At 34.1% G+C, this 144,179-nt stretch overlaps 2 protein-coding genes across 2 annotated transcripts in view; both read left to right on the top strand.

Annotated features, from left to right (window-relative positions):
• GRXCR2 (glutaredoxin and cysteine rich domain containing 2) overlaps positions 1-8,165 on the top strand; it is a 13,266-nt gene extending 5,101 nt beyond the window's left edge. Inside the window, exons 2-3 of the mRNA XM_003756697.1 lie at positions 2,395-2,622; positions 7,983-8,165. Of these exons, the coding sequence (XP_003756745.1) occupies positions 2,395-2,622; positions 7,983-8,165 (411 nt within the window). The remainder of the gene's footprint in view (positions 1-2,394; positions 2,623-7,982) is intronic.
• Positions 8,166-35,496: 27,331 nt separating this feature from the next.
• On the top strand, positions 35,497-123,693 carry PRELID2 (PRELI domain containing 2). The gene is made up of 7 exons (XM_012551578.3): positions 35,497-35,923; positions 69,398-69,455; positions 71,273-71,346; positions 73,539-73,699; positions 94,776-94,881; positions 121,161-121,230; positions 122,767-123,693. Exons 1-6 carry the CDS (start codon positions 35,849-35,851, stop codon positions 121,218-121,220), a joined length of 534 nt encoding a protein of 177 aa, XP_012407032.1. The 5' UTR covers positions 35,497-35,848; the 3' UTR covers positions 121,221-121,230; positions 122,767-123,693.
• The last annotated feature ends 20,486 nt before the right edge of the window (positions 123,694-144,179 follow it).

Below are 144,179 nucleotides of genomic sequence, written 5' to 3'. Positions count from 1 at the left end.
ACCTTTTTGACTACTTACCATTGGAAGGAAAATGGAGTTTTCTAAAAGTGCCGCTACACTTATCTCAGTGCTTAGAAACTGATACTGAAGAGTGAAATAGAACTCTGATTGACATTAAACAATAAGAAATGGAAGTTGCTACATGATCCCTTGAGGAAGACCAGCTACAACAGGGAAACTTGTGGCTTTAGAAAATTATCCTCTCAAGCCAGGAGAGTGTATATATAAAGGTCAATTTAAAAAGAAATTTAACTGTATAAGATTTGCTAAAAATAGGTCCCAAATGGATTTGTTAAAGTTTAAGTATGATACCATTTAATTGAGATATAATACTGTATCTGTTAGTTAACTGATTTTGACAATTCTTTGGGAGGAGGAAAGTATGTTACTATTGAAGGTCAAGTTTTCTTTCTTTTTTCCTTTCTCATTCTTTTTTTTTGTTGTTGTTCATTTCTTGTTTGCTTCCTTCCTTCCTTTCTTCTCTCTTTTCCTTAATTCAGTTTTGTGAGCCCTATTCCTTTATTTGTTATTTTTGGAAAATCTTTTTTCCTTTCTCTTCTCATTTAAATTTTTATTCACTTTTCAATGTTCAACTCAAATTGTATTTTTTCCAGGTAGTCTTCTTTGAACATCTCTCCTTAATGCTTACTCTATTGAGAATGCATCTCTCTCTCTTTCTCTTTTTTAACTACATTTTTGTATCTAACCTTGCTTTAAAGCTATTGATGTAAATGTTTTATCTTTCTCACAATATTATTACCTCTGTGAAGACATGGCCTATCTATCGTTTTTTTTTTTTTTTTTTTAATTGCTGATAGAATCTGTTACATGATTTTTGAACATACTAAGTTAAGAAATATTTGCTGAATTAAATTTTATTTTGTTATTTTTTATTAAAGCTTTTTATTTTAAAAACATATACATAAATAATTTTCAATATTTACCTTTGCAAAATCTTGTATTACAAATTTTTTCCTTTCTTTCTCCTCTTCCCCTCCCCTGCCTTTTCATAGATTTAGAGTGAAAAGATTCCAGAGATTACTTAGTTCAACTCTTGTATTTTACAGATAAATATCTTTGAAGTCTGGTGGTTGAATGATTTTCCTAAGTCCATAGGTAGTATGTCAAGATTCATACTTGAATTTGTAAATCCCCTAACCAGTTTTCATGGCCATAAGATCATAGATTTAGAGAAGAATGGATCTTAAAAGGCTTTGCTTCTAATCCTATCATTTTGTAAATGAGGTAACTAAGACATAGAGAAATTAACTTGTCTGAGTTCACCTTGCTAATAAATATCTGAAGCAGAATTTGAAATCACTTCTTCCTAACTCTAAATACAATGTCCTACCTATTATACCAGGGTGCATCTCATCATTTTTAGAGTTCTTCCTATTACTACCCAGTATTATTAGGTGATGGTAGTTCATCTCTGTAGAATAGTTTATTAAAGGAAAAACAATGGATTGTAAACTGTTTTACTTAAAAAGAAATTAGTCATTATCTTTGATGCCATTTTCATTAATAATCCTTATGGATTCTGTTTACATAAGAAGAATTTGAGGAGCTAACTATGACCAGGTAAAATAAACTCATGTTAGGCTCAGTTGATAGATACAGAATGACACAAATTCTAAAGGTTGATTGGAGCTAATCTGTCACTTTTTGTGAAACCTTTTGAAACTAAGTATATCCACAATTTCCTCTGAAACTACTGCTGAGTTATAGATTCTCCTTGGCTGAATTTGGCCTTCCATTTACTATGCTGAAATTGTGACTCTTAGAAATTTTTCTGCCTTTACTTTTACACTTGTCTCCAGGACTGGGTCAGGAAGAAAAACCTTACACATGGGTTAAACACACACACACACACACACACAGAGAGAGAGAGAGAGAGAGAGAGAGAGAGACACTTATTTTCAGTTCTTGACAGTGGATTTGGGCAAAGCATAAAATTGTAGAATGACAGGGATAAGAATGTCAATTCTATTTGGAGACTGAATCATTGAAAAAGATTTTGCAACCCTTCTCCTCTCTCTTCCCCTTCTCTTTCTCCTGTTTCCTTCTTTTTCTCTTCCTTCTCCTCCTCTCTCTACTTTTCCTTAATTCTTACATTTAACTCTCTTCTACTTCTCTTTTTCTCTTTCATCTTCTTTTCTTCCTTTTTCCTTTCTTTTCCATCTTTTCTTCCTCTTTCCTCTTTTCCCTATCTTCCCTCTGATTCCATTCTTCTTCCTTCCTCTCCTACTTCATTTTCTCCTTTTTTCTTTTTCTTCTTCTCTTTTTCATTTTCTCTCTTCCTCTCTCTTCTCTTAATCTATTTTACAAGAACTGGTTGTTTTTCTCTTCATTCCTTATTCATTGAATGCTATGCTCATTTTCACTCTTTAATAGTCTCCACCCATTTTAGATTTTGGCAAGATAATCATCTATACTAATAACCTGAAAATCATCCGAACTACGATGGACAAAAAAGACTTCATGAGAAAAGTCCTCCAGAAGGGAGAGGAGGCTGAGGAACACTCTCTGGTGAGCAAAGAAGATGGTGATGGAGAAAGTGATCAGACTGATGGCCCACTACCAGAAACAGAAACTACATTTGCCCACAACCAATTTATCCAGGTATGGCAAAGTGAATTGTGATTAGGTTTCTGTTATAGGGGCTGAGAATCTTTCCAGCTCTCTCTTTTCCTATATTTTTGCCGTTTCAGTCTTCACAAAAGTTACTATCATAGATACTTCCTTATGGTCTAAGAAAGAAAGAAGGAAAATAACTTTGAAGTGTTAACTTGTTGAATTCCTCAAAGGAAGTATCTCTTCCAAAAGCACATAGAACCAAGATTACTAGAGAATATGAAGTGAAAGTAATACAATTGGTAACTAATCCAAGAAAAAAAGTACAAATGTCAACCTTTCCCCATTGTATTAAACAATTAAAATATTTTGTAAACTTTAGCACACTATATAAACATAAGCTATTATTATCATATCAATAGCCTATGTTTAAAAATATTTTATAGATATCTTTTTATGTTGCATTCACTCTATAATCAACCTCCTTCTTATTGTGCTGTCTTATAATAAAGAAGTATAGTTAGGCAAAACAAATCAATACACTGATCCTGTCTGACAACATCTGCCTCATTCCATACCCATCCATTGAGAGAAGAAAGGGGTGTTTTATGACTAGACCTCTGAAGTCAAGATTGCCTACCTCTCTTTTGAAGTCATTCTTTTCTATGGGCAAGCACACAGTTAACTGGATCTTTATACAGCTAATACTAGACAATAAAGCTTTGTTCAGATGAAAAATTTTACCATTTTGCTTGACTTTATTGGGGTAGGGGGGGGGAAATGGAGAGATCTTTTCAAATTCCTGAGATGAGGATGCTATATGCTACAAACACCACACGGACACCTTTAAAAACAATTTTTAGCTGGTCATTATGGGTAATATTAGAAACATATAACTTTCAGACTGGAAGGGCCTTTAGGGAATCATCTAATTGCTAAGTAGATCTTAGGGATCCACCAGTTGTGTGATCTTGGCCATGTCATCTAATCTCTTTCTCAAGTTTCTCATTGAAGATGAAATTTAAAATATTTGTAAAGATAATATTTATAAATTTTATTTTTATAAACATAAAAATTATACATTTTAAAAGATAATATTTATAAAGAATTTTGCAAGCATGCTCTTCTTCTAACTTATCTCATTGAACCTTATTAATAAACATAGATGAGGTAATTTGCTCGTGTACATACCCATTTATGAACAAAAATGGTCATTGAAGAATATTAGAAATTGATGTTGAACCTCATAATTGTTTAGTACACATTGTTGTGATAATTTAATTTATTAATTCATTATATGTTCAATAAGCATTCTTACATGCATTAACTTTATAGGGAGGAATGGGAAAGCAGTTGCCTGTATAGTAGATATGGCAAGTATAAATAGTGAAAAGGGAAAGAAGGAAAAAAGGGATGTGATATTGGTCATTAAATTAAATATTTATGGAGAACCTATGGGAGATGAAGAGATAAATGTAATTTATTGGTAGCTGATAAAAAGTTCTAGACATACTATATGTAAAAGTAGTTATTTAAAGTTAAACAAGTCTTTGAGACAAGGTTTGAGAAAAGATTAGTATGCTTTCATTTCTAGGGCCTTGATTTTAAATTCCAATAGCATTGTAATTATCATATGTTATTTATATCAATGGAGCCCTACTTTATGTAGATAATAAAACCAATACATGAAACCTTTATTGCTTTACACCGTTTATTACTAACATATTCATACTTTTGGTTACTCTACTTCAAAAAAAGATAATTGAAATCAATTTAATGCTTTGAAGTTTTCAAAAAAGCTTTATAGACATTATCTCACCTAAGCCTTATGACAACTTTGCAAACCAGGTGCTATATTTTCTATGTTACAGATGAGGAAACTGAGGCTTAAGCAAGATTTTGTGACTTGCTTATGGTCACACAGCTATTAAGAGTTGAAATGACAGGTCCTTCTCACATTCAAGGTTATTATGTTTCTCAAAAAATGATTTTGATTTTTTTGGTTGTGATTTCATCAGAATGAGGAATTCAAGTTGGTATACAAATCTGTATTATTATTTTGGTGGGGGGAAGGTGACATTTTTAGATCTTTGATTTTATCATTGTGGAAACTTCTTTAATAACCACAGATCAGTAAACTATAATTTACAATATAAGAGATTTTCTTAGGTCCCTGAGAATTCAAATGACTTGATCAGGATCACAATGACAAGATGTAACTCCAGACTTAGCACCCCATCTATTATGCCAAGTTGCCAAAAACAAAAGAGATATTCTTTAATTAAAAGAACTTAGAAGTATAAGATTTTAGAGAAGAGGAAAAATGATTACCAAAGTCACATTTGTTGAAGATTATTCATTCAACATAAAATTATTTAACATTTGTGTTGGGGATAAGAAGATGGTCCTAGTTCTCTAGGGAGATATGATGTGATTAAGGAGTTCAGCACTTTATTATTTTCTAGTGTAAGAAAAGTCTTTGTGCAAGAGATATTGAGAGATTTTCATACCCTTGAAAAACCAATCAATAGCACCAAAGAAAACAAGAGACTTCTTTGCATATATTTGTCTTTTAGGTTAATAAAATAGATGACCAAAAGATGTTTTGACATCTGCATCTCTAGAGATAGCCAAGAATAGAGTAGGTAGGTATGTGTCCTGGGCATTTGTTTATAATACAATACAAAGGATAGTTCTTTTTTTGAAGGTTCCATCCAGTTCTAGATTCATATTCTATAATTTTCCCCATATGTTTTCCATGTAATATGAGTAACAGTTACTGTTCAGGGGAGACTCTGATTTCGTTAAAATGGATACAATATTCTATAATTTTTTCCCATATTTTCCATGTAGTATGAGCAACAGTTACTGTCCAAATGAGATTGATTTTATTAAAACTTTGGGCAGAGAGACAGTTTGATGTAATGAATAAAGTGGAAATTGTTGTCTGGCAGACATGGGTCTTAATTCTTCTTATGAGAATTCACTTTCCTTATTTGTTAAATTAAAAAAAAAAATAGGACAAACCAGGCCTAGATTAAATGTATTTCAGTAAACCTGGTATGACAATTATTTTTAAGTTCAGTTTTGAGAGATTTGTGGGTTTTAGAACCTAGGCTACAAATTAAGACAGAATTGTAGAGTCAAGATGGTGCAGTAAAAGATTGCACCTAATTTACTTTCCATCTGAACTATATTTTAAAATGCTTCTTGTTTCCTTATTTCCTGGAAAAGTTTTGTTTTAAAAAAGCCAAGGATCATCAAGGAGTCTCTTCTGACCAAATGACTTTTTGTTCCATTATATGGAAGAATGAAGCTATTAGGGACCTTTCTAAAAGATCAGGGAGTATGTATGAAAGTCAGAATAATCCTTGAACCCATATATTAGCTATATTGAAAAAAAAAGAAAGAAAGAAGAAGAGAGAAAATTGAACTCAGTTGCAATGAAACATGGAGAAAAAAATGTGTGCTCACTTGACTTGATATCATAAATCGATTTCTGTATGCTTTATATGATTTCACTCAGAACCTTGGTTTCCATTGAGACACATTATTTGTCTTTTTTTAAAGAAAAAAATCCTAAAAAGAATGATGGGCAAAACAGACCTTGAGAAAAGAATAAAAATCTTAGCTCCATCTAGAGTTATCTCTTATTGGTGTTTGAGTTGTATTGAAAAGGAAGCAAATAATTAGAAATTATTAAAGAAATTGGGAGCTAATTCTTCAGAAGTAAGGTCACATTAAAGAAACACTTCGGTTCCCTCACTAGTTGTATAACTCTGAGAAAATAATTTTTATTTATTCTCATTTAAGAGACGGGGATCTCAGCTTTAGTTTCCACATCTGGAAAATGGAGTTATAAATATACTACTTATCTCACAGGACTATGGTAAGGGAACTGCTTGGTACATAGTAAATCCCTACATGAATGTGAGCTATCATTTCCCCCGTATGGTTCACTTGGGGATAACACTCTGCAAAGGGTACAGACATTAGAATCCGCTAGATTTAGGGTATGAGATATTGCCAGTGGTAAAGATGGCAATTATTTCCTTGGAACCTCATTTGTGGCACAAAAAATCCCATTTTTACTAAATGAATTAGATCCAAGTTTGGCCATAAAATTAGATTTTTGAGGCAATTTTCCCCTAAGATACATTTTTGGAAAACATTTTATTCTTTTTGAATAAAGATGGGAAAATTGTCAACATTCTTCAATCTCCTTCTCATTAATGAATCAGGAAACACAAGTCAATAATTCATTACCAAAAAAGTTCATCAGCATCCCCCAAACCTCCTTGCCAATTGCACTGTTTTTATTTCACAGAATCAGAACTTCCTTTAAAAAGATTCAGCTTCCTTTACTTCTAGAAAGAATCACAAGGATTAATACACAAAGAATCCTTAGGATACTAAGATCCTATAGTGTGGTGGTAGTTGGATAGGGGGGTGAAGAAGGAGGAGGGAAAGCAAAAATGACAGAGTTCAAGTTAAGAATGGAGGACTCAAGATGTAAGATTAGGGATCTGGAGCTTTTTCATAGCAGTGCCTAGGAAATCTGGAAGAAGGCTACATAATTGACATACCTTTAATTAGCATACAAGCTCTCAGTGAAAGGTTCAAAACAAAACTACTTTTAATCTACTGGAATCAATGACCACATATCACATAAAACTGTCATGAAAGGTGCTGCAGGATTTAATGACAGAGTATTATAACTTCAAAGAAATTGGAAAGCATTTGCCTATCCTAGTCTTTAAAATTGCTAGTTATATATGACAATATGAATTCTTATTTAGACATTTAGACATCAGTGCTTACAGAGCTAATTTCAAATCCTATTTCAGATACTTACTAGTTGTGTGATCCTGAACAAGTCACTCTCTGTCTCCCTCAATTTGCTTAACTGTAAAATGGGGATAATAGAACTCATTTCCAAGGGCTCTTGTAACAATAAAAAATATAATACATGTAAAATGTTTTGCAAACTTTAAATCACAATAAATTTTAATTGTTATAAATCTTGGGCTTAGCCATCGCTTCTGGTTACAGCTTATGTTAGAAATTTGTAGTAAGATTCTTTTTTATGCAGCAAAATAACTGTATGGACATGTATACATATATTGTCTTTAACATATTTAACATGTATTGGTCTACTTGCCATCTGGGGGAGGGAGTGGAGGGAAGGAGGGGAAAAATTGGAACAAAAGGTTTTGCAATTGTCAATGCTGAAAAATTACCCATGCATATATCTTGTAAATACAAAGCTATAATAATAATAATAAAAAGAAATTTATGGTAATATTCTGAAATCTTTTGCTAGACTCTCTTTCCTTGTTTAATACCATTTGTGGAGATGATGGGCCTGTGCTGAAATGGTAACTAACCTTTGGGTTTGTTTCTTCCAGGAAGGGGAAATCCCTGAGCATAATTGCTTCCACTGTAGAGGATCAGGCAGCGCTACTTGTTCCCTATGCCATGGAAGCAAATTTTCAATGTTGGCTAATAGATTTAAAGAATCTTACCGGGCCCTGCGATGTCGTGCTTGTAATGAGAATGGCCTCCAGCCCTGCCAGATTTGCAACCAATAAGTTATGACTTCCATATGTCTCGTTTGATTGTTTGGATTGGTTTCTGACAAACTTCCTGGTTTTTTATTTGATCTTATCAGCAATTGTTGTCACCTGTGTCACCAATAAATCTGGAGGGGGGGTGGGAAGAAGATGAAAGGAGGGCAATCTAAACTCCCTAGACATTTGGGATTTCCCAAATTCTGGAACTAATGCTGAGAGTATTCTCTAGGGGACCTCAGCTCATTTCTCCTGTGATAGTGAACGTACACTGTTTTGAAACAATTTTTTTTTGTGATTGTTTTGAATATTCATTTCAAAAAACATTAAGTTTCCATGAGGCCCTATGAGATACTGTAGTGTGTACTGCTATTACAAAGGTAAAAATGAAAACCTCTGCCCTTTGGAAGCTTATAATCTAATGAACAAAGGTAAAAAAAATATGAAGTATATACCAAGTGATACAAGGTAATTTCAAGACACTCAGCTGGAAGATCAGAAAAACCCTTATGTAAGGAAGTGGCCCCTGAACTCCACTTGAAAGGAAACTGGGGATTCTTAGTCAGCAGTTAGAAATGAAGGCATTCCAGACATGGCTGATGGCTGCCAACCTGCATAAGGAAAAAAAAGAATGAAATAGCAAGATTCTGGTGAATAGAATTCTGATTGCTTGTAAAACATATTAAATTGTCTTTGGTCAAATTGACATTCTAATTTACTAGGAGAGAAAGGGATTCGGAATATCTAGCAAGTAATTGTTAGAAATGCAGATGGTAGGAACTTTCTAGGTAAGATAGGCAAATGCAGGTGATCCTTTTTTTCCAAAGCTTTTTCAGGGGTCCTCAAACTATGGCCCATGAGCCAGATGCAGCAGCTGAGGACGTTTATCCCCCTCACCCAGGGCTATGAAGTTTCTTTATTTAAAAGCCCATAAAACAAAGTTTTTGTTTTTACTATAGTCTGGCCCTCCAACAGTCTGAGGGACAGTGAACTGGCCCCCTATTTAAAAAGTTTGAGGACTCCTGCAGATGATTATGCCTGATATGTCTGGGTAATAGTTGCACAAATGACAAGGAATATGATAACCTTGAGAGACATGATAAAAAAAAGACATTGCTATGTGCCTTTAGCTACAGAAGTTTTAAACCAAGTCAAAGTTAGTTATGACAAATTTGGTGCTTAGATGGGCATGTGATTTTAGAATTTCCTCAGCCCCAAATTATTAATATGAAAATAAGTTCATTTTAATTCTATAATCTCTCATCTCTCCACAAATGTTGATAGGTGAAAACAACATATTGCTAAAACCTTTTATTTTTTATTTTTTAGATCCTCCTTCAAATCTATTTTTGCCTCAATCAAGATAGGATTAGAAATGTTCCCTTCTCTATGTATGCCCATATACATAGTGAAGTATAATAGGGTGGATGAGTAATAGTAAGTATTGATGTGTTAGGGATTTGCTTATCTCCAAGATTTAACTCTTAAAATAATTTCATAGTGTAATTCTTTCCAGGCAACTTGGGTCTTTTTCAGAAAAGATGAAAACATTTCTTTAGCAGGTAAACATTTTCTATATTCAATTTCTTTTATTAGGTTCACTACACCATGACATGCTATTACTCACTCATCTTTACATATCTCTGTAATTAACTACCTCCCACCTTTCTTTGTCTTTCATGGTATTCTATGAGCTATTGGAATTGTGACATGAGCCAGAATTATAGAGAAGGAACTGATGTAAAACCACCATTTAATCAATCCCCCTGTCTTCAGGAAGTAAACTTTGGTATAGTGGATTCCCTCCCTGCCCCCCCCCCCAAGCTCCCATATTTTGTTGGGTGTTTATTATTCTAAAGATGTTCTTTTATACTGAATAATAAATGTATCATTAGTGGGTGTACCATTTCTTACTTTAACTGCCAAGTGTGGAATTATATATTTTGGTGGTATAGAAACTGATGAAATGTTTTGTTTGGATAGCTGTTTAAAAGAATTACTGACATGATTCCCATACCTGCAATTGAATGAGTCTTAGGGCAAATAATCTGATTTTGGACCATCCTTGACTTCTGAACTTGGATGTGACAACAGTTTCTTAACCATTTTGTGGGCTAAGGAAATCACTGGTCTTCTTGCAGAAATGGTCATACTATGACCAAAAAAGCATAAAAATCCCTCCCTTATGTTTTACCTTTGAATTAAACTATTACATTATGTGCAGGTTTTAAAACTCCCCTCTCCCTCCCCCTTACCCCTTCACATAAGTCGTTGTATGATGATGCCAAATAAAGCGATTATTTGCATTTGTAAGCACTTTCTCTTGTCTTTTACTAACTGTTAGGAAGCATGAAGACCTAAACTAAAGGTTTTGTAGTCTTCTGGAATCATCTGGAATGGTAGGGAACTATTATAAGAAACTTTAAGGAGGCATTCTTTCCAAGAATTAACAATTTCCCTTGGAATAAAAATATTGTTGCATTTATTTATTTATTTGTTGTTTTTGGACAGAATTGCCCACATGATGATTCATTAATGAGTCTAGGAGATAAAGTAGAGGTAGGTCTACAGGAGGTCATATTGTCTTTAGACAATGTTTTTATTCATATTTTTAAAATATTCTCTCCCTCCCCACCCAAATCATGGAGAAATACCACTTACTAGCTCTCTGCTTTCAGGCACTCTGTGCCTTAGTTTCCTTATCTTTAACAGGAAGGGCATAGACTAGGAAAGCTCTGGTTCCCTTGAATCATTGTCCTATGATTAAGGAAATGGTACATTCTGGATTTTTGTTATTAAAAAGAAAGATCTGACATAATTTCTTTACTGTGGTAATTTTTTAAAAGTAAGCTTAAGCATGAGATTTATGGGAATCCAAATTTTAGTCTGAGTCTCTCAAGTGTTAGCACTATTTAAGAGCAAGATCACAGGTTTCCCCTGTTTTCATAGTGTCTGTATATGATTTAGTAGAAATAATACAGTATACATAACATCTTTTCAGCAAATATATCATGTCTATAATCAAGCTTTGGCCCTAGTTATGTTATTCTAAAGAATTTGGTTTTGTGTTATTTGAAAGATATTTGATGTAGATTTTGAGAAATAGCACCTAACTCTGAAGTGAGGAAACCTGTAAATTTTGCCTAATGTCTGAATGTAATCATGTTAAACTCTAGCCTTTCACTTCTCACACAGAGCCCTGAGCTCTTCACTTGTAAAGACAGAATGATAAGCCTTGTGCTACATGTTATATGAGAAGGTTCTATGGAAAGCTTTATCTAAATGTAAGTTATTATTATAAATTAAATGTTGAAAAAAGCTAGGAATAGTATCAGGGAGAAAAAACATCCCACAGCATTCCACAAAAATGGCAAGGGATAGAATTTTATTACTTTGTATCTGCTTCATGGATTAAAAAAAAAATTTCGAAATATGTTATTGTTGTAATCTAGGCATTTAGACAAGTTCCAGATTGGAGAGATTAAATTGATGTTTTGCAATCTTTGGAGGGAGCATTGCCATTGATGAGATTCATTAGAATGTTGATGTAATTGTTATGTTATCTTTGTCCTTGAGGAGATGTGTGTGTATGTGGGGGGAAGGAAAAGATAATTTTCATAATAGAAAACTAGTTAACAAGGAAAATTTTGAAATGAAATGGACAACAAATTGAATTCTACCTGAAGCTTAGTCTTTTAATGTATTTCCCCAAATCATCAGATATGCTACATTGCTATTTAGTTTGGCCAAGTTACATTGAGTTGGCCAATATTTCTTAATGTTATTCTATCTGTTTTCAGTCACCTCTGTCACCTCCTACTGTTAGACCAAGAAAATTCCACTCAACTAAGAGAGCACAAACATTTGTCTGTGGCCAATCGATTCAGAGTTCCTTCACAAAAATAGATTTCCATTAAATCTCAACTAAAAGAGGAATAGAAAGAATTCAATTTAATTTAGTTCAACAGACATTGGTTAAGGTCTATTATATGTAAGATATTGTACCAGACTCTTGGAATACAAAGATGAAAAAAAATGATAATTTTCCATTCTCCTGGGTGATATGACATGCTTAGTTTAGCTATTATGAGTACTGGGAGTTATGATATATAAGATAGTGTGTGAAGAAAGTAAAGGGGACTGTCATAGAAAGTGGGGAAACTTTATAGAGAAGTGGCAACGGCATTGAGCATTAGACTAAAGGGAGTCTTAATAGAAAAGATGAGAAGGAAGTATTGCAGGAATGGCTATAATTTGTGCAAATGTAAGGAGTTAGGAGAAGCTATGCTGAGTTCAAGAAATTGTTAAAGTTCAGTTTGAACTGAAGTGATATGATATCAAGTTGGAAAAGTAGAATAGAATCAGATTGTATGAGACCTTGAGTGCCTGGCTAAATATTTTACATTCTATTCTAAAAACAAAAAAACAACCACTGAAAGTTTTTAATGAAAAGGATTATGTGTTTAGTTCTCTGTAGTTGTTTAAAGAAGGGATAAGAGAAGGGAGACAGCAGAGGCAAGGAGACCAGTTATATGGCTATTGATATAGTCCAGTAAAGATAAGGTAAGAGTCTAGACAAGGATATGAGTGGAGAGAAGACAGATGTAAGAGTTCTTATGGAGGGATCATTGTGAGACTTTGGAAATGAATTAGATATGTCTGGAAGGGAGAAAGGAGGATTAGGCAGAGAGAACAAAGAAAATCTTGAATTTGTATGCCTGGAAAGATGGTTGTTCTCTCAACAGAAAAAGAGATATTGGGAGAAAGGGCAGATTTAAAGGAAGACAATGAATTCAGCTTTGGACATTTTGCATTTGAGGTGTTAGCAGGATATATAGGTAGAAGCAGTTAATGATTTGGGACTGCAATTCAGAAGAGAGATCAGAGTTAGATGTATTGTTTGGGAAGCCATCTGTACAAATATAATAATTGAATGCATTGAAAATGAGATTGATTGGGATGAGATTATAAAGAAAAAAAGAGAAGGCCTATAACAGAGCCTTGGAATAGGGATAGAAGCAGAGGAGAGCTAATGAAATATACTGAGAAGGAGCAGTTACACAGCTAGGAGGAGAGCCATGTAAGGACAGTGTGATAGAAGTGAAAGAACAGAGATTATTCAAAAGAATCATAGAGTTGGGAGAGAACTCAGAGGCCATCTCATTCAACTCTCCTTTTTTAAAAATCATGAACCTGGGACTCAAAGAGATTAAGTGTCTTGTCTAAGGTCACATAGTTAATGACTGTTAGAAGCAGGAAAAAGTCAGCTCCTCTAACTTGAGAGTGGTGCTTATTCCATTATGCTACGGATTTGATGAGTCACAATACAGACTCCTGCAGAAGCGGAGGAGAGAATAAAGACCAAGAAAGGTTACTGGATTTAGCAACTTCAAGGGAATTGGTGACCCTTCATTTAGCAGCATTAGTAAAGTGATGGGGTCAAAAGCCAAGTAATAAGGAGTTAAAGATACTAAATATTTGGAGAGAAAGTAGAAGTAATGAATTTGGATTACTATGTCTAGGAACAGAATAGTGAAAAAGTGTAGAAATATTGCAAGATATCTTGAGATGAGAGGAGGGTCGAGTGAAGGTTTTAAAGGATAAGGGCATGTTTATAAATCAAAAATAAGGAACAAGGAGCTAAGGAGAAAAAATGAATATGAGAGAAAAGAGTAAATAAGCAGTGGGTAAAAATTTCAGGGTGATGAGGTTCTGTGCAGGACAGAGAGTTGTGGGAATCCCTTCTGGTCAGCACAGGTCCTTCATAAAAGAACTTATGAACCTGAAAAGTTAGACTGACAAAAAGAAGTTTCTTGTTGGCCCTGACAAGTCAGCTTTGCTAGGAAGACTGATTTTCTCAGTGGCAAGGTCCTGACAGAGAGAGATAAAGTTCCTAGCAGAGAAATCTTGGCAGAAGGATAAAGAAGGGTCTTAACACTGAGAAGACGGAATCTCTTCACAGCAGGCAGGGGGTCCTCACAGGCAGTTATGCCATGGAAAGAGAAGGGTTCCTTGACAAGACATTGTTCTGCTTTGGCCCTCTGCAAGGTCCTGTTAGAGAAATGGAGGCTGATACTGAGAAGAGAATGTCTTCTCAGTAGGCAGGAGGTCCTCGAAGGCAGCTATGCTAAGGAGAGAGAGACCTTCCTTGGCATGACATGTTCCTGTTTTGGGCCTCTGTCAGGTCCTATTAAGGAAATGGAGTCTGGCACTGAGAAGAGAATGCCTCCTCAGTGGGCAGGGTCCTACCAGCTGAGCAAGCTTCTTTGGACATTCTGCCAGGTCCTGACAGAAAAATAGGCGAGAGAGATAAAGAGGGGTTAATGCTGAAAAGATAATATCTTCTCAGTGAGTAGTGGGTCCTTGCAGGGGCCTATGCCAAGAAGAGAGAGGGATTCCTTGACAAGACATTATCCTGCTTTGGCTCTCTGCAAAGAAATGAGCCCCAAAGTTGCTCTTTTAAAAGAAATTTGAGATTGAATGAAGTTACTGCCCCTAGGCCTAGATTTCCATACAATGAGATAATTTACTGGGAGTGGTCCTGAGCCAATCTTCAACTCAATAGAGGTCAATAGAAAGCCTGAACTCAACTAGTCCCACCAAGATAACAGAATGAAACCACTTTATCTTGATTCCCTGATGCAGATCTCTCCCAAGAGAGTTCAAGGAGTTCTCAAATGTTTACCCCAAAGTCAGGACAGTTTCAGAGTTCCCCCCCCCCCCCCATCAAGGGGAGACTGGAGAATATAGAAGTAGATAAATTATTGTTGATGAATTTGTGTAGTAAGGGCCACTGCTCCCCTCTTTCAATTAATCAATAAGAAACTTGTCTTAGGAGAAGCAAAAAAGGAATTGATTGCTTTCTCATGAGAAAAGACATATTCAATGTCGACCAAAATGTCATCAGCAAGGGAATGCAAAGGTGAACAATTTTCAGAAAGTTTATATAGACCCTAAAGTGGAGTCCCCACCTACCTCCTGGCTTTTCCTCACATTGGTTGCGCTTCAGAGCTTATGTGGGAACTTTCCCCATCAACAAAAGAGCAAGAAACAATAGTATTTGCTCAGCAGGGAAGGGGGTCCAGAGAGGGAGCAAGATCAGAGTAAACAGGATTTTTTGGGAGATTTGCAACCTCACCCTTCCCTTATCTTGAGTCACAAGGGGAGATATGGTGCAAGAATGTGAATGTATTGAGGGAGCTTTAACTGTGGAAAAGTAGGGGCAAAGAACAAAAGGTTCTTTTCAATCTCTGGCCATTCTATCCTCCCAATCACAAAACCCAGCCCCTGCCCCTAAGGAGCTTACATTCTTACACTCTTTGCGGGGAGATAATCTCCACACCGATCACCCTTGATGTGATTTTTAACCCTCCAATTCAAGTCCCATTTCTCCAATTCAATCTTCACAACTGGAAACCAAACTGTAATGCTGGAGAAACTGAAGCAAGACAGAGATTAAGTTTTTTTAATATTTTAATAGTGGAGAGTTTGGACAAGTCAGCTAAATGGGACTCTTGTCTCAAAGCATCCAGCATCCAGAAATTAATTCTAGAGACTTTTATAAGGCTCCAACTATCAGGGAAACAAAGGCAAGGTGGGGGAAGAAACATTTAGTAAGTCACAATTTCAGGAAGAAGCATAAATTCTGATAAATTGGGGGTTAAGAAGGTAGTCAAGCAGGAGACAGGAAGTCTGGGCCAAAAAAGATACTGAGTGCTATCCAAGTATTTGAAATAAATTATCTGGAGTTTTATGACTTAGAATGTGAGAGTGGTCAGAGCTCCGAGGCCCTAATTCTCTCAGTCCTAATGGCCAGGAAGGAGGGGATTTGGGTATAGCATACTAACTCAGGGAAACTGAGATATTGTAATTCAGGGAAACTAATGCAGGGCAACTGAGGTATTACAAAACAAATACCCAGCCATTTCTCACAAATTGAAAGACTACTTTGTGCTCTGAGACTGAAGGAAACAAAATGAAAATGGTTCAAAAAGCTAAAGAGGTTTTGATATATAAAATAATGAGACAGGAAAGGAAAGAAGAATGAATTTCCTCAATCATCTCAGGGAAGTAAAAGTTAAAGTTGTCTACTGTGACAGATAGATCTTAGGATAACATTGGGATGCGAGGAAAGAGAACAGTATTTGGAATAACAGCATGGGAACTGTAATAGAATCAATCAGATATGAACTAAACAGACTCTTGTCTGATTTTTTTTTTTTAAGTCCTTGGATGTATGAACTAGTGCTTATGTCAGTTTCCTTGATTACCTACCAATAATTGGTTGGTTCGGATTTCTTCAATAGTAGTAACTTTTGCTTGGTTGGATGTCTTGCAAGTTTTATCTTCAATCGCTTCTCTCTATAAGATGATTTTGCTGAAGTGGTAAGGCATTCTGAAGGAAATATAAGAGATAGCATATACCAGGCAAGTAAGACCATCTTAATCATCACCTCTTTCAGACCTTATGGAGACTGTCTAAGATACAAAACCCAGAAACCCTGGAAACAGTAGTTAATTTTTCTCTCTTCCTCCCCCTCCCTCTCCCTCTCTCTCTCCCCCCCCCCTCTCCCTCTCCTTCTCTTTCTTCCTCTTTCTCTCCCACCAAAAAGAGGCCTTGAAACGGATGCAGTTTTGTTAGTGGAAGTAACATTAAGGAAAAAGCATTTCCTTCTGCTTTGCTTCTATACCCCAAGGATCACCGGGATTTTGCTTTTTACTTGCAAGTGAAACCTGTTGGAATGTGAGCTCCTAGAGATCAGAATCCATTTTGCTTTTCTGTTTGTATCTTAATGCTAAGCACAGTGAAAGTACATAGTAAGTGTTTAATAAATATCTTTCACCAATTGGTTGATTGATTCATAATACCATTATCTTTCTTTATATGATTTTTAAAATGATTTATATTCTAACCTGATGTTCATTTTGGCAGCCATTCCTCTGGATTTGCCAAGTAAAGCATGTCTGTGGACTAAGCTGTTTTCTGGGTCCTTTTTGTTCTACTTGTAATTAATTTACTTTGATTAAACTCCTGTACAAAAACACTACAATCAATGTTGATGTCATTTCTGATGTCAATTTCCTATTTTTGATTGTTCATTACTTGTTTAAATAATGGAAGATTGGATTGTTTAAATTGAATGTCATTACTTTTTCCCTTTGTAATTTTCCTCTTCTAACTTTGAACTTGTCCTGTTCTTAGTTCTCCCACGTCTATGGTCTAACCATATATTGACAACTAATTTAGAGAGAATACCTTTATCAATAAGATATCTTTTAATCTTTTCCTTTTAAAAATGAGTATTTTGTTTTTAATGATTTTCCTGGGTGCTTATCTTGTTCAGATCCCATGAATTCTTTTCTAAAAAAGTTAAGGCATCAAGGGATTAAAAATTAAAGGACAAAAAATAGAAGACAAATAGTAAAAATTTGCAAAAATTTGTACAGCAAACTTTTTTTTTTTCCATTAAGAATGGTGGAACCACCACATTTAGATCCTAACATGATAGTTCCTATTTGTTTATAGGAGAAGTAGAACTAAAGTAGTTGAAATAGTAGTAGAAGAGAACAAAGATGAGGAAAGCATCTGGATTGAATCACATATGTGTGAAGAATTAGTGCTGGAGGCAAGACAATTATTGAACATGTTGAATAACAAATAGATGAGGTTTCTGAAAAAGAGAAAGATACCAAAAGCATGGCCATTTTTTTGGACTTTATTAATAATGAAAAAAGGTACCTAAGAGAACTTCAATACTGATGTCTATTCTGTGCTTACTCATACATTTGGGTCATCTGCCTATAAATAGAGTTCATTTTTAATGAATGTATTGATAGGAAACAAGTAGACATATTCCTTCTTTCTCTCAGTTTGTCTGTCTTTTACAGTTGTATCATTGACTGAAAAAGGCAGAGAGGACAAGATCTTATTGAGTCTATTGTTTGTTGACAATAACAAACAAACACATTTGGTTTGTTATTGTCATCCTTTAAAAATTTTCTCCAACAAATATCTCCCATGCATGTGTCAAAATCATGCATGATTTCTTTTAATTATAACAATATGAATAATTTCATTCAATGACTATTATCAAAAACTAGTCTAATTCAGCTCAGATTTCAAAAAGATATTCTCTATTACTGCTAGTGACAACTTCTAGGTTTTGAGAGCACATTCTATAAAGCTTATTTGGCTAATTATTTCTATATACCAGTTATTTATATTTTTATATTGACTATGTCATTATGCATTTATTCTATGTATAGATCAGTAAAATTGGGCTGAGAATAGATCTGCAGAATGGAAGACAAGTATCTGGTTAAGGGAATGTTCTTAAAATACAAGCCTTAAGAATCCGCTATTATTTATAATAATGAGAGTAATAATAACATTTCAAGGAAGTATGATAGGTATGAAGACATGAAAAAATGTTAAGGGATAAAAAATAATTCAGGAGGGGCTGAAGATAAATCTACAATGAACATGAAAGATCCAAAGGAAGAGAAATCATTGTTTTATAATTTTTTTTTCTTTTTAAAATTAAGGGCTTACTATTAAGTCAGGCCTTATTTTTGACTTAGAAAAATATTAAAAGAGGACTCACCGTGATCCTTATGCTGATAATAAGTATAATAAACAAACAAGCAAGGAAAAACACACATACACATACATACACACACACACACACACACACACACACACATACACACACAGAAAGAAAAACAGAGACAGAGAGGGAGACAGCAGAGAAAGAAACAGACACAAACAGAGACAGAGACAGACAGACAGAGAGATAGACAGAAACAGAGAGAAAGAGAGATGGAGAGATGAAGACAGAAAGAGATAGCTGAAGAGACAGAGAGAGACAGAGTGACAGACACAGAGACAGAGACATAGAGACAGAAAGACAGAGAGACATAGGGACAGTAACAGAGACACATACAGTGACAGAGAGATAAGAGAGACAGAGACAAAGACACAGACAGAGACACATAAACACAGAGAAGTATTTGCCCACTCTCTTATGGAGCTCCTACTCTAGGAAAAGAGATAAGACACATACATATACGAAGAGTTAATCAGTCACACCCAGGAAATTTAGATCTGTAATCAGTAATTTGGGGAGAGGCACCCTTGAAAATATAACAAATGATTGTTCTCAAGAAATACTCCACAGTGGACTACATTTTTATCATTTTGCAATTAGTTTAACAATATAAAGAATATTAGATCTCGCTTTGCTTATTGAATGTTGATTATGAAAAAAAATACTTGATTAAGTATAGTAAAATGCCACTCCTTCCCTCACAGTAAAGTGCCAATTATGTGAAACATAGGGACTGGACCTGTGATTTCATTGATATGAAGAATTTTCAGATGAGGAAACACCTTCTACCAATATTGGTCAGGACCTTCTCTTCAGTTTATCATCTTGGAGAATTGCTTAGGTCATTAAGCTAAATGACATCCTCAGGGTCAAACATTCTCCTAGGCAGGAGACTTTAACCAGGTGTTGCTGGCTCCAAGGCCTGTCTACTTAATACTAGGGCCTCCTCTTACTAAAGATTTATAATAACTTAAATAACCTTGTTCAATGACTTTGTGATGATAAACATGAGATTGAACATAAAACAATATGTTCACCAAATGTGTTCATTGTAAAGGGACAGTATAGAATCCAAATCAAAAAGAAATTCCCTGTGGATGGTGAGTTCCTTGAGATACTCCTATATATGGATATCATTGTGTTAGCTTACAAGAACTCTTGCCTGGAACATTACAGGGAAGAGTTCTGTAAATATGCAAAGGACTTTGACCCAATCATTCATACAGCAGAGACCAATTAGATGAAAAGACTCATTCTTCACCCTAAGGCATACATTTGGATGGATATCTTATAAGGCTTGGGCAGTATGTATCTGGGACAGTCACTTAGATGGACAATTCGGAGTTCAATAAGAAGAGAGAGCAGTAAGATGGAATGCTATTCCAGGAAACTGCCAAACTTCTTTAATGATGTCAAGCTTCTCAAGAAAAAAGATCTTCAGTATCTCAAAGAGATCATAAAAAAGGGGAAGGACTACACATACAAAAATATTTGTAGCAACTTTTTTTTGTGTGTGGTGTCAAAGAACTGGAAATTGAAGGGATGTTCATCAACTGGGGAATGGCTGAACAAGTTCTGGTTTATGAATATAATGGAATACTATTGTTCTATAAGAAATGAGCAGACAGATTTCAGAAAAACTTGGAAAGAGACTTACATGAACTGATGCTGATTTAAGTGAACAGAATCAGAAGAACATCGTACACAGTAACAAGATTGTGTAATGATCAATTGATAGATTTAGCTCTTCTTAGCAATATGGTGAACCAAGACAATTCCAATAGACTTGTAATGGAAAATGCTATCCACATCCAGAGAAAGAACTATGGAGACTGAACTTAGAGAAGCATACTATTTTCACTTTTTCTTTCTCATGGGTTTTCCCCTTTTGTTCTGATTTTTTTTTACAACATTACTAACATGGCAATCTGTTTAACATGATTGCATATGTATCACTTGTGCCAGATTGCTTGCTATCTTGGGGAGGGAAAAGAAAAGGAAAGAGGAAGAAAAATATGGAAGTCAAAATCTTACAAAAATGAATGTTGAAAACTGTTTTTACATGTAAATGAAAAAAAATACTCAAGTAAAAAAAATAAAATTAAGAATTAAAAAAGAAAACAAGGGTCTCTTTTTATAATACTCATAATTTCACCATTGCTGTTCTTTGGCAGCAAAATATAGAATAGTCCTATACAAATTAAAAATGAATACTGCATAGAGACCAATGGAATGGCACATGGCGGTTGTGAGCAGGTAAAACATAATTGATGAGAAATTTTGGAAAAGAAGAGTTAAGAATACTGCCAAGAAATTGCATGATGGAAAAGATCTGGTCACATGTTGAGGGAAAGGGACAGTAGTTGGTTAGCCAGCATGCTCCACAGATACCCTATCAATCCCAGAAAAAGTTGAAGACCTACAATATGTTGGATGCACCTTCTGTGACAAATTTGCTAGAGGGTATGGGCAGGAGTGACAGAGGAGGGTAGCCATGTATGGGTTGTGATCTATATATTAGATTGAGTTTCTAGATCAATGAAATCAAAGATCCATTTGAAAATTTGATCTAGTTATGCTGCTGCTTGTAATACTGACCTAGTAATATTGTACCACCAACCAACAAATATTTATTAAGTACCTATTATGGGCTGGATATTGCATTAGGTGCTAAGAATATGAATACCAAAGTAAATTAAGAGTTTACATCCTATTGGAAGACACTGAAACAGGAAAATGTATAAGGAATACTTTGTTTTCCCCTGAATAGGACATCATTTAGCACTGAATTAGTAATATTATATCTTTGGAAAGAAACTACATTGCAGTAGAACATGGACATGGAATAAGAGGTTCTAGTGTGATTCCTGGCTTTGCTACTTTTCTCTTACATGAACTGAGGCAGGTCAGCCTCAGTTTCCTTATCTGCAAAATAAAAACATTGAAATGAATGATTTCTAAGTTCTCTTCAATTGAGTAGTATGCTGGTAAATATTTAAATGTTATTCAGTTCTCTGAATAACAGAAATGTACTCACAAAATACTTTTTAAGTTTAATCTGCATTATTAACATTCTCTCTATTACTTTCTTAATTTTAGAAAATCAACAAAAAAGCACAGTTTTGTAAATATTGCTGATTTCTGGGATCTAAATATAAGTGCTGAAAATTTATCAGTTGGTTCTAGGCAGCAGTTAAAAGCTAGCTCTAGTACAATCCTGCTTCCATTCCCTCAATCCTATAATTATGCTCCAAAATAATACTTAATAATAATAATTAGCTTTTATATAATGCTTTAGGTATTGCAAAATGCATTACAAATATTATCTCATTTTATCCTCATGATAACTCCTGAAGGCAGGCGCTATTATTTTCCCAATTTTGTAGATGAAGAAAATGAGACAGAGAGAAGTCAAATTATTGGCTCAGGGTCATGAAATTAGTAAATGGCCAAGGCCTGATTTGAACTCAGTTAAATGGCTTGCCCAGGATACAATAGGTAGTAAGTATTTGAGGGAAGATTTGAATTCATCTTCCTCTCTCTGAGTCCAAAGCTCTATTTACTTTGACATGTAGCATGTGTCTTCATGTTCTTCCATTGACCAATCCCACCAAAGGACAGCTCTAACATGCTATGATTCTATACAATACATTCTGACTTTCAATGTTAACCAAGTATTAATCCAATTCCTGTAGTTCTGTGTGATCTTGGTGCTGTCTTGGGCACAATGAAAAATGGAAGCCCTTTAACCTTCAGGTTGTGTAAAAAATATTTTGGTAATTCATTTTTTCAGTTAGACTGAGGACAAACATATTTGTCAAAAATTTATATAGTTCAATGTGATTTAATCTGAGTAAATTTATGGTAAAGGTAAACTTGAGAGAAACGTTCCCAGTTGTTTTTATCACCTGCACTCATTAGCAGCAACTTCTCATTTTCTAATTAAGCAGGGTAATTATAGACAGTGCACATACATACAATTATGTGAGAGTGAAATGGAGTTATGTCAGTGTCATGATTAAGGTGTATAATTACTGCCTGTGTTAAAGAACCTGCAAAATCTAGTGGAGAAATGTCTTGGAAGGGCAATAAATTGGAATCTTCTTTTAACACTATTGTAGTTAGAGGATTAACAGGACCAGCCCTCAGCATAATTTTGGAGGTGAAGTCTGTCTTTTATCTCTGGCAGCCTCCTCTTACTGTACCCTTCTCTCCTATTAATAGTGTCCCCCTCCAATCGCTGAAGACTCAGTGGTGAGATGAGTTGTTCTCTTTTCTTCCATCCTTTAAAATTCTGCTCTCATATAAACTCATTTATCCTAAGGTTCAAATGAAAAAACTGAAAAGCTTTTCTGTGTTATCTTTATCTATGTTTATTTTATATAATAAAACTGTTCTACTTAAAAAAAAATTAAGTATCCACAACTTCATCTATGTGGCTGTTTCTTCTTCCAGCACAGACTACAATGTCCTTTACATGTTAATTGTTTCATGAGTTGCTGCTGTCTCATCTCCTATTCACCAAAACCATTATCATCACCTCCACCACCACCTCCAAAATAGCCTAACAACAAAAAAGTAGCAACTAACCTTTTGTGATTTTATTTCTCCAAAGTCATCCAGATTGCTCCTAGGAAGACATCTGGCCCGTCATTAGGCACACAACTGAAAAATCTTCAGTTTGTTAGAACTTTTTGAAACTATGTTTTGAAACATCAGAGGAGAACTTTAGTGGTTAGACCATGTTATATTAAGTATTTTAAATGGATATACACTACTGTCCCACAATATAGTGATTTAAGCATTATATGCTATATGTATATATTACAAGAAAGATAATTCTTGGGTATTTCAGTGTAAGCTTCCTTTGAGGAATCTAAGACACATCAATGTTCCATTGAATATTAATATCTAGAGATGTCAGCATGGCTTGGTTTACAAAGGAAAGAGTTCAGAGGCTATCTAACTCAACCTTCTCAGAGTCATATAAGTAGTCAGTAGCAGAGTTAGAATTCAAACTGAGATCTTCTGAACCCAAGTTTAGTATCCTTTCTGCTGTATCATAATGTCTTCTACATGATTTGATCAATATACGTGCCTTCCTTCAGATGCCTTTTCCTATTTATTCTGTATATTGCTTGCTTTATATATTTGTTTGTCTGTTGTCTCTCCCATTAGATTATAAACTCTTTCTGTATTCCCAGCATGTAGCATGACACCTGTTACATAGTAGATGCTTAATAAATGTTTATTTATTGATCCATATCTGAGTTAGTTTGATAATTAGCCAATATTCATACAAGGTACACATTTTACAAATTTGTACAATATTTTGAAATTCTAATTTGAATTTTGTTATTGTTCAGTTATAGTTAATCTTTTATGGTCTCATTTGAAGTTTTCCTGACAAAAGATTCTGGAGTGGTTTGCTGTTTCCTTCTCTAGCTTATTTTACAGATGAAAAAACTGAAGCAAACAGAGTAAAATGACTAGCCACACAGCTAATAAGTGTCTGAGGCTGGATTTGAACTCATGAAGATGGGTATCCATGATTTCATCTGGGTACTCTATCTACTGGGCCACCTAGTTGCCCTGTCAGGAGAAAATGTAGGCAATTATAACCAAAACATTTTTGAACCCTAGACTTCTAAGTTATATTATTTTTTAACCTTGTTCACATTCATTTCACCCCTATTATTCAATGCATTTCCTTGATTGTCTGCTTAGCACAGTACCTGACACATAGTAGGCATAAATTCATGTTTGTTTACTGATTAAATTATGATACCTTTTAATTAGTAAAGTAACTTTGCACATATAGTTTCAAGATAACCCATTTATTAGCCCATAAACTCTTAAATCTAGCAGAGTTCAGAGATCATCTACATTTCACCTTACAGTTGAGGAAAATGAATCACTGAGAGATGACAGTTTACCCAACTTCACTCAGCTAAATGGTAGCAGAGGCAGGAGTCTCCTGATTCCTGGGTTTGCATTTCTTTTATTTGTGCAATGAGCCTCTGATAGGCATAGATACTGGATCTGAGATCTTATTGGCAAAGAGATATTTTCCAGATGAAAAAAATCCTTCTACCCATGTTGGCACCTTCTCTTACAATTTATGCTTTTGGAGAGTCACCTGAGTCCTGCTGAAGTTTATATAGCCAGCCTGTACCTCAGGTGGCACTAGAATACAAGTCATCCAAGATCCAAAGTTTATAAGCACAATACACAATACACAATCTCAGCCATCAGGGAGTGTATATTCTAATAGAAGAAGACAAGAAAAGGAAGCTAGAGGTGCAGCTTTGGGGATTTTCCAGTCTTGGAGAAGTCTAGAATATAGCGTGGAGATAATTGGCCTCCTTAAATACAGCTTCTATAAGGAACTATCCATCAGAGATAAGGGTCCAATAGGCTGAAGGTATTTCTGAGTCATGAATTCCAAGGATTTAAGTAATCTTCTAGGATGAAGAGATTTCTTGACATTTTGCTTCTGCACTTTCTTAAACACCAAAGTTAATTATAAGGAAATGTCTTTTCCAAGATTACACATGTATATAACCTATGTCAAATTTCTTGTCTTCTCAGTGTGCCTGAGGAGAGGGAGGAAAGGAGATAATTTGGAACTCAAAATCTGAAAAAAAAAAAAAAAAAAAAAAAAAAAAAGGAATTTAAAAATTGTTTTTACATGTAATTGGAGAAAAAATAAAATATTTAAAAAACCCACCAAGGTTAAAATGAAAAACAAAACACAACAAAACAAAAAACACCACCACCAAATGATTATACTGCTTTGGCAAACCTAGGCCTATATAAAAGTAAATCTTTCTTATATGTTTATTTGGAGTTTTGACTCAAATGCAGTTTTTAAAATCATCTGAAGTAGTTATCAAATAAATAAACTGTAGTTAGATAATGTATAGATAACAAGAAATTGGTTTGACAAAAGATGTCATTTGCACCTGCAAATGACCTTTAAAACAAAATTTAAAAAGTTTGCAAAAAAGTACAAAGCAAAAGAAGATAGGCTTTTTAAGAAACGAAAAATAAAGAAATTCATATTATCTTCTTCATTCCATTTGTTAAAAAACCTGGACAACTCTGATTCAGAAAAAAAATTGATTATATGCATACATCAAAATCTGTATGTGCCTTTCAGCAAATTAATAATTCATATCTCCATTAGCAAACATTTATTGAGCTTCTATTGTTTGCTTACTGGCCAAAATACAAAGAAGTTTTGATCATTATGCTCGGAGCTTAAAATCTACTTCATAGATTTAGATTTAGAGGTGGCAAAGATTTTAGATATCTTTTAGTTTAATCCCAGTCATTTTGGGCCCCAATCCCCTTCCTAATTCCCTTCCTTTTACATTTCTCCCACCTTTACCATGTAATAAAACAAATCAAAAACAGTTAAGCAAGAACAAAACAGCTGGAAAAATACATGAACCATTTTGCCCCTGTTGTTTCTCATCTCTCTGCTGAGAGAAAAATCATATTTCATTATTTGCTTCCTGAAAATCACCTTAATTTTATAGAAGAATAAACTGAGGCCCATTAAGATAAAGTATTCTTAAGATCACAGATAAGAAGAGAAAGATCTAAGATTTGTGGAGTGGTTTTTTTTTTTTCCCCAAAATCATACAACATGTTAAGTGGTAGAACCTGGACTATATTCAAAGTCTTTTGATACCCAGATTCAGTGATTGTCCAATTATGCCAAATTTTGTACTTAGAAAGTCACAAACTAGGAAGTTACATTTGGAACCATTGTTTTTCCCAAGACAACTCCAGTGGTGTGTTTTTGTTTTTGTTTTGGTGGATCCTGGTGAGAATAATAACTTAAAAAACAAAAATAAAAATTCATTCTGTAATTTAAAGATTAATTACTAGTAGGTACTCTTTACTTTGAGAAACACTATTCTCTGAGTAACTTATTTGTTGGTTTGTTTCCATAGAGCTATCCTTCCCCTGCAAGATAAAATTAACTCAATAACTATACAATTCTTCCTAAAGGGAAGTCTTACTCCATGAAGAAATATTGGAGACTTTACCAGTCTAATACATTGACATAGTCAATTTTCTGCCATTGAATTAAATTCTCTGTTGCTAATATTGGCTATGGATTCTAGTTCTTGATTGCTTTAGTTTCCAAATGTCCTTTTCTCATTTATGCTTCCAAATATAATTCTACTGAAAATAACCTCACTTGTGCAGTTTATATTAGTGATGTCATTCATCTCTGGTCAAAGAGTATTTACTAACTTATGAAGAGGTGGTTGAATCAATCTTTTAAAATTTGTACCCTTTTTCTTATCACATTGGCTCCCAATCTACAAAAGCAGCTTTTAATAGAATAATCAACACTAGGGAACTTGGAGCGTTTTTACCATGAATTAACATTTGTTCCAATAGTTAACTTGGGGAAAGTTCTCAAAATAACTTCAGTATGAAATATGATTTTTAAAAATCAGGTCAATTTGGACTGCATATCAGTTTATATCAGAAAATATATTATAGGGTTCCAGTTCAGGTTATGCCATTCCTGATTTTATTCCTTTGCTATGAAAATTTTCCTCTCCCATGACTCAACTTAGGAAAAATAGCTCACAAACTATTTATAGACAAAATTATGTATCAGGTGAAGTTTGGTTTTGGTGCTCCCAAAGTATCCCCTCCCAGAATCATATCCTATAATGTCCCAGTGTTTCCACGTTCTCTCTCTATCCCATATAATTATTATTATTATTTTAAAATGTCATCATGAAAATATAGTGGTAAAATCTTAGAATATTGTTTTTTCTTAAAAATACCATTTCCTAAGAATGTCTATTAAAAAATCAAACTCCAATTGTGGAGATTCGGCATCTATTGATGGATGAGGTGTTATCATTATGCACAAGAGGAACTTGTTTTGCCTTGATTTTACATGATGTATCAGCTTAGTTTTACTCCCTGTTAAGGGTTGCAGAAATCAATTCTTCTGATTCTCAGCAGAATTTCAGACATAAAGAGTCTGAGTGTTTTCTTTTAATGCTTGATCCACAGAAAAACAAATCACTTTTGCAAGAGAAAAGTTTACAATTTAGATTCCAAAGTCATTTTTACATGACTCACATTTTTCTCTGTGTCTTCCTCAGATTTGGCTTTGTTATTATCCAAAACTGTGTGACCAAAACTGCCCATTAATGACTTTTGGCCTTTAGGTTTGGTATGAAATCAGTTTTGAAAATTGGTTTTCCTTGACAGAGCATCTCAGATGGATGCTTTTAAAAATGTGCCATTAATTGCTGCTGCTTTTTAAAGAACATTTTCTCTCTTGTCCTTATAATCTTAGGTGAATTGGTCATATAGGACACATTTTTACCAAACAAACAAAATGAATAAAGCTTTTGTAGAACTTCTAAACAAACAAGGTGAAGAGGGTAAAAAGGGAGAGCTGAAAATATCAGAGCATGAAAAAGGAAACCTCACTTGATCTTAAGCCTCTGAGGCTCAGATAAATGGGAGATACATAAATGAGATATCTACTGTCTGTCACATGGTATATTAGTTTATTATAGTTGAACTTTTCTTTCAGATCTAAATGAAATCCATTGTGTACCCACAGTTTTAGTCAGTCTACAAACTAGATTACGTTCCAAGGCATCATAAACAAGAGCAATTCAATTCAGTAAGCATTTATTGAGCTTAAGTAAAACATAATGCTAGGTTCTTGGAATAAAAAGACAAGACCAAAAAAGATATAGGTCTTCTTGAACTTATATTCTATTATTCACAAAGAAGCAGTGCATGTTATCAATCATTTTTTTGATTGATTGAATATAAACTAACCATTGTTTTTCAATAGTTTCAGTTGTGTCTGACTCTATAAGAGGTTTTTTGGGCACAGATACTGAAGTAGTTTGCTATTTCCTTCTCCAGGTCATTTTACAGAAGAGGAAACTGAGGTAAACAGTGCTAAGTGACTTGACCAGGGTCATACAAACTAATAAATGTCTGAGACCAGATTTAACTCAAGATAAATTTTACTGATTCTAAGCCCAGTGCTCTATCCTAACTGCTCTACGAGACATAAATTGAATTGGGAGTGGTAGAAGGAGAAAAGAGGAATTTTTAATATTAAGCAACCATCTCAATATATTTTCCAACAGTCTGAAATGCAGCAACAGAACCAGTACCTCATATAGATTGTCAGGTCCTAAAAAGCATCATCAAACAAATATCCTTTTGTTTTGTGGGTCAATCCTATCTTAGATCTTTGGGGCTAAATCTTATTACTCATTCAGTGTGAACATTCTGGTGACTGATTTGTTTTGGACTTTTTATCAGAAACATGGAGAGGCAATGAGAAAGAAAGAAGAGCAAGATGACTTTTGACTTGAAAAATTAAACAATATAACCTTTAGTGCTGACCTGGACAGAGTCCAGTAGATGAGAAGAGGATGCACTCAGCATCTGTAATAGGTAGAATGAATGCCATGCAGGAACTGAGCTCAGTTTTAAGCTCAATTCTCTAGAGACTGAGGTGGTATGGGGGAGAATATGCTCCTTGAGATGTGTGAATGTTTATACTCTATTCTTGTTATATCATTAAGAATGGAAGTGGGGAAGTTACTGCCTGCCAATAGTGGGGACAATTAGTTGATGGGGCGTGAGCTAATGGTATTAGAGAGCTATCCCAGTTCCTCAAATTTATCTCCCAAACCCAATGAATCTGAGAGAGGGAGTCATGATATATACATAGTATAAAAATGCTTGTATTGTCTCTCATGGAATATTGTTTTGAGGAAAGCATTGGATAGATATTAAAATGTTACTTACATAAATGTGAGTTTTTAGCAATAATTGAATATTACAAATACTTATTAAGCATTATGTATTAATTGTTTAGGGAATACAAGAATCAAAAATAACATAGTCCTTGCTTTCAAGGAGTTTACAATCTGTGACATTAACACAAACAAGTTAGATAAAAAATAGAAAGTATTAAGGACAAAAGGAGATATTCAGACAAAAGAGTCCATGAAAATTTGAAGAGATTTTGTTAGGGGAAAATATGTTATGGAGTCTTTGGCCAAGACTCCCGATTCCTGAAGACCAGGGACATCTGTGATCTTGCTGCTATTCTTAAGCCAGCATCTCAGAAGTTCAATTCCATTTAGCACAGCACAACAGAAGGAACAAAGTGTTTGGTGGGGATCAGGGAAGACTTCATAGCAGAGAAACTAGCAATATGGGCCTTGAAGGAAGAGTAGGATTTAAATAAGGAGAAAAGAGGGCAGATGTGGAAATAGCTTCATCTTGGGACCAGAGAAAAGAGTTTGTTGTATATTCTCATCAAGAGGTAGAGGCACAGGCATATGCCTTTTGAAAGATGCACTTTGTACAAAGATCTATCCTCATAATCCATGAGGCCAGGAGCAGTGCTGTGCTAGTAAATGTTTAACAACCAGCTTTCTGAAAAGATATGACACACTTTAAAATTTAAGTTACATTATTATTAACATTTTCTGTTTCATTATTTTAAGTCAAGACAATCAACAAAATAATGTATCAAGATTTGATTTTGGAGATTTCCTGATGTCCATGGCATAAATACTGACACAGAATATTTAATAATTGGCTCTCCCAAATCAGTTGGAGCTGACTCTAACACATCTGTACCCCAGCTCTTTTGATTTATCCTTATATACAGATTCTTCTTTAGGGAACAGAGAGCCATTGAAACTGGAGAAGGAAATATTTCTACATTTTATCTATTTTATCTTTTGTCAAATTGTATCTCTTGTCTTCATTATAAGACTTGTATTTAGTTCTGGTATATAACCTTTTCTCATCTTCATACTATTCTTCAATGTTACCTACTTACACCAAGGCTGAAGTAGAGAAGAAAGCATCTGATAAACCACAGTCTATTTGAAAGATCAATGATTCTAGATTCAGAGCACCTGGGTTCATATCTTTTCTCTGTGGTCACCTGAATAAACTTGGGCAAGTTACTAACTTCTCTGAGCTTGTCATCTTTAAAACTAGAAAGTTATACTCCATAACTGACATTGTAAACAATCTGGGAGACTAGCACCAATAGAATCTTCTCAGCCTTAATTATTTCTTTTGTTCTAGTGGATTTTGGATTACAGCCCCACCTCAGGTGATGGTCTTCAATAGAAATCGTCATAACCACATAGTTATTGTATCCTATCATAAAGCCAAGTTATGATGTCAAATTACTGAGGATATCTTGTCCCTGTAAAGACTTAATCTATTATATATCCTTGCCTCATGAAATCTTTCTCCTTGTTATAGCTAATGGCATCTTCTTCCTGGTTAGTTGTGACTTCCTTTAGGAAATTTTTCTTTTCTCTTATTATTTGCTAAAACCCCTTTTCTTTCTTAATTTCTATTAGAATTTGGCCTCCTCTTAGAAGAGTAATAAAATCTTTGCCCCTTGATTTGTAGGCATATGCCTAAAAATTCTTTTGAGACGCCTTGTAACCAGACCATAATCCCCATGTACTTTTGGGGTCATTTGAAACCTCAACAATAGGGCTCTCTGGCTCAATTCTCTTCCATTTGCAATCTATTCATTGCAAAGCTACTAAACTGATATTCCTAGAGCACATGTTAATTCTCTTTTTAAAAAGTTCCACAGGATTCTTGTTGCTAGGATACCATACAAACACTTCTCTTTGACTTTTACATCATTTCATAATTTGAAGCAAAATACTCATAAACCTTAAAATTTTTTTTAATGCTTTTAAATTTATTTTGAATGTATTCTGTCTCATTATGTACAAATTGTCTTTTCCACAGGATTGTAACCTCCTTGAGGTCAGGTCAGGGCTTGTTTTTTGTTTTTCTGGTTGGATAATCTGGTTTCAGCCTGCCTTTCAGGTTCATTTCATATAACTTCCCTTCATATAGTCTATTGATTACCCACTTAGTCTGCTTGCAAATATCTGTGCATTATATGTCATTTTTCATCTTCATACGTGTACATAGATTGTTTCTTAAATCTGAGATGCACTCCCTCATTACTTCTATCTTATAGAATGTCTAACTCCTCTCAAAGGTCAATTCAAAGTATTACTACTTATAGGAGGCTTTTCCTGATCCTTTAGATACTAGTTCCCTTTCCTCCCCCTTTATTTTATATTCAGGAATAAGGATTACATTTAGATTTGTGATTGCAGGAAATTCCCAGCTAAGGAAACTCCCTCTGTTAACACCAAATTAACACCTTCTTAGAAACTTATAGCCATAGAGAGTTGCCTGAAGCATTGATAAATCGGGAAACATACATATGTATAGTCATTCTATACATCTATTTATCAGTTCTTTTTATATAAGCAGTTAGCATTTTCCTTCATAGGTCCTTTGTAGTTAATTTCTGTATTTATAATATCAAAATGACTTATTTGTTCAGAGTTGTTTTTAAAATAATATTGATATTTTCTGTATTTCTTTTTACATTTTTTTTTGTATTTCCTGGTTCTGCTAATTTTGCTCTTCATTATTTTATGCAAATCTATCCATTTTTTCTAAGATCAATGAACTCATCATTTCTTATAGCACAGCAATATTCCATCACAATCATATATGATAGCTTATTCAGCCATTCCCAGTTGTTCAGCATCCTCACAGTTTCCAATTCTTTGCCTCCACAAAGAAAGCTGCTATAAATATTTTAGAGCATATAGTATCTTCTTTTCCTTTTTTCCTAATCATTTTTGGAAATAGACCTGATCAAAGGGTCTAGGCAGTTGAAAGACTCTTTAGGCATTATGTTAGATTGTTCTCCAAAAGTTCATTGAGAACAGGAATTCCTTAGTTTTTGTTTGTATCCCAGAGGATCTAGCACTGTGACTTGCTTGCTGATATACAAATGAACTTGAGAGCCAGTGAAGAAACGATAGAATCACAGAATCATAAGTTTCAGTTTAATCTCATTCCTTGACAAGTGAAGAAAAGCAGACCCAGGGAGGTTAGATGACATAGGAGATTCAGGGAAGTTAAGTGACACAGGTGACATAGGTGATACTCATAAGCATCAGGATTTGAATAAAGCTCCTCTGATTTGAGGGACAATTCTCTTTCTGTCAGTCAATAAACATTTATTAACAACTACTATGTGCTAGTCATTATGCTAAACACCAAGGATACAAAGAAAGGTAAAAGATAATACCGGTTCTTGAGAAGTTCACAATCTAATATGGAGACAACATGTAAATAGCTATGTACAATCAAGCTATGTATAGGATAAATTAAAAATAATTCCCAGAGAGAAGGTGTTAGAATTAAGAGGGATCAGAAAAGACTTCTTATAGGTGGGATTTTAGTTGTGAGAGAAAAGATTATCAAATAATTAATTTTCACCCATTCCCATCTGTTCATTTTCAATTGAATATATCTGAAGCATATTGTGAATAAAGATAACAGGTTAACTTTCTCCTGGTTCAGTTCCTAACTCAAGTGGAGAAACACATTGTTCTGCTGAGGAATGGGATTCTAGATTGCCGGGAGGCTGAGAGTGGTCTGGGAGTTAGAATAATCAAAGTTATATCCCTCAAGTCCTCATTACAATGGGTTCACCTTTCATTATAATATTTATCATTCTTCTTGTTAATCAGAACTGATTGCCACAGGACCACTCCCTTTTTCAAGGACATGTAAATATTGAGTGAGTTCCATGAGGGGTTTTTGGCATTGAGAATGCCACTGACTTCTTTTATTCATTATTTTCTAATATAATTTATCACCTAGCAATTATGTATCTCAAATATTTTATATGTCACAGCTGGGACTTGAAAGAAACCAGGAGACAGAGATGAGGAAGGAAAGCATTTACATGAGAGATAGGCAGTGAAAATGCCTAGAGCCAAGTGATGGAATATTTTATAGAATATTTTGTTAGAGGACCAACAAGAAGGCTGTTTCCAACCAGATCAAACTTGTCTAACACTAATGAATAATTGCTTAACCTTGCTTTTTTCCTCAGAGTAACTAAAATTTTTTCACCTATAAAGGGAAATTTAAGGAAGGGTGTGTAAGCTGGGCTCTAAGATCCTTTCCAATGCTAACATTTTATGATTCTAAAACATGAGTTGAATCTGGGAGAAACAGTGAAATCAGGAAAGGCAAGATTATAAAAGTAAGGATGGAGTTTTATAAACATGAGTGCTCTTCTCTCAAAGTCATTAAACCCAACCTTCAGAGCTGAGAAAAGAAAATTTGATCCCACATTACTGACATAATTTACAGATATAACTATTGTAGTCCTGTCACAAAAATTAGAGAAATGGCAGAAAATTACTACAGGATAACAGATTGTTGGTTTCCAAAAAAGTGAAAATATTACATTTATTATAAAAATAAATCAGTAAAATATATAGCTTTAAATTTTTTATTAGTTTTCAACATTTACTTTAAAATATTTTGATTTCCATTTTCTCCCTTCCTCCCATCACCTTCTCTTCAAAATAGCAATCAATCTGATGTAGATTCTATATATACAATGATATTAAACATATTTTGTGCTACCTACTTTCAAAGAAATAGTGTTTGTACTTCTATCCTCAGCCTTAATTTTCTCCAAGCCAAATTTCTTCAAAGCTTTGTTTTTATCTGTCTTTTCAGTATTTACAATAGTGCCAGATCCATGATTGGGGTTTAATAAATACTTGTTGAATTGAATAGATTTGAATATGAAACTGCTCCATGTGAAATGTAAATCCGGTACTGAAACAATTTTTTTTTTTTTTTCTAGCAGTGATCGGACCATCAAATAATTTGGTTCTGGATTCAAGCAAAATGCTTGAGCTCTTGGCTTTCTATCCCACCTGCTGGAGTTTTTGTTTTTGTTTTTATTCTGCATCTGTCTTTGTTTTTTTTGTTTTTTATTTAACCTTTCTTCAGCTGACAATTGCTTTTAAGAGATAAACTACTAAGAACATAGAAATTCCTAGAAAATAGTGATGATGGGATGTGTTTTGAGGTGTTAGTAGCGTGAGGAGGCATCTGTTTTTGATAATGCCTTTTGGGAAATGTTTTCCCCCTATTTTTCATCTTGATTGAATCAAGAATTCTGCTTCCCCCTTCCTTAGCACCTGCCAGCCTGCTCTTTTTCCTTCCCTTCTCTCCTTCCATCGTTGCTGGACCAGATCAGACACTTCATATTGCACTTCTGCTGTTGTGTTGTGCATTCCTCTAGGTAAATTGTTTCCATTTTTCTGTGAGAAAGGAGAAAGATAACTTCTTGGTACAGTGGAACATGTATTGGATTAGGAAGAAGAGTGAGTTTGAATTCTGGATTTACTTCTTATTTTTTGTATGACTGGGCAGTTCCCAGCTTCTTAATCTATATAATGAGGGATTTGGACAAAATGATCTCAGAGGTTCCTTTTAGCTCTAATTTCAGTAAGCATTTTTTGTCTTTATTTATTTTGAGTATTTTTATTGTTTTTGTTGTTGCTGTCCTGGGGTTCCCGGTCCTCTTTCCTTCCTCTCTTTCTTAACTTTTTTTTCTCTCTCTCCTCCCCCTCCCTTTTTTCTCCTTTTTCTTTCTTTCCCTATTTTCCTAGTTTTCCTTTTCTTTGCCTTTTAGACTTTGGTAGTTTGAGGGTGATATACCGGCCAAGCCCAGCCCTTCCCCTTCTTCCTGCCTCAGGCTGTGAATACTACAATCCTTTGGATTGGGTGAGACGCCAGCTGCAAAGACAAGACCAGAACTCAGCTTTGGAAAAGGAAAGTCAGGTGGTTCTGGTCCCTTGGCTCTGGGAGACCGGGATTAGGAAAAAGCACAAATCCCCCAGATCCTGATTTCAGTTCTTTGGCCCGCCCACCTCAGTTTGGGCCAAACGGGGAGTACTCTTTATGGACTGTTTCTCTGGGGAGCCAATAAAGTTTTAGAAGTTTGAAAAGAAGGAAAAAAAAAAAAAACCCTATACGAACTCTCTTTCAGCCACTAGCGTGGCTGTGCCTGCAGGCTCAGACTTTTAACTCCGGGAAGCTTGTAGGCTGGTAGGCAAGGCCTGTGGGTCTCAGAGAAGGACTGACTGGCTGGCCTCCAGGGACCATCTCCGACCAGAAATGGGAGTCACTGTGGACGTGCACCAAGTGTATAGATATCCATTCGAACAAGTAGTGGCAAGCTTCCTCAGAAAGGTAAAAAAGTAGCAATTTTTGTCTTGTTGCTCCTCTTTGTCCTCCCTCTGACTGCCGGTGTTATTCCTGCCTGCTCTGATACTTAGTAGCTATGTGACCATGTGCGAGATCGGTCCTCCTTACCTTCTTTTTCAAAATGAATTGTCAAATCGAGGGGCTTGAGAGATGCTGTCTCCCTTTCCATTGTTTCTGGGTCTGAAAGTGATCATTCCCTTCTTGGAAGTCCCACAGCACTAAGTTATAATTCATAGGAACTTTCATATACTTTTTATAATATATTTACATATAAGTTCTAGACTCAAGTTCTTTAAGATGAGATAGTGTTAGTAATTTTTTGCTGAATGAATACATGAATGATGAAGCAAAATGCTCGAGCTCTTGGCTTTCTATCCCACCTGCTGAAGTTTTTGTTTTTGATTTTATTCTGCATCTGTCTTTGTTTTTTTTTGTTTTTTATTTAATAGCCTTTTATTTACAGGTTATATGCATGGGTAACTACAGCATTAACAACTGCCAAACCTCTTGTTCCAGTTTTTCACCTCTTACCCCCCACTTCCTCCCCCAGATGGCAGGATGACCAGTAGATGTTAAATATATTAAAATATAAATTAGATACACAATACGTATACATGACCAAACCGTTATTTTGCTGTACAAAAAGAATCAGACTATGAAATACTGTACAATTAGCTTGTGAAGGAAATAAAAAATGCAGGTGGGCATAAATATAGGGATTGGGAGTTCAATGTAATGGTTTTTAGTCATCACCCAGAGTTCTTTCTCTGGGCATAGCTGGTTCAGTTCATTACTGCTCCATTGGAAATGATTTGGTTGATCTCGTTGCTGAGGATGGCCAGGTCCATCAGAACTGGTCATCATATAGTATTGTTGTTGAAGTATATAATGATCTCCTGGTCCTGCTCATTTCACTCAGCATCAGTTCGTGTAAGTCTCTCCAGGCCTTTCTGAAATCATCCTGTTGGTCATTTCTTACAGAACAATAATATTCCATAATATTCATATACCACAATTTATTCAGCCATTCTCCAACTGATGGGCATCCATTCAGTTTCCAGTTTCTAGCCACTACAAAAAGGGCTGCCGCAAACATTCGTGCACATACAGGTCCCTTTCCCTTCTTTATAATCTCTTTGGGATATAAGCCCAGTAGTAACACTGCTGGATCAAAGGGTATCTGCATCTTTGTGATGAAAATGGAGAAACTTTTGAGTCTTCACAAAACTTTTTTAAGGAAAGTTCTTGGGGCTTCCACTGGGGAGTTGGAAACTTTGATAAGACAATGTTCTTGGGAAAGTAGAGGAGGTAGAAGGAATGGCTGGGTGTTTTCTTTGTGCTCACTTGTCTCTATGTGAGACAGAAATTGATGGATAGGTGATAGAATGTAGAGTGGAAGAGTTATTAGAAGTGATTTCATGAAATCCCTTCATTTTATTTATTCTGCTATCACCTCACACTAACGCTCCATCTAAGAATTCTATCAAAGCTGTAAATGGCAGTTGCTCTAGTCTGTCATCATTTCCCAAAGTTACCATTCCTCTATATGTGTTAACTCTACCTATTGGAATATAAGTTTGAGGAGTGTTCTTTGTGTGTGTGTGTGTGTGTGTGTGTGTGTGTGTTCCAACACTGCTTTGCAGGTAGCACATCTTCAGTGAATGTTTTTTCTTTCACTCATTCATCTATAAAATAGGTTAACTGAAGTCACAAGATTATTAAGACTCAATTCTAATTCAATCAGCTTCCGTTAAAAAAGCATTAAAGTCTGTAGCAGGCATTGTTTTAGGTGCTGGGGATACTAAGAAAAAAAACTAAACCTTTCCTGTAGGTCTGACTAAGTCACATATACCTTTGTCCCTAACTCAACAAATTCTAGTGGTATCTCATTACTTTTTTTAATTTTTCCACCCTATTACTTCAATATCAAATACAAAATTCTCTGGTTGGTGTTAAAGCCCTTCAAAACCTAGTCCCCTTCTTCCCTACCTTTCTAGTATTCTTATACTTTACTCTTTGCCACATATTCTTTGATCCAGTGGCCTTCTGGCATGTCTTTGAACACTCCATCTCTCAACTTCAGGCATTTTCTCTGGCTGTACCCTATGTCTAGAATGTTCTCCCTCCACAGCTCTTCCTTTTGTTTTCCCTGCCTTCCTTTAAGTCCCAGCTGAAATTCCATATTTGATTGTAAACTGTTCCCAATCCTTCTTAATTTTAGTGTTTTCTTTAATTCTCCCCCCTTCCTCCCCCCCCCAGTTATTCTGTATGCAGATGGTTTGTTTATTTTTGCTTCTTATCTCTCTTTGATTGTGAGCTCCTCCAGGGCAGTCTTTTCCCACTTCTTTTATCTGCTAGTAACTGGTTCTTGCCACTTATTAACTAATTGACCTACTGAGCTCTAGGATCTTACTCTCTCAAGAAACATTTATTAAGTGCCTACTTTATGTTTGGCCCTGTGCTTAGCACTTGGAATGCAAATACTAAAGACAAGATTAGTTCCTTCCTAAAGGACTTTTCATTTTGAGGTGGGAGACAGTATTTAAATATCTTTGTATCAATAAGCCTGAATGGATGGTAAGATGGGATTCCAACTGTGTTGAAATTGCGGGGATAGGTAGGAACAAAATATAAGAAAACTGGAAAGGAATGAAGAGGTCAATTTGTAAAAGTCTTTCAGTGCCAAATAGTGTTTAATATTTGATCCTGGAAATAATAGGGAGCTACTGAATTTGTTAAGTAGCAGAAGTGACATGGATAGACTTGCACTGTGCATCTGAATAGAGGGATCAGGAGAAAATTGAGACAGGGAGGCCAATTAGAAACATATTTTAGTAATACTGGTTTTAGATGATGAGGGTCTTGAGTTAGAGTTATGACTGTGTTAGTGAAGAATGCTGGAATATACAAAGGGATGTTACTAAGAGAAAAAATAAGACGAAAACAGTTTGTGTATGGTTCTTTAAGCATAATATAATTAAAAAAACCCTCTTAATATTCCAAAATCTTATTTTTGATTCATTTAACAGAGTGATTACATCTCCTGATTTTTTTGCACAAATCTAATGCATAATAAATTATTTTTTAGACTTAAAATTGCTTGTAAATCTTTGATTTGGAATGAAAATTTTTTTGGGAAGCTATGTATAGTGAGTTTTTGTTTTCCAGCCCTGCCACCCTTTCATTTTAATGATTTGTTTAAATTCACAGTTAATGTTATGAGAGTTAGATTTGTTTTCCCTTTGTGTCTCTAATATTGCTCTTTGGGAATTTTTTTCTCTTCTTTTTTAAAGTTAGTAATTCATCCTTATGATAGTGTTGCTTCAATTTCTTTGATATAACACTATTCCCATAGACTTTTCTCTTCTTAAGCCTTTTTTTTTTTTCATTTTACCTTTTTAATTGATTTCTTTTCTACATTGTTTTCATTATATTTCTCTAGCTATCACTTGTTCTATCCATCTCCATTAGATATTGATGTGATTTGGTCATGTGAAGAATTCACAATGGCCATTCTCTTTGGCAAAAGGTAGGTTTATTTAGGAGAAAAAATGAAGAGGTAAAACAGACACCAGGAATGGTAAATGTGAAATATTTAGGACTTTAAGAAAGAAAAGATGTTTCCACTTGAAATTTTTCCTTAGTCAGGATTTTACATTTGATCTCCTCCATCATAGCAGTAACCTTTGTTGCAAAAGCCTTACCTGATAGTTTTTTAATTGGAGTTAGTTAAGTTTTCCAAGGAATCTTGAATAAACTTGATACATAGATATGAAACACTTATTGTAAAAGAGGCTGTAAAATATTGAAACAATGCTTTGTTCAGTCTAATGCTTTTCTTTCTCTTTTTGGTGACCTATAAATAAGTGCAATGGGATTGCAAATGGGATACAGCCAATTCTAAAAGTCTTGGTATAGGATTAAAACTTCTGTGGAATACTTTATATTCTATATTTTTTTCATCACTTGAGATGGTAAAGATGTACTTTCTTGTTAAATATAATTTTCAAAAAGTTATTTGTTTCCTAATAACACTGTTATTAACTCGTGTATAAATATACTCATAAAGATTTGATATAGGTGGGAAAAGAGAAGTCAGTATCTGTTCATGTTTTTCTTTTTGTAGCATTTTTAGTTGCATGCCCAATTCATTGATTTCCTTTTTCTCTATTTTATTTATATAGCTTTAGAGACACAAATTTTCCCCTAAGAACTGCTTTGACTACATAGTTTTTGGTATGTTGTCTCATTATTGTCATTCTCTTGGATGAAACTATGGATTGTTTCTGTGATTTATTGTTTGACCCACTCATTTTTATTTATTTTTCTTGTGTAATTATAATTTTTTAAATTAAAGCTTTTTATTTTCAAAACATATACAAGGATAATTTTTCAGCATTGACCCTTGCAAAAAACCTTGTGTTACATTTCCTCCCCCACCCTCTTCTCTAGATGACAAGTAATCCAGTATATGATAAACATGGTTAAAATATATGTAAATTGAATATAGGCATACATATATATATTAATAATTATAACTTTTTATTGACAGAACCCATGCCAGGGTAATTTTTTACAATATTATCCCTTGCACTCACTTCTGTTCTGATTTTTCCCCACCCTCCCTCCACCCCCTCCCCCAGATGGCAAGCAGTTCTATACATGTTAAATATGTCACAGTATATCCTAGATACAATATATGTGTGCAGAATTGAACAGTTCTCTTGTTGCACAGGAACAATTGGATTCAGAAGGTAAAAATAACCCGGGAAGAAAAACAAAAAAGGCATAAATATTTATACAATTATCTTGCTGCACAAGAAAAATCTGATGAAAAAGAAAAATGAGAAAGAAAATAAAATTTAAGCAAACAACAATAAAAGAAGTGAAAATTCTATTTTGTGAACCACACCCAGTCCCCACAGTTGTCTCTTTGGGCATAGATGGCTCTCATCGTCATTTGATCACTGGAACTAGCCTGAATCATCTTATTGTTGAGAAGAGCCACATCCATCAGAATTGATCATCATATAATCTTGATGTTGCTGTGTATAATGATCTACTGGTTCTGCTCATCTCACTTAACATCAGTTTCCGTAAATCTCTCCAGGTCTCTCTGAAATCATCCTGCTGGTCATTTCTTATAGAACAATAATATTCCATAACATTCATATAACATAACTTATCCAGCCATTCTCCAACTGATGGGCATCCACTCAGTTTCCAGTTTCTCGCCACTACAAAAAAACTGCCATGTGGATCCCTTTCCCTTTTTAAAAATCTCTTTGGGATATAAATCCAGAAGGAACACTGGTGGATCAAAGGGTATGCATAGTTTGATAACTTTTTGAGCATAGTTTCAAATTGCTCTCTAGAATAGTTAGATCAGTTCACAACTCCACCAACAATGCATTAGTACCAGTTTTCCTACATCCCCTCCAACATTTGTCATTATCTAACCAAGTTGAGAGGTGTGTAGTGGTATCTCAGAGTTGTCTTAATTTGCATTTCTCTGATCAGTAGATTCACTCTCTTTTTTAAGAATTAGATTATGTATCTTTCCCTGGCCTTTATTGAATAAAATTTTTATTGCATTGTGATCTGAAAAGAAAGCATTTACTATTTCTGCCATTCTGCATTTGATTGTGAGGTTTTTATGCTCTAATACATATTCAATTTTTGTGTATGTGCTATGTACTGCCAAGAAAAAAGTGTATTCCTTTCTGTCCCTATTCAATTTTCTCCAGAGGTCCATTAAATCTAGGTTTTCTAGGATTCTATTATTAACCTTCTTAGTTTCTTTCTTGTGTATTTTGTGGTTAAATTTATCTGATTCTGAGAGGGGAAGGTTGAAGTCCCCCACTAGTTTTGTCATTTCTTCTTGTAATTGACTTAATATCTTCTCTAGGAATTTGTATGCTTTACCACTTGGTGCATATACATTATGTATTCTTACTACTTCATTGTTTATGGTATCCTTTCCTTCCTTATCTCTTTTAATTAGATCTATTTTTACTTGTGCTTTATCTGAGATCAGAATTGCAACCCCTGCTTTTGTTTACTTCACTTGAAGCATAATAAATTCTGTTCCAGTCTTTTACCTCTACTCTGTATGTGTCTCTCTGTGTCAAATGTGTTTCTTGTAAATAACATTTTGTAGGATTCTGTTTTTACTCCATTATGCTATTCACTTCCATCTTATGGGAGAGGCCACCCCATTTACATTCACAGTTATGATTACCACCTCTGTATTTCCCTACATCCTATTTTTCCCCCTGTTCTCTCTTTCTACCCTGAACTTAATAGTGTTTTGTTTTTTTAATTCACCCCATCCATTACCTTATTTTCTATCACCCCTCTCCTCACCTTTTCTTACCTTTCCCCCCCTAATGTTTGTGTTCTCCTTTTAATCTATCCCCCCTTCTCTTTCTGCTTTCTCCTCCTACTTCGTTACAGGGTTAGATAAATTTCTATACCCAAATAAATGATTAACTTATTTCCTTTTTGAACCAAAACTGATGAAATCAAGTTTCAGACAAAGCTCATCCCCCTCTCTTCTTTTCCTCTATTGTAATAGGTCTTTTGTGCCTCTTCATGTGATCTCATTTGATCCATCATACCTTCCCTTTCTTCTTCTCTAATATAGTCCTTTTTCCATCCTTTAATAGCTTTTTCTTTGATGTCATTACATCAGAATCTATTCACAACCATATCCTTCATCCATGTGATGCTCCCCTCTACTTCAGTAACATTTATAGTTGTTACAGATATTATTTTCCTATTAGGGATGTAAACAGTTTAACCTTTAAATAATATATATATTTTCCTCTTGTTTATCTTTCTGTGCTCCTCTTGTGTCTTAATCTTGAAGATTAAATTTCTGTTTAGCTCTGTTTTTTTTTTTTTTTCAATAGAAATGATTGAAAGTCTTCAGCTTCATTGAAGATCTAACACTTCTCCTGAAAGATGATACTCTCACTCTTGCTGGGTAGTTAATTCTTGGTTGTAACTCCAGGTCCATTATATTCCAGGCCATCTGATCATTTATTGTAGAAGTTGACAGATCCTAGGTAATCCTGACTGTTGCTCCTTGATATTTGAATTGTTTCTGTCTGGCAGCTTGCAGTATTTTTAACTTGAGATTGTAATTCTGGAGTTTCACAACAATGTCCCTTGGGGTTTTCTTTGTGGGATCTCTTTCAGAAGGTGATTGATGGATTCTTTCAATAACTATTTCTCCCTTTGCCCCTGTTCATCAGGGCAGTTTTCCTTGATCTTTTGAAGAATGTTATTCAGGCTCTTTTTTTGGTGTTGGCCTTCAGCTAGATTAATAATTTTTAAATTGTCTCTTCTGGATCGATTTTCCAAGTTTGCTGTATTTCCAATAAGGTATTTTATATTTTCTTCCATTTTACAATTCTTTTTAGTTTGTTTGACTAATTTTTGATGTCTCAGAGTGATTAACTTACTTTTGCCCCATTCTTGTTTTAATGTATGATTTTCTTCAATTAACTTTTGTATCTTTTTTTCCATTTGGTTAATTCTCCTTTTGAAAGTGTAATTTTCTTTAATGGTTTATTTTATTTATTTTATTTTATTTTTTCATTTGGCCAATTGTACTTTTTAAGGAATTGCCTTCCTTTTCCAAGCTTTTAACTCTCTCTTGCACACCTCTCATTTCTTTTCTCATTTTTCTTCTACCTCTCTTATTTGTCTTTTAAAGTCTTGAACTTAAAGAACTTGAACTTTAACACTTCCAAAAAGGCTCTTTGGACATCAGACCAATTTATATCACTCTTTGAGATTTCCTCTGTGGACCTTTTTTTCCTCATCTGAGGTGGTGTTTTGGTCTTCCCTGTTCTCATAGTAGCTTTCTATGGTCAAGATTCTTTTCTGTTTCTTGTTCTTTTTTCTTTCCTTTTCTTTTGGTATTTCCTCTTTTATTTTAATTTATGGTTGATCTCTGCTTCTAGGGTAAAAAAGGGCATTGTCCCATGCTTCTTGTGCCACTCTGAGAATTCACTTTACATGGGTCTGTTGTGTTTGCAGGGGGTAGCTTTATCTGTTCTTTCCAGGAAGAAGCCTGGTTTTTCAGAATTTGCCTTCTGAGCTGGTACTGAAGATCTAGTTCCCCCTCTCCCCAAGTCTGAGTAAAATACAATGGGCTTTTCCTTTTATGTGGAATCTGAACAAGATTGAGGAAAAAGTTAACCTAATCTCATTATCAGCTGTGTTTTTTAGATGCTGATTTGACCTAGTAGAGAATGAGGAAATAGGAAGGGAAAAAAACCTGGATCTCCACAGTAATTGATTATTTAACATTCATTTCTCTCTTTTCTCAATATAGTTCTCTGAGGTTCACTTGGAGCTTCATTATTCTGCAAGACTGAATCAACCTTGGTACTGAAATGTCATCAGTGTTCTCTGCCCTTCTGATTAGAGAGAGAAGTGAAAAGCTCCTTCCAAAGGCTCCATTTAAGGAGGGCACTCAGACCAGCCATCTCATTTATTTCTCTAGAACTATATTTCTTATTTATTTCTTCCCATCCCATCTTTGCCTTAAGGTCAGCACCTATTATATAAAAATTGATTTGATTTGGAACATTTTACCAAATTTTGCATAGAATTTCTTTGCTATTTTGTCTTCCACAATTGATATTGTTATGTAACTTTTAATTATTTTCATAACAATTCATAATAATTCTTTTTTGCAAGGAGAATAATTACAAATAAAAGCAAGATAGTTTGAGAAGGAGGGCACTAGAAGTTCTGGACAGTTTAGGAAATGTTTCATATAGAAAATGTTATTGATGTGAAAATAAAGACACCAGAAATGATAATATGAAATAGATTGTGGAGAGCATAAATGCAAAAGAGTATTCTAAGATAATATTTCAATTGACATAAAGAAATTGTGACATAGATATCCATAACAGGTTACAAATGTTTGTCACTTATTACTTGAAATAACTCATGGGCTCAAACCAAAATGATTAGACAAGGCAGAGTTATAGTGACTGGGGTGACATGGCTTTTAAAGTTTCAGGGGAGACTTAGGAATGAAGGGGAAGAATTTAAGAAGTTATAAGGATGTGTATTGAGATACTGACATTGTTTTAAAGACAGTTTGGGAAAACTGAGTTCCCACCATGGTTGATAATAGAAACTGGATAAGAGGAACAATTCCTGAGCATAAACTGATCCAGCTCATACGCTGGGCAGAGTTCCCATCAATTTGTGAGCTGTGTCTAGAAGGAAAAGGATGTTCTTTGAAGTGGTGAGGAGAAAGTGTATATATAGGGTAAAGCCAGCATCAAAACATGGCAACAGGACATTTAATGCCAAATGTGAGGCTATTTGTCAGGTATACTACAGAGTAAGGATGGACATTAATGTACAATGTAAAAAAATGTGGGTTTTTTTGGTCTTTAGTGAATTTATTTTTAATACACATTACTTTATGAATCATGTTGGGAGAGAAAAATCAGAGCAAATGGGAAAAGCATGGGGAAGATAAAAAACCCTTCAGAAAAAAGAAGTGAATATAGCATGTGTTGATTTACATTAGGGCTTTCTCTGGATGCAGATGGCCTTTTCTGCCTAAAGTCTATTGGAATTGCTATGAATCATTAAACCACTGAGAAGAACCAAATCTTTCATAGTTGATCATTGCACATTCTTGCTGTTATTGCTTACAATATATTCCTGGTTCTGCTTGTTTCCCTCAGCACCAGTTCATGTAAATCTTTCCAGGCCTTTCTATAATCAGCTTGTTCGTCATTTTTTCTAGAACAATTATATTCCATTATCTTCATATATCACAATTTGTTCAGCTATTCCCGATTGATAGTGTGTGAAACAAGAACCACAGGCTTAAATAAATCAAATAAATTAAAGAGATTTCTCAAGGCAAAAAACAGAAAGGAATTTTATTACGATCTGGCTAGAAAGGGCATCTCCTTCCCCACATATGCAGATAGGTCCAGTTAACAGACAAGAATTATATAGGGTCCTGGGCTAACACTCCCTATAGGCTGGATCTTTGCCCTGACCTCACTTGTAAGTCATAAATGAGGAAACTTTCAAGCCAACCACATCTTTAGGATTACTAAATTACCTTCTATGGGATTTTCAAAGCCAAGATGGCCCCAACTTAACCTCAAAAAGAAAAGGTCCCATTCCTTGTAAACCATGTGATTTCTGGAGAGAGAAACCTGACTCTAGGGCACAGCGGAACTTCACTCACTCTTTAGAACACTGTCTCCATCTTGTGAGACAGTTTCCATAATTCACTTTATTCAATTGGCATTTACTCATTTTCCAATTTTTTGCTGCCATAAAAAGGACTGCTACAAATAACAAAATGTGTTTTTATCACTAGTACTAAGTACAATGCTTGTAAGTGCTTACGAATTGCTTTTTCATTCATTCATTCAGCTGGAATAATACTGTACATGCATACATGTCATGAAACTTTAAAAGCTAAACCGAGGCATTTTTATTTTATTCTAGGGTCAATAGAGAATCACTGGTGTTTATTGAGTGGAAGAGTGACATGGTTAACTGTCTACTTAGGAATATCACATTGGCAGACTGTGCGTGTGAGACTGAAGTGTGGAGAGATATGATGGATAATCAATTAGAAGGTCACTGATGTGATTTAGTGAGAGAACAATTGGGCCTGAATTAAGGTGTTTGCTATGTGAATACAGAAAAGGATTAGATAGTTGTAGAGTTAGAGACTTGGCAACTCATTAGATATGTGGTATGAAGAAGAGTTAGAAGCTGAGGATAATACTCAATTTAGGAATCTTTGGGATTGAAAAAATGGTGATATTCTTCAATACTAGTAGTAAATGCTTCTTGAATTGAATTGTTGAATCACATTATATTGAATTTCATCCACACTGTCAGATTAGCAAAAAGGAAACTTAAAGATTTTTGGAAAGTGAAGGATTCTTTAGTAATGTAAATCATTACTCCTCCAAGTTTTGTTTTTTGCTAGTGAGAGGTTTTAGGCATGGAATTGATTTTTAACTTGAGGCACGGGCCAAAGAGCTAAATTAAGGACTTTCTTTTATGATGAGTTTTGAATAATTGGCCAGCATATTCTTTGAGAAATTTCCTGCCTCTCATTTCTTTATTCTGTTTTATTCTTTTTCAATAGGGTCCAATGCTAATGAAGGCGAGGTCTGGATTTGGATCCCTTTATGAGCCAGTTATACTCTCAAAGTAGGCCAATCATTTTCAGAATATGTCTGTTTGATCACAGATATGTCTGTGAGACAGACCTATGTAAATCCCTACCCATTCCTTAAAAAACTGCTGAAAGCAAAGCATATGGTAGTAAATATGAATGAAACATTTATTTGTCCTTGCCTTGGCCCAGGTGCAATCTTGTAAAATTTTCTCCTGGCTTTCTTGTAGTTTCTTCTCTGCTCTTTGGGCACTTCTTTTAAAGTGTTTTAATAGTTGTTATTGTGTTTTCTTAGAGGGAAATTAGTCTGTCACTTGGTTCTGATGTGTTTGAGATTTGTACCAAAGGATGAGATTGAGATTCAGGTACTGAATGTTGGGGTTTGGTCATGTGAAGAATTCACAATGATCATTCTCTTTGGCAAAAGGAAGGTTTATTTAGGAGAAGAAATTATAGACACAATGAAGAGATACAATAGGCATCAGGAATAATAAATATGAAATAGAGTTGGGAGAGCATATAGTTAGCAAGAAAAGGAGTTTTAACAATTAATAATGAAAAGACAAGTTCCCTAGTGGATCTCACAATTAACCAAGAGAGTTGAGGTTGGATTCTACCCTTAACTGGCAGACAAAATTCCTAAAAGGGATTTAGCACCCTAAAGAGTTAATTAGCAGTAAGGAAAAAGGAAAAGAGGCATGATGGGTAATGAGAGGAGAGACACTGCTGTCAAGGCACAATGTTGTTGTGCACTGATCCAAAGGGGTTCAGCAAAGATGGCATGAGTCATGGACAGCTTTATAGGAGGAAATTTAACCTTAGGAATTTGGCATAAATCAGATTTCTGACTGGACATAGCAAGATTGGGCTATGAGGCTTACTTGATCCCCATCAGTGTCCATCCCTGCCTGACTCAGGGAGCAATTCCATCAATACTTCATTCTTTTCCTGCCAACTGCACCTAATTACTCAGGATCTTATCAGTTCTTAAATTATGATGTATGAACCCTATGTGGGGATGGAGAAATAAGTTATTACATTAGCTCTTTAAAAGGGATGAATAAATCCCAGAATGTACTCCAAGAATGCTCACCACAAAACATGTGGTGTTGATGCGGTTCTAGTGGTACAGAATTGTAGTGTGAGAATCCCCTCTGGTCGGCGCAGAGGTCCAGCGGGAAAGAATTCGAGAACCTGAAAAGTCTGAATGGCAAAAGGGATTTTTAGTGGCACTGAGAAGCCAGCTTTGCTAGGAAGACAGACTTCTCAGTGGCAAGAGGTCCTGTCAGAGAAATAACAAAAGGTTATCACTGAGAAGAGGGTCTCTTCACAGTGGGCAAGAGTCCTGGCAGAAAGCTATGCCAAGAAGAGAGCTTCTTAACAAAGCATAATCCTACTTTGGACTTCTGCAGAGATTTGGAGTTCAAAAATTGTCTTTTTATAAGAAGTCTGAGGCTGGGGCTTCTATTCAATGCCCCCAGGCCTAGATTTCCAGTTGAAAAGAGAATAGTTATCCTGGAGTTTCAAGCCACTTAATAGGAATATCAGGCCCAGATCTCCAACTGAATGAGACCACTTAAGTTCCAACTCCTGGGAGTGGTCCTGGACTAATCTTCAATTCAATAGAGGGTACAACTAGTCCCCACAAAGATTTCCAACCACTTAATGAATGTGGAACTGCCCTGAAGCGTGGGTCTCTGTCAGAGGAGAGTTTCAGAGTTCACCCTCATTGCTTCCTCCCAAAAGTCAAGGGGGACAGTTTCAGGGTTCACCCCGTCAGTGTGACTAGGATAATGAATAAGGAAACTTCTACAGATTGAATACATTGCAGATAAATATAGCTAGATACTGTTGTCATCAATAAAACATGAATTCACATTAGCTTTTCTACTGCCATATATTTTCATAATCAATCATACTATTGATGTAAATTATGTCCCCTTTAATCTGTGGGGGAAGGGTGATTTGGGATCTCAAGCTCTCCTCTGGGAGGGCCCACACCCTTCCCAAAATAAGTAATTTCTTTTTGGTTGGAAATCTCTGCCTGAGGTTGAGTGGCTCAAACTCCCAGTTAAGTAATCTCGTTCAATTTGAATTGAATTGAAACCCCAAGCCTCAGAAGGCTAATAAAAGACAACTCTGAACCCTGAATCTTTGCAGAAGTCCTAATAGTGATAAGGTCTAGATTTAGGGACCAAAATGAGATTAGGGTTCCTGGTGGTCAGGGAGTTAAATAAGGTCTAGTGGCAGGTTCAGGGTTCAGGGAACCAAATGGAGAGGTTTGGCTCCCCTGCACCCCCTTGGAATTTGGTGCAAGGGTAGGGAGTTTTGGGGAACCCCTTCTAGTGGTGCAGAGGTTGTCTGTAAAGGAATTTTCAGACGCAAAACCCTAGGTCAATATTAATTATAGGGATAGGGGAGTAAGGTTAAAAATCCTGATAGAGAGGCACAAAGTCTCCTTAGGGAAATAAGTGAGGGTAAAGAGAGGGTGACACTGGAAAAGAATATTCCAGTGAACAGAGGCCCTTGGCATAGCAAGCACGGCATAGCTGATATGTTTGGAACCTTTGCAAAGAGAGGACTTTAGTTTGGCTTTTTTATAAGCCTTGGCTACAAGCTGGAGTTGCTCTGTATGGGACTGGGTACAGCTTGAGTTGAATTGAAGATCTTCATTTGAATAGGGTTGGAATTCTTTAGCTCAGGACTGAACCAACCTCACCTAGATAAACCATTTTATCTGATTCCCTGGAGCGGTCTCTCACTGAGGCAGGGTTGAAGGAGATTTTTCTCCTTCTAGGATTTTTAGAGTTTCTGGGTGTAGTGCCACAGTTCTCTTTTAATGTCCTGACCCAGTTTCCCTAATTGTCCTATTCAGTTACTCTGCCTCAGGTTATAGCCATTCCATCTTAATGTTAGGATAAAAGTCTTATATCTTAGACCTCAGGCTATAATCATTCCCTCATAATGTTTGATGGGATAAAGGTCTTTATCCATTTTAGACATCATTAGAATATCAGGAGCCTTTCCAATACCTCCCATTATATCATCCTAGGTGCCCTCCACTATGTCATCCTAGGTGCCTCTCCACATTAGGTTATCCCCATCCAGGAACCTCCCCCATTATGTCATTGTTCTTGTTACCCTATAAAAGAATCTTGTATCTGACATTCATGACTGGATTCTTTAAGACAATAGTCTCACTCAGCCCTGGGACCAAACCATGGATCCATCTGGTCCCAGTAAATCTCTCCATTCAATAAATTATTAAATACTTTCTAATCTCTATCTTGCTCAGTTTCTCCGGCATTACAGGGTTCCTCTCTTCAGTAAGACTGGCCCATTTTCTTCACAGGGTTAACCCACCTTTGCTATATTTCTAACAGGACCTTGCTCACTAAAAAGGCTGTCTTCTGAGCAAGCTGTCTTCTAAGTGTAAATAAATACCATTCTTTTCCACAAACCTGTATTCATTGAGGTTTGGGAATTCTTTCGCAAAGCCTGCCCCTGGCTTATTGCTGTTAGGGGTTCTCTTACCCTCAATTCTTGCACCTCATCACTATTACTATCATGTTTGGGATGTGAGAAATTTTTTTGACACTTAAAAAGACTTGAAATATCTGGGAATTATCAATCTTAGTATCTTTTACATAATATAATATGATATGATACTATATGATTATGAAACAATATGATATAATACAACATAATGTAATATAATACATCACATAATATAATAACTTAGCAGCTATTTTTTTCTTAGAGAAAATTAGTTTAAATCCAAAGCCTATTGACCACAAATCCATGGAGAAGAAGAAGAAGCTTTTGTATTCTTTCAGGATGTGAGAGTTTTGCTATAGTCTGAAAGGCAATTTTCTGGTGTACTGGTTAAAAGGATCCACTGGCATGGATTCTAGTCCTACTTCCAATATGGGCATCATATGTCAGTTTGAACAAGTCATACTTCCCTGAGCCCCCATATTCCTCATCTATAAAATGAGAATAATATTTTCATGACCTAAGAGAGTTGTTGTGAGGTCCAAATGTGGTAATGCCAATTCAGTTTCAACAACCATTCGCTAAGTACCTACTGGCTTTTAGGTATTATAATTTATGGGACAGAGCTTTGAAAACGTTATGCCTTTGTATAAGTGCAAGGTGGCATTATTCGCTTTTCAGTGCAAAGTTTCCTGTGAGGATTATATGAAAATATTGGCATCTAGGAGAATAGTATTTGTACTTAGAAAAGCTGATTTATTTTATCCTGATGTTGAAAGTTGTTAAAATACTAAGCAAGTTGTATTTTAAATAGTATCTTGTGCTATGGCTTCTGGTATGTTATTCCCTCACAAGTCATAATGTAGTACTATTTTTAAAACCTTGAGCGGCATTAACTTCCTTTACCCTTGTATGTAACAGATCACTTACACTATGACAGAACATGTATTAAGAGTTTATTTTATTTTATTTAAATTTTTTTTCTGTTTATATATATATGTATTAACTTTTAAAATACACATTTCTTTATGAATCATGTTGGGAGAAAAAATAATGAAAGGGAAAAATTATGAGAGAAAAAAAATGAACATAGCATGTGTTGATTTATATTCAATCTCTATAGTTTTTTTTCTGGATGCAGATGGCATTTTCCATCCAAAGTTTATTGAGATTGTCTTGGATCACTGAACCTCTGGGAAGAACCAAGTCTTTCATAGTTTATCATTGCACAATCTTGCTGTTACTGTGTATGACGTATTTCTGGTTGCATTAAAAGTTTACCTTTAATACCTTTATACCTTTAAAACAAAAACCAACCAAAAAAAAAAAAAAAAAAAGAAATCTGGCAATTACTCCCAAACTATTATGCTTCTTAGCTGACGGTTAGTGAATGAATGGATGCATGTTAACAAAAACAATATATTGAATGAACCATGGTGTTTGTCTGTACCATAAGCCAGTATAGTCTTTGCTTATTTATTTATTTTATGATTCTTTCCTGCTTTGTGTTTTTTTTTTTCTCTCACGTATAGCTGTTTCTCTCTTTAAAATCATTTACAAGGAGTTTTATAAAGTTGGGCAAATGAATTATAACTGTATAGAAAAAGCATCTGGTGAGCTCAAATGGCTATATTTAATGAGCTTGCCTTTTAGGAATTGATGTCTTAAAGAACTAATGAGAGAGGGATGTGCTATGAAATATCTACTTCTCAAGTCTCGTGTACATTAAATCTAATAAGTCAGTAAAGAGGACAAAGGACCCAGAGGGCCATTGTGTTGAGTTAGTTTTCTAATTTATATATCAATTAAAGGCCAGATAAGACTTTTTCTATAGAGTTGTTGGTGTTGATTTATTATTATGTGGACAAAAGAAACACTGGAAATATCTTTCTTTAGAGGCATAGTGATGTATAATTTCAACTTTAAATTGCTTTGGGATTAAGTAACATACTTAATTTGGGTAGCAGTAATAAAATACAAAGGCTAAAATATTTTCTTTCCTGCAATACAGTTACCCAGAGCTCCACTCTTACTGGATATTGGATATGCTAGGAGAAATTGTTTGAATAGTTATAGTTAAGCATATAAATGGCAGCTATGAATGATATTTTCATTTCCAGTAGAAAGTTGATTAGGTATTTGGTAATACTTTCCTTTTCATTCATATGTATGGAGAGAGGGGGAGAATTAAAGAAGGGAGATAAAAAGGGAAAGGGAGAAAGAATGAAAGGGAATGAGACTTGGTTTGGTTTTATGTTGATCACTTAGTCTGTTTTCTCAGACTAGGTAATAGTCCTCGTGATGGATCTTTTGGTGACAAGAATTCTTAGCATTATAAAACCACAGATACTTCATGTATTGACAATCTATAAATAAGTATTTAAATTCCTATCATGTACGGCCATTGTACTAACTCCTAGGAATAGTATACAGGAAAGAATGAAATAATCCTTGATCTTAAGGAACTTGCATTCTACTTGGGAAGATGACATGCGTATGTTTGTTCACACACAAATGCTTACATGCATACATATGCACATGCTTACATGCATACATATATATACACACACACATACAGAAGGTAGGGCAACTGTAAACCTATGGAGACTAGGAAGAGTTTTATGAAGAAAAAATTGAATTAAGTCTTCCCAAGAGTGGATATGAAAAGAGAAAATGTTCAAATAAAGCATGGGGATGGGTGCAAATGCATGGTGATTTAGATGTAGTGTCCTGTTAGAGAAATAGCAAGAAGCATAGTTTGGGTGAACGATAGAATGTGGAGAGAGAAAAATGTAAAATTAGGCTGGAAAGATAGGATGGGACGAGCTTATGAAGAATTTTAGATATCAATTAGAAGAGTAAAAACCTACAGTAAACCTAGATTCAAATCCTACCTGTAGTAAATACTAGCTGTGTCACCACAAGCAAATGATTTAACCTCTAAGTTAGAGGAATTGACAGTCTCTTATCTGGAGTTATGCTGGAGCCTCCTTTCTTTTCCCCCCATATCCAAGCTATTGATTGCCAAAGTCTATTTCACCTTTGCAACATCTCTTAAATACATCTTTTCTCTCCTCTGACATCATTCTTGTACAGTCTCCCATCACCTCATGCCTGGACTATTGCAGTAACCTGCTGGAAGGTCAGCTTGCCTCAAGTCTCTTTTCACTCCAATCCATTCTGGGCCAACAAAGTGATTTTCCTAAAATGTAAATTAGAATGTATTGTTCTTCCACTCAACAGACTCTAGTGGCTTCCTCTTCCATCTAGGAAGGAGCAAATACAGTGTTCTATTTGGCATTCAAAGCCTTTCATGTCTTTTAAGTCTTCTTACATCTTATTTCCTGACATATATGCCTTGAACCAGTGACACTGGCCTTTTGGTTGTTCCACAGATAAGACTGGAGTGAACTCCTTCCACTCTTGATAATTGACCTCTCTGGCTTCCTCTAAGTCCCCACTAAAATCCTACCTTTACTAGAAGCTTTCCCTACCCCCACCCCTTAATTCTAATGCACTTTTTGTGTTAATTATTTCTTATTTATCCTTTAGAAAGCTTGCTTTGTATATATTTGTTTACTTGGTGTTTTCCCCCCAATTAGATCGTTAAAGTTCTTTGAGGGCAGTGACTGTCTTTTGCCCCTATTTGCATCTCTAACCCTTAACAGTGCTTGACATTTCATAGATACTTAATAAATGTTTATTGAAAATGAAAAAGCAGATCAGCAAAACTAACCAATATACATCAATTGAACCTGACAGAAAATGCAATGTTTAGAAATTGGCAAACTCTATAAGTAGTGTTTCATTTATTGTTGATGTCTAAAACAAAGAAAGTGATGGAGAAAATGTTAATAATGCAGATCAAACTTAAAAATCATGTCATATACACATTTATTATTATTATGTTTTTCTGAAGACCTGTTTATTTACCAGCATACAAATGAATGTAAGGAAAGGACCCTTCTGAAGAAAGGCTGAATCAGATTAATTGTAAAGGTAGAGTAAAAATCATTCCTTTTCACTTAACCTTGATACATTTATCCAGTGAGAACATATTTCAGTTACTCATTTGGTGTGAAGTAAGTCTGGACACCTCTCTAGGAATAATAGGAACTCCATAGAGATTCACTAAGTGATTTTTGTCATGTGGGCTGTGGTCTCTATGAAACTAGGTAGCTAGTTGTAATCTGAGATTTGAGCTATGGGAGATAGGAGAGAGGTCTCCTGGCAACTTCTCTTAAAAAAGGCTTGAGGGTGGGGGTGGGAAGAGATTGCCTTCTCACATCCAATTACACCTACAGTTTCAATTAATCTAAATAGATTTCCTGTTGGACCTAGGGAGGCCTGCAGCCCTTGTTTACATTTGGTGTTTGCAATGTATTATTTGATGAATGTATCTGGATTAATTGCAATAGTGTGAATTTTGTCCCACCCTTATACAAATATGTACCAGAAAAAAGATGGGTGATAGAAGTACCATCATTTTAAAGGCAATCAAAGATCAATTTTTAAAGTTTCCTAAGTATTCCAAGTAGATGATTCTAAAAGAAAGGAAAATGTGGCATTATTTTTTAAAAGTACTTAGTATATATTTATATATACTATATACTATATATATATATATACTAAATATATAAAAGTAAGTATATATTTACTTTGTTACTTCTGTGAAATATTAAGGACTAATTATTGAGGATATTCACCATGAAAATAAGAGAAGGGCAAGAGGATTTTTTACACTCATTTGCATCTTCACAATTATTGAATTGACTGAGAGGTCTAGAATCATAATTCTGATCTTTTTGAGATAAGGACCTTCTTTAATGTTAAAAACTTTCAGAGGTCCTTAGACAATAGTATTATTATTATTATTTGTTAATTAAGAAAATATGTGACGAGAAACTATGAATTCAGCAATGCTGTGAAGTGAATTTGAATTTTACTAATCACATCTATAATATAAATTTGCAGAAGTAACGATAAATAAAAGCAAGAAATGGTATAGTCTAACAGAAGGCAAGACTTGAACTTAGGAAGAGCTAGCTCCTAATCCTGCCATGGTCACACACATGAAATTGTGTGATTCCGAATACATCATCAACTTCTCATTTCCTCTGCCAACTCCTTATGTTGCATATACATTACTGATCTGCATTAGGGAGGGAGTTTGTACACTGGGAGTTCCTAGTACTAATGAATCCCAGGTGCAAACCATCTGTCCCTTCTAGCTCCAGATCATATATATGTATGAATATTTCAAGACATTTTGTTTGCTTATTTATTATCGCACTTATTTTGTTGAAGTTTCCCTTTTCAATAAAATATCTCTTATAAATTGTTGGGATCATAAAAAAAAGTCTTAGATGCAATCACAGAGATAACTTGGTTCAGTGGTTTTCTGTGTATCATCATCAAGCAAGACATAAAACAGGGAAAGTCATGCTCAGCAAAGGTGTTTTCTAATGCCATTGAGAGTAAAAGAGTTATTCCATATAGATAGTAAGGTTTGCCACATATTTCTGTTTGTAGATGACATTGTGCTGATTTTACAAATCCGCCAAACAATGCAGAGCCCTCATGGGGATCCATGACTCTTAAAGAAAAATCAATCTGTCAATCTACCTGGAAAAACTAAGTAAATGCTGAATACTGAATGTCTACATTATGACACGTATTTGGACCTTCAGATACCACATGGAGTTTGGATAGATAGGTATTGACAATTGGCATTTAGACTTAGAATTGAATAGGTGTTGAAAATAATGGAATACTTTCAGTGATTCTGATTTGTTTCTTGCAATAGAAGGCAATTTAAAAATGCATTCTTCTGTTTGTGCTTTACCTAAAATTGTAATATAGTATGATCTCAGAAGTAAAATTATGTGTGATCTATAGGAGGATGGAAAGATACATATCATTATAAGGAAGTTATAGCCTATTACCAACTATGATTTCTATATCAGGAGTTACATAAAAATAATAACAATAATAGCTAGTATGTATTTGTAAACTTTAAAATTTGCAAAATGTGTTACAAATATTATCACACTTTACATAGACAACAGCCATGGGAACAGTGCATTATTATTATATCTATTTTACAAATGAAGAAACGGAGTTATACAAAAGTTAAAATACTTGTCCAGGGTCATATAGCTAATAAATGATTAAGGTTGCATTTGAACTCAGGTCTTTATTTTTGATTACAAATCAGTGTCCTACCCAGTGATCATTAACTGCCTATAAAAATGGAGAACATATGTAAATAGAAAGGCAAGTGAATCTGGCATATAAATAGTAAAGGATAATAGATGAATAACTAGTTATCAGAATAGAACTCACAAAATATTGAAGTTACAATATAATAGTTTAAAGTAGCCTAATACTATATAATAGAAGTTATGTTTTGATGAATAGTTTAGAATTTTGATGATCAACATGTTAAACAATGAGATTTTATAGTGTTGGTCTACCCTCAACTGAAATACATTTTTGGGGGTATATAAGTAGGTACTTATCCACTTATATAAGTAAATGAAGCTAGGTGACACAGTGGATTGAGCACTAGACCTGGACGAATGAAGACCTGAGTTCAAATTCTACCTTAGATGCTTTTTAGCTGTGTGACCTTGAGCAAGTCACTTAATTGCTACTTGCCTCAGTTTCCCCATTTGTAAAATGGAGATAATAATACCAAATACCTCCCAGGGTTGTTATGAGAATCAAATATAAATCAATCACACACACACACACACACACATATTTAAAGTATGCTTCAATCTGTGTTCACATACAATCAATTCTTTCTCTGGATATGGGTTAGCATTTTTCATTATAGTCCTCCCAGAGTTGTCTTGGATCACTGTATTGTTGAGAATAGCAAAGTCATTCGCAGTTGATCATGAGATTATATTTGTTAAGTTCTTAATATAGTATCTAGCATATTTTAAACACTTTATAAATGTTAGCTATTATTATAATTTCTATGATGTTTGAAAATTTTTTTACAGTTAATGAACATTTATTTAATGTTATTCTCTACAAGGCATCATGCTAGTTAGTGTATATTGTACAAAAATTATGTCTTCAAGGAGCTTACAGTTGAACAAGTAAATATTCCCCTGGTAATTATGTCTTTATTATCCTTCCTTTAATAAATCCTTTGTTGTTGAAGATAAATTTCAGCTCAGCTTTCCTTACTAGTATATAACAAATTCTGAGTTAAAGTAAAAAGTTTTTCTTTTTCAGAAAACCCATATTTTCCCCTTTTTTGAATTTCATCCTTAAATACCCAACAACATCATTTTCATCTAAATAGCAGCGCACAAAAAGAGGCCTGTTACTCTCTGCCTTATACTGATACTTCTTCAAACCTATGCAATAAATTATTTTTGTTGTGTTCAAAGCTGTATGGCCTGCCTCTCTGAATGTCCCTCTATTCCACTATTTGCTTCTTCAGAAAGATTTCAGTGGCCTTCTTTAGCATTATCATTGTTGACATCTGCACCCCAAGCAAGCAAATAAAAAGCTTGGAAAAATGAAAACAAATCCTGATAGAAGTTAAGCACAGTCAAACAAAATGAATATATATACTAGAATGTTTAAAAAATGTATGCCTTTTTTTTTTTTGCCCCCTTAAGTCTATTACTTCTTCATGGTAAAATAGGTAATATGCTTCATCATATGTCCTCTGGAGACCAGATTGGTTATTATGATGAGTTCTTAAGAATTTCAAAATTGTTTTTCTACTTATGACGCTCCTATATAAATTGTTCTACTGATTCTGCTCACTTCATTCTGTATCAATTCATACTTTCCAATATTGTGAAATGGATCTTTACTCATTGCTTATGGCAGAATAATATTTTCTCCTCCTGTTAATCTTCCTTCCACCCCATTTTCCTCTTGAATTTAACTGATATTTTCCTATCTCAAAATTGTGTCTTTCTCCTCTTAAACCTTTATTTTTGTAACAGAAGCAATCTACTCTAAGCCTTTGGTTTTCTTATTTAATTCCCTCAATTCACATTGTAATGAAATGAGCATTCTAATGCAACACTTAGCTTCCTCTTTATTAGAATGTTAACATTACATCTTACAGTTCTTTGTAATTGATTAAATTTATCTTTATAGGTTTCTTTGATTTTTGTGCTTGCCTTCCAAAGTTCCTACTCTGGTATTTTCATTAGGAATTCTTAAAGTTCTTTATCTTATTAAAAGGTCCATTCTCCCCCTGACCCTCTTTCTCAACAAAAATTATTATCACCATTGCAGGGTGAGTTTTTCTTGGTGATAAACTTTTATCTTTTGCCTTCTAGAATATTGCATTTCTTGCTCTTCTTCATTATTTATTTATCTATTTTGCTGAGGTAATCGGGGTTAAGTGACTTGCCCAGGGTTACACAGCTAGGAAGTGTTAAGTGTTCGAGGCCAGATTTGCACACAGGTCCTTCTGACTTCAGGACTGGCACTCTATCCACTGTACCATCCAGTTGCCCATCTTCTTTCATTTTTAACAGATGCTGCTATCTCAGGTGTGTTTTTGATTGTGATTCCTTGCTATTTGAATGGCTTCTTTTTGAATACTTAAAATATTTTATTTCTTACAGTGTCAAGGCTTTTAAAAAATCATAATTTTTCAGGATGCAATATCCCGGGACAATGTTTAGGCAGTCCTTAAATTATCTTTCTTTTTGACTTATTTTCTAAGTCATTTGATTTTTGATGCCAGTTACCTTATTTTCCTATGCTTTTCTGATATTTCTTACAGTCTCATGAAGTCATCATGGAATTCTCACTCTCATCCCCATATCCAAGCTGTTGTGAAAGTTTGCCACTGCTCACAAATATGCCTCTTTTTGTCTTTTAATACTTCCAGTTCTCTAGGACAGGCTCCCATCTCTTCATACCTGAATTAATATCACAGGTTGCTGGTGAATGTGCATGCTCAAGTTTCTCTTCACTTCAGTCACTTAAGTGGTTTTCCCAAAGCATTAATCTGAGTATGTCATTCCTCTACTCCTTAAACTCCCATGACTTCCTGTTGACTGTAGGATCAAATACAAAATACTCTTTGCCATTTAAAGGTTTTTATGACATAGCCACCCATCCCTTACCACTACAACTTTCTAGCCTTCTTATATTTCACTCCTGGACATCTACTCTTACATTCAGTGATGATGACTTCCTGATTGTTACACAAGAGAGATACTCCACATCGCTTCTCCTGGCACTTCTCTGGCTGTACTTAATTCCTAAAATGCTCTTCCCTCCTTTGCTTTGATTACTGATCCTCTTAGCTTCCCAACTAAAATTCTACCTAAAGAAAGCTTTCCTTAGCTACTCTTAATTCCAGAGCCTTTCTTTTGTTTGTTGTTGTTCAGTTATTTTAGTCATATCTGACTCTTTATGACCTCATTTAAGGTTTTCTTGGTGAAGGTATTAAGAGTGCTTTGTCATTTCCTTCTCCAGCTTATTTTATGCATAACAAAACTGAGACAAATAGGGTTGTTACCTCCCTTGAACCACATAGTAAGTGACTTCACGTTGGGTACTCTATCCACTGTGGCCTCTACTGCTCCTTCCCCCGTTAATTATCTATTTATCTTGTATGTATCTTGTTTTGAAAATATTTCTTTATATGTTGTCTTCCCCATTAGACGGTAAGCTCATTGAGGGCAAGAATAATTCTGTCTTTTGCTTCTTTCTGTATCTCTAGTGCCTAATACAATGCCTGCCACATAGTTCATAAAAAACATGTTGATTGATTTCTTTTTGTTCTAATCTAATTTTCAGGGAATTGGTACAGTAAGCTTATTGCTTTTTATTCTAAACTGTTTTTATATTTCCTTTAGAGCTTTTATTTCATTTTTGATCTCTTCATTTTTTTCTAGGTATTTATGTAGTCTTTGTGGAAAATCTCTTTTTTTCTTTGTTTCAGCTTTTGATTATTTTTATTTTATCCTATGCTAGATTTTGGGACACTGAATGGCTTAGTGGATTAAGCATGAGGCAGAAGGCAGGAAAACCTGAATTCAATCCAGCCTCAGAAACTTAGTGGCCCTGATTCCTCATCTGTAAAATGGGGATAATAGTAACACCTCTTAGGGTTACTGTGAAGATAAAATGAAATGATTGTAAATTACTCAGAGCAGTTCCTTGCACAAAATAAGCAATATATAAATGTTAGCCATTGATACTATTATCCAGATATTCAATATTTTTTATACTGGTTGATATGTTCTTTGGTTTACTTATATCCTCAGTTTTTGTTCTTAAATTATGGATATTTGCTAAGGTCAGAATTTCCCCATTTCTGCACTTTTGTTCACCTGTGTTCTTGGGCTGACTTTTCTCTTCCAGGGTTTTACTTCCTTGGATGACTGAGACTGGAAATATTAGATCTATATGACATTCCTCAACTGAGAGCTAGAGACTTGAAAGCCCTTAGTATCTGGACTGTCTTGTGTACTGGTCTGAATTCTATTGTTGTTTCTCTCTGGGTCTTGCAAGGTTTCCATTCTGGAGCTTTCAGGGAAGAAGGTGGAAGCTGATTTTGATGCTTCCAGACACAGAACTCTGCAGGATACATGCATCTCAGTATTATCTATGGTCTTGATGAGAGCTTTTTGGCCTGTTTGCCTACATTGATGCTAGCTTTGCTGTTACATTCCCCCATCTCCAAATGGGGGAATTTTTTTTCCAATTCTGTGAAGTAGAAGACATTTGTAATTTATCAATGGATTTCTTGATCATTACAAATTTTGAAACTTTTCCTGGATGAGTGTAGAGATGCTAGTCAGTCTACCATTGCTTCGGTGAGCCATCTTGGTGAGAAATTCAGTTATCTGTTTTGAACTTGTCTTCAAATATGTGGATTGAAGATTATCTTTAAATGTGTGAATTGATTTATTCATTATAAAAATAATTGGAGCATTTTGAAGACCAGGATGAGTAAGCATTGATATTTTTTATTTCAGTAAATTATAGCAACTCTAAATATTTACTAATTTTAATGAGATTTTAAAGAGCTTGTTCTCTGTGATTCTTATTAATTGATGTTTCATTTGACTAATATATAATTAAAGTTTTTTGCTCTTAAGTAATTTTATTTATAAAATTTTTAAATAATAGCTTTTTATTTTCAAAATACATGCAAAGATAGTTTTCAACATTCATTCTTGCAAAACCTTATGTTCCAATTTTTCTCCTTTCCTTCCCACCCTCTCTAGACAGCAAATAACCCAGTATATGTTAAAGATGTGCATTTCTTTTATATATATTTCTATCTTTATCGTACTGCACAAGAAAAACCAGATTAGAAAGAAAAAGAAAAATGAGAAAGAACAAAAAAGAAAGCAAACAATAAAAAAGATGAAAATATTATGTTGTGATCCACATTCAGTGCCCACAATCCTTTTCCTGGATTCAGATGGCTCTCTCCATCACAAGTCTATTGGAATTTCCCTGAATTACCTCATTGTTGAAAAGAGTCACATCTATCAGAGTTGATCATCACACAATTTTGTTGTTGCCATGTACAGTGTTCTCTTGGTTCTACTCACTTCCCTTAGCATCAGTTCATGTGAGTCTCTCCAGGCCTTTCCGAAATCATCATCCTGCTCATCATTTCTTATAGAACAATAATATATAATTAACTTTTTTTTTTTTTTTTGCTGAGGCTAGTGGGGTTAAGTGACTTGCCCAGGGTCACACAGCTAGGAAGTGTTAAGTGTCTGAGGTCACATTTGAACTCAGGTCCTTCTGACTTCAGGGCCAGTACTCTATTCACTGTAACATCTAGTTGCCCCTTATAATTAACCTTTATAGATGAACAAAAATGGAGAAAATCAGGCATTCTGACTGGGTCCATGACAAATTTATGTCATTTGCCTTCAACTGGGCTCTCAGTACTGCTAAGCAATTCTTCTTTACTTACCTTATGAACTCCTTATCACATTGACCACATCAGTTCTTCCAAACTATTTTTTATCCTTCTTCAAATTTTATTTCTCCCTTTGCTTCTCTCAATTGAGAACTTTGCCTTATATGAGGCAGATTGAGGGCATTCACTAAGAACTCCCTTTTCTTCCTTCCTTGTCTCATCTCATTCAGATGCCTTTTGCTACTCTCTCCTACTTTATTCATCTCACATGAAGAGGTAGCCTTTCTTCTCGCTGAGGTATATTCCTCTATCTGACCAAATCCCACTCCATCCTGTCTCCTCCAAAAGATCGTTCCATCTATCATTCCAACTCTCATTTATTTTCAGTCTCTTATTTATTTGGCAGATTCTCTACTGCCTACAAACATAGGCATGTTTCTTCTTTCTTAATAAAACCTTCTTTTGATCAATCATTCTATCTCCTTTGCCTTTAGCTGAAATGGCTGTCTATGACAGAACACTCTTTTCCCTCTTTTCTTACTGTTAGCTCTCTACAATTTTGTCAGCTTCACCATTTAACCAGAACTATTCCTTTAAAATCACCAATGATCTTTCAATTGTCAAATCTAGTGATTTTTTCTTAATCCTCATCCTTTTTGACCTTTCTTCAGCTTTTGTCCCTGTCCATCACCTTTTTCTCTTTGATACTCTCTTCTCTTTAGATGTTTAGAAACAACTCTCTCCTGGTTTCCCTTCTATCTTGTTGACTTCTTCTCACATGCTTTTTCTGGATCTTGATCAAATCATAACCATTGTGAGTGCCTCATAATGTTTTTGGTCCTGGGTCTTCTTTTCTTCTCCCTTTTTACTATTTTAGTTAGTGATTTTATCAGTGTAGATGGGTTCAATTTCTGTCTCTATGCTGATGATTCTCAAAACTGTATCTAGTCCTAACCTCTTTACCGAGCTCCAGTCTTGCATCTTCAGTTGCTTATTGGACATCTCAAGTTGATTATCTCATAGAAATCTTAAGCTTAACATGCCCCAAACTGAACTTATTAACTTTATTTCCACATCTTGCCTACCTAGGAACTTTCCTATTGCTATTGAGGGTACTACCATCTTTCCCAGACCTACAAGCTTACAGACTAGGTATCTTCCTCAATTCATCATTACCTCTTATCCCCAATATTCAATCTGTTGCTTAGTCCTTTTGGGTTTCATCTTTGCAATATACCTTGGAACATATTCCCTTCTCTTTTGTTATTGCCACCACCCTATTACAGGTTCTCATCTTCTTTCTCCTGAACTATTGTAGTAGCCTGATGGTTGGTCTTTTTACCACAGGTCTTCCCTACTCCAGGATATTTTCCATTCATTTGTTAAAATCATTCCATTTCAGCCCCTTTCTCAATAAACTCCAGGGACTTCTTGTCACTTTCATGATCAAATCTGAAATATTGTTTGGCTTTCAAAGCCCTTTGTTATATAACCTAGCCTTTCATAAACTTCTACCTTTCCAGTCTTCTAACCTTCTCCTTCCAAAGTCATTCAATTTGGGTCAGTGATACTGGTGCTTTCTTCTTGTTCCTCAAATAAGATTATCAATCATCTCTGGGCCTTTTCTCTGACTGTCCCTTATACCTCAAATATTCTTCTTCCTCTTTGCTTTCTGGCTTCCTTCAAGTCCCAGAAAAAAATCCTGTCTTTTTAATGCCCTCCTTTTAATTATTTGCAATTTATCCTATATATAGCTTATTTGTTCATACTTATTTGCTTCTTGTGTCCTATTAGACAGTAAGTTCCTTGAAGGCAGAAACTGTCTTGTGCTTTTCTTCATATCCCCAGTATATAGCAAATTGCCTAGCACATAGTAGGAATTTAGTAAAAATTTGTTGCTTGGCTGAGATGAGGAAATTGAGTTTGGTGAGGGTAAGAGACTGGCCCAAAGTCACACAGTATTGATAATCATGATTTGGACTATGGTCCTCTCCAGAAACATTTCCCTTTCTACTGTACCACACTGTGTTCAGGATTATCCTGTCTCAACTATCTCATTACACTGTTAACAGCCATATCTGTATAACTTATTATTTAAGATCTCCGAAAACCATACATGAAAGTGGGAAAACAATGAATTTTATGATAATAGTTGACCTATTTATTATGAGGGAAGATTTCTTAAATTTCAGGTTTTTGAATAGTTGATATTTAGCCTACATTTACAAATCCTGAACAATTACTTTCTGAAAATTCTTAAACTTGTAATTTGAATAACAAAACCAAACCATTGTTATTCCAATCATTCTTGTTTCTTTTTTTTTTCCTTCTAAAAATCTAAAAGCTCAGAAGCCATGTATTAGTAAGTAGGAAAAGCATTGGGTTTGGAGAAAGGATTGGGATTTGGATCCTGGCTCTTTGATACTGTTGTTCAGTCACTGCATGACCCTATAGACTTATCATGGAGTGATTCCATGGAGTTTTCTTGGCAAAGATACTGGAATAATTTGCCAGTGTCCTCCTCTAGTAGAGGTTAAATGATTGCCCAGAATCACAGCTAGTAAGTAAATGTCTGGAAGTTAAATCTGAGTTCAGATCTTCCTGATTCCAGGCCTAGCACTCTATCCATTGCAACACCTAGCTGCTCCCTCTTCAACTTAGCAGTGGCATTTCACTGTATTTTCTGAGTGTCACTTTTTTCATCCAATTAATGTGAAAATGGGCCTAGATCATTCCTTTCTGCTTCTATGAACTTTTGACTCTTTAAATCTTTTCCCTAAACTTCTTTAAAGTCTTTTTCCCTAAAATTTTTCTCAAAGTAACTTCTTTTCTACACAAAATGGTAGTTTTCAACCTAAAAAGTTCATGTGTTCATTCAATAAGCTTAAAGTGCTTATCGTGTGCAAATTTACTGTGCTAGTAATGCAGTGAGGAATGTACAAAAATTAAATAAGATATTATCTCTTTGTCCTTATGGAACTCATTATGTGAAGGTTTTATGTATATATTTTATATGTACATATATGTATGTACATAAATATATTTACACACACATAAAACATGCATATATATACATGCATAATATAACTATATAATAATAAAAATATAGAATACAATATGAAAAGCCAACAGAAGTACAAAGTATCATGTGAAGTCTAAGGAAGGAAAGACCATTTTCAACTGTAGTTATTAAGTAAAATTTCTTAGAGGAGATGACATAGATGCTAACTCTTAAAAGATTGGTAGGATTTCTAAACATAAAGATGGAGAAGGAAATGAGATTTCAAGTAGTTATATGAGCAAAGGCATTAGGCAGGAAAGGCTTTGCAAATTGTTGAAGGATGCTGAGTGACACAGTTTGCTAATGTAGAGGAGTATCACGTGATGCAAGAGTAGGTGAAGTACATGCACACTGGTTGTTCATATCTATGACTAATTTTGGACTTTACAGTGTGATAATAGGTGTTCATGGAAGGTTTTTTGACAAAGGAATGAACAGATGCAAAGTGTTGCAAAGTTGGTAACCTTGTCAGGGATAGATTATATAGATTATTGTTGAGAGACTATAAGCAGGTCTTCCATGCATATTTTCCATTTCTGATTTTGTGTCCCTATTGTTGAATTGAATATAATCTTTCAAAACCTTGTTATAATCTGATATAAATCAATCACCATTTATCGTGTTTGATTATGTATAAAGAACCATGTCATTATATACTTCTTTCTAAATTTGTTGTACTTATCTGCTCGTACATATGCAGTGTAAATTATTGGCCTTTCATTCTTATTCTAAATAAGTAATACTCTCAAACCCTATAATTTATTACATTTTAGCTTTTCTAGGAAAAATATTTTCTACTTTAATATATTGTTGCATGTTATATGTTATTTACTTATGAATCATTAATATATTTATGTAATATGCTGTTGTATGTACTGTTTTCTATATATAGACTGTGCTTTGATTCAATAATATGTATATTGAATCTGACAAAGTAATACAGTGTGATGCTCATTTTTTTCCTTAAATTCTACTTAAACAAAAAAGCAACCCTTTGAGGTACTAAAAATATTAATTCAATAGGAAGCCACAGCAATCCAGGTAATTATTAAATTATTGATCATTGGTAGATATTAGATAAGAGAAATAATTTATTTGTTTTTTTTTTATTTAATAGCCTTTTATTTACAGGATATATGCATGGGTAACTTTACAGCATTAACAATTGCCAAACCTCTTGTTCCAATTTTTCACCTCTTACTCCCCCACCCCCTCCCCTAGATGGCAGGATGACCAGTAGATGTTAAATATATTAAAATATAAATTAGATACACAATAAGTATACATGACCAAAACGTTATTTTGCTGTACAAAAAGAATCAGACTCTGAAATATTGTACAATTAGCTTGTGAAGGAAATCAACAATGCAGGTGTGCATAAATATAGGGATTGGGAATTCAATGTAATGGTTTTTAGTCATCTCCCAGAGTTCTTTTTCTGGGCATAGCTGGTTCAGTTCATTACTGCTCCATTGGAAATGATTTGGTTGATCTCGTTGCTGAGGATGGCCTGGTCCATCAGAACTGGTTATCATATAGTATTGTTGTTGAAGTATATAATGATCTCCTGGTCCTGCTCATTTCACTCAGCATCAGTTCGTGTAAGTCTCTCCAGGCCTTTCTGAAATTATCCTGTTGGTCGAAATAATTTATTTGTAAAACGAACACATATATTTATTCCCGTATACATAAGGTATAAATACACACATAAACAATATAAATATTCGTGTATATATATATATATATACATAGATATACATATACATCATATATACATACATATGTCTATACATAATATATACACATATGTCATCCCTATGTTTCTTCTCTTTTATTATCAAGTCTCAGATAAAATTCCCCTAATCTAAGTAATATTCAAATACTTAAGTTACCACAAGATGGCAACAGATCATTTCATGCAATTTTGGAAGTAGGCTCAGTGCCATCATTTCTAACTTTTAAAAATATGTAGAATCAAAGACAGATCATTTTATTTAGCTATTGGTGAACACATTAAAAACAAACCTGAATGATTTTATTTTTTTTACTTTATTGTGTGGAAAATTGTTTCATTTCCAATTAATATAGTTGACTTTTTGAAAATATTTATATAGCGAAATGACTTGAATCTCTGGCAATGATTGAACTAGGGCATGTGCTTCCTACTGTTGTGTGGTAATGAAATTCTGATTTTAATTTTGTTATTTCAAAGCATCATGTTATGCATGAGACCTGAGTGTATAATGAAATATAATTTCATGATTTCCTCTGGTTCTTAAATTAATCTGAAGTTTTAGTAAGTAGCAACCAAATACAGTTAAATGTTTGGGTTGCTTTTATGTGCTAGAATTTCACTGATGGATAATCCAGAGAAATCATCAGAATTTGAAAGGTGCTTCAGATAATAATTTTTTTTGGGGTCATGCTTTTTGAGTGATAGATTACCTTTCTTGTTTCTCTCATTGCTTTGTGGTTCTAATAATCCTTATTAAAAAAAAAAACAATGTGTTTATGATATTCACTTGGCATATTATGCTAATATCACAAATCTTAATGGAAATTTCATTGGCCGTAGTATATTAATTATCCTTGTTTATATTGTTAAAACAACTTATTTTTTTCCCCATCCTCCCCATTTTCTTCAGAAGATGGTCCACCTAAAATAATTGTTCTCAATGTGGGTTGTTGCAACTAAATTTGTTTCGTTGGGTCAGAGAATGTTGACCTTTTGAATAGCATTATATACCCTAGATTGTTAAATTTTGTAGTTTTATAATATTAGAGCTGGAGGAGATCTTAGAAAGTAGAACATAAAATTTTTATCTGGAATAAATCTAAGGAAATTGACAAAACTGGAAAAGATCTTAGTGATCAAATAGTTAAAGTCACTCAATTTACAAATGAGGAAACCAAGGTCCAGAGAGGAAAGTGACTGTTGTACTTTTGTCTAGACTCTCAGGGATCCTCAAACTTTTTAAATAGGGGGCCAGTTCACTGTCCCTCAGACTGTTGGAGGGCCGGACTATAGTAAAAACAAAAACTTTGTTTTGTGGGCCTTTAAATAAAGAAACTTCTTTGCCCTGGGTGAGGGGGATAATCGTCCTCAGCTGCGGCATCTGGTCCGCGGGCCGTAGTTTGAGTATATATATCCTACACACACACACACACACACACACACACACACACACACACGTGTATATTTAAAATAGAGTAGCTAGGTGGCATGGTGGATAGAACTCTGGACCACGGGAAAGAAGACAAGTTCAAATTTGGCCTTTAACACTTAATAACTATGGAAACTTGTGCAAGTCATTTAATCCCTATTAGGCCCAGTTTCCTCAGAGGTAAAATTGGATTGATGATAGCACTTACCTTACAGGGCTGTTGTGAGAATAACATGAGATTATATTAGTAAAGCACTTAGCACATGCCTGACCCATGGTAGGCTTGTGATTTCTTTCTGAATGTATCAACAGTAGATCCTGTTCATTAATTGGACATGGCTCTAGTCTCAAATTTGTTTTTTTTTGGGGGGGATTATCTCTTTGATAAAGATAACCTATCAGCAAATGATTTCTGAATAAATATCCCCATGTGGAAATTATGGTTATTTTATAATAAAAATAAACGCTATCAAAGAAAGAAATGTACATTTAAAAAAAAGTCTAATATCTTTTTTCCTTTAACTGGATAGTAAATTTAAGATATTAAACTGAAAACTCAGTTTTTACTCAGAGACCACTTAGAAAATACTTAATGATTCTTTAAGCAGAAATGTCTGTTTTAGTAACCAAGAATCCTTTGTATTCTTTTACTTAGTACCCTAACTCCATGGATAAAAATGTGATTGATGTGAAAACTGTGGAAGAACGAACAGGTGAGCTGTAGGCATGCTTATTATAAGGTCATTGCTGGCTGTTATCTTTCTTTTAAAATACAGATTAGACACAAAAGATGGATTTGTGGTCAAATGGATTTTCAACACTAAAATAATCACCAACTTCTGACAGTTAAATTTCTTGTTAACTTTTTTCTACTGGTGACAGTAGATGAACAATCTTCTGTTCTACCTTTACTAATTTTGATGTCTGTGTTTGCCAGAGGTCAATTGACTTGTTAGTGACAAAGAATGAATTACAGTCTCACTGGATAATATCTGAATAACAGAGATAGATAATTAGATAATGGAGAAATATTATCTTACTGAATAATATCTCTCAATTCCCAATCCTATGCGCTCTCAATATTATTGATATTATTCTCATTATTGGTGTTTGCATTAAATTATCTTAGTTATGGTTACATGTAGTCTTGGGTGTCAACACTGAAAGAACGACATAATCTAAGGTGGTAGATACTAAAAAATTCTCCCCCCCTTTTTGTTTTGGCTTTAGGATACATTAATGATAAAAATGTAACATATATCTCTAGTTTATAACAACCCTGTGAAGTAGTGAAGTATTATTGTCCTTTTTTCTTGAGGTGGGGATATTAGACTTGTAACATTATTGCATAGAACTACCAATACAAATTAGCACCTGCTTTACAACATTTAGTTGTATAAAATTGCCTGGATAACTTGGAATTTATTTATGTGACTTATCAATGGTCACACAACTAGTAACTATAAAATAAAGAAAAGGACCAATAGATGCAAAAATGTTTGTAGCATTACATTTTTGTGGTGGCAAGTAACTGGAAATAGAGCCACTCAGTTGGAGAATGCTGAAAAAGTTATGGTATTTGAATGTAATGGGATATTATTGTTCTATAAGACATGATGAGCACACTGATTCCAGAAAAGTCTGGAAAGACTCAACTGATGCTGAGTGAAGAGAGCAGAACCAAGAGAACATTGTTCACAGAAACAACAAGATTATGTGATTGATGATCAACTCTCATATACTTGGCTCTTTTCAAGAATGAGTGATTCCATGCAATTCCAACAGACTTGCGATGGAACATGTCATCCAATTCCAGAGAGAGAACTATGAAGACTGAATATGGATCAAAGCATAGTATTTTCTCCTTTTTGTTGTTGTTTGTTTGCCTATTTTTTCTTTTTTTTTAAATGTGTTTTTTTCCCCTTTTGATCTGATTTTTCTTGCACACCATATTGGACTGCTTGGTGTCTTGGAAAGAGGGGAGGAAAGAGAGGGAGGGAGGAAAATTTGGAATACAAAGTTTTGTAAAGATGAATGTTAAAAATTATCTTTGCATGTATTTGGAAAAATAAAATACCATTAGAAAAAAAAAAAGAAAAATGACCATGGAAAGTTCATCTGGGATTAAAAATTTACTATGGAATGGTCATGCAAAGATAATTGAGAGCTTATTAGATTGACATGAAAAATAAAAATATTACTCCCCCCATCTTAGTTAAAATCTTTATGTGTTATATACACAGGCACACACACACACAGAGAACTAGGTGGCACAAAGGATAGCATTCTAGACCTAGATTCAGGAAGATCTAAGTTCAAATCTGTCCTTAGACACTTACTAGCTGTGTGACCCTGGGCAAATCATTTAACTTTTGTCTATATCAGTTTCCTCATCTGTAAAATGAGGATAACAATATCACTTACTTCCCAGGGTTGTTGTGAGGATCAAATGATTTGATATTTGTAAAAGCTCTTTGAAAACCTTAAAGTTTAGTTGATATTTTTATTCTTATTATATTGTTATTTTTAGATATCTCAACAGGTGTTATCTACAGAAAGAGGATTGCAATCTGTCAGAATGTAATTCCAGAAATTTTAAGAAAGGTAATAAAAATTTAACCTGACTTAGAATTGCATTAGTTTTCTGTCCCCTATTCTGCTTCAGTTAGATATAGAATCATAGGAAGGGAATTTAGAAGTTATCTAATTTAAACCAATCATATAAGGAAACTGAGATCTGACACTGAATTTAACCTTAGTGAGGTTGTTAAAATTGAAAATTGGCAGCAATGAGTTGGTGCAGTGTGTAGAGCACTGGCCTTAGAGTCAGGAGGAATTCAAATATAACCTGACATTTAATAACTGTGTGACTGTGGGCAAGTCATTCAACCCCAATTGCCGCCACCTTAAACTGAAAGTAGAACTCTGTTCTTCAACGTTCAACCAGTTCAGTCTTTAAATAGAGTGGTGAAAGCATCAGTGCAAAAATTCATATGGCCCATCCCCTTTGCCTTTCAGCAAAGTTGCCTTAGCAAGAGCATTCAGAAAAATGGGAGTTTGTCCAGGACCTAAATTTCCTCATGTGGAAGGAGCCTGATCAACTTCCAGAGTTCTAGTATCTTATAATTCCTCATGGGCAACTAAGGGGCACAGTGGATGGAAGATTGGGTCTGAAGTCAAGAAGACCCATCTTCCTGAGTTCAAATCTGGTCTCAGATATTTATTAGCTGTGTGATTCTGGGCAAATCACGAAATTCTGTTTGTCTCATTTTCCTCATCTGTAAATTAAGCTGGAGAAGGAAATGGCAAACCATGAAAATATATTTGCTAAGAAAACTCTAAAAGGGGTCACTAAGAGTTAGACAAACTGAAAAACACCTGAACAACAAAAATAATTTCTCATAGTAATTAAAAAATTAAATCCTAGTTCAGTTTCAAGCTAATTCTTTTATTTTTTGCCTATAATGGAGATACAGAGAAGATCTAAATAAGTCTTAAAAGAAATAGGAAACATATTGCACGAGTGAGTTGGATTTTACATTTTTCCCCAAAGGGTAAAAGTGATTCTTTTTATAAAAAATGATTTGATGTGTAAAAGTTGTACAGATTTAGTCTGACCTTTTAGGAAGGATGATAATCTTCCCTTTTAAACTTATGGTCAAAGATGATAAAAGGAGCATGTAAGATGGTACCTACTTTGGAGATCTCCTTTAAATTTTTGTTTTGGTACTCATGTTTCTATGGAGCCATTTTAATGTAATAGACAAAGTATGATAGCAAAATTATTTTTTCTCTTTGAAATCCATTAAAGCCACACTGCTGATACTTTTTTTTGGAAGAAGGTAAGTGAAAAGTTCCCTTTCCCTCTTTTCCATTGCTTGGCTCATAAAAGGCATAGTTTTTTGGGGTAGTTAAAGACACTGGATTTAGAACATTCTTATAGACATTTAAAATTTTAATCGATTGTATATAATTCAAACCCCAACTCTGTTCCCTAAATTATTAGAGTTGAAATTGAATTGCTATCTCATGCAAGTGAGAGGAAAAAAACAGTGGCTTCTGCTATTTCCCTTATGGAAAACTCAAAATTGTGTTAAAGATTGAAGATGACTTTTAGTGAAGGGAGAGCCTATACCTCACCATAGCAATGAGTTTTCTTTCATTTTGAGATGGTAAAATGTTTTGCATTGCATACAGAGAGTGTGATAGGGATTGTTTCTATATACAATGCTTACTACCATTGCTCCAAATACACATATTGAATCTATTATTTAAAAATGCATTCAACTTTGTCATGCATCTCAAACCTTAAATTATTTAAGGTACTTCTGACTTCTGCTTCTTTTATTTTTTGCACATCTCCACTTAGGAAAGCATAAATTTCCAGGTATTGAGCAGAGACTAAAATGAAGAAAATATTTTACCTGATATTATCTTGCATGTGAAGGTCTGTAAGTGGGTCCTATTAGAATCCATCAATTTAAGAGGGCCATAACCGAGCTAGAACTGAAACATGAAATAGGCTGATAATTTACTTAGTGTTTAGCGGTTAGGGAAATCTGGCCAGGGGACTACACAGCTTGCATAAATCTTGGGCCATCTGCATGTCCTCACTAGCATTTATTAAGGTCAAAGTATATTTGATTAGCAAGGGCTTACAGCAGTTGGTGAGATGTGTCATCTCTCCTTAACAGTCATTTGGCCTCTTAATTATCCAAGACTAAAAGCACCTCCTTAGTTCCTTTTCATGTAGCTTCCTTGCAAAGATAAGAAGTTACCATCCCTTTGTTGGACAGGTGAGCATTTTAAAAGTGCCAAATATCCAATTAGAAGAGGAATCATGGCTCAATCCTCAGGAAAGAAATATGTCTATAAGAAGTCATTGCCTAACATGGACCCAGTATGCATCCATGAATGAAGAATCTGTCTTCAGGGAAAGCTTGGAAAATCCAAATTGGTAAGATTCTCCCCATTCTTTACTACCCACATTCCACTTTTCCTCTCTTTTCTCTTTTTCTTGCTATCCTTCTCTTTTTAATTTTATGCTTATAATGTTGTTCTGATTCATACCTTTTGCCCCTAAAAATGTTGTAGTTTAGTTCCTTTTGAAATTACCTCTTTGTATTCCCTTAAAGATGGCTTTTAAAAAATTTCTACTAGCCTGCTAAATTTTTTATCTGTCCATTTGAATTACTTATGTGATTTCATTGGTACAGAGCCTTCTTAGGAAGGAAAAGTTCCTCAATTCCTGCAGATTGGCAAGTGCTCTGCAATTTGTCATTTTATGGAGTTGCCTGGGGTTACCGAGAGGCTAAGGGACCTAGCCATAGTTATATAGCCAGTATCGGTCAGAAATAGGACTTGAAAGCAAGTATTCTGGACTCTGAGACTGGCTTTTTATCCACTCTGCCATGATGCCTCTCACTTATGCCATACTGTCTGATGATGTACTCTGTTAAAGTAGATATGAATAGAAATTGATAAGAAGAAACTCAATGTTTTGTGGTCATCCTTATAAGAAGATGCTATTGTTCATACATTACCAAAATAAGATGCATGTTAAATTATTTCTTTAGTATGAGGACAAGTTTGTTCTGAGCAATCTGTACTCTCAGGTGGGCCAAATGTTTCCCATTTGGTGAAACATCTGACTGAAGATAAGAGTACCATCTGCATGTATAAAATAAAGTTTTTCTTACTATATAGTAGTATGAAAAGTGTAGCAATTTAGATTTTCTAATTTTATATAGAAAAGATCTATTTTAGACAGGAACCTAATTTCATTTCAACCTGATATTTCTTAGGCCCTTTTCCTGTTGAATGAGCTTTCCTTAGTGAAATGAATCTTGACACTTGGCCTGGAAATCTTGGAAATAACTTTTTGGAAATCTTATTCCGTCATATTTTTGTTTTGAAATTTTCCAAAACCTTTTAAAGTTACTATTTTACTGGTACTTTATTTTTCCCCTTGCCCTTAACTCTAGGATTTCTTTTTCCCTACTAAAAGTGGCAATTAGTTTTAGCATAGCTTATTGAAAATATAAGGCTGGTGATTAGGCCACCTGAGTTTGATGTGGCCATTAACTTATTGTGTAATTATGGACAAGTCATTCTTAATTTCTTCATTTCTTCCTTTTGAAGAGATTGGATTATATAATTTTTGGGTTCCTTTCAATTCTGATATTTTGTGATTTTTCTGATCACATTTCTAATGTTTCCCTTTAAAAACTTTTAGATTGGATTTGATGGTCTTTTTTGTGAAAAGATTACTTCTTGCTTTGGATGGGCTCCTAAGAGGTAATTTGGAAAGGTATTAACTGTTTAAAATAGAGAATAGTTTGCCTTTGAAAGCAGGGGAAGTATGGACCGGAATGTAACATATAACTTTTTCTTAGGTAGAAAAACAGAATTTTTTACTTCAAATTTTTATGATCAGTATCTGCCTATATTACAAACTAAACAGCATAATTTAGAATTTCTTGGATTTGCTTGCTTCTTGGTGACTCTTGTTATTGTTTTTAAGAGTTTTCTAGTTTTCTCATTCTAGGACCTGCAGGTCATATATAGAAGTATAAAGTATGGCCCTTATCCTCAAAGAATTTAAAATTGAATAGGGGAAATAAAAAAGGTATTTGAAAAAATTTAACAAAACTATAAATGTGAATTTAAGTAACAAATGGTTAAGGTACAGAGTATAGGTACAATAGAAATTCATTCTAGGGAGGAAATAAATCCTGGTGGGCTATGGGTCTTGGCTTTGAAGATTAGGTAGAACTAGCTAGAAAGGAGTAGGGAGAAAATTCATGTAGAGGACAGAAGAGAATCTGTTAGGCAATCAATTTATTGATTGAGTCCCAATTTATTGATTGGAATGATTGAAAAAAAAAACATATTTGTAAGGAAGTAGGTGGGCCAGGTTGCCTGAGGAAGATAATTTATGCAAGCATGTAGTAGGAAGTAAGGTTGGAATATTAGGTAGGTCAGGGACTGATTGTAAAGAACCTTCAATGATTGGCTAAGTGCCTTGGATCTTTTCCTTTAGGCAATGGGAAGTCATCTGAGATTTCATAAGCAGAAAAGTAGGGAATAAAAGCAATATTTGGGTTCCAGGGAACTCATAGATATTTAATTTTTGATATGGTTTCAGGAAGACATTTTACATGACATCTTAAAACAAGTAGGTAATTCAGGGAGAGAAGTCAACTAAAGAAATACATTCATTTTTTTCCCTTCATTTCCCCCTTAGGAGTTGTGATAGTAATGACTAGTCATTTACAAGGACCAGAAGACGAAATATGAACTTTTTTTTTTTTTTTAAAGAGAAAAACTGTCAAGGCTGTTAAGCCTAAAATTAGATCTACAAGCTGTGTGTTGGTTAGCAGGTGTGGGTGTGTGATAGGAAGCCAAATGTCATTCTGTCCCTATGCTTTGCCTGTCTCTTCAATTCCGAGATAGGTTTGAAATGGATTTTCCTGCAGTATTTGCCTGAGACTATGCTCTATTTCCCTTTGCATGTCTAATTTCATCTCCCACCTGAGTTTTTCACCACTTCAGGCTAACCACCTCCCCCTCCATTCTATTACACGTAGCTAATTTCAAAATCAGTCCTGTCTTCACTAAATTAATTCAACATCTTCCCATACCCTGTCATCTGCCAGGATCTTTGGATCAATGAATTGGATATCTTAGACTGTTAAAGTTGGGAGATGAAAGAAGGTGATGAAGTCTATTCCTCATAGATCCCCTAATTTCTAAAGAATCTTTATTTACTTAAAAAAAAAGCAAAAACAAATATAGGGTACTTATTATTTGCTTGGCATTGTACTTATTGCTGAGAAGAATGCAAAAGAAATGCATGACAGAGCCTCTGTCCTCCAGGAGATCTATAGAATCTATAGAATTGTCTTGGCACAGTGTCTTCCACATTGTAGGTACTTAATAAATCTATTACACTGAATTACATAAACCCAGCAAAAATAATAACATTTTTGACATATATATATATATATATCAATAATATCAAGTTTAGATAGCTTCCCACCCCAAACATATAAAACAACAGTGCTTCCCCATTTTGTGAAATCTTTATTCAGTGATACAAAAATGTCAATTGGACTTGACAAGTATAAAGTCCTTAATGTATGTCCAGAAAACAGAGACTAAAGAGAGAAGCTCAAAATTGGAGGTCAAGTTGAACTAATGGAAAGAGGTGATACTTTAAACTACCTTGTGTTCCTCTAAGTAATACATGTCAAACAAAGATACCAAAGTCATAAATGTCAAGAAACTTATTGGTGTCCTGCAATCAGAGCCCAGCATGAAGAACATATTCAAAGCAATTAACACCTCTGCGATATCAGTTTGTGCATGCACAAAGCAGACCATGACAGATTTATAAAGTAATGTAATAAAACAATTTAAAATATGAACAAAACATAGAGCCCTTTACTCTAAGGCAGTTTTGGAAAAATTAACATTTCCTCAACAAAAAGAAGATGCTGATTGACAAGTATTTTTATAGCACATGATAAATCAGTTCAGAACTTATAGAAATACTTTTGGACTAAGCAAATAACACTTTACCAAGCAATAGTAAAACTTGAGAATATGTATATGCCAATGGGTTTACTGGGAATAATTGAAAGTAGGTCAGATCCAAGAGTGGAATTGAAAGGTCTTCCACTGGTGACATCCACATAAATTCAACCAAAAATATTTGTACAAAAATGTATAAAATAATTAATTGAGCCATATGAATTTGTTAATACAAATGAAGGAGTTTATGATGTCAATGATGTTATGATGTTATGATGTCAACCAGAGCAGGACTACCAGAAATTATAAATGGGTTGTGCTTAAGGAGTCTGAACTTATTGATTAGTGGAGATTATGCAAAGAAAAAGTGGTACCTTTGCAACATAATCATTGCTGACTATATGAACTTAGTGTGCTTACCAAGTCAAGAACTACTGGCTAGGTATATATACTGAACCTCTCTATCTCATAAAATATCAGATAACAAATTTCCATGTTACAAATAGAGATTGCAAAATGTCTTTGAATATTTTACCAACTGTATCAGAACAAGACATCACTGGCAGTCCAGAATTGCCTGGGCACAACATTGAGTCTTAAAAATTTAAGAACTATGTTTTTTAATAGATGCTGTTGTTATCAAATACTCATAACCATCAAGGTGGGTGGAATAAAAAAAAAACTAGCAGGAGAAATCAAAATTATGTGGGAATTAGTGTGAAGTTAGAATCATCCTCATGATTTTAGCTTTCTGGAACTGTCCTAAATAGGCTTTCAATGAGTCTACTGAAGACAAGTTTTAACTTTTATAAAATTACAAAAATCAGCTCTTTTTCTACCTGTGCAATAGTTCATAAAATATTTAACATAAAAGAACAGCTACTTGTCATAGGCCCATTCCTGTCTGAACTCCATTAAAAAAGATGAGAGTGAGATAATCATTAAAGCTTAAATTATGCATTAAAATGTGCAAATCACTTTATATATATTATTTCATTGGATCCTGTTATTAACCTCATTTTAGAGATATAGAAACTGAGGCTCAGAAAGATTGTTACCTACTCATCACACAGTATCTGTAAAAGTTGAGTGAGGTATTTAATGACTACAAATTCAAAAAATAGTAGAAAAAAAAGTACTTTTTCTACTCTTATTAACAAAAGTAGGTTTTATCTTATTTCAGACCATGGTTAGCAATGTTCTTATATAGTTATGTGCTTTTTCTTTTATGAAGTCAGAACTGATTGACACCTGAATTTATGTGTCTCTTTGACAAGGGGAGCCCCAAAACTCTCTTTTTCTCTCTCACTTTGGGGGTGAGCCAGGAGGGTAAAGCACTTGAGAAGCTCCTTGAAGGAGAGATTCTCCTTGAACCCTACCTCTGTGAAAGACCCGCCCCATGGAAAATGGTTTCATTCTGTTATCTAAGTGGGGCTAGTTGAGTACGCGCCTACTTAGCTGGAGCTGGAGATTCCAGCCCCATTGAATTGGAAGTTAACCCAGAGATACTCAATTCCAAGATTTTCTATTGTGATTCCAGTTCAAACTGCTCCCAACCCCCATCAAGAGCAACCCTCAACTTGTAGCCAAGGTTTCAATTATAAAAAGAGCCAACATGGGGCTCAGTCCTTGCAGAGGACCTAACATGATGCCATGCTATGCCAAGGAACCATTCTCTCCCCTTGGCATAGCAGCAACCCTCTGCCTGCTAAAATGACATTCTCTTTCAGTGTTATCCCCTCTTTATCTTTTTCTCACCTATTTCCCTAACAAGACTTTATACCTCTCTGTCAGGATTTCTCTTCTAGAAACTTTACTTCTCTGTCAGGACCTTGCCACTAAGGAATTCAGTCTTTCTATTCATACATAGTAAAGACTGACTTCCTAATACCAATAATAAATTTCTTTTACCAGTCTAGCTTTTTGGGTTCGTAAATACCTTTATGAAGGATCTCTGTCACCAGAAGGGGTTCCCACAAACCCCTACCCTGTGCCACATCCTAGGGGAATCAAGGGGACCCTGCACCTAACCTCATTTGGTAACACAACCCCAAACTTCTTCATCTAACTCCCTTACCTCCAGGAACCCTAAACCTCTTCATGTGGTTCCCTGAACCCTGAACCTGCCACTAACCTCATCATCTTCAAAGCATCTGTACTTTCATCAGTCAATTAGTTACATTTACTGAGTGACTACTGTTTTGTAGATGGATGTATTAGAAAGAGAGAGAGAACAAGTGAGAGAGTAGGACATGGAGAGGAACACAATGAAGAAAGACAAGACCTGATTTGTGGTGTCAAAGACCTTAAAATAGAAGTGACTACCTTTGGTTACTTTTTGACCATTATAGACTTACTGAAAAGATAATGATCTGGTGTTATAGGCAGATAATTCATTATATTTTGATTTATACTTTTATTCTCAAAGTCAATTGTTTAAAATTTCATTGTGATTAAAGAAACGGGAAATAAGGGCTTTTTTTTTTTTTTTTTAATTATGTTTCCATAAGAACCTTGCCTCTTGGTTTTAGTTAATACTTTGTTTTGTAACTTTCCAAGGTAATTTCAATCAAATGTTGTATATGTATGATAGATATGTGTCCTCATATTTTATCTCCAAATAGACAACTTGAGGATAGGACACATTCTTATTTAAACTTTGTTTATCCCCAGGATACTTATGAATATTCATTGATTGATTAGTAATAAGAGATGGTGCTTGACCTCTGGGATTTTACAATCAGTGCTAGTTTATTAATGAGTTCCATTGCAGGTTTGCAAACACATTTGGAAGTCATATCTGTACTTATTTCTGGTGCCTTTTGTTCATGTTGTACCTTGTTAATAGGTTTAGTTTAAAAACTTAAATATCAAGGAAGATGAAGAATCATACTTTGATGCCTACTTGCTTTTATTTCAATAATAAACATTTCCTTTAATTGAAGAATACAATTATAAAATATTTAACTAACTACTTTTCCATATAAGAGAATTACTTATTTTTACTTCTGAACCATAGCAGCATGGAGATTTTTGTGTTAAGTAAAAAACATTTATGGCACCATGAGGGAAATTTCATTTTAATTTAATTTAATTTAATTTCAGTGTAGTAAAGACTAATTAAATTCACAATACTTAAGAACCAGGGCTTTTCTATCTTTGAATAAATGTCTCAGTTACATGTTACACATCTTTAAGCTTAAGAAAATCTACTTATCCTTTAATACTTAAAAATAATTTCTAAGACTTCTTAATATTTACCTGGAATATAGGATACTTAGATTTAGTAGGCATCTGTTATAAATTTGCATTGAATCAATGCATATGAAATATTAAATTCTTTTAAAACCATGAGCAGTAAGTCAGGCCCAACTTTAGAGACAAATTAAATGAAAGTGGCGAGTGGCTGTCGTTGACAAATTGTCAGTGATGCTAAATTTTGTCACATGAATATTCTTAGAATATTGGCATAGTAGTTCCAATTAATAAGGTCAATAAAACTTCATATCTTAATAAAATACATAAACCTGGTAGGTATATGCTTTTGCAAATGTTATTTTTATTGATAGTTTTAGTTTTTAATGTCATTTAATTTTCAAATATATTTCTACCTCATCCTTACCAAAGCACCATTCCTCTTAAAAAAATTTAAAAGCAAAAAAAAACAAACAAAAAAACAAACAAACAAAAAAAACAATGAACATGTCAACTATATCTGGCACTATGTACAGTATTACACACCTATCATCCTTCATGTCTTCAAAGAGAAGGAGCAACATTTTTCCAATCCTCTGGGGTGAAGCTTAGTCATTTTGATAATAGTATTCAGCTTTATTGTTGTTATTTCCATTTACAATGCTGTGGTTGTGTATACTATTTTGCTGATTATTTTACTCTTCATAGGGTCATATGTCTTCTCATGCTTTTGAATTCATTATATTTTTCTTATAATACAGTAATATTCTATTTCATTCTTGTACTATGATTTGTTTAGCTATACCTAAGCAAAGGTCATTTGCTTTACTTTCACAAAAGGTGATACTATCAAGATTTTAACATGGGATCTTTATTTCTATCTTTAAATTCCTTGGGTTATATGTCTATCAATGGTATTCTTAGGTCAAAGGGTATAGACATTTTAGTTACTTTGGGAAAAAAAAAAACAACTTAATTCTAAATTGGTTTGCATCAATTAAAAACACATACCCCCAACACCAATACTTAGAGATAAGCTAAATCTATTCTTTTGGGAATTTAATGATACCAGTATATATATGGGCATATTTTAAGCATCATTGAGTTTTCTTTTCCTTTAATGGTAGAAATGCTGAAATTTCTTTTTCTAGAAACAACTTGGGTAGATAACTTGATAGCACTCTAGTTTGCCATCTTACTTGCATTTCCAGATTGCTTCTCTCCTTTTTTTGTTTTGTGCTTGACTTGTCCGAAGTCATTGGCTGGGCAGGCTTTGCTCAGAGTTTGTTTTTTACCTTTAATTCTAGTTGTAGAGATAAAGGAATTAAAGAGATAGCTAATGACTTTAAAAAAAAAAAAACGCCTCTGGATTTATTGTCAAAGAAAGCATTAGTCTATACAGATACACATACCCTGTCCTTAATTAGTGGTCAAACTATTATTGAAACACGAAGCAATTAAAGGAGAATAATAAATTTTCTTCTTTTTTTCTTGTTCTTGTTCTTTCTTTCTTTCTTTCTTTCTTTCTTTCTTTCTTTCTTTCTTTCTTTCTTTCTTTCTTTCTTTCTTTCTTTCTTTCTTTCTTTCTCTTTCTACAAAGCACTGCCCTCTAACATATTAATTTATCTTTTTTTTTTTTATGTGCACACATATGTCTTTAATGGATTCCCTCCACCCCCTTTATTTTGTGTTTACTATTTCCAGGGCATTTCCTTCCCTTATCTCCCTTAGTTATTTCTTTATTTATTCATTTACATAACACATATTTATCATTTTTTTTGATATTAATAGTGTGTACTACAGTGTACTAGGTCTTGAACATGCAAAGACATTTAAGATACAGTCCAAGCCCCTAAGGCACCCACATTGTAGAAGGGAAAATAAGATGTGTGTAGAAAAAAACCCCAAACTGGAATGTGATTAATGTCTAACATAGGTTAAAAGTTCTTTGTACTTTTAAAAGGTCTGGGATATCTAACTGGTATCCTCAAATTCTTGGAATTTGGGAGTTGAAGGGAACATTAAAAATCTGTCTTCTTTTTGCAAGGAATTTACTGCCCTATGTTAGATGAGTGATAATTTATCTGATAAAGAATTCGCGCTTCCTGGAAAAATACCATACTCAGATTGGCTATCTTCATGTTCTGACAAGAGTTGCTGTTTACAAGGTTTCACATTTTGAAATGAGGTTATATTTTCTTTCTTTTTGCTCTTCTGCTAAGCAGAATTATTTATCTGACCCTATTTTCATAGTCATTGAGATTAGCATTTACCTGTGTAGCCAGAGCCGTAAAAGTGAGGGGTCCCAAAAGAAATTATGAGACCTATAATATATTTAATATCTTTTGTTGTGTTTTCTTCCCTATTTTAGTTTGGCTGTCATTGGGGTCTTTGTCCATGAGGAATACTGAGTATGTTGCCAGTAGGCAAGTGGCAGTTTACTGATAGCTTACTGATCAGAAGAAGGAAGCAAAAGCTGAGCACAGGTAAACATGCATAGAACAAGTATATATTTTGCAGGTCAATTAGATTTAAATATCATACCACTGACCAATTGGAGAAGCCTTCAGACAACATCCTTAACATGTTGACAGTGATGTCAATAGAGAGAACCCTATACTGACCTGACTTTTGGTATTAACTGGGCCACTAACTTTCTGTGAAACACTTTACATGTCAATATTCCAAATATCACTGTTTGGAGCTATATCAAAGATAGAGACATTTTTATTGTAGTCAGTATAGCTCATTCTCCAAATTTAACATTTTTAAAGGAATATGTCATCTGAATTAAGATGACAATACAGATTTAAAAAGTGATTTTAAATGTTAAAAATATATTTATATATGTGCAAATTTGCTTTATGCAAAACAAATACATTTTCTCAGATAGACCTAAATTTGAAACCCATTTCAGATATTTACTAGCTTTTTGATCTTTGGTAAATCACTTTTCTCAGACTTGGCTTCTTCATTTATAAAATTAAGATAATTATACCCACCATAGAGGAGTTGTGGTAAGACTCAAATGAGAAAATATATGTAAGATGATAGGCAAATCTTGAGGAGTTATATAAATGCTAGCTATTATGATGATGTCTCAGAAAAATCACTTAATTTATTTGCTCAGTTTCTGCTTCTGAAAAACGGGAATAATAATATTTATTTTACTTATGTTACAAGATGATTGTAGAAAAAATTTTAAAATGTACAACAGCTTGATGTTGTCATCTTGATTTTTGAATCATTGTCTTGAATATTTAACTTTTTAGAATCCTGAAATATTAATGAAACTGATTCCTAAGGTGGAATAGTCTAGTATGCTAGGTTTGTTAATTCAATGAGTTTTAAATTTTTATTTTACTTGTATAACATGTGAACTATTCACATGTCCTTTCTCTGCCAGGAGTTAAAGAAATAAAATGCCCTTTTGAAAAGTTTAGAGAAGTCAAGCAATGGTACTTTTTAATCTGAGTAAGAGGGAATTTATAACTGGTAACAACAGATAAAAAAGAAACACAGGATAAAGAGGAAGATTTTAAGTGATTCTGATTAGTGCCAATCTTATACAGTCTTTTTATGGGTTTTGATAGATGATACTTAGACTTTACAATAAAAAGTGAGGGACTGAATAGAAAGGTTTCCTCCCTTCTCTCTTCCCTATATCAGCAATAATTTTTTTTAACCAAGGTGTTGATTTTACATGCAGTAGCTTGAAACTCCTTCAGATAGCAAAAATATGAGCATAATGCTGGTACACTTAGGAACAGAATCACAGTCCTCAATCATGTTGAGAATCAGCATCTGGTGACTATACTGTCAGTTTTGTAATCAATGTTAATATTGGTAGCTAAAAAAAGCGAGAAAGCAAAATTGAGCAGCAGAGTTCAGTTTCCTACTATGCATTTACAGCAGCATTTGAAGTAATTTCAGATGCTGGAATCCACTGCTGACACTTTTGATACACATCCATACTCAGAACACAAATTGTAAAACATGCTGTAGCACTGAGAAGAAATTCAATGGTTGCCCTTAATGCATTCTCCCTTTTGCTCTAGAAATAAAGCAACAGCCCCTTGTTTAAGGTGATTGAGAAAAAAAACCAATGCTTTTTGCTCCTCCCAAGTTTTGAGTTAGACCTACCCATGTCTGACAGGAACCAGCTGTTATGAGTTCCTAAGCTTTTAAGAAAGCTGCTTATGAATGTGCTAGTGACTATTAGTTTATGATCCAGATAATATTGAATTGTGTGTAGTTGTGGTCTTACTCCCATGTCTGGCCCCCAAAAGTCATTCCCAATTCCAATACTGATGCTTCCTAGCTGTGTGACCGAACAAGTCTGTTTACCAATTTGAGCTCCAATATTATTATCCTCATCTGTAAAAGAGGATTGCAATACTTCTGCAATCTTCCCCAGCACATTGTTTTGGGGAAGTGTTTGAAAAACCATAAAGTACCATAGAAAGATGTTATTGATAATATGATTCAGTTGAACAGAATCTTACAGGTTCAGGGAATCTTTCCCTAGGGCTAACCCTATTAATAAAGGGAGAAACAGCTGAATATGTCAGGTACTTGGAATTTCCATTATTTGATTCAGCCTTTTGAATTAAAGGCATCACATAGAAAGAAAGGTATTGTGAAAATATACAAGTCTCTAAGTAGGGAAGGAATAATAAACTTCAGTGACTCTAAATTTCTTTGTCTTGAATTCAACATTGTGAGAAGAAAAATGAGAATATATTTTCAAAACACTAAGTACAATGTCTGTCACATTGTAGTCCCTTAATAAATATTTGTTCCCTTTACCTTCTCTTAAAACCTCTCCAGATGTCCAGATTATCTAACCAACTTTTCCAACTGTATTTCATGCTACTATACTTACTATGAAGGAAGTTAAAAAATAGAGATGAAGAAGCACTTTAGAGCGTAGCCAAACTGGACTGCTTGCTCTTCCTCAGTCTCATTCTGCTTCCTCTTGTCTCTATGCATTCATAAATATCATTCTACATACCCAAAATTGATTCTTTTGAATCAATTAAAATTATTTTTTCTCCATTGAAATGATTTTTTCCTTGTTTTTCTGGGGTATTTTTCTCTGGGTTTTTCTTTTGCTCTTACCACAAGTATTTTATGTTGAATTTCAGTCTTCCCTCTTATACCATAAGCTCCTGGAGGGTGGGGGAGTTTGAAGTGTATAATTTTTCATCTTTGCTTTTCTAGCAAATGAAGTATAATTAAAGTCAACTGGTACCATTAATGGATCCTAGAAATATAGATTTAGATTTAGAAGAACATCAAGTTTAGTCATCTTTTACATATAAGGAGAATGAGTCTGAGAGCAGTTAAATGACTTAGCCAGAGTGATATAGCTAATATGTGTCTGAAGTAGGATTTGAATTCAGGTCTTTCTGATTTGAAGTTAATACTTTTCTTTTCTGGGCTGTAAGGGAAGTACTGGCATACAGAGCAAGTAAATTTTGATGGAGGTAGGGAGGAAATAGGGAGAGTTGGAGAACATGGAGTGTTACCAGGAAAATGATTTGATAATACGCTTGTTGGAATGGAGGGAGGTATGATCTTTTGAAAGATGAAAGGCAATGAATTATAATCTATTGGTTGTACCTTTCTTTACAAAACTCTACTCATCATCTATACTGTGTGACCTCTAATCCGTTGACCCTTTAGTTCTTTGATATCATCTTCTGTATACTTAAATATTACTGAGGCTACTTGTTCAAGCTAATCCCATTTCATCTGGTCTCCTGTGAAAGATACTCCTTCAGTCATTCCCACTCTTTCACTTATTAAAATTCATAATTTAAAAAAGCACCATTAGACATTGCTTTTTAAAAAAAATTTGCTATTAAAGTATTACTTGGGAATCTCCCTCTCTCCTTCCAGTTCTCTCTTCCCCCTTATCCTAATAGTGATCCTTTGGTATTTCCTGGTACTTGGGATCTGAGTATTATCTCAATATTAAGCTTTCTGCAGATCCTAGGGATCCTTGTTTTGTCCCAACAGAGACATTATGTATGTATGTTAGCAGCATATAATGAAAATGGAGGACTCAAATCATAAGATTTTGTATTCCACTTACTGTATGGGTCTTTTTATGTTTTTCTCTTGAAACTTGTTGCTTCCTTTATTTTCTTGTGACTGTTTAGACAAGGTGTTCTTTCTTAACCCAGAAATCCTCATGGATTACTAATTTTTTAAAGTCTTAATAACTGTGTTTTAGTGTAGTTGCAGTCCTTCAAAATTCTATATATTATATTAAATATTTTAAAATATTCTGAGAAGACACCCATTGGTTTCACCAGATTGCCAAGGGGGTCAATGGTACAAAAATGGTCGTGTGCCTGATAAGTAGATTGTGAGTAGTCAGAGGGGGCTGCTGTGTGTATTTGTTTATTTGTTTGACAAACTACTAATTCATCAATGCCTAGTTCTTCCACTCAAGACTGTAAACAGGAAAAGACATTTTATTTTGTTGTACCTATTAAAACTAAAGATCAAATTTGTCTGGGTCTCTTTAGTAAATTATACTTTCCCTCTCTCCCATCAATGAAAATTTATGGAATCATGAATATTATAGAAGGGAACTTGTATAGATAGTATTTTGTGGGGTTTTCTTTTGCTTTTTTTCAGTTGGGAAAGAAAGACAATGAATGCTTGTTAATTGAAAAATAAAATAAGAAAGCATTTTGTAAATAGTCAAGCATTATACAAATGTGAATTCATTAAGATAAATTTCTGTTTGATTTAATTTAATATTTAAGACTAGAAGAGACTGTAGAGATTATCTAGTCTAAACTGCTTATTTTACAGATGTGAAAACTGAGGCACAGAGATCTGTCAGTAGCAGAACCAGTTCTGGAATGTACATCTTTTGACTCCTTGTCTGGAATTCTTTCCACAATAACACACATTATGCTAGCCCAGAGATAAAAATGGCCAAGGTTAAAAAAATTCTACTTCAAAACTTTGCTTTATTATTAATTGAGATGAAGAAAGAGGAAGAGTTATCTCTCGTGTATGATACTGCACAGAGATGGGGTGCTTTTATTTCTTTTCTTTCTCCTTTTCCTGAAGTATCTAGTGTAGAATATTGCTAAAGGCAGTATTCTGGGATCAATCGCCAATTGGGTTATTCTAATATGACAACTTCTATGTTTCTAGAGACAATTAGTTCCCAAGAGAAAAAACTAAAATTTCAGTGTTTGGAAAACTTTTTTTGGTTTCTTTTGTTTCATGGGTTACTTATTTTTGTATTTGAGTGAACCTGCATCCAAACCCTAGATTGCAACCTCATTAAGGTTAAAGATCTTGATTCATTTATCTTTTTTATCTTTCTTAGTATCTATGAAAGGACCTGGTATATTTACAATAATTATTTGGCATAATTCTTAACATTGGTGCTAAAGAATAGAAGTATATAGTTTGAAAGATTTAAGGTGTGTATATGGTGGAATAATGATCTGCACAATCTTTGTAGAAGATATCCAAGCTGTTAGGTGTTTTTAAAAATACATTTTGCATATTTGAGGAAAGGACTGTGAATGGCATGGCACAAACCAAATAAATGGTTATTTAGGGAGCCACAGTACTAAATGATATTGTTTTTTTTCTTTTTCTGAATTTTTCTTCTGGAGAAGTGGAGGAATCCTTTGTATTTATGACAATTGCATTTATACCTACCATTTACTAGCAATGTAAGTATCAGATTGGATTAGGTCTGCTCAACTTCTATGATCCATTCCTATTCCTACTGTTCCCTCCCATCCTTATTTTACCTCTCCTTTCCATACTCACGACCAGTTGTTGCAATGTTGTCTTGCCACAAAAATGCATTTTATGTAGTAATGATATTTCTATAGTATTTTAAAATTTCCAAAGTGCTTTTCTCATAATCACTGAGTGAGGTAGGTAGTGTAAGTATTATTTTTTCTATTTTACAAATAAGAAAACTGAAACTCAGTCAGGTGACATGCCAAAAGCCATACAGCTGGCAATTGTCACAGCTAGGAAGCTAGGACTCCAGATCAGTACTTTCCCCACTATGCTGCAGAAACAGTTAGATTATGTGAATAGTCCCTTATAATGCCTTGCCCAGGGCTTTCTTTACTTTTAGTAGCTAGTGAGTAAATAAGATGAGATGAGAGAATCTTTACAGGCTTTGCTTTAAATAATGGAAATATAGGCAAATAGAGGTGTTATGGTGTACTAGATGGTCAACCTAAGACTGAATTCAGATCCTTAATCTGATGAACCAGAGATAACTCACTTAACATCTCAGTTTTACAAACAACCCCTTCAATTGTAGAATAATTGTCGTCTGTCTTTGGAGGGGATTTCCTTACTTGGCTTCCAAAAAAACCCCCAAAACCAAAAATGTTTTAAATTCACTTAATGGGCCTAATTTGAATAGGAAACTTGGCTTAATATGAGGTTATCAAGACTATTTCCTTTGGGGGAACCCATTTGCTCAGTGATATTGAAGGAAAGGTTTGATGCAATCTGAATAGAATTATTTTCATTCTCCCTTTCTCTTATTTTTCTCCCCCTTTTCCTCTCTTCCACTACTTTCTTTTCCTTTCTTTGCTCTCTCTCTCTCTCTCTCTCTCTCTCTCTCTCTCTCTCTCTCTCTCTCTCTCTCTCAAAAGCACTTTAATTGAACTCCCATCATGAAAACAATTAGACCAGATTTGCCATACTTAACCAGTCAATAATTCAGTGGTGGGATCTCGTTAATAGACATTGCTCTCCCCGTGACTGCCATTTCAGGGACGCAGGATAGGTAGCTATGTACTCCAGGGATTAAATGGCAATCAATATTTTCTGTGAACTTTTTGTCCTCCACAGAAAGAGATAGAAGCACAATTGTAACCAAATGAAGCTGAGACAAAGGGAGGTTGATTATACCCTGTGGTATAAGAAGCAGTTTGTAGAACTTGGATTATTCTTTCTTTTCTTTGATCTCATGTGTTACATAATTAATTACATCAATCTTAAAGAAAAAAAATAGGTGTTTTCAGATACAAAGACCAAATGGACTTAGGCTAGTCAATAAAATTTTGTAGCTCTTACTGCATTGTTCATTGATCAACCAGGTGAAGACTGCTCCTTACTGAATCCAGCAGCATGAATGCCAGGGGTATTTTCCAAAGAGGAAAAGAGAAAATCTTATATGGAACATATTTCATATGCATTCATTTAATAAAAATAACTCAACTCAGCAAATATTTTATTTTTTAGGTATCTGATGTATTAAGGCACTGGGAAAACCCTAATACTGGAAACCAACAATAGGAAGACATTCTTGCCCTCAGGATGTTTACATTTGAAGGTTTTCAAGTTCATCAATCATTAGTGACTTAGATAAACAAATTTTTGTACATATTAGAGAATAGCCTGTGAGACAGTATTTTATAAGGGCTAAGGATTTGAAATAACCTTGATAAACTATAGAAGTAGATTATAGGAAAAAACCCAAAAGAACGAAGTTCCATAAAGTTAAGTTGGTCGTAGTTTACATGGGTTTTGTGTGGTACTCCTTTCTATTCATTTCTGATTGACTGTTGAACACGCTTTCAAGCTCTCAGGGCCATTTCTATCCTTGTATCTCACTGCAGGTGACTTTACCTCTTATTGAAAAATTGAGGCCATGCATTGTAAGCTCCCTCATCTTTGCTACTTGACACTTCAAAACCTCCCAACATATTTAATCATTACCCCTGCTTGAAATAATCTTTTCTCCTAAATCAGGTTATATTTTTCACTTGTGTCATCCCTTCTATTTCCTTGGAAATCCTGCACTATCCAATCTAATCTCTTATCTTCAAATCTGCCCTTATTTTCCTTCCATCATTACACCTGTACATTATTGGTTACTGGTCAGTTTGTTCCCCACAGGGGCAGTGTGATGTAGTAAATCCTCGAGTCCAGGAAGACCTTCTCCAATGCCTGAAAACATGTTTAGGTCTCTTCTAAACTTAAAAGTTGACTGGTATCAGACTGGTCAAGGCTCGATGTCACTTTGTCTGCATTGTTGAACTTCTGTAAAAGGTTGTTCCATTCACTGGTTTTACTTCTCATCAATCCTTCCCTCCTCAACCTTTTATAATTTGACTTTTGACCATTGGACCCAGAGTTGGAAAACAGGAGGAAATTGAGCTGTCATGTTTTTAGTAAATTGTCTTAGTACTTTTAATGATTCCAGACAGTTATCTAATTCAAATTTCTTTCATATTAAATGTTATATTTTATATATGTACAAATACATATGTATAATACATGTTATATGTCTACATTTGTTATACATTTATCTACATATATACCCATTCACAAAGTGCCAGACCCAGTGTTAGGTGCTGGGGATATACATTGAAAAGCTTTCAGGCACTCACATTCTGTTTGGAAGAGAGTATATCAAGAGTGGTGGGGGTTCAGTTGTAGACAAGGCTGGATGAAGAGGCCCAGAAACCTTTGGGTACATTGGCATAGCAGTTAATAGTGTTTGGGAGTTTGAAGAATTCAATGGCAGGGAAGCTGGCAAGGTCAGGTATTCTTTCATCTTATCAGCAGGACTGTAGTTGTTGACTCCTTGCTCATACATAAACTAATTTAATGAATTGTCCATCTAATTGCCATGATGTGTGCTAACAGATAGTTTTGATTTCCTTTTTTTTTCTTCTTCTTCTATATGGATAATAAGGAATAAATATCTGTGATTTCAGTGATACAGGAAATTCCCAGGTGAGAGAACTCCATCTAGCTATGCAGATGTGTGCTTTTTTTTTTTTTTTTTTTTTCAGCTTATAGTTTTAATGAATTGCTCATGGTCACCTTGCCAGTATGTGTCAAGTCCAAATTTAAACAGAGAGCTTTCTGGCTTCAGGGCCAGCTCTCTATCCATTATACCATGTTGCCTCAGTGGATTATAAATTGATCAGAATTCAGCAATTTAGAGATATAGTAAAAAACAAAACAAAATAAAACAAAAACAATTCAGAGGCGTTTAATATCTAGAATGCAGAATATAAGATGATACTCTTTATAATTAGCACATATTACTTTTTTATTTGGGCACTATGATCAGCCTAGCTCTTCTAAAAGGCAGTGTGAAAAGACTTGAATCATCTTATTATCTGCATTAGATGTATGGAGAATTGAGTAATGAAATAGTAGGGGAAGAAGATAACTAGTTTTGGCCAGCATGGAGAAAAGAAAGGTAAGAGATGATTCAATAAAAGACTTAAATATAAGGTAAATTAAAGGTTGTGCTTCTTTGCAGAAAAGATACATAAGGGCTTTTGAATCAATCTGCATATGAAGTGCTCTTACAGAAAATTTGATGATCAACTCCATTACAATCTTCAGTGAAGGCAGAATGAAATAAGTGGACATATAATAATAAGAGTAGGAGCTCATATTAAAAAAAATAACAAGAAAAAATCACAATTTAGAAAGCAATTTCTTTGGGATAGCTAGATGGTATGTGTAGAACTAGTGCACTGGTCCTCAAATCAGGAAAATTTGAGTTCAAATCTGGCCTCAGCCGTTTAATACCTTTACTGGATATGTGACCCTGATTAAATTACTTAGCCTTTATTTGCCTAGCTAAAAAAGAGAGCTCCCCTTCTCCACCTCAAAAAAAAAAAAAAACAAAAAAAAAACTCATAGTACTTATGAGCTCTCTGAGGAAAAAGACACAAATATTATAACTATCAAATTTGCCCTATATGAGGCAACAGATGTTGTCCATTTTTTCCCCCCATGTGGATAATAAGGGATAGGGGACCTGTGATTTCAGGGAAACAGGGAACTTCAAAGTGAAGAAACTCCATCATATGTAGGTAGGTGCCTTTCCTGCAACTTATATTCTTAAATAGTTGCTCATAGTCACACCGCCATTTGTGTGACTCAAAAAGTAACTTGAGTTTCATTGATGAGGTAGATGGCCTATAGTTGTGTAGCAAGAAGTGATAGGATTCATAATATTTTCTCCCACACCATTTTATTACCCAATTCTCCACACATCTAATGCATATGATAAGATAATTCAAGACTTTTCACACTGCCTTTTGGAAGAGCTAGACTGGTTATAGCACCTAAATAAGAAAGTAATAAATGCTGATATTAGAGTGTTCTGCATTCTAGATGTTAAATGCCTTTGAATTTTGTTTTTGGTTTGTTTTGTTTTTTACAGTATTTCTAAATTACTGAATTCTGTACTTCATTTATATAAATCATAGCACTAACAATTTAGTATAATACAAAAATTACTAATCAGGGTTGTTAGATCCTGGGATGAATTATTGAGAGAAAGCTTGGAATTTCTTGCTTTTTAGTTTTGGGGTTTTTTTTTTTTTTTTTTTTTTTGGTGAGGCAATTGTGGTTAAGTGACTTGCCTAGTAAGTGTAAGTATCTGAGTCCAGATTTGGACTCCTGACTTCAGGACCAGTATCCTTTCCACTGTGTCATTTAGCTGCCTTTGCCTTTTAGTTATTAAAAAATAAACTGTCCTATGACAAGGGTATAACTTCTCTTTTGAACCTTGTTATTCTGTGATATGTGGGTAGATTCTGAAGACATTTATCAAAAGGTTTCTGCTTTAGGTGACTAGGAAATTTTTAGTTAGTTATAATGTAAGGGAGAATTTCATTAATCCCTAACTTAAATCTATCTACTTTTAGGACTCTGGCTTCCCTCAAACTAAGAATGTCCAACTTTTCATTTAAAATATTGAAATGTATGTAAAGTTCTATGTTCACAATCTCTAATCAGGGAAGGAAAAGATTGTCTCAATAATTTTACACAAATAAATGATTTTAAATGGATTTAGGCATGAGAGATAGAAAGAAGCATTCTGAATATTTAGATAAATTGATCATCTGTGTGTGTGTGTGTGTGTGTGAAAGAGAGAGAGAGAGAGAGAGAGAGAGAGAGAGAGAGAGAGAGAGAGGAGTTTTGAATGCTTTTCTTTTGCCTTACGAATCAGAATGCATAGGCTGTAGCTTTCTGTGGAAAGAGTCCAATCTAGGGCTTACAGGGACAATTTAGACCATGATAACAAAGCTTTTTGGATCCAAGAGGTTACCAGAAATGCCTTCACTGTGAATGCACATTACCAGAAAATGTGCCTTTTATTTTCTATCTTATCCATGTTAAAGGAGAGAAAAAGCTACAAATATCCCCTCTTTTGATTGAAAATAAAATTTTGGGGAGAAGGGAGTCTAAGTGGCTCAAGAGAATGATAATCTTTCATTCCCCATGTTACCATTTAATTTCTGTTAGCCCAAGATGCTTTTTTTGAAGATCTGTAAACTCATTAGTGTCTTAGTTGTTTTTTTAATGTACATGTAGTCAGATTACAATGATAGGTCTTATATCAAAATATAAGTCCTTATATACAGGCACCATGTGATAGAGTGTAAGCCAGGAGCCAGGAAAACAAATTCAAATCTGATCTCAAAGATGAACCAGTTGTGTGACCCTGAGTAAATCAATTAATTTCACTGGTTCCTGGCACATAATAGGTATACAAGTGCTTATCTTTTTTCCTTCCTTCTCAAAAATTTAAAACATAATATTTCTAACATTTTCCCCCTTTTCCCCGCTACTTTGGATTTTTCATTATTTTAACTGATGGAAAGACAAAAGCTTACCTTGATTCTGTACTCAAACCTTTGCTTTATGATCTTGAAAAGCATAATTGATTGAGAGAATGAAGAAAAGGTTGGGGGAAAGGTAGGTGTGGAGGGCCTAGCCTGAATCACTATGGCTGACTTTGTAAATATATTACTTACTACACAAATTGCTCTCAGGACCTTGTACCGGGACCTCTGAAACATTCTACTCTGTAAATTTCCAGGCTCAATCATATCCCTCTGTGTGAATAACCACTATATATATATATATATATATATATATATATAGTTTCAGTTCCCTGTGATTTTTGGCCTAAGTAGGAAACGGTAGCAAAGTGTGTAAAAGAACAAAAGTGCCATTAAGTTTGTCCTAAATACACAACTTAACCCAATTTTCCTCAGCCAGTGTCCAAACTTGAAAAGATTCACTATCTGTGCAGTAACAGGTTAATATCCTCCTGGGGTTTTTATACTGCATTTTATATATTGGGATGTCTTGCATCCAAGACAGAATCAGAAGACAAAGGAAGGTGGAGAAAAAGGCTATTATTCAATACAGTAAAGCATAAATAATCCTTTTAATTTATTGAAAATTTGTATCATCTTTTACAGAGAATTAAAATTACATCTGAAGGATATGTTCTATTGCAGGACAGAATTCATACAAAGAGGCAAAATATCAATCACTGGGGCAGGATTTCTCAACTGCATATTAGAGACTTTTGCCCGTACTTTTCTAAAGCAGGGTGCCCAGAAGGTAAGCTTATTTCTCTTCCTCCTTCTAATCACTGGCATTCCTACTTTGATGAAGACTATTCAGGTCTCTTTAAAAAAACTATTCATTCTGATAATTTCACTTTGGATTCCATGCCTTCTGTGAGTTTTGGAATTGACTGGAAAAATCCAGGCTAGAAAAAAAATCTCATCCTTTCTCCTTGCTTCTTGATATAAATCAAACTATGTAGCTGTTCAATTTAATTTCCTTAATAATTAAAAGCAGTAATTCTTTGCTTAATTCAGATTAGAATAGTCTTCCAACATGGCCTGCATTCTAGTGCTTTTATACTGGGGATTCTTGACCTTTTTTTGGTCATAGATTACATTTGGGACTCATGAATATTGTGGATCCCCTTTCAGAATAATGCTTTTAAATGTATAAAGAAAATATATGGAATGATAAGAAAAACCAATTCTATTAAAGTAAAAGTAAAATCTTTTTTCTGTCCATGTTTATGGATCCCCTGAAATTCATCCACAGGTATCAGAGTAGTGACTTGATCTTTGATTTCAGTGGTATGAGGTAAGGAAAATACCACTATCATTGTAGACAGATATCTCTGCAGTTTATAATTTTAAAGAGTTTTCTAGAGTAGCTAGGTGGTATAGTGGATAGAGCAATGGACTAGGAATTAAGAAGATTCATCTTCTTGAGTTCAAATCTGGCCTCAGACTATGTGACTGTGGGCAATTCATTTATCCCCTGTTTGCTTCAGTGTCTTCATTTTTAAAGTGAGCTGGTAAAGGAAAAAGCAAACTACTATAGTGTCTTTGTATATTTCTTTTTTTTTAAATGAATTTTTTTTTAAATTTAAAAATTTTTTTCCAAGCCATTGGGGTTAAATGACTTTCCAGGGTTACACAGCTAGTTCATGTAAGTATTTAGGTCAGATTTGAACTCAGCTCCTCCTGACTGAAGGGCTGTGCCATCAAACTGCCCCTCTTTTTTTTTTTTTTTTTTTTTCTAATTGAGGTAATCAGGGTTAAATGACTTGGCCAGACTAAGGCCACTAATAAGTGTTTTTGCCAAGAAAACCCCCCAACTTTTGTCATGAAGAATTGGACATGATTGAAATTATTGAACAACAAAGAATAATAGTTCTCAAAATATGGTTGGGAGGGGTCATTAAAACTCTTTTATTATTGTTTTGTTTAAATAGGATAAACTATATATATAATTTGCCCAGGGTCCTATACAACAGGTAAATATCTGAAGCCAGATTTGAAACTCATGTCTTAATGACTTTAGGCCCAACAATGTCCAGTGGATTACCTAGCTGACCCAAAACCCCTATAAGGAGTCAAAGTGAAAAGTTTTTTACAATAATAAGATATTTTAATTTTTAATATGGTAAATATTGATAACTTTGGCTTACATAAATAAGAACTTAGGTGAGAGGAGGATACTCAATTATTTTATTTTATTTATTTTTTTTTCTGAAGCAGTTGGGGTTAAGTAACTTGCCCAGAGTCACACAACTAGGAAGTGTTAATTGTCTGAGGTCAGATTTGAACTCAGGTCCTCCTGGCCTCAGGGCTGGTACTCTATCTACTACGCCACCTAACTGCCCCATGCTCAATAATTTTAAAGAGCAAAATGGGGTAATGAGACTAAAAAGTCTCTGAGAGCATAAGTGACTTGTCCACAATCACATTTTCCAGATTCCTATCCTTGAGACAGACTTCCTATGTCATTTTCATGTCATTCTGTCTCTTTGTCTTTGCTAATTCTATTCCCTTTCTACTTATTATTCTCTCCATTTTTTTTTCTGCTTATTTAGAACTTTCCCAATCTTCAAAGTCCATCTCAAGGGCTAGGAAGTCTTCTCCTACTACTTATCTATCCACAGTCATATTTCCTTCCTGCAACTTCCATCAATTGTCTTTACCAGATATTGAACATGTAATTATATTGTTTAATTTTTCAAGTATTTGTGTCTTGTCTCCAAGATTTGATCGAGACTAGAAGGCAGGGATCGCTTTTTATTTATATTATTATCCTTCCCAGTGTCTAATATAGTGCTGAACACAGACCAGACATTCTCTGAATATTTGTTGAATGAATGGAAGAAAAAAGAATCACCAATGTACTCCTCAGTGTATCTGATGGATAAGACTATAATAATTTTTGAATGGTTTTAAAACTTTAAAGTAATGTTCTCAAATTGATTGATGCTTTCAAATATATTTCTGTATTCTTCATGACTCATGATGTCTTAGAAACAGTACAGCTTTTTTCTTATTCATATTTTACTTTCTTTTAATTTATTTATCATTGAATGGCTTTTGTTTAGTTTGGAAGCTTTTTAGGGGTTGCAAGTATATTGTAGTATAGGGTGCATAAGCCCTAGAGGCAGAAGATTTGCATTAACAATCCAGTTTTGATATCTGTTACCTGTGTCACTCTAGGCAAGTTATGTAGCCTTCATGAGTCTGTTCCCTTATGCACACAATGAGCTTAATTATACTTGTACTACTTACCTCAACCATCAATTTAATTTTTTTTTAATTAAGATTTTACTGTTAGGTATTGTGCCTGGTGGTGCTTCAGGTACAAAGACAAGATTTAACCAGTCAGCAAGTCCCTGAATTCAGGAAGTATACATCCCATGGAGGAGAAAACATGTACATTTATAGGCATATGAAAAATACATGAAAAACAGGATACAGGGTCATTACCATCAAAGAGGAATGAGGATGTCTCCTATAGAAGAGGTAGAGCTATGTCTTGAAGGAAACCAGGATTTCCAAGAAGGCAAAGGAGACAGGAGATGAAATTTAGTGAGGAAGGATAATATGAAGGACAGTTTTTCTGCATTATATATACCAGGACTTCTAAACCTTTTCTCACTTGTAACTCCTTTTTGCCTGGGAAAATTTCAAACATTTACTGATAAGAAATCATGCTTTGTGACCCCCACATTCAGTTATGTGACCTCATATGGGATTGCAATCCATGGCTTAAGAAGCTTTGGTATAGAGCAATGAGGAAAAGTAAAGTGTATTAGAAAGAAAAAGCAGTATGGGGCTAGGTTTAGAAGAACTTTAAATGCCAAATAGAGGCATTTGCTTTTGATCCCATTAATAATAAGGAATGATTAGGAACTGTTGGAGCTTGGAGTGTGTGAGTGTGTGCACATATATGTTTGTGTGTGTTTGGGGAATGACATAGTCAGGTCTGCACTTGAAGAATGTTAATCTAGTAGCTTTATTTGGGATGATTTGAAAAGGGCATAGAATTGTCATGTGCCCAGCAGAGCATCAGGGAGGATTCAAAATATATAGCAAATTACCAGTTCAAGAAAGGATGTAAAATAGTAGAAAAAATTATATTCATGAGTGTCTGTTTTTGCTTTCTTTGTTCTTTTTTCTCTGCTGTATTCTTTTTTTACTTTATTTTTTTTTCCCCTTTTCATCCCTCTCTGCCTCCCCCAAGCAGGGGGAGTTAAGCACAGATATATTTATAAGGAGGATGTCTTCTCCAAGAATGTGAAGACTTCCTCCAGTAGAATGGTTGGATGAGAACAATTTATTCCAATGGTGAAAGCAGGTGCTGTGGAACAGTTAGAGCTTGGCCAGACACTGAAGATACCAAGGTCGCCCATTGCATCCCAGGCTCTTGCCAATCATCTTGACTCTTGCCAATCATCTTGACTTTTGTTTTTCTGTGGGACTTTGATGACTCTTGAAGAGACAGTGAGGATTTTGTGCAACTCTGCCTCATTTAAATCCAATTCATGCATGAGTCAGGATGTCATATGGTGATATATCATTGGTCCTCTTCGAAAAGGAAGGGCAAGGAAACCTTGATACAGAATATATAAACAAACATCATTATCTAGGCACTACAAAAATAATATCATATATATATATGCTTTTCTGAGAAGCATCATGGTTGTAGTAAAGAGGGCGTCCAATTTGGAATCAGAGTAAGCTGGGTTCAAGCATCACTGCTGACTTCTACTGGCTCTGTGCCCCAGGTAACTCTCATGGGCACATGAAGCGGCCAGGTGGTGCTGGGTGTGGAGTCAGAAAGGCATAAGTTCAATTGTAGCTTCAGACTTAATAGCTGTGAGTTGGGTAATTTGCTTAACCTCCATTTGCCTCAGTTCTTCTACTATAAAATAAAAAGATAATAATAATACCTACCTTGTGGTAGTTGAGGTTCAAATGAAGTAACATTAATAATACCTACCTCATGATTGTTGCGGTTTAAATGAAGTAAAAGCTATAAAATGCTTAGCAAAGTGCCTGACACAGTCTTTTCTTTTCCCTTCATAGACCATGAAGCATAACAAATCTGTTTTAGAATCATGTTTTTGAATGCACAAATTAAAATCTATTGGTTAGAGGACAAATCAATTATATTGAAGTACAGATAAAAAAAATTAAAACGTTCATAAACCCCAAGTTAGGAGGCCTTTTAGAATCCAAGGTTATAAGTGAGTTGTTGATTTGAATTGGTGGTATTTTCTCACTAAGCTCCCTACAATCAACCAATCTACCAGCCAATCAGCAAGCCTTTATTAAGTACTTACTAGATACCAGGAAAAAATCACATGGTATCTCTCTCCATGGTGGTTGGGTTTTGTTGGTACAATATATAGATACCAGTTATATACAAAAATTTTTCCCAGTTATATACAAAATAAATACTAGGTGTGTGATGTGTGTGTGTGTGTAGCAAGTATGTATTAACATTTTTCAAATGTATGTACATGCTTTTGTAATTGAGAAAAACAAAATTGTCTGCATGTTACTGAATTTACAATAGCTTTTTTCATCATATTATTCTCTCAGTCAATGTAAATTAATAGTACAACTATTATCATATGGGGATCCACAAGACCTTTCACATTAAAAAAGATTCCTCATACTTCTAAAAGTTGGGAATTGATTTAGTAAGTTATGAAATGACATCAGTAGAAGGGATGTCAATCATGGGAAAATCTGTACCAATGAAATCTTAGTTTCTTGAAAGATGTAATTGTTTCCAAATTTATAAAATCTAACTTTAAAGAAACTCACAAAATAGCTTAGGTGTCTATTCTTGTAGGAATCTGTTCCTAACAGTCAATCTAGAGTTTATGAACTAAGAAGTAATTTCTAATAATTTTCTATTTATCCAAGTGTTGCTTCCAATAAGAAATCTGGGAATTATTATTTTTTTCTAACACAACTGTTCTTTTTTTAGCTCAGTGTTTCTGAGCACTTAGAGACTAGGAAAGATGTGAGAAATATGGAGATCTCATTTTGCATTTATGTAGCATTTTTTTAGTAAAAAAAAAATTAGGTTAGTGAAATACATTTGCAGCATGTGCTAAAATAATTTAAGTTATTCCACCCCCTCTATTGTCAAGATCCCATCATTATTTCCATTGTATTAAGAGGGAAACTGAAGTAGAAAGAGACTGAATTCAGCAGCTTGTGAAATCACAGTGTGAGGACTGTAAGGGACCTTAGAGAACATCTGGTTCAACCCTCTCATTTTGCATATGAAAAAACAAACTCAGAGAGTTCAAATAACTGTGTGCTTTGTAGAATCTCTTTCTTTCCTAAATAGTATTTTATTTTTCCAAATACATGTAAAGATAGTTCTCAACATTCATTTTCATAAGATCTTGAGTCCTCAATTTTTATTCCTTCCTTCTCTTAAACTCTTACACCCAAAACAGCAAACAATTTGATATAGGTAATATACATATGATCATTTTAAACATATTTCCATAAAAATATGGAAAGAAATGTTATGAAAGAAACACAAGAAAGAAAAAACAAAGAACTACAATAAAAAGGTGTTATGGTTTTAGTTTCAATAGTTCTCCCTCTGAATATAGATGGTATTTTCCATCCCAAGCCTATTGAAATTTTCTTGGATCACTGCATTGCTAAGAAGAGCCAATTCTATCACAGTTGATCATCACATAATGTTACTGTTACTGTGTACAATGTTCTTCTGATTCCATTACTTCATTCAGCATCAGTTCATGTAAGTTTTTCCAGGCTTTCTGAAATTAATCTTCTCATCTTTTCTTATAGAAATGTAATTTTCCATTTTATTCATGTACCATAACTTATTCAGTAATTCCCCAATTAATGGACATCCTCATAATTTCCAATTCCTTGCCACCACAAAAAAAAGAGCTGTGACAAATATTTTTATACATGTGGTTTTATTCCATTCCTTTATTGTTTCTTTGGGTTACAGATTCAGTAGTGACACTGCTGGATCAAAGGGTATGCACATTTTTATTATCCTTTGGGAATAGTTCCATATTGCTCTCCAGAATGCCTGGATCACTTCACAACTCTATGTGAAATTTCTTGAGACAAAGTAAAATAATTATATGTATTGACTTATACAATAGATGTTATGCATTGTCTTTATTAAAAAAACACATCTTTAAATATTCATCATATTTTCCTTTTAAGGCAATCATTTGTTTTTGAAGATTTGACATTGCATTCATAAGATTTCATTCTTAAATTATTTGCCATTATCCACACTTTGATCACATCGCATAGTATGTACCTTCAATAAGCAGCTCAAGCCTAGCTTTGATTACAACCCATAAATTTTTCCTTTTTAAAAAAATTCAGTTTTTTAAGTTTCTAGTTCCAAATTCTCTCCCCCCTTTCCAATTGAAAAGGCAAGAAATAGTCTTATTTGCAAAATAGTCTTGCAAAATCAATCCCTGCATCAACTATATAAAAATAATCAAGAAAAGTAAGAATGTGAAGAAAATACACTTTAATTTGTGTTTAGGGTCCATCATCTTTTATGTGGAGGTGGATAGCATGTTTCATTATTGATTAATCTGTAGGTTTTTAATGGGCTTTAAATTGGGTGAGTTTCTAGATGACTAGATTTCTACCTCTTGAATAAGTTTCATAACCTTTGTGACATATGGCAGGATGCAAAGTCTTTTTGCAATAATCTTTTTCCTTTTGGGAAGTATTGGAATTTGGTAATTCTGGAACAATTTTACTTCTCTGTATCACTATTTTTTTCAGAGTTCATCATTTTTTTTAATGGGGATAATACTTATATGCTCATCAGAGGTAAGTAAAAAAAATCCCCCAAACATTTTTGGGTGGATGTTTTCTAATCTGATGAATGTATATGTATATATATGTACACATATATGTATGTATATGTGTATATATATATATATATATTTCCTCTCAGACTCCCTTCTTCAGTCCTTTATATTATCTTGTCAAAGACAAATGTTTTGTTTTGCTTTTCATAGCAGTGATTGACAGATTTTTTAAACTAGTCTTCTTGCTAGTTCTAACTTAAAGAAGTCTGTGTCGCATTGTAGAAGAATAACTGACAATCCTTACAACTGCTAGGTTACTATGAAGGTCTTAGTTTTTGGAGTATTTAATTAGGTTGTTTTGTAGTCTGTCAGTTCTCGGCATTGCTTTTCATTTTCAAGCATACTTTCCTTTATGCTTTGGCACGACTGATCTTGACTCACTATTGGCTTGAATGATCCTTGAAACACTTTGACTTCTTCACAGCAATATATAACTTGAACAATCATTGAAGAGTGCTTTGTGAGTCTTTGCACATTTCCTTGGAATAATATCCATTCTTAAAAAGACATAGAATCAAAAACACAAGAAAAGAGAGAAATGAAATATATGTGCATTGCATACAATCCACCATTCAATTAGAAAGAACTAATTAGTTCTTTAATTGGGTGGGGAAGGCAAGTCGATTCCTTTTCACATGATGGTCAGATGTTCAGTGTCAATCTAGTGTCAATAGAAACAATACGTCCATTGTTGTCATAAAATTACTGCTTGTCTCAAGTAATTTGCACATTACTATTTGTCCATACTCACACAATTCAGAGGGGTCATCATCTTTCTGATATAATTGAAAAAAAAAACAAACCCAGCAAGTCACCTTTCTATGATTCAGTAACATTTCCTTAGCCTGAATGAGACTCCAGGAAGCTTAACTGAATAATAAAGCTTCTCTCAATAAAGTCAGAAGAAATGATCTGTTCTAGTTATGCCAGATTGTTAGCCAATCACTGTTTTCCTACTCCAATTTCTGACCCTTTCTTGTCTTGTCTTTAAAGTGTTTCATGGGAAGGGGACAGTGCCTGCATGTGTGCCTTTGTACTGTAGGGAGGGAATAATGGTACACTAATGGTTAGTTATGGTAATGATGAGGAATGTGAATAGTGGTCTGGACCAATTGCCCCCAAAGAGATTTGGGTGTGTTGCTTTCTGTATAGTAACAACTTATTATTTTGTTGAAGGCAATTTAGGCAAGGAATGCCCTCCCACTCTAATTTGGTAATATTTTTCCAATTGGTTTACCAATTCATTAATAAAAAATGTATCACATTAAATTCTTCTGTCATAGAGATTAATTATTCAGTGTGAAAGGGATCTTAGCTACATACTTTCCACTTCTGGAATTGCCATGGGTCTGTAGTTTTTTGAAGACTCATTTAACAAAACAACTCTAAATGTCAGTTTGTATTTTAGCAAAAAGGACCTTTTATTTCAGTAGATAATATCTATAAATATGTTTCACTGTGTATAAGCATTTTTTACAAGCATCTGCATAGAAAAATCCACTATATATATGAGAAAAAAACCCCAAAGGATAAACCTGCCATTTGAAGGAACAAATAAATATTGCAAATAAGTTTGACATAAAGAACTGCAATGTTGTAAGGTATCTTCTATATATCAGGGGATTCTCTCCCCCACCCCCTTCTTATTTTTATGAGGCAAACCTTTCAAGATTCTTCATCTGGCTGAGATCACTTGACAATACTGATGAAATATATACTCTCTCTCCAATTTCAAAGAGTTGATTTCTGGGCTGTAAAGTCATCTCTGATGATAAAACTTTTCAGGAGCTTTACCCATGCTTAATAAATTGGCAATCTCTTACCAAGGGCAATTTCAAGTCCACTATTGAGAACTGAAATGGATTGGTCTATTTTATTTTCAGATCTTAGCTATGATGAGAATAATGCAAAGACTTTTGACTTTAATGATTTTTTTCCTGGTCAATTTTCTTTTTAAAATTAAAAGAAAATAGTGGTGCCCATGATCACGCACATCCTTTTAGCCACAATGGCCTGTCTTGCCATAATCATTATAGATTGGTGCCTTAGATGATATTTTTTTGGGCAAATGTATCCTTTAAAATTGAAAATGAGGAAGGTTTCTTTCTGAAAATGAGTATTCTGTGACAGTATATCTTTTTTCTTCTACTGAGCTTAAATTAACACCTGCTGTTCCGTGAATGAATCTTAGGAGTCAGAGGGCCCTCAGTGACTCATTTGACTTCATCCCAGTTGCATAGGTTTGGTTATCAGTAATACTTTCAAGAATCTCATGAATCAGATCATCAAAATTCTGAGCTGCAACATTTGATGAAACTTATTTGAAAAGTATAAAGCTAATCCTTTAACTGAAATGATGAGAAATGATTCTTAAAGACCCAAGATGTCTTAAAGACCCAAGTATATTTCTCTTGCAAGGGTTAGTGGTCAGAATGATTCAACATGGCATTTTCTCCCTTTAATAGCATTTTATTTTTTCCAATTACATGTAAATATAGTTTTCAATATAATTTTTTAAATAAAATTGGGAGTTCTACATTTTTCTTCCTTCTATGAGAAAAAAAAAATAGTGCAAATAGTATGCTTCAATAGCTCTTTTTCTGAAGGCACATGTCATTTTTATTCACAAGTTTATTGGAATTATCTTGGATCACTGTATTGCTGAGAGGAACTAAGTCTATCAAGGCTGATCATCACACAATGTTGCCATTACTCTGTACAATGTTCTTCTGGGTTCTGCTCACTTCTCTCAGCACTGAAGTTCATAGAAGTTTTTCCAGGTTTTTCTGAAATGAACCTGCTCATCATTTCTTATGGAACATCAATATTCCATTACATTTATATACCACAAGTTCAGCCATTCTCCAGTTGAAGGATATCCCCATAATTTCCAATTCCTTGCCACCACAAAATAGCTGCCACAAACATTTTTGTACATGTGGGTTCTTTTCCCCTTTTTATGATTTCTTTGGGATACAGACTCAGTAATGGCACTGCTGGATTAGAGGTATGCATAGTTTTATAGCCTTTCAGCATAATTCCAAATTGTTCTTCAGAATGGTGGATCAGTTCACAATGTCACCAACAGTGCCTTAGTGTCCCAGTTTTCCCACATTCCCTCCCATATTTATCATTATCTTTTTCTATCATCTTTGCCAATTTGATAGGTATGAGGTGGTACCTCAGATTAGTTGTAATTTGCATTTCTCTTTCTGTAGAGATCTATAGATAGCTTTAATTTCTTTATTTGAAAACTGTTCATGCCCTTTCAGTATTTATCAATTGGGGAATGACTTGTATTGTTATTCTCTATGTGTTTTAGAAATGAGGCATTTATCAGAAACACTGGCCATTAAAATTGTTTACCATCTTTCTTTACCATAGTATTGCATAAAAAACACTTCACTGAGGGTCATAAGATCTGGGTTCTAGTTCTGACTTTTCCATTTATTTTTGTCTGACCTTGAGTAAGATACTTTAACTTGTTGGATCTTTGTGCCTTGGTAAAATAAGGCGATTTGGACTAAATACTCTTTAAGGTTCCTTCTAAATTTCAAATTCTATAATTGTTGTCTCTCCTCTTCCTCTTAACTAGCATCCTGACTCTATCAATTTATGTTAAATTTTTGTAGTGCCCTTACATCTTCTGATCAGGTTCAGTCTTTAAAATTAAGAGAGGACAGTGAGAATTGGAGATGATAATATTAAAAGGAATTGAAGTGATAATTTGTGGGAATAATTAAAAATGATGATTATGAAAAGGAAGTCCAGTCTTGTCATTGTGTAATATAATCCTTACTTCTTTGTAGCTTTTTAGCTATTTGGGGAGAAAATACTCTGGTTCTGGGGGCTTCATTCATTTCAGAAATGTTTGAAAATTGTGCTAGGTCCTAGAGGAAAAAAGCCTAAGAGAATGAGAAAAGGCTTGTAATCCTTTTGGGCTCTTGGCTGAGCAAGTGAGGGAAATGATTTGAGTCTCCAGTGATTTCAGCAAAGACCCAAATGGACACAGCTGGAGACTGAAAAGAAAAGAACTTAAGTCTGACAGAAGACAAAAGTGGGCTAAGGAGATGATTCAGTGTTGGACTAGAGGATGACAACTGAGTGGATTCAGAGGAGAATTTAGAACTTCAAGAATTAGAATTTAGAGACTGGGCCAGGTGATTAGTTTGGATGATGAGAATAAAGACTCATTTTATGGATCAGAGATTTGGGGAAATAATATGTGAGAGAAAGTAGAGGGCTTAAATGAAAGCACTGATAATAATATACAATATTAACATACATATGTTAGAAAATTACAGAGCAAATTTACAGGTGTCAAGTGTGAAGGGAATTAGAAATAGATACATAATAAAACACTCATCCCATCATCCTCATTTGATATTTAATGGGTATTCATGTGACCTTGAACTACATACCTTGTAAACTGTAAAGAAGATATGATCTCTTCATTTCATAGAGCTTATAATACTACCAGCTGTTTTTCATGTCTTTCATGATAGATGTCCAATGAGAGCTTATCAGTTTTTTTTTTTTGGGGGGGGGGAAGACTCCACCTGAGCTATTAGTTTTCTATGCTAATTTTCCTACTCCATTTTTTGCTAATTTCAAAGATAAAAAGAATGGAATTTATGCTACTTACAAATCTTTATTATTCTATGTAACCATCTATAGTCTTTTTAAAGAGAATAGAGTCAGACCAAAGATGAAATCAGAAGCCATAGTCCTGGTAATGCTCATTTAAAATAGCTTGAAATTTGGGACTACTTTTGTGGGTTGTAAAACGACAGAGGTTATTTGATCTATGGGTATGTTATTGATCAGAGATTTGTCTCCTTGTTGGAGCACACCATGATGCATTGTAGTCTTGATGCTTTGAGACACAGTTTTATGGGGCTGGGGAAAAGGCATCTGAGTATCTCAGAACAGTCACTTATAAGGATTTTGCTTGTGGGGCTTATATAACAAAGACAGGTGGTAAATGATAGAGGATTTTTAAGATCCCTGATTCTTGTTATCTGAGTTTTGGTTAACTGAGATGTCATAATTGGCTTCCCTGGTTTTTTTCTGTACTCTTCTGGGTATCGTTGTTCTAGAGTCCTCCATGTATCAATATGTTCTTGGCTTCTCTATTTAGGCTAACTTCTAGTGACAGGTTGCTAGGAACCTGTATGAGATACAGTGCTAAAAAAGAAATGAAAACTCCTCGGTTTGGGGGAAAGATAGAAGAATTCTTGTTCACTATGGCTCCCATTTGACTGAATTCAAATTCTATACCTCCCAGATTTACCTGTGGGATTCTGTCCATTAGAAGTCAAGGTAGACTGGTTAGTGTTAAAGGAAAAAACAATCTCCTATTCATTTTAATCTGAGATAACTCAGAAAAATGAACACCTACTTGAACTGATAATTCATTTGCATAGAAATAACACCCTTCTTATTGATATAGCCTTAAGTTATATAAGATTTAAGGACTATTTTTAGTAATTTTCTTGTCCAGTATTTAAGTTGCAATAGAGTAAGAACTGTGTTAGGGTACAACAGCAAGGTTTGAGAGTCAGAAAATTTGGACTCAGATCCTAGTTTTGCCACTTACTATAGATAGGTAACCTTGGGCAAATCAGTTAAGTTCCCCAGGACTCAATTTCCTCATTTACAAAATGAAAGAATGAACTAGATGAGATGTAAGGTCTCTTTTAGCTCTAAATCTATGATCTAATAAACTTTAGAATTGAGCTACATGACTTAAGTCTCTTTTCACTTATTAATGTTGGCTTTTTATTAATGACTTTTAAAAATATTTTTGTTCATTTTCAACACTTGAGTGTATGTTGGGATTCCATCAGTAGGGGTACTTACTCTTGGTGCAGATTTTTTTTCATCCTGTGTAATTCTATAATTCTCATAGACCCACTATGTGTTAAAGTCCTTATTCTAAGTCTTTTTCCATTTTATAAGTATAATAATAACTATTACAATAATAACATTTATGCCGTGCTTTAACTTTTTTACTTTTGCAAAGCATTTTTCATAGGTTATCAATTTGATCCTTACAATAGCCCTGTGAGAAATGTGCAATTATTTTATTTAATTGATGAGGAAACTGAGATTTAGAGAAGCTAAGTGATTTGTCTGAGCAAATCAAGGCTATAGTTGATCTGTCCAATAATAATAATAATAGGAAATTATAAGGAAACTCATTGGCAGAGGAAATTCTTGCTTTAAAATGGAGACTATCCTTTCCACATTTTGTTCAGAAGGGAGAAGAATATGGCACAACTTTTGAATAATGTTTTCAACAGTAGGGTAGGTTTGACTGAGCCCTCTATTCTCTTCACCCAACCCCTGTTAACGAACAAGCATGCATTTTTAAATGGCTTTAAATATAGGGGACCAGCACAGATATTTGAAGGACAATGTGAAGCTACTTCCAACTCTTCCCTTTCAGTTAGTTGTATTTTCATTTGCTTCATGAATGGCAGGCAGTAGCTAGAAACATATCCTTAGACAATCTCATCAACCTAGATTCATAGAATCACAGAATTTACAGTTGGAAGGAGCCCTAGGGATCAGACAGTTCAATCCAAATAGATGAAATAGAATCTGTTTATTTAATAGATAAAGAAATTGATATACAGAAAAGGTAGATAGCTCCCTCAAGGTTACCCAGCTAGTTATAAGAAGAGGTAGGATAAAAGGACAAGTCTCCTTATTACTGCTTTAGTTTATAGACTTCTCTATTTGGCATTTGAAACTTAAAAACATGACTGTGCAATTTACCTTCTTAGCTTTATGATATATTAACACTTCCCTGGATTCCTTTAAGTTACAATCAAAATACCATCTTGTATTTGAAGCCTTTCCCAGCACCTTAATTCTAATGTCTTCTATCTGTTAATTATATCCTATTTTTTCCCTATATATCTTTTGTCTATCCTACATGTCTGTTTATTTGTTGTCTACCCCATTAAATTGTGAAATTCCTGAGGGCAGAAATTGTCTTTTACTTCTTTTTTTTTATTCTCAGGGTTTAGCACAATGTGCCAGTGTATCAGGGAACATAAAAGGCACTTAAAATATTTATTGATTGTTTGCAATTGTTTGGACCTATTTTGACAACACAGTTTTAATGTATTTTTGTTTCTGACATGGGCTAGTTTTCTCCCCATTAGCTAGTCTAGTACCTCTCCCCCACATCCTCTATGCCTTGGAGCTCTCGATATTAGTGCTGAACTTCATGTGGACACTTGGTTGGAGGGTTCTCAAACTTTTGTTTTCAGTATCTTTATCCTATTGAAAATTATTTAGGATCTCTCCAAAGCCTTTTTGTTTATCTGGATTATATTTATAGACATTTACCACATTGGAAATAAAAACTATTTTTGAATTTGTAGACCCTCTAAAAGGGTTTCAGAGATCCCCAGGATTCTCTAGACCATACTTTGAAAGCCACTGGACTTTAGACCATTACAGCTCAGAAATGCTAAACTCAAGGGATCCTCAAACCTCACTCTTCCCAGTGGTGGGGATTATAGGTCACATTCAGTAGACTTATGTTCTATTAAGACAATTTCTATTAACACACACACACGTGAATAAATAATACATATAGGAAACTCTGGTGTGTCAAAGAGAGTAAATAATGACATGAAAGAAAGAGATATTTTTCTTAAAAAAATGCATAAATAAGTGAATAAGTGATTCCATTTTTCCTCCTATTTCATTTTTTTAAAGGTATAAAGAAGCATAGAAATGTATTTGAATTTGTGAGCCTTAGGATTTTATTTTTCTGTATTTTTATTTTTTCAAACAAGGACCTTATCACAGCAGGTGTATTATCTTTAGACAATTATCTGTTACGGAGGTTTTTATATTTTTAATCTTTTGGTCATTTTCCTTCATGTAGTTTTCATTTTGATTGTTCTTGTTAATTTAAGGCATCAAATGTGTGATTTTTTTTTTAAGTTTTCTTAAACCTTGCCATGTGTTCATTGTTTTGCCACTTCACAGGTAATTTGAAGGATGAGAAATAAAGATGAGCAATCTTATTTATGTTCCTAATGGTAATTATAGCACTTCTGTTGTAAGTTGTAACCTGATATCCTGGTTAACCTCCAGAGGCTTTGTCTCTTGGAAATGAAAAGCTGTTCAGCTCTAACAGCTCCTTAGTACAAAGTGAAGGGCTCTCCTATCTTAGTATTAGGTCATCAACCAAAGAAATATAATTGGCAGTTTTTGTATTGAAGCAAAAATGTTTCCTACAGGTGAATGTTTTCCTTACAGCTCTGCTGGAGCATGAGGGTAAAGACAGATATAATCAAAGTTATAGCCAGGTGTTTCTGTCCTTGGGACCAATTCCAAGAGCATTTCACCTTGCCATATCAAAGTTTGAAGAATCAAAACTATTCCTATATATATACTTGGGGGTGGGGTGAGGAGAGACTGGAGAGTGAGCCCTTAGCCTTCCAGTTAGTGTTTTTCTCTATTCCAAAAAAAAGGTTAGGAAATCAACCTTAGCATGATAAGATAAGTTCTATGAATAGCAATTCCCTTGAATTTAGAATTCAGACTATCTTATATTGAGTGATTTGTTAAGAAGATATCTGTGAAAGTACCAAGTATATTCTTCCTTTCCATTAAGGACTATGGGAATTTCATATTCTCATTAAAAAGGGGGAAAAGTTTTGTAGCAGGAAATACAAATAAATCTGGATTATTGTGTCAATTTACTGTTCTGGCCTTGACACTTAAGGTGCAATGATTTGGGTTGCCTCTCAACACAAAAATGAATCATACTCAAGACCGAGTTTATAAACCTCTAAGGAAAAATTATATTATGTCATATATTCTAACAAGGTATTTGTATTTGATAAGGAGCCTACTTCAGATGCTCTGGAGATGTGATTATTCAAGGGACTCAGTAAGAAAAGTACCTTTACATTTTTCATAGACATTATTTATTTCCGCTTCTAAAGTCCCACCCTAATGTCTTGTGGTGTGGAGATGATTTTAAGTTCTTGAAAGCTAAGCTAGTAGGAGCAAAAACATTGGTAGTTCATATCATGTGGGAGAGATTTCAAAAATAGTTCCAGTGACAAACTGTATAACTGTTGTCTGAGGACCTTGATTCTGGATGAGCTCAATGAGATTCATGACCAATTTGCCTCTGGGGTGATGAATTTTTTTAATCATGGCCATTCTCCCAGCTACTAAGTGAGGGAGCGTGCTGCAATATTTATGATGAGGAGAGTATCCAAACCGACATAATCACAGATCTTTGAAGTATTATTTATCTACTTTGTACAAATTACAGCATGGGTGTGCTGGAAGAGTGCTGGATTCAGAATGAAAGGATAGGGGGAGGGTTCAAATTCCAGCTTTGCCATTTACTGTTTGTGTGGCCTTGGGCTAAGGGCATAAGCTCTTTGAACATCAGTTTCCTCCTTTATGCAGTGAGGTTGTTGGAACTCTCTTCTAACTCCAACTCCATCAAATCCTAACCTGTTGTTTCATCATGTTCTGGATATCCTCGATTCTCAAATAGTATATCAACTGATCATAAATGCTGGACTGGAGGAAGGGTTCCCCAAATGGTCCTGATGATGAACTATGTCTGTCTAAACACTAGTCTATTTACATTTGTGGAAGCATGTTTATTAAACGATTGGTCACCAAAGGATGATTTTGTTTCTTTTCTTTTCTTTTTTCTTTTTGGTGAGAGGAAGACAGCAATTCATGAAAGATTTCATTACAAAATTATGCATCTTTTGAAATATTGAAGTCAATACATATAATTTCACACCTTTATTATTATATCTAACATAGTTTCTGGAATATGATGATGGCCACATTTTCGCTCATTGGGGGAGGGACAAAATATTTTGAAGATAGAATTAAATTCACTTTAATTATTGATTCCCTCTATGAATATGTTTATATGCTAGGCCAGTTTACTCTAGTTTGGTTTAAAGTTGATGATTCCAGGTTCTACTCTGGAATTTCTCTCAGCACATGGGTCTTTCTTTTCCTGCACAAGCCTTCTTTCTCCCTCCCTCATGATTTATTCTTCACAGAATATACTTCCATGAGACCCTTTTCTCCTTCTCTAGTTGGCAAGTTTCTCCTGGACCTTCCATTTAGAGCCTTCATTTTTCTCCTCATCCTGTTCCTGACCTCCTCTGGACTTCAAAACCATGCCTCCATTCAGAATACCTAAATTTCCTGCTCACCCCTTATCCTTTTCATCTCCCTTTGTATATGTTGTCTTCTCCCATTGATAGTTCCTGCTCCTTGCAGTCAGGAACTATTTTTTTTGCTTGAGGCAACTAGATGGCACAGTGGGTAGAACACTGGTCCTGAGACACCTTACTAGCTGTGTGACACCAGGCAAATCATTTAATCTCTGCCTGTTTCCTCATTTGTAAAATGGGGATAATAATAGCACGCACTTAGCATAGTACCTCAATAGAGTAAATATTATATAATGTTTGTCATCATCACCATAATTATTGTTATATTACTTATATCATCTACATTTAACACAGTTAAATGTAACTTTAACACAGTTAAATGTAAATGTAAATGTTAACACCGTTAACCCATAATGAGAACTTAATAAATGCTTGTATTTTCTTCTTTGTCTTTATGAACATATAAGAGTACAATATTTGACAAAAAGTCACTTTTTATATAACATTTTTTAGGAAAATATAATATTTTAGGGAAATAATGAACAAAATATTAATATTAATGAATATTATGAAATTTTTAATAAATATTATGAAGTTTTAGAATAGTGTTTGGGGTTAATTTTATTCTTAGGATCATAGAAGTAAGGATTCAGAACTTGAAAGAACTATTGTGAAGACTGGGTTGAACTTTCTTGGGCAAACAATGACAAGTTAGCTTAAAATATCATAGGCTTCTAGATATAATGTTAAGATCTAGAGCAGGAAAGGATATCAGAGACCATAGTCTAGTTCTCTCATTTTACAGATGTGGAAACTTGGACTCCAGGAGACTAAATGATTTCCCCAAGAACATGCTGATAATAAATGGCAGAGCCAGAATTTAAATCCAGGTGATGCTATAGTTACTTCTTCCCTCCCCCATTCTTTTATTTACCTCATTTCCCAGAACAGATTCCAATTTAGATGTGCTTTTTTTTTTTTGGTTCTTTTTTTTTTTTTTTAATCTATGCAGTGGTTTTCCCTTTTGCTCTGATTTTTCTCTCCCAACATGATTCATAAAGCAATGTCTGTTAAATAAGCAAATAAATTAATTAAAACAATAACAATAACAAATCATTTATTAAGGGCTACTAAGTGCTAAGTATTTAATAAATATCATATTGGAAAGCTGGTTCCATTATTATCCCCATTTTACAGTTGAGAAAACTGAGGCAGATAGAAGTCAAATAACTAGTCAGGGTCCCACAGAAAGAAGTTTCTGAGACTGAATTTGAACTCAAGTTTTTCTAATTCCTGGCCCAGCACTCCATCCAGTGCATTACCTAGCAGTACTCCTATGAACATTTCCTCCTTGAAAGCTGATCTTTCCTACAATTTATTTTCTCTTCATCTATGCATTTTTATTTATTTATTTGTTTGTTTGTTTGGTTTTATAACTTTTTATTGAAAGAACATATGCCTGGGTAATTTTTTGCAACATTATCCCTTGCACTCACTTCTGTTCTCTCTAACTCCTCCCCTAGATGGCAGGCAATCCTATACATGTTAAATATGTCATAGTATATCCTAGATACAATATATGTGTGCAGAACCGAACAGTTCTCTTATTGTATAGGGAGAATTGGATTCAGAAGGTAAAAATAACCTGGGAAGAAAAACAAAAATGCAAACAGTTTACATTGATTTCCCAGTGTTCTTTCTTTGGGTGTAGCTGCTGCTTTCCATCATTGATCGATTGAAACTGAGTTAGATCTTTTTGTTGAAGAAATCCACTTCCATCAGAATACATCCTCATACAGAATCGTTGTTGAAGTGTATAATGATCTCCTGGTTCTGCACATTTCAGTTAGCATCAGTTAGATGTGCTTTAATTTGCACCCTAGTTATTTTGCTGAAAAGTTGTTCTTTTAGCATTTAAAAAAAAATTCAAACAACTCCTCAAAATTCCCATCTGAAAATGGCTCAGAACAGAAAGGGGGCAGTTCCATTAATAGATGGAAAGCTCCTTAAGAACAGGAACTGTCTTATTTTTTCTTTTATGTGTCCCCAATATTTTGCTCTGTACCTACGATGTTGTAGGTGCTTAATAAAATTTTAATTTATTATAAATAAAATTTATTTTAAATGCATGAGGGAGAAGACTATTAAAAAAAAAAGAGTCCTGATATGAATTCTTTCACCCAGTGTAGAATCCCTTTAAAATTGAAATACAAACTGGGTTCTGAATGCCTTTGCTTTCCTCTTTTTTTCGGTTGAAATCTTTCTCATTCTTCAAAGTCTATCTCTGATCCTACCTTACCAGTTAAACCTTCCATGACTACCACAACCCACATTGATTTGAACTTCTCTGAACCGTTATAGCATTTGCCTGACTGCTTATTTGAGTATTAAATCTTCTGTTGTCTTTGATTTTTTAAAATTAAATCTTCTGATTTTTTTAAAGTTGTTTCAATAGATCTTGTGTCTCAACAAGATTATAATCTCATGAAAGTCAGGGGCCATGTATTATTCATTTCTCTGTCTTTCTCTGTCTCTCTCTTTGTCTCTGTGTCATTGTATGTCTCTCTCTGTCTCTTTCTTTTCTCTTCTTTTTCTCTCAAATTTGGACAAACCTGTTAATTGAGTTTTGGAGTGGAAAATTTTGTTTTTTGCCTTTAACTATTAAAGTCAGATATGGTCTATTCTACATTCATTAGAAATTATATATCTCCCAGGTTTTTTTTTTTTTAAGTGGGGAAGTAGTAAATAGAAATTTTAATTTTTAACCTCTACTGAGTGAGCAATTACAGACAGGGATTTATTTCTTGGATTTAACGGAATCCTCTGATGCTTATACCCTTATTGAACAGATTAGTTCTGGAACCTTGTGAAAGAAAGGAGGGGGAATATCACAAGGAAACAAATATATTAAAAATGCCATACAGCTCAGTCAAGTCATCAGTCAAAAAACTGTTCTTTTCAAGGAACATTTATTTGATACCATGAAAATTAATAACAAAGCAAAAAGATTTGGATATTTGAATTAATTTTTCACTTTTCAGTTAGTTCTATAAAAACTGCCTAAATGAAGAAAGGCCCTAGTGTAGAGTAAATAATGACTGCAGAAGACTCCAAATACTGGGTTAACTTGATCTTGTCACACCTATGAGGGAGACAGAATTTATATGGGGACAGAGCATTAGGGATAATTATTTGGTCACGGGATAGAAGAATCATCAATTTCTCCTACCTGCTTCCCTGCCACAAGGAAATAAGTGTACAACTAGGGGCTCGTACTAAAAAAAGATTCTAAAAACCTGTAGTCCCTAGTTTTAAAGGCAGAGCACTAATTTTAGAGTTAGAGGACTCGAGTGCAAGTAAATAATAATAACTTCATCCTTTTCAAGGAAGAAGAATTAATAAGGAGAATTGCTACTTTGTACATGATTCTTCCTAATGAGAACACATTTTAGTCTGGAGAACTGGAAGAAAAGGGGCAGGGGTATGGCAACATCCCTGCTTTCAGAAAGGTGGACAGAGGAATACTTCAGTCTGGAGGACAAAGCTAGAAACAACATAAGGAAGTTGCAAAGCAGCAGATTTATGCCTTTCCTTATATTAAAATAGCAAACTTTTCTTAATTTCCTAACAAGCAAGGCTAGTTCCAAAGAATAATGAGCTATTGCCAGGGATAGGGGAACAGTCATTGACCCCCTCATTGAAAGCTTTGAATCTGACATTGGATAGCTACTTTATAATCTTTATAGATTATAGTTTATAGAGCTAGAATTGAAAGGAGCCTTAGCAGCTATCTAGACCAACTCCTTCATTTTACAGATGAGGAAAATGAGACCCAGAGGGATTGGATATGTCATAAATGAGAAATTCTTGTGAAGGCATGGTTTGGAGTAGATGGCTTCTAGGTCCTTCCCAGAGCTTAGATTTGGTGTTTTTTAATTGCTGTGTGATTCCAAGCAAGTCATTTCACTTCTTTGGGCCCACCTAGAAAATGGAGGTTATAATGTTTATACTACCTCCCTGGAAGGGTGGTTATGAACATTGGCTATTTACAAACCTAAAAACACATTTGAACTGTTATTTTTATTATCATCATCATTGATTTTTACATTAGGGCATTGTTCCTGAAAGTATGTAATTAGAGACTTTAGTGTGATAAGATACCAAAGATGCTCTCCATCACAATGCTTCTCTGAAATAATTAGCTCCCATGATTATATCATTTATTATTCAAAGGTCCAAGCTCTAAAAGACTAATAATAGTAGGGCAGATTACATCCCCTTTAAGCAATGACCAGTAGGAAAGCATTATTTCCAGAGGGGTCATACACCGATTTGTTATCATAGTGATAATTAAATGAACATTTCCATTTTGTTAAAGAGATCCCTTTAGAAATAGCTCTAAAAGACTGTTTCTGAAACTCTATGATTCCTCATTGGATTTAATGTTCCTATTGGAGACCTCCTCAATAAATCATAGTTTTCTCAAGAAAGCATCATGTTGATACTTATGAAAAGAGTTTTGACCTGGATTTAGCTGACTTTAGTTCCCAACTTCCCTGATTTTTCTTTCAGGCAGCCTTTGAGTTTTCAGTAATGATCAGTTATTGCTTAGGGACTCTTAAAATGGGAAGCTTGTAAAGTGTTTTGCATCTTAAAAGCTCTGCAGTTCTTTTAGGAGGGTATATTTGGCAAATGCTGCAGAGCAGCATTAGGAAAATGAGTCTATGAGATAGCCCACTTCCATGTTGTTTTGCAAATGGAGAAAGATTGCTTTGTAATAAAACAAAAAATCCTCCAAGGAGGAGGAGAATAATAAAATCAAATTGTTTTATGGTTTGTCAGTCCAAGAAGCTTTTAAGCCATATCTATATAAAGGAGGATGTTTAATGGAGCATCAGTGTTTGTTCTGTATTGGAAGTGCAGCAACGTATTATGAAGGGTATGATTTAGTGCCCTTAAGTTGGATCTCCTTGGGTAAAGATTTAGGTGTTTGAACTTTATTTGAAAGAACTATATCAAGTGGATTTTTACCTTTGACTATTTCAATATAACAAGTGTTTATTAAGTACCCATGGTGTATCAGTCACTGTGCTAGAAATTGAGTATACGAAGACAAAGATAAAATTGTCCCTGTCTTCAAGAATGTTGCATTCTATTGGAGGGATGCGGTAGAATCCCACATAGAATTTTAGATTTAAGAGATTTAAGAGATGAAAAGCTTAGAGGACTTACAGAACCCACTTTTATTGCCCATATTTTTACAGATGAGGAAATGGAACCACAAGAACTTTAAGTTCCTTGTGTCACAGAAATACCAAGTTTTGGACGTGGCCTTTGAATCTATATCCTTTGACTCTAGAACATCTAGTGTTCTTTTTATTAGACTAAGAATTTGATGAGGGAAGAGCATTAATGGTAGAGGTTGGTGCATGTGGTATGAGGGAAGGCCCCTTTCAGTAGGTGAACTGACCTTTGAAGGAAGCTAAGGATGCTTTGAAACAGAGATGAAGGTGAGCACTCACCAGGCATAGGGGAAAGTTGGAGAAAAGCTAGAAAGTTACAAGATTGTTGATAAATTCAAGGAATGACTAGCAAGTCAATATTGATAAAATGCAGTATGTGAGGAGAGTTAGATGAAATACAGGTGAGATGGTAAAGTTGAAGCCACATTGTGCAGTCTCCACATTACATGACTGACTGAAGAGTTTGCATTTTATCCTAGAGGTCATAGGGAGACACTTAAGGTTTCTGAGCAAGGGAATTATGTAGTCAGACTTTGATTTTCTTACTGAAAAGAATCTAAGCAATAGCTTGCCCTTTTCCATTAAAATTTTCTTTCTTTTCCCCCCTTTTTTCTTTTTCTTTTCTTTCCTTTCCTTTTCCTTCCTTCCTTCCTTTTATTTCTTTCTTTGTTGTCTTTTCCCTTCCTTCCTTCCTTCCTTTCTCTCTTTCTCTCTCTTTCTTTCTCCCTTCCTTCCCTCCTTCCTTCCTTCCTTCCTTCCTTCCTTCCTTCCTTCCTTCCTTCCTTCCTTCCTTCCTTTCTTTTCTTCCTTCTTTTTTCTTTTTTTCTTTCTTTCTTTCTTTCTTTCTTTCTTTCTTTCTTTCTTTCTTTCTTTCTTTCTTTCTTTCTTTCTTTTTTTCTTTCTTTCTTTCTTTCTTTCTTTCTTTTTTCTCTTTCTTTCTTTCTCTCTTTCTCTCTCTTTTTTCTTTTCTTTTTTTTTTATTACAGATTTGGTCTTACTCCACATGTCCTTTCATTCTGTTTCATTCTGTTACTAAAATGGTAATGGAAAAGGAAAAAAAGAGAAAAACCAACTGTCATATGGTGAATATAATTGATACAATAAATAATGTTTTTTAATTCCCAAGGCAAACCTGAAAGGCTTCAGTTATGTCAATTAGTGTTCAGTTCTGTAAATTGTGACCTTCTTTATTTAGACAGATGGGCATAGTTCACCCATTTCTCACTTTCTGTGGAAAAAGCAAGCTTTTTTTTTTTTTAATAAAGAAAGATCATCTAAATTTATGTGTTCAATTTTTTAAAAAAGGAACTTAAAAAGTTTTTGTAAAATTAGTATTGTCTTTATTGAGCTTATAACAGCACACATGGTTGTTTTTGTATAATAGTTTTTTTTTTTTTCCCTTAGGGAGAAAATAGAGCAGGTAGAGGACTCAAATTTGAACTGTTTAACAGTTTTTGCTCCTGACTTACATGAGAACTGAGCATTCCCCCCTCCCCACTGGAAATTTTGCTTTATTCTTTCCTTGTTATGTTTGTCACTTAATCAACCAGAAGATGTTGATGAGATGTTGTGCTAAGCGGTAGGGATTTAAAAAGCCAGTAGCATTCTAAAGGGGAGAAGGTTCACTTTTTGTTTGTATTTCCTTTGTCTGGTATAATGTCTAGTATGGAGTAGATGCTTAACCCTTGTTTGTTGATTGATTGAATCATAACTACTGGTTATCACCTCCCACCAAGATTAGAATGTCTTCATCCTTTAATTTCTGCTTTCCTCATTTGTGATTGTCTCAGGTACCTACTACATCTTGCCAAAGTCCTAAACATGCTTGACTTTATTCCTAGGCTATCTCCTTACCACCTTAATGCTACCTTGAATTACCATTTACAACTTTCCTTTCTCCTCCCTTCCCTGATTAGAGCCATAATCATACTAATTCTTTTTTGTTCTAGAAAAGATATGTCAACTTGTGGCCTACTGTACCACTCAGCATTTGTGTAACTTTCCAAATCAAAATATTCCCACCTGGATACCACTCCCCTATCTCATTGTCTTCCTCTATAATTATATAAATTATTTGAAGACAGTGATTGCCTTCATTTTTTGTATTTGCATTTCCTGTATTTAGCACTTATCATAGTTCTTGAGATATAATATTGATAGCTACTTTTTCATTCATTAATTCATTCATTTTTCAGTTTCTTCCATTTGAATCATGCCTTTTTAAGCTTACCCTTAATTCTCTTAATAAAAGAGAGACATTTAGCCTTTCCTTCTTTTTCCTGCATCTATCCTCTGACTTCCTTAGGGCATAATTTTAATCATATTATTGTTTATACTTTTCTGTGACAAATGCTTACTGTGTAACCTGGACAAATCATTTAACCTTTGTAAGACTATAAATTTCAGAAGTGAGGTGGCCTGCATTGGGAGGATTTTGCTTCTCTGAGAGTTCTCTCTATCAATTTCAGCTTATAATTTTTAATTTTTTTCTGTGAGGCATCCTTCTCTTATTGCTCTGATTCATGGCCTTGTGATAACTGTGCCAAGAAAGTAGTGGTAGCCACATAGGCTCTTTCCATATTTGTACTGCTCTCCAGTGAAATACAACTCTGTCAGGCATCTCCCCAGGATGGAGTTTATTTTCTTAATGATCTTCAGGATTTCTTTTATTTTCCTTCCTTCCTTCCTTCCTTCCTTCCTTCCTTCCTTCCTTCCTTCCTTCCTTCCTTCTTTCCTTCCTTTTTCTTCTCTCTCTCTCTCTGTCTCTCTCTCTCTGTCTCTCTCTCTCTCTCTCCCCCTTCCTTCCTTCCTTTTTATTTTTTGGTATTTCTTATTACATCATTCCTTCCTATCGGTTCTCGGAGAAGAATATTATCCCATATTTAAGCCTTTTCTGTAGCGGAAATTTGAGGCTCTGAGAAATGATTTGCCTCTAATCTCATGCAGCCAGTTAGTTGTCTGTAGCAACAAGGCCTAAAACACAGTTTTTCTGATTCCCAGGATAAATCTCCCTTTGCTTTAGACACCACACTATCCTCCCCCCCCACACACACTTTTTTTATGCTTTTGCTAAGGTAGCTGTATGCCCTTTGTATTTTCCACAACACTCCTCCTTAGGGAAGAAAGACTAAGTGGGGAAGAGATTTATAGTTTTGTTTTATAGTTAATATGTTTGCAAGAGCTAGAGGCAAAGGGAGGAAGAGGGGAAGTTTTCATTGTTTCTTTCCTTTCAGTACCTCTTTCAGTCTCGTTACCAGATGTCAGAGCTTCACTTCCTCTTTACCCTTGCTTCATACAGTTCCTCTCTTTCAAGACACATCTTTAGCATCATACATGAGACTATTCCTGATCTTCCCTAAATTCCAAAGCTCTAAATATATGCTCACATTTTTTCCCCTTATTTTATGCTGTATTACATGTACTTATTGTTTATACATGTACTCATTGTCTTTTCATTAGAATGTAAATTCCCTATGGGGAAGGATTGTTTCATTCTTTATACTTATATTCATAGTGTTGAATATAGTACCTGGGACATAGCTTGTTGATGGATTGGAAATTCTATATTTGTAGCACTGTGATCAATCTAATTCTTTGAAACTGAAAACATGGCTAAATGTTAATAACTTTGGACTCCTTGAAGGAAAAGCATCTGCTAATTATGAAAGTATGTTTATATTAAATATAGCATACTGATTTTTTTCTCCCTCATTCTCACAGGGAATTAGAATAATGGAAACTCTTCTGAAAGAACAGTGTGGAACCCCCTTATCTGAATAAAAAATGATCAGTGAGTATCAAAATCAAGGCTTCAATTACTTTAACCAACTATTTATGGTAAGCTTTATTGAATCAGAATTATGGCTTTGTGCTCTGAAGCCTACTTCACATGTGTGATGTGTCATTACCTGTTCAATGTTTTTAATTTGCATTGTTCTTCGCCAATATTTAGGATCATAGTTGAATTTGATTGAATATTGGACAACTTGTTATAGTTCTGCTGCTCTGAACATGGCTTGTATATACAAGAAAATTCTCAGGAAAAAAAAATACTCTCAGTGAACTGGGTCTCATGAAATTTTTAAGAATAATAAAAAGGATTTTAAAAACTATGTGTAGAAAAAGAAGGAGAATAAAGAAGGCCCACTGGTAAAGATATTACAGATGCCATAGAAAACAGAGGTGAATTTAAGTATTGGAAACAAAATCTAGCTACTTTAAATGAGATCAAGTTTCTAGTCCCAGATAAGAAACTACATTGCAGGATACTGAAAGAATTTACAGATCCTAATTATACAATTATTGTAAGTAATTATCAGTCAAAGAAAATTTATTAAGCACCTATCCTATCATATAGCAGGTAGACACTGTTCTAGCCATTTGATGATACAAATGCAATGAATTAAATAATCCCTTATCATAATTCTATCTATTGAGAAATCCTGGAATTGGATGCTGGAGGTGGTCCTTTCTTTTGGACTTCCTTGTTCATTTGATACCATTGATTGTAGACAAAAAAATTGGAAGGTGTAATGTTCATCCTACTTTATTGAATTCTGTAAATTGTGAGTAGTTTTGATTGAAATTTTTCTTATAGGATAAACTGGGATGCCTTATTTAAAAGTGCTAATTATATCCATGATCTTAAATTATTCCTGTTCCTATTTGTTACTGGTGAGAACTATACTGTTAAAATTGTTCTTTATCTTACTGCCAAATAATATTACTTTTTACTCTTAAGTGTTATGCTCATGTTCTGGAATACTTTAAAGAGTTTTTAGTTTTAGTGGTACTTTAGTATGTCTAAAACTCATTTGAACAACTTCACCTATTCTTCAAGGGGTATTGGAAGACTAGAAGGTTGTTTCATCATGGGCCAAAATAAAGGTATATAAATCTCACCAGCCAATTTGCTTGTGACATTGCTGCTGACAAATCCATTTGACATGTTTTGATTCCTTGTCAGTTTTGAATAAAACAAATAGTTCTGGCATCTACTTGTTTATGCTTCTGATAGCTGAGAGAACCACTGATTATTGGAATTTGATAACATAGCAAGGTACTATCACTATGATTAAGATCTCAATTTGAGGTATATCTTACTATTCATTTAGCTATTATTATTGTGAAGTCAGAGTTAATAAAATGAGGTGATGATTTTGATTTAAGATCATTCATTACTCAACAGAAATGTAATTTCTCCAAGAATAGCCCATAGTTATAGAATTCATGTGACTCGAGTTGCTGCAGAAAAAAAGATCAAATAACTATTGATTAAAAATGTATATTTTTTAGCTGATAAAACCTGCTTTCTTTGCCTTACTAGGAGGAGTTGAGTCCATGTCTACAATTACAAGAGAACGATGCCTTTGTTGCCACTACATTTCCAAAACTTTTGGGTATTCCAGCCATAAAGCAAGGAAGGCTCAAAGATATGATATGGACAGCTTGAAGAAAAGGCATTAGCCTTCTACTAATATTTAACAGGATGCCTTCTTCTAGGAGTATAATTCTTTTTTCCAGTTGCTATGAGAAAATGTGACTCTTGTGGATCTTCAATTTGAATTTTATTTGAATTTGAATTTTTTTTTACTTTGAAAATGAAAAAGACATGATGCTTAGAATAATGTTTACTAATTAATAATGCCTCATATTGTCCCTATAATTCTCTTATTCCATAAAAGCAACAAGTATTGTTTCAGAAAAATTGTGGTCTTTCATGTGCATAGAATGTCACTGTAGTCATAGGATCATGTAGAACTCTTAGATAAAGTAAGGAATTATATTTTGAACCTGAGATTGCATGTGGTAACCAGGCTTTTGTTGGACTATGTTAAAAACAAATCACCTTCAGAGTGCCTACATTATGATGGTTTAATATCTTTTTTATAACTCTCAAAAGAAGCACATTTTCCATTTTTCCTATAATAATAATTTTATATTTTGATATTCTACCTAAACTCATGATGTTTAGTAGAACATTAGGTTAAATATAAGGAGACTTGAATTTTGGCTTTTTTCTGACTCAGATTACTTAACTAATTTTAATTTCTTTATTTGTTAAATAGGATAAGCCTTGCCCTCCCAGCATTTTTCAGTTGTTGGGAAGCAATGAAAGAAACAAGCATTTTATTAAGTGTCTACTATGTGTTAGGCAATGCTAAGAGCATTACAAATATCTTGTTTTATCTTTACAATAACAGAGGAAGATAGGTGTTATCTTTATTTTATAGATGAAGAAAGGCAAATAGTGGTTAAATGACTTGCTTAGGGTTACACAACTAAGAAATGTTTGAGGCTGGATTTGAACTTTGTTCTTCCTGGTCGGATAGGCTCAGTGCTCTATTTTCTGTGCCATCTAGATCAAGTTGGATAATAGACACGAAAATGCTTTGAAAAAATGAAGGCAATACGTTTCTTTCTTTCTTTTTTTAAAATTAATAATAACTTTTAATTTTCAAAATACATGAAAAAACAGTTTTCAGCATTCACCTTTGCAAAACCTTGTGTTCCAAGTTTTTATCCCTTCCCTTCACCATCTCCCCTAGACAGCAAGCATTCCAAATTATGTTAAACATGTGCAGTTCTTCTATACATATTTCCATATTTATCATGATGCACAAGAAAAATCAAATCAAAAAAGAAAAAAATGAGAAAGAAAAAAACCAAACAACAAAAAAAGTGAAAATTCTATGTGATCATCCACATTCAGTCCCCGTGATCCTCTTTCTGAATGGAGATGACTCCCTTTATCATAAGTCTTTTTGAATTAGCCTGAATCTCCGCATTATTGAAAAGAGCCAAGTCTATCAGAATAATAGAATTATTTCTTGAGAGGATCACAACATAAGCAAAACGTAGATGAAACATGCTAGTGTGTTCCTAGTCAAAGGTTTGGGAGATAATAACTTTGAATCATTTTAGGACAGAGATAACAATATCCTTATTGTTAATATTCAAACCTTTATTTCCCTTCAGGCATTCAAGGATTTTAAGGTTATTGTACTTTTCATAACAAGCTTTCAGTTGTGAACATGAATTTCTTATATTTGTATTGCTTGATTTATGTTTCTTAGGATAATTTCCTCTTGTCTTCTTGCTGTATCAATTCAGCCTTTAGTTGTATTGGGAGGAATATATGAAGGCCAGAACCTAGAGGTTACTTTGGCTTTTCCATCATTATGTTCCTGAACTTTTCAAATGACAGCTTCATTCAAAAAATAAGATGTGATAGTATTGCTGTCCAATGAAGTTGTATCTGATTTACTTCCTTTACTGAAGAACTTTACTGAGATTATCTTACTCTTTTTTTACATGAACCCTTTGAAGAAGTTAGGGATCTTTAGTATTGTGTCTGTTTTAGAGATGGGGAAAAAAAAACACACACACACAACCTAAAAGCACAGAGACAGAATTTCCTTTATATTTGAATTGCTTCGAGAATTTAAAGATCAGTCAAAACATGATCAGTCACTATAGTCCTTTGCAGACTTGTCTCTTCTAATTTGATGGATTTCTTCTTTAGATGCATTCTTTCCTCAAAAGATCATCTTTATAATAAGGTACATCTTAGAATTTTGATAATAATTTTTGCTTACTCATTTTATTTTTGCAAGTATTAGTAACTTAGTATCAAATATGTTTTGATATCTCTTTTAAAAATAATTTTGGCTTATAATTTAACAATTTACTTATCATTATCGTGTGATTGAAAGTCCCTATTTGGCTATTTGTTTCTTTCTCATTTCAAAAGTGACCTGAAAATATGAGGTACAAAAATAGGAATAGTTTGGGAAGGTGTCAATTCTCAATAATTGGTTTGAATACTCTTTAATCTAGTTAGTGAATTTATACCACCAAACAGCAAACTAAAGACATCTTTACTAATGTATTCAGTTATATAATCCACATTTCCAGTTGTTTTTGAAGGCTTTGTAATTGATTCAAGACATTGGTCAATAATGTTTTTAATTCAAAAAATGTAAAATACCAATTATGAAGAAAACTGATTTAAGATTTTGCCTGTTAGTGTTTTACCTTGGTGAAAAAATTTTATGCATCCAATCATATAATGATGGAAGGTGCTATATTTTAATATAAAGTATATCATGTGTTTTATATTCAGTAACATCTTATTTGTCAGATACTTTGACAGAATGAAATGATCTGCAAAAAATGAATTTTACAGATAACCAAAGCTTTCCCATCTTAAGTGGCAATTTTAAAAAATTTTCTTTTGAAAATCTTGCCAAAACATATGATGTGCTTCCTAAATAGCATTCTAAACATATTTTTAACATCTTGATGGTCAGCATCATGAATATTAATCAGTGCCTTCTCCTGTGAGTCAGTGAAACCCTGAGGCTACTATTATGGTATATTAAGGAGTTTATCCCTATACTAATTAATCCTAGATTGCAATATTTAAAAAAACTTTATATGTATTTTATATATGTGTATCTGTCTATCTATGTGTCTATCCATCTGTATGTGTGTATCTATATAATATATTATATAGATACACACATACACACACATACACATGTAGGTTTTTTTTCCCCAGAAACTTATGGTCAGCTGTCAATTCTCAGCTTCCATTTTGAATATGCAGGAAATGTAAACTTAGATAAATAGGAATTACTATGATCTTATATAAAATAAAAGCCAATAGTTTCTAATGGACTGAGGTGCTATCCTATGAACTTGAACATATGGGAATCATGACTGGTATTTTCTTATTTTATTTTCTTATTTGGTTGTCAAGAGACTTTTGTTGTTTTCTTGACTCTTTTCTATAATGGATATATATAATTTAGGATCATCAAATAATAAAGAACTGGAATCTCAGATGATAGACTAGGTGATATCTAATTCATCCTTGAAAAGTTAAATAACTTATCCAATATCATACACGTGTGGAAATGATTATATGTGATTTTCATATAAGTATGACATTCTGTAAATTAGTTAATTAAATCCATTGAACTGCTGATTTCTTTAAATATTTTAAAACATATTCAATATGGATTAAAATTCATCTCAATATTTCTCATACCAAGCTCATTATTTATGTAGTTAGAAGATATCTGATGAGGTATTTTAATTCAGTGTTACTCTGATTTAAGAGGGAGGAGGCAAATCTGTTGAATGCTCTGTATAATTTCCTTGAAAGGAATAGTTAATACCATTGCTGTCTCTATGAAATAAAGGTGTTTCAACTACTTTTTGTGATTTTAATCTTTTTTTGGGAGGGTGGTGTCAAGACAATTAACATAGACTTTGTAGGATTCAAATGAGCTTTATCTGCTAAGTTTCCCTTTTAAATAGTAAGAATGAGTTTTACCCATGTTCTAATTCCCAATATTTTCATAAAGAATGATGTCTCAAGCAGTTCAATTCAGGTCTGGATCTATCTGATCTATTAATGGGTCTAAGAAGTCCTTTCCCACTTCTATTATTCTGAAGCATATATGGCAATTATTCATATGTCTCTGTACATATGAAAACCAGCCCCATTTCTGAGAAGTGAGGGGCTAACCAAAGCTAAAACAAAACAAAACAAAATGAACAAACAAACAAAAACCATTCTGTAGTTAATTCAGGATGATCCTTTCTGCCTTCTATGGATTAATATATAAGCCCTTGAATTTTCCTGGTCTACTATATTGTAGTTCAAATCAAGAATTAACTGAACCTCTACTAGTGTTACTACCAATGGGAGTGTAAACTATATTGTTCTTTTGGATCAGGATCTAAGTTCCTGTTTTTATTTAAATTTTGCATTAACTACCACAAACTCAGTATATCGTATACTGATTTTGATTGTATAGTTCTGTGGATCTGAATTATTTTGTTTTGATTGATAATAAAAATGTAATAACTGTATTGGTTATTTAATAAACATTTATTAAATGTATATTTTTGCCTGACATTGCTAAATGAACAGTGTCTGAAGAAATTTTGTTTTTTATTTGGCAACTACTAAGTACTTACTCTGTTCAACACATTATTAAGTGCTTTATCTTTTGTTTCTTTTTGTGTTTTTATTTTTATTTCTTAACAAAAGTGATACAATAAGACAATTTTTATAAAAGCCAATCTAAAACTGCAAGCTGAATGTTAAAAAATTAAGGCAGTTAAACAATTTTGTCTTGTTCTTTCCCTTGGAGGTTAATGCTTGAAGTCTTTATTGTTTGTGAGGTCCCATCAATTTGTTTATCTTTTTTGGTCTGCCGAATGATACTTAATGAAATAGCATAATAAGAAAAGCATCAAAACTGGGACATTTCCCTCTTAAACTAGGGAGTACACTTTCTCATACCCTGCTTACTATCAGTTGGAAGAGTAGAGACCCAATGAATGTTTGTGGAGAGGCATGTAGGGAATACATTTGTCCAGGGAATATGTGGTGAGATAACTCATTACTGACGTCATCACATTGCTCCTAAGGGGTCTACTTTCTGAGGTTGTTATGTGTCATTCATTTTCTACCAAGAATGAAATAATGGCATATACTCTCTATTAGTGTTGTTCAAGTGCAAGCTTTACATAACCGCTAGATGGTGCTCCATTGATTTTGGGGTCACTGTTGTTTCCCGTTGAGGTGACTTTCTATTTCCTACTTCTGGTTTCAGATTAGAATCCTTAGCTGAGGTGCTACCATTTTCTTCTAAAAAGAATATTAGGCTCTGCTATCTTTCTTTCAGGTGAACATTTTTAAGCTATAGTTCTTTTTAGAAAAGTAAAGGTCTTTATACACTCAGTTATTGGACTAGAAATAAAAGGGAAAAAATCCTAGTTTTGTTTCTTTTCTACCTCATAAAAAGAACACTGTTTCTCAGAAAGGATACTGCTTATAATAGGTATTTCCTTTTCAAAATCAGATTCCATGTTAAGGAATCAAAATCTTTGGAATATAGAAAGAATGTCTTATTTTCCTTACTGAAGAATATATAATCCCTTAACTATAGGCTATCTATAAAAAATGCCTTTACATGGGTTAGCATGTTACAGAATTACAAAAATGTAGAACATAGTTAACACATTCAGTGGATCCAGTCATTCTGGAGAGCAGTTTGGAACTATGCTCAAAAAGTTATCAAATTGTCCATATCCTTTAATCCAGCAGTGTTCCACTGCTGGGCTTATATCCCAAAGAGATACTAAAGAAGGGAAAGGGACCTGTATGTGCCAAAATGTATGGGCAGCCCTCTTTGTAGTGACCAGAAACTGGAAACTGAGTGGATGCCCATCAATTGGAGAATGGCTGAATAAATTGTGATATGTGAATGTAATGGAATATTATTGTTCTATGAGTAACAATCAGCTGAATGATTTCAGAGAAGCCTGGAGAGACTTACATGAACTGATGCTGAGTGAGCAGGATCAAGAGATCATTATACATGGCAACAACAAGACTATACGACAATCATTTCTAATTCTGATGGATGTGGCTCTTTCCAACAATAAGAAGATCAAGGCCAATTCCAATGATCTTGTGAAGAGAGCCATCTACACCCAGAAAGAAGACTGTGGGAACTCAATGTGGTTCACAGCATAGCATTTTCACTCTTTTTGTTGTTGTTTGCTTGCATTTTGTTTTCTTTCTCTTTTTTTTTTCCTTTTTGATCTGATTTTTCTTGTGCAGCATGATACTTGTGGAAATATGTATGCATATATTGGATTTAATGTATATTTTAACATGTTTAACATATTGGATTGTTTGCCATCTAGGAGAGAGGATGGGGGAAAGGAGAGGAAATTTGGAACAAAAGGTTTTGTAAGGGTCAATGTTGAAAAATTATCCATGCATATGTTTTGAAAGTAAAAATAAATAAAATAAAAATGAATAAATAAAATAAATAAAAATAAAAATAGTTTTTTAAAATAAAAAAAGTATCACATTCAGTATAAATAATACAGTTACCAGAGATATTACTAGTAACTAAAATAAATACACATGGATATCTAAAATATGACATTCATATTAGAATTGCCACCAACTAGCCAGTCATTATACAAATGCATTTCAAGTATGAAAATGTCATATGAATAAATGAATGAAAAAGCATTTATTAAGTGTTTGATATGTGTAAATTGGTGTGGTAAATGGTATGAATGAAAATATCTCTAAACAAATAAGACAAAGGAAAATGAGCCAACAAATGATGGAACTGAATAATCTGAGAATTCCCAAGAAATGGAACTGTAGTAGGATATTCCAGAATGATTCAAGAGAAAAATCAGAACATTGAGCAAAGAATATAGATGAGAACAAATGTCAGACTTTATGACCTACATAGCAAAAATAATTAGCAAAATAGAAAAACTTGAATTTATAGTGACAATTCTTTTTCAGGCCATACTTGGGAGTGTTCTGGGCTATTTACTACCCCAATACATTCCTTATCTCTATTCTAGAGGACCTTCCATCATTTCAGGGATTCTAGGGATTTTATTGGACTATCCTTCTGGCATAGATAGGACCAAAGGATCAAAAAAAAAAAATTACAGCTTCTTCCTACTCTCACCCACCAAAGGATAATTATAAAGAAAAAGAAAATAAAGATGAGAAAGCCATATATCAGAAATCTTAGGCTTTTCTTTCCCTACTTATATTGACTGAGTCTCAGCTGTCAGTAATTTTATTTGTGTGATAGTAATGCCATATCTTCTTTGCAGAATGGATGAGCTAATGCAAAGACACATTGAAGAACAGTACCAGTAACATCAGAATCATAGTCCAGATTATGATGCTTCCAACATAGTCAACAATAGTTAATCTTTTGTAAAGGGGTTAAGAAGTCATAAACTTCTTGCATGCAACCTTTTCTGGAATTAAGGTCATACCTAGACTCTCTCAGTACCACCATTCCCTCTGTATTTTCTGGCTTATCCACCACTACTTCCTCTTTCCAAGATTCTGAAGAGTGTGCTTCCTTATTTCATAGGGACTTAAAAAGTATTCTTTCCCATCTAGGATTCAGAATTATCACCAAGGTAGCTAAGAAGTTACACTTCTTACAAATGTGCACCACTTTCCAAAGGCACACACCATCATAGTTATAGGGTGAAAATTTTTCCTCACCCATATTCTTAGAAAGACATCTTTCATCAATATCACCTCTTAGTTCCCCCAGCCCTTTTTAGGAAGAAGTTTTTCAATCAAAAGAGAAGGAAAGCCTACCAAATGAGGGGACTGAGATACTTCTTTGGAAGGTACAGAGCCTCTGAGGGACAAAGACACTGAGTACTCCAGATGGTCAGCTGGGACTTTATTAAAAAAAAAACATATTTGTACATTCTCTGGTAGATTGGATCAGAGTTCTTTCCTAGAGTGATACTGACATGTCACAGATATGGAACATACTGGGAGACTGGATTCTCTGACCTGGAAAATTATATATATGATGATACAACTATTGATCAGCAGGGAGCAAACCTCTTGCATCAAGATGAAAAAGTGCCATTTTGTCATTTGGAGATAGGTTGGGGGCCAATTGGTTGAGGTGAATGCTTGGACTGTCACAAGGAGCTCAGATGGATGAGTATAGCTGCCTTATTCTTAGGGGGATCATGTGGTCCCATGCTCAGCACTGCATGACATTAACACTTCGATGTCCATATTTTTGTAATGGACCTACTTTACAAATTCTGATATTTTCATAATGACTTCAACTTGGTTGTTTAGATAAGATTTCTCTGATGGCTAATGATAATGGTTCAGAAACAATTGTATACAATGGAATGGAGTGGCAAAAATTATTCTATTGATTCTGACCCCAAAGATGAGATTGCTTAGAGTAAGTTTTTTCAATCTCCAGCCAAGAACAGGTTGATTCAGTAAATGGGGGCTATCAGGATAAACAAGTGGGGAATATGACTTCTCTAAAACCTGAAGATTTCCATGAGCCTCAGGGATTCTTTCTTTGTGACAAAGTATCAGAAGCTTTTTTTTGATACTAGTCTTGAGTGGATCTAAAGAATCCTTACTCTCCTGGTACTGAGTTTCTCCTAATTTTGCTATCACCCCCATAGAATAGACATCAGCTATTTTTATTTACTATGTTTCAGAAGCTAATCCCAAAGTTCCATTCAGAACAGGGTGTCATTACCTTTTGCCCACTCTTAGCAAGGAAGTAGGCTCTCTTCATTCTCAAGGTAACTATTTGAACCGACAATATTTGCCTAATCCACAACTGTCCTGATTTCTTGCTTAAATTTCACCAGTTGATCAGAATTACCTACCTGTATGGTTGGCTTAGAAACCCATTCTGGTGGAGCTTCACCACTATTGGTGGGTTATAATTTCCCTGAAGCATGTTGTTTATAGAGTATGGCATCTCACCTATTTGTTTTAGGAACTTCCTTCTCTCCTTTGAAGGTCTCTAACTGGGTATTAATTGTGATTAATCTATAAAGGAACAGATATGAATAACTCCCTGTCTCAGTCATCCAAAAAGGGACCAAGTTGACAGTCTCTTTCTGGAATTTCTAATGAACTTAGCTGACTTTAACCATAAATCCTCAGATAATTCTCCAAGTCTATGCAACTCATATGTGGAGAATATTAACCCTATTAGACCACATCCTAAGGAACAATTTCTTCAGAGATTCATTAGTTTTCTTGTTGAATTTCTCATTCAAACAGCCTCAGTTCCTTGAAGATGATGGCTTGCTCATTCCTCACCCTGGAGCAAAGAATTACTTTCCTCCTGAAAGCAGTAATAGGATAATATTCAGTGTTTGTTTTTTGAACCATTTGTATAATTTTCCAAATCTCTTACTCCTATATTAATTCTCCTCTTTCATGGCTCCAATCTCAAATGCAATTTCATCTCAGATAAAACCATAGGATAGTTTCTGGCTTGTCAGACTACATCCTCATCAAAAGATATCCTTTCATTTGCTTAGCTACCATCTTCATTAGCTGTCCGAAACAACAGAAACACAAGAAATATAAATAAATGCAACTTTCAAAGGAAACAAAACAAATATAATAGTAATTAAATGTTACTCCATCTCTAGATACTATTAAAATTTAAAGAAAAATATTCAAAAGAAGAATAACGTCTATAGGACTGGGGGAAAAACACGCCCAACAACCAGATGGACAACTAAGAGATTTTTTTTTTAAAGTACACAAATGGATAAATTTGAAAACGGAACTTAAAGAAGAAAAAAAAAGAGTGGAAGAAACAGGCCTGCCCTTTTACTGGTGAGTCATTGTATTTTATGGGACTAACTAATAGACTGGGGGTATGTGTTAAAAAGGAAAAAAAAATGAACAAAAGAATTTAAAGAGAGAAAGAATTTTTATTTAATTTCAACTGAAGGAGGAAAAAAAGGGAAAAATTAGGTAAATAAGTAAAAGGAACAAATAAAAAGGAATCAATAAGTAAACTCCAAAGTAAAGTAAAGTAAAACTCCAAGTTTTACTTGGAGTAAAACTCCAAAAACTAGGGGAAAATGAGAGAGAACATGAAAGAAAGATCCTGTGGGAATAGCATTATTTAATGCTAATGATAAACAAATTTTAAAAAATGATTGAAAGATGGAAGCAAAACTTCCATATCTTTTGCTTATAAGGCACATATCTAACAAAGCAAAGACATGAATTGAATAAAAATTGAATAACAAGGTTTACTATGAAGTATATGAATCCCCCCAAAATTCCAGGAGCTTAAATTTTTCTCTCAGAAAATATCAAAACTAAACTTACAATATAAATAGAAATAAAGAAGGGACTTCTATTAAGCTGAAAGATACCATGGAAAATAAACCAATTTTAATTAAAAAGCTTAAAAAAAAGCTATTTGCTCCAAATGTCATAGGAACTAATTTCATTAAAAAAAAAACAAACCCTAAAATTGCAAGAAGACATAGGTAGTAATACCAAGGCAATAGGAAACTATTGTTCATCTTTCAAATTTAGATAAATTTAAATGCAAGATCAACAAAACAAAACTTCTGAATGAGATAAAGAATATGTATATTTCTCAATATCACCTGGATTTTTTTTCAAAAATTGAATATAAATTCATATATATATTATAAATATATGTAAAAAGATGGAAATATTCAACATATCCTTTTTCAGATGATAATACAATAAAATAGTAATCAATTCAGGGAACACCTGAAAAAGGCACAGACTTAAATGAGAACTTAATGACATCTTCAGCATTGAATGAGTCAAAGAACAGCTTAGTAACAATAACTGCATGAAAGACATTAAATTTTCTACAATGAATTTAATTCAATCATAATCAGAAATCCCTAAGAAAGAAAAAGAGATGATCATATAATTGAATATACCAATTTAAAAGTAGAAAATCAAGAAATAAAAACCCCAGAGAAGAATAAAAGAAGTAATCCTGAAAATCTGGAGAGAAATTGGGAAGCAAATGATAAAACTAATAAAAACTTAAAAAAAAGACTAACAAAATTGATAAATTTTAGTGAACCTGATTAAAAAGAAAAGGAAGAAAATCAAATTAACAAAATTTAAAATAAACAAGGTGAAATTACAACTAAGAAATTTTACATAAAGTTATCTGATCCTATTACGCAAGTTCTATTCCAGCAATTTTGAAAGTTCAAAAATAAGAGTATTATCTTTTAAAAAATTCAGATGAACAGATATTTGAGATCTTAAATAATCTAGTTTGAGAGACTAAAGTACCTGAAAATAAATTATCAATGAAAAAGAAAACCATGGCCCAAAAGAATTCATATGAGAATTCTTTAAATTTTTTTAAAAATTTTCAACAGTATTTTATTTCCTAAATGCATATAAAGATAATTTCCAACATTCATTTTTATGAGACTTTGTGTTCCAGATTTTTTCCCTTCCTCTCTTATCTCCCCTCACCCCAATAGCAAGCCATCTGATATAGGTTAAATATGTGTAATTCTTTTAAATATATTTTCATATCTTTCTGTTGTGCAAGAAAAATCAGATCAAAAGAGAAAAAAAAACAAAGGAAAACAAACAAGTGAAAAAAACTTTCTTTGATCCACATTCAGTCTTCATAATTCTTTTTTCTGGATGCGAATGGCATTTTCCATTCTAAGACAGTTGGAATTGCCTTGAATCATTGCAATTTGAGAAGAGTAAGGTTCACCACGGTTGATCATCACTTAATCTTGTTGCAATTGTGTACAATTTTTTCTTGATTCTGTTCATTTCACTCATCAGTTCATTTAAGTCTCTCCAGGTTTTTCTGAAATCTGCCTGCCATGGGAGAATTCCTTCAAAAATTTCAAGAACCATTATTTATACTTTACAAATTAGTCTAGAACTTGAAAAAGCAAGTAATACAGCAAATTCTTTTTACAATAAAAATGTAATCCAAATACTTAAACCAGGTCAGAAAGAAGAAAGCAAAAACAATTAGAGATCAATGTCATTAGTGAATAGCAATTTTAAAAATCTCCAAAAACCATAGTAATTTATAAAAAGAAGATATTATAGAAAATCAACATTATAAGTCATATTAAAACAAAATCTTTCAAAATATATGATCATATTAATGTAGAAAAAGGCTTTTGACAAATTTTGATTCATCTATGTTAAAACCTTATGAAAAATAGTTATAAAATGATCTTAAAAGTATATAAATCAAACCAAACACAAGCACTATGTGTATTGGAGAAGTACTAGCATCTTTTCTAATATATGTGACTAAAGTATAGATACCCTCTTTCTCCACTGCTTTTTGACATATTTTTGGTAGTACTAGAAATAGTAATAAGACAAGAGAAAGAAGCTAAAAGAATAAAAATAAACAAAATGAGAAAAAAATTATCATTTACTCATAATATGATATTTATATGGAAAATCCTAGGGAATCATCAAAGAAAATAATTGAAATAATAAATAGCTTTATCAAAGTAGGAGGATGCAAAATAAACCTACAAAGTCTATAACATCTTGATATAGCAATAACAAAAATCCAAAAGAGAATCATAGTGAAGTCACATTCAAAATAAATACAAAATATAACAGAATCAGTACATATCTCTTTGCCACATAGATATAACAACATTTTTCTTAAAGACCAATTTAGTGCTCCTGGCTATATCATGCTAATATAATAAAAGTGATAATATCATATAATTTAAATTATGCCATTTTATGGAGCTGGAAAATATAATGACAATTTTTTTGAGGGAAAAATCTGAAATATCAAGAATAATAATAAAAAATTAGGAATGAATGGGTAATAATATTTCTAGTTCTCAAACTATATTAGAAAGTAGTAATACTATAATTGTACATGATATTGGTTGAAAAAATAGAAAAGTAAATCAATAGATTAGACAAAGAAAGAATCAGAAATTACTGTTGTCAATATATCCATTGTTTGATAAGTTTTGAAACATAAATTCCCTTAGGATTCCCTATTTGATAAGAATTATTAAGACAATGCATAGGCAGTCTGATAGAAATTGGATTTAGACTAACACTTTATATCATATATCACAATATATTCAAAGTAGGAATGCAATCTGAAAATTAATGATTATAGCAAAAAAATTGAGAAGAAAACCAGATCAGGTACCTTTTATAACTATGGTTAAAGGTTCTTAACTAAAGGATTAAGGTGATTATAAAAGAGCAAATAGATAATTCTGACTACATGAAAAAATTTTACACAAACAAAATTAATGCAGTTAGAGTAAACAGAGTGAAATCTTTATATGAAATATCACTGATAAAGATCTGTATCAAAGATATATATATATATATATATGCAACCAATAAATATGTAAAACCAAAAGCAACCTCTTTATCCATAAGTAATCAAAGAATATGAAAAAGCAATTCTTAAAAAGAATTGAAAACTGCTAACAACCATAGAAAAATGCTCCAAATCACTAATAATAAGAGAAATAAAGATTAAAAACATCTCTAAAGTTTAATCTTACTTCCAGCAAAATGGAAAAAAATACAAAAAAATGGGAATTAGTATTGGAAGGATTTTGGAAAGATAAGCACATAATGTGCTATTAATGAAACTATGAATTGGCTCAACCCTTCTGAAAAAAATTTGGAATTATATAAAGAAAGTGATTAAAATTTACATACCCTTTTACCTAGAGATTCTACTGCTATATGTGCCCCAATGAGGTCAATGACAAAAAAAAAAATAAAAGGAAGATCTCATGTATGCCAAAATATTTGTGATAGTATGTTTTTGTGGGAGCAAAAAATTTCAATGAATTGAAAATAAGGTAGCTAATCACTGGTTGGGAAGTATTATACTAAAAAAAGTTGTGGTACATTCACATAATTGTGTTCCTTCAGAAATGATTCATATAATGAATGTAGAGAATCACAAAAGACATCAACTGAGTCAAAGTAAAGTAAGCAGAATTAAGGGCTCAATTTACACAATAATAAAAGAAACAACACAACAAACTTTAAAACTGAATATTGTGAACTTATAATGTAATAGGTTGATCTTAAAGAAATGAAAATGCTTCTCCGTTCTTTACAGAGAAGTACAGTGGGTAGAGATCACTAAAAAATGGTATGAATCTTTTTTTAATGTTTTGGTTTTGCTGAATTTTTTTCTATTTTTCTTTATTATTATAAGAGGTGATTTTCTGAAAGAGGATAAAGAATATATTATTAAATATAGGTAATGTAAAAACAAAAGATAGTAATAAAAATCATTTGAAAAATAATTGCACACTAGCATAATATTCAAGAAACATTTACTTGATCTAAAATCAAAAGAAAATCAATGCCTTCTGCTTGCCTCTCTTATTCTTTCTTCCATAGAATACTGAGAAACATTTAAACCATTGAGGTTTGTTCTTACTAAAATATGACTTTTATTTTCACTGGTTACCACTATTCTATCTTGGCAATTTCTACTTTGTATAGGGGCACACTCATCTATGAGTATTGTTTTTAGAGAGAGAAGTGGACATTTGAGAATATAAAGTCTGATATTCCCATTATAGTCTTTATGGGTGTGTGTGTAACTGGAAAGTTTTCAAGTTTATAAAACTAGGCTTTGCATACCCCCAAATGCAAAAAAAGTAAAATATTGATGTATAAATTCATTTCTTTTTTAGCACTTGAAGGAATATAAACTTAAAAGAGCTCTAACCCCCAGGGCAGCAGAATCAATGGAAAAAGCACCAAGAGAGAATTTGAGAGGTGAATATTTTTTCTCAGAGTGAGCTGCTTGTTGCCTCTCAGAAAATTATAACCAGAAAATGTCAGAAAGAGTTCTCCAGCATAACTGCCAAGCAAATGCTAAGACAGAAGAGGAAGATGGACAGGGAAAATATCTCGTCATATTCAGCAGCTAAAATCTAAAGCCTGAGTTGCATTTGTTGTAAGATAATGGATTGTAGAAAGAATTCTGTAATAGCTGAAGGTGCTTGGTCTTTTTTCTCCAAAAATAATACTAAGTATCATATGTAACTGGATCCTAAGACAGAGCTTTTGAAGCCATGTTGTGAGGTGTATAATAGGGAGAAAAGGACAATCTCCATCCTGTTAAATTGGGCTCAATGGAACTATATTCTCCAATGTTCTCTGAGAAGAGTAGAGCTGTTTCATGACTGCCATCTGTTCAGATTGCTGATGAAATTTTTGCTTCTTTGTGTGTTTGTCAGAGTGAACTTCTTGGTAAGATGACAAAAAAAGAAAACCAACTATTTAGCTGAATATATACACACCTATATATATCTATATCTATATATATATTTGTCATATAAATATTCTATATGCACACATAAATGTGTGTGCATGTACATGTATATGGAGAAAGATATATATCTCTGTCTAGTCATTCATTCTTCAAAATTCAAATGGCAATAGGGCTAGTTCTTTGGGGTTTGGGTGGAAATAACTTCTCTTTTTTGATTTATTATTTTTTAAATTTTTAAATGGTATTTTATTTTTCCAAGAACATGCAAAGATGATTTTCAACATTCACTTTTGTAAAACTTTGTGTCCCAAATTTTTCTCTCTCTCTCCTCTCTTCTTCCCTCCCTAAGATAGCACGCTCTCCAATGTAAGTTAAACATGTGCAATTCTTCTAAACATGTTTCCATATTGTTCATGCTGTTCAAGAAAAATCAGATCAAGAGGGGAAGAACCATGAGAAAAAAAATAACAAGCAAACAGACAACAACAACAACAACAAAAGTGAAAATACTATGCTTTGATCTACATTCAGTCTCCATAGTTCTCTCTCTGGATGTGGATGGCACTTGTGGAAATCACTTCTAATCAAAACTTAATTGGGCCATTTATGTTTCTTCTGATACATTCATTGGTATTATCAGAAACAGATAATCTTTTGGTTATTCAAAAGAAACACTCAAGAGTCTCATAATAGGGGCTCAATAGAAAAAAAGAGAATTTGGGAAATGAAAGTTGACCCTGAGGAAATTAATTACAAAGGAGCTTCACAATAAAAATACGGGTAAAGGAGAGAGAAAAAAAAAATCCCAAGGGCATAGCTTTCATAGAACAAATTTGGGCTAGTATTGTAAAACCTTTTATGCTTGATATTTCCTTTTACAAATCACATTTCAAGAAGTTGGAGAATATACCAGGGAATTGTTGAACACAACTTCTTACTTCTCCACCATTTCTCTGCCCTCGGCATTGAGGTTGTTCAATGAGTCTTGAAGAGTCAGGAAGACCTGAGTTCAAATGTGACCCCAGATACTTCCTATGTGTTTGGTGCTGGGCAAGTCACTTAACCTCTGTCTTAGTTTATTCAACTATAAAAGGTATAATAACAGGACCTCCCTTACATTTGTTGTGAGGATCAAATGAGATAATATTTGTAAAGCAGTTGGCACAATGTATGCTTGTTATTCATTACTACAAAGATTCTTAATTCCCTTTCCCCTACAGATATCTTTTGTATTTTATATTAACATCTTGGGGATGGACTACAATCACCTCATAGATACTAGGTGACTACAGGTTTTAATTAAAAGTTTTGCTTGGATTAAGCAAAAAGCCTAAAATTAGAATTGGAGCTATTCCTGTATTGAAAATGGACTTTTTTGTATGTGTGAAGATGAAATTCTGTATTATAATTTGTTTCTTTAGGTGTTAATTGTTCTGTCAAGTATAGTGATTATCATTTCTTCCTGGAAAAGAGAAAGTAAATAGCTTATACAAATTCTTTTGGAGAGAAGCTGTAAATTGGAAAGAACCATAGAATTTTAGAGATAGAAAGTACCTTAGAGGTAAGGAAATTCAACCTCTTCATTTTAAACATGAGGACTGAGGCCTAATCAACAAATGAAGAAATTAATAAGTGACAGGCACTCTGCCAAACACTGGGGATACAAAGAAAGGCAAAAACAGTCGTTGCTTTCAAGGAGCTCACAATTTAATGGGGAAGACAACTTGCAAATGAACTAGCACATACAAGATATATATAGAATGAAGTTAAATATTAATTCACAAAGGCAGTAAATGGCAGAACTGGGACTGGAAGCCTGCTTCTCTGACTTTGAATATCATGCTTTTTTTTTTTTTACACTATATAGCAATCAGTCAACTATTTAAACTTCTAACTGCATAGCTGCTTTCAGGATGTCACTAATACATCAAGAATGAAGGACAAACAACACCAATAACCTTTGTGCCCCAGTCAGTGGGGCAACACTTATCTCTATATGTATATTTGTGGAAAATAGTATGTGCCTATTCTTGACCTATTTATGTTCTTTTATTTGTTTTAGGATTTTCTATTATGTACTTCTAGTAAATAAATAGACTTAGTAAGAATAATAACATATTCAAAGGAAATTCTACAAATAACAGAGATTGTTGTGGGCTAATTCTAGTCTTATATTCAAATGGATCTAATTTTTCTTGCCTTCTACTCTTGATATTGAATTCACCACAATATCACAGATTTTCAGAGTTAGAAGGGAATTCAACATATATCCCTTCCTTTCTTACTTCATCCCTTCCTTCCTTCCTCCTTCCTTTTTTCTTTCCTCCTTACTTCTCTCTCTTTCTCTCTTCTTCCTTCCTTCCTTCCCTCCTTCCTTCCTTCCTTCCTTCCTTCCTTCCTTCCTTCCTTCCTTCCTTCCTTCCTTCCTTCCTTCCTTCCTTCCTTCTTTCCTTTCTTTTTCTCTTTCTTCCTTTTTTTGTCCTCATCAAGTATCATACCTTTCCTTGCAGGTGCTCTGACCAAAATAATGTAATTTTTAAAAAATTCACTTAAACCTCCCAAAATATACCAGCTGCTTATTTTCTTAAGGGCTAGTCCTTAAACCCAAGTCACCCTGGATCTCACTGACTAAATATATGTCCTGGGCCAAGCCCCAGTTGGTCACTATTCGGGCTACTCCAAGTGAAGGTAAATAGAAATTGTTTCTGTCACGGCTAGAAACTGTGAGATGCTTCCCCTCCCAGATTGATTTTTTTTGACTAGGTAGAAGAGGTCATTCTTTGCCTCAGTTTTTACCCAGCCATAATAAGTGAATGATCATTCCCTCTGTTAAACTGAAACTTGTTCAAGACCTTAGCTTAAGAAAGCCAAGGTGTCCCACAGCATTCAAGGCCATCTACAGTTGTCCTGATCTTTTTCCTGTCACTGAACCCAGAAGGCCCTGGAGCAGAAAGTGAAGCTCTGTCACCTACATCCAATTCACTTAACATGTCTTATTATCACTTCTCTGATGTCTTGAACGTTTTTGTGAAAGAAGGACAAACAACAACAATAATATGTAAAATAGCATCTCTCTGAATCTTTGTCCTTTGTCTTGTCCTCACAGAAAGTGACTTAGCCTAATGGTCGAAGAAAATCTGACTTTGCTTCCTCATCATTTATGGATGCAATTTCCAGTAAAATTTGGGATTAATCTTTGCCACCAACATATAACAAAAGGCTGGTTTGATGCCTGAGTTGAGCTCATGTTGGCTGAAAATTCTTAGTTCTTAGAAAAGTAGAACTTACTATGTAAGTAAAAAAAGTAATTATTGAACATTAAATTATAAATTAGCCACTATTACAAAAGAATAAGCAAATTTCTTATGATTGTACCTCCTTTAGCCTGAGAAAATACCAGTTAGGAGAATATAATACTTTAAAATCCAGTCATGTGGAGGAAGGGACATGTCGGAACATGAAGCCTTTTTCTAACTATTCAGGCTCTAGAATTTAATCTGAGGTTGTTGTTAAAAATCAATGTAAAAGGGTATAATTAGTCTTGAAGGGGTAAAATAACAAACACAATGAAGAAAATTAGTGAATCAGTGTTTTGATTTCTGATTCTTGTAATTATAGTGGCTCTACTTGTTCTGCTGTACTTAAGTCTATTGGCATTTCCATTAACAAACCTTTTTGGGGGTTTATTATCTCAGATATATTTTAACTGTCATCTGGAAGAAAATTGTATGGTAGTTGCCAGCAGAAATGTATTTTATTTTTGTTTACAAAACACATGTGTTCATAATGAGAAGACCATCTATGGAAATAATTCAACCTTCTTTGTCTCCACTGCACATGCAGGTCAGACCTATATTTTCCTTCTCAAGGAAAAAGGAAAAAAAAACTGAGGCTATAATAACAGAATAGATAAAGTGGTAGGGACATGGAAAAATTCTTCTATGAATCCTCATACTCGTTAAACCTTAAATATAGCTATATTACATAATTCCACATAAGCCAAAAAACCCAATAAAGAGAAGTTAAGATTCTTTTATCCTTTCAATATAATTTATATTTCATTAATATTATACATATATTATAATTTAATGGTATCATTGAAAGAAGCAGTGTGGAGTAATGGATATTAGGTTAGCTTGGAATCAGGAAGACCTGACTTTGACACACACTACTATAACACAATGGGTACAACAGAACCTCTCAATCAATACCTTTGTCAGCTCTCTCCAGTGGTCCTCAAAATGTAGTCCAAAGAATTGTTGGGGTCTCTGAAACCCTTTCAGAGGGTCTACAAATTCAAAATTATTTTTTATTTCTAATATAGTAAATAGCTATAAATACAACCCATGTGAACAAAAGCTCTTTGAACAGATCCTCGATAGTTTTTTTTTTTTAACAGCATGAAGATACTGAGAGCAAAAGTTTGAGAACCACTGCAAGCCTTTAACTTAATTGTTCTGCATAGGGAGAGGGTGTTTCTTCACTTAGAGTTCATGATGCAAATAAAATCACATATGAACCACTCCTACAAAAAGAAGAGAAAGAAAAAGGCACTGAATTTAGAGACCAAATCTCTAAGTTTAAATCCCAATTTTGCTTCCCAGAACTTCATTTAACTTCTCTGGAATTCACGTTCATTTTTTTTTTTTTTGGTAAAATTCGGAAGTTGGAAAAGATAATTCTTAATGTTTCTCTGAACTTTAAGTCTTCTGATATTATTTTAATTTTATAGGGCATAACCAACTTGTCTCTGGACATCCCTATTGTAGTGAAGTTGATTTCTCCCATTCCTGTGTAAAGTCCCAGAGAGTTTCTACTTACAGATTAAGGAGGCCCCAGGCTCCCATCTGACTAAGAGAATCAGACTAATCATGATTTATCTAATAGGTTGTCTTTTCCCAGATGAAGTTGAAAAGATAGGAAGAAACCTAAACCTCCATCAATAAAGTTAAAGTGAACCAAATAAGTATAACAAACTTAATTTGATGGGAATAGATTAGAACTTGAAGTCCAAAAATCTAGTTTCTAGTTTGGCTTAATAAAGTCAGAACTTGAAGACAGAGAGGGCAGCAAAAACCCTTTAAATGCCTCACAATCAGAGGTCCTCCCAATTACCATATGGTTAGCCTACCAGAACCAGTTATAGTGTGTCTGCATGCTCCACAGCTTCTCCAAAGGACTCTCCTTATTTGTCATCATGACTATCCTGGAAGCAGGCTCCCAGCCTCTACACATAGAGTGATGTTGTATCAGGGCCTCAGTACTTGTACCAGATTCTCAATTATATAATAAAGAATATGAAGTCTTTTTTTAGTTATTTAGTCATGTTCGAGTTTTCTTGGCAAAGATATTAGAATGGTTTGTCATTCCCTTCTTCAGCCCATTTTACAGATGAGGAAACTGAGGCAAATAGGCTTAACTGACTTGATCAGGGTCACACTCCTAGTGTCTGAGGCCAGATTTGAACTCAGGAAGATGAGTCTTCCTGACTACAGACCTAGTGCTCTATCCACTGTACCACCAAATCGCCCTAAAGTTTTGACTTGCAATGTAACAGAAAACCAGTTTAGGAGTATAATTGTATAGAAGCTTTTATGGAGAAAGTGAGAGCTGAATTAGGCTCTGAATGGATAGGATTAGAGAAGATGAAGAGGTAGGAGAGAACATTCCATGCTGGGACTGCAATGGAGTAAAAGTCCTAAACTTAACAAAAAGACCTTCTTTTATGAATATCTCTTGTGTTACTTGAGAAGAAGTCAGGACTATTTCCCTACTGATGTAATTAAATACTTTCACTCCTGGACTCAGGTAGACATGAAATGAAGAGCTTAATACCATTAATGTGCTGATAATCCAGTTGCCCCTCAACATCATGGCATCTTTCTTAATAGCTTCACATCTATAGCAAAAGATAAGGGATAATGTCTGAGGGATATAGAGTTAAGCTATATTTTATAAAATTCCCATCCTCAATTTAATTGATGGGAACTAAATTGCTGTCTTAAAAAACTTTCCTTTATAATGCAATGAAAATGGTGCTGCAAATCCCATGGAAAGGGCTCAG

Source organism: Sarcophilus harrisii, chromosome 2 (genome assembly GCF_902635505.1).
Source record: "Sarcophilus harrisii chromosome 2, mSarHar1.11, whole genome shotgun sequence".
In the NCBI taxonomy this organism is placed as follows: domain Eukaryota; kingdom Metazoa; phylum Chordata; class Mammalia; order Dasyuromorphia; family Dasyuridae; genus Sarcophilus; species Sarcophilus harrisii.
The sequence above is the reverse complement of the archived record's forward strand: the minus strand, read 5'-3'. Positions and strand labels throughout refer to the sequence as shown.

Coding starts and splice junctions, on each gene's coding strand:
- PRELID2 (XM_012551578.3), top strand. CDS start 35,849: ATGGGAGTCACTGTGGACGTGCACCAAGTGTATAGATATCCATTCGAA. Junction 69,456..71,272: donor AACTGTGGAAGAACGAACAG/GTGAGCTGTAGG, acceptor TGTTATTTTTAG/ATATCTCAACAGGTGTTATC. Junction 71,347..73,538: donor TTCCAGAAATTTTAAGAAAG/GTAATAAAAATT, acceptor TTTGTTGGACAG/GTGAGCATTTTAAAAGTGCC.